The sequence below is a fragment of the Siniperca chuatsi genome, linkage group LG12 (assembly GCF_020085105.1).
Source record: "Siniperca chuatsi isolate FFG_IHB_CAS linkage group LG12, ASM2008510v1, whole genome shotgun sequence".
NCBI lineage: Eukaryota > Metazoa > Chordata > Actinopteri > Centrarchiformes > Sinipercidae > Siniperca > Siniperca chuatsi.
The window spans coordinates 16,102,566-16,246,744 of record NC_058053.1 but is presented as its reverse complement, the minus strand read 5'-3'; the positions used below and the strand labels follow the sequence as shown (position 1 = coordinate 16,246,744).

Sequence of the window (144,179 nt, the reverse complement as noted above, 5' to 3'; positions counted from 1 at the left end):
TGTGAATCCCTTGTGCATGGGTAGCAAATTTCAATCCAGCAGCAAGGCGGACTCCGCCAGTAACAATGATACTAGAGAGGCAATTACAGTGCGCAAATACACAGACCAGCTTTTGCTGAGAAAGTGCCAGCCATAAATAGAATCAAAAATTGGATTTGATGTAATGGCAAACTTAAATATTATAACTTTAAGACATGTTGTAACATTGTCGTGCAATAAACCAAAACTGACCTTGAAATGCCTTCCGATATGCCAGACAGAATTTACATGATTATGGAGTTTTATTATGGCATGACCCCTCTGCAAATGCCATGGTGGAACTGTATTACAGTGACTCTGCTGTGCACTTCCACTGTGTTTAGTGGGCTTACATCAATCCTGCTTTGAGCTGTAATGATCTGTGTGACCAAATGATGAGTGTAGACAGCAATGCGGTTATGCAACACAATGCTGCTTGCACAAGTGTCATCTTGAACTTATCTCACACATGGAGGGGGACACATAATGTTAATTAGCTTGAAAACACAGAAAAGTTTTTTTCCCCAATGCCTTCATCTTTTACAAGCTTGCTAAAAATAGTCCCTTCAGTATAATCAAGGGGATTTTTAAATTATAACAGCATATGCTTCAATTACTGGAATTTCTCCTTTGCAAATGTTTATTTCTGTTGAACTTTTGAACTGAGTAGCCAAGCTGCATATTATCATTATTACTGTTGTTTGTGTTCAACCTTCTCTCTTTAATGTGCCTTCTGGTCATGATGGATTTTATCATGGACCAATTGCTCGTGTTTCTATGGATAGCATGAATTAACTTAATCCATCATGAGAAGCAAGATTTGTACACTTTGTATAAATCTTCAGCATCCCAATGCTATGTCATGTCAAATACGCTAAGTGCCCCAGGTGGGAGACTGTAGCTTAAGTAATAGTGCATAACATTATTCCTGAGCATTTAACAAGGACAAAAATACAACACTATTCATCCAAATCCAGCCAAAACCACTGTGTTCTTGAGGTGAAAAGGTTTATCCCCTAATAAATGAGGAACCAAGCGACAAATCTTGAACTTGGTTAAGTTAATAAAGGTCTATCAATAGCAGCAAAGACAAGTGCTGAATGCAAACACTCCCTATCAGTCGTGTCCCTGCAGCAGTTGGTTTAGCAGAGTGTGTGTGTTTGGAATTTTAAAGGCAAGGATCCAGACACATTATTGAATGCCACCAAAGGGGTCAGAAAGGAAGTTGCACTGAGAGGGAGTGATACAGAAACATTCAGTACACTGTCAGTAGTTAGCGGCATCATTGTGCAAAACTGTGATGGGGATAATTTGTCGTCACTCTCCAGGGAAAATCATGTGCATGTATCTGGTTAATCCGCACCTGTTTCCCCTAACTTGAGAAAGTCAAAGGATCCAACTCGATGAAATCTATGAAGTGGATTTTTCTGACAAGTAGTAGTAAGGGTGTTGCATCAGTGCTTAAAGAATATGTGACATTAGGATTTGTCTGTTTCATACAATAAGCTAAATTAAGGAATTATAGCAGAAATGTTGATGCAAGTTTAGCCTACATTCAGACTGCGCTGGATTAGCTTCCAGACTGAGAAAAGCAAAAGAATTGAAATGCAAATAAGACGGGGATTACTGAGAGAGCATTCACTCTACCAGAGCCTCCTCCATTAGCGGGTGAAATACTGGTCACATTTGCAAATAGTGTCTACACCTAATGATTATTCTCTATTTACTTACTTTTGTTTGTTAATAACTCAATTAATTTATTGTCATCAGTGAGATATTAACCAATAAGAGAATGTTTAGCATTGCTTGGTAGATTATACAGAATACAATATAACAACAGCATAATGATCCAATCTAAGCCGATAACCATTCCCATTACTCCACACACTCTAATAAAAGTAATGCAGTGTGGCAGATAGTCCCCATTCCCTAAACATGTTTGTCCTTGTTAGCATCAACCTGAAAACATAACAGAGCTGACACATCAGTGAGCAAGGTAACATTTTCTCCCTACATGGATAAGGGATCTATTTGGCTTTGCATTTTAATCCAAAGAAAATGGTTCTAAATGAGAAACTGAATCATCTCAACTTCAAAAGCATGCTTTCTGTACACCCAGAAGTGTGAAATTTGTAGCTGCGGGGATGGCACTGACTTGAAAGTGCCCACATGTGAATTCTCTTTTATAGTTTTTCAGATCAGTGAAGAATAGATGTATTTACTGACTCTTCTCTACCTTATTAAAATGGACTTGGATGTGTTTCTGTCTCTTTTGTTGGGTCTGCAAAACATTAATGTTAATCTAAGCTTAAAACGGTTTCCCCCATTTATCTGAACACAGTGATGCACACCTTGCATTTATATGAATGTGTTACATAAAAATATTACATATAAAAACATCAAGGTGTCATGGTACTATTTCATTATTGTCAGTCAGACATAATGTGCAGTTTCCTAAGTAGAGAGTGCCCTCTGCTGGCAAACTGTAGGCATAGCACAACATCTCTCTATTCATTCTTTTCTCATTCATCCTGATCAGGGAGCAATGGCAACCAAAATGTCCCTCTTCCCAGCAGCTTCCTCCAGCTCCTCCTGGGGGATCATGGGATCATCAAGCGCTCCCACGCATGCTGACAGATTGTAGTGTTGATTGAAATTTGTCTTTCCTACTGCTCATTTCCTTTCCTCCCTTCATGCCACTTGTCTCCCGTCGAGAAGTGACATAAAGGAAGTAAGGGAAGGAGACAGAAGTGAAGAGAATTAGGACAGTTGTTTGCTGATGATATGAAAAGTGTATGTCCATTACTGAAGTGGTCCTAACGTAAATCTTCCGTCCAATAACCAATTATAAAATCAAGTATTCCAAATTATGTCATGTTTCCTACTTACTGAGTCAACAAAGAGATATGAAGTGCATGGGGCATATATAGGCCGTACAATTGGCCACCTTTAGCCTTTAGGCTGTAGGATTTCTTCTTTAATTCTCTAAGTGGGGGAATGATGATCAGATCGGATACTCAGCTTTTAAGAATGCGAGTTGTGTTTGGTCAGTAATGGGCAAGCCATTAAAAGTCTCCCTGTAGGCTTTTCTTGTCTTTCCTTCAGACAATGTCTCCCAGTACCTTGAAGTTGTTTTTGTCTCCAACAGTATTAGGACAGCCGGCAAGATAGAAGCATTAACGTCAGTTTCTGGGTCACAAAAGAAAGGGGGAGGTAGAGAGGGAAAGGAGAAACATTTTAAAAGGAACTCAAAACACCTGTAGTCTCTCCAGCGCATCCTTACCCCAAGGTCTCATCCAGCTTTTTCTTCAGGGAGTATTAAGGATATCCTGCTTACGGATGTTCCCGAACCTGGATGTGACAGTCAGCAAAGCATAAACAATGCTTTTTTTTATACCATTTGTTTCTCAAATTTGGTTCATTGTTATGCATTTGAAAGCCTATGAATAAAACAACGTCCATCAACTAACAATGTATTTTGTCTTGCTTTTCTGAAAAGACATAAGTGGTGATTTTGTAACATATTTATATTACTTGTATGATTTCGAAAGCATACAATAGTTTGTAGTTTCCCTTCATTCTAGGCAACCATTGAATTCCATTCTTGTCAATAAACCATGACAGTCAACTTCAATCACAAATCAACTTGCAAAATCGTCAAACCAATTCATCATAGTGAATACCAGTATACCAAGTTATTTGAAAATGTTACTTTAACCTTGTGTGGATGTGGCAGTGCAACTGAAACAACTAACTGACTAATTTGAAAAATCTACAACTGATTTATGGTGAGTTTTGATAGGAGACATCTCAGACCTTGGGCTGTCGAACTGCATTGCATTCACAAGTTATGTTGTCAGAAAAATAAACCCCGCAAAACATACAACAAACAAACATGATGTGAATTTGACAGATGTGTTCAGCAAGTCACTTTTGTTGTTCAACTATTTTTACGCTACTTCACGTTTATACAAGGTGATAGAACAATATCATAACAATAACCTGTCAAAGAAAAAAGTCTGACAACTTCTTTCTACCTCAAAAATACAGATAAAAATATAAATATCTGTGAACATCCCTAATCCTGCTGCAGTGGCAGGAATGAGAGACGGACAGATGACCTCCACAGCAAAGTCATCTTATAACGGCTTGGAGGAGTCAAACGTGGGAACATCAATTCTGTCCCAGGGTGAAAGAATTCCTTTCCCAGAGTCAGTGGGGCTGTGACCAGTCTGTCACTGATTATGCTCAGACAGTTTCAGAGGTGGTGTTTACAGTTTTGCATGATCTGCTATATAAAACACATTTTGCATTGAGGGTTGTCACAAAAAAGTGACAGTGGAATGTACTTAATGTCATAAATGCTGTTATACATTCTATTTTTGTGAAGCCTTTAGCATTTAATATCTTTTTAGCCTTTCAGGGAAGTGTTTACACAATACTACGGCCATTTTGGGGTTGAATTTTGTGGTAGTTTTCGGTTTTATTGTACGGAGAGATTATTTTGTCCACTCTGTGAATAAATAAACTTTAAAAAGAATGCCATACACCAGTAAGATGTTTGTTAATTTATAGGCTCTTAAGCTACTACTACCACGATTAAAAAGCAACTGAAAGCTATAAAATCTGACAAAAAACAACTGTCACATAATTTTGGCTACTGTACTTTCAATCAAACTTTATTTGATTCAGGGCTTCCAGCTACCACTTTGATTATCCATATGTAATATATTATAACTTATCGTAATGAAAGACATTAAAGTATTTGTTCTTTCTAAAAATGTGGTAGTTGTAGAAAGGCAGGCCAGACGAAGTCACCAATTACAGCTTCCACAGGGCTTTGAAATAGGCCTTGCATAAAAAAAAAAAAAAAAACCTTGTAGGAGCTGTAATTCTCGAATTATTTTTTTTTCATAGGTATGTAGTTAAGCTCAGTAGAACGGGTACCAATTTGGCTTAGAATATAAAAAGCATACTGCAATAACTTTTTTTGTGTGTTAATGGGGTGAATGTGGTATGTATTGTGAAGCGCTTTGAGTGGTCCGAAGACTGGAACGGCGCTATACACGTACAGTCTGCAACAATAAAGCAGATGAGTCTGCCTGAGCTTTGTGATACACTAAATTTGTATTACCAATACCAAAAAACAACAGAAATCTGTATCATTCAACATTCTCATCAGTTGAAAAGACTGACATTTGACGTGCAAAGCGGACAGCAATCTAATAACACTAGAAATAGATGCATTGACCTCTGAGAAGACTATCATGTAGATGTGATTAAGATTATGATGCAAAACATTTTTTCTTTACTTTTCTACAGATCCTGGAAGGCATAAGCAAATTATTGCAGGAACATTCAAATTTAAGTAAATTAAGAAAAGAAAATACATTCCAAATATCTTCTGTATGTTATGATATCATACCACAACCTTGCCCAGGACAGTGAGGAGTTGAATACTTTTTAATTAGCATTATTTTCACAAAAAAATGTCTTGAAATGTCTCACATTTTGACAAAAATCCTTCAGAAATGTATTTTGAACTAAACATGTACAAAAAGTCAATTGTGGGTGGGGATAAACCAACATCTGTCCATCTCCTTAACAGACCTTTTTCTGTGCTTTGCACACACTCATAACAAACTAAAGATTGCCCAGAAGCCAAAGTGCCTGCATAGTTTGCATTGCAGTCTGAGTTTGCTATTATTTCTTTTGGCTCTTGGAGGGCAAAGAATCATTACAGACTGTTGTAGATTTTGCAGTGCAGGTATGCCAGCTTCTCAGCCCTGCTTTTCCTCAGCATGGGAAACCACTCCTGATGGCTAATCTCCACAACCCTGTAGCCTGCCAACTTCAACTGCCTCCTCTTCATGGCATGAAGGCCCAACAACTGCTGTGAATGGTAGCAGTAGTGGTTCCTGCTGGAGACCTGGATAGCAAGTTTGACTGTGCCTTTGGAGTCCTGAAGGGCTGAGCCTTGACTACTGGGTTTGGTAAGAGTTTCTATAAGGTCGCTGGTCAGGTCTAGCCCTGTGTCAAACAGTCTCCCACCTTCATCAGGCTCCACTCTGTGAAGAGATGCAGGCTTAACTGTAAGAGACGGAGTTAAAGGTTCTGTGGTGTTTTTGGTATTTATTATCTGTGTTAAAAGTTCCTCAGTTATAGTCACTCCGATATTCATTCTCCCCCAACCCTGATGAGATGGAAATTTGGATGAACTGTTCTCTGGAGATAACATTTCTGTGTGGGATGCTGGGTTCAAAGGTATAGGCTGTCCAGCGGAGTCAAGATGTACTTCCAGGTCGATGGAGCGAGTGTGGGGCAGAATCATTCTCTTACATACAAACGTCTCTCCTCCAAGCAGATCTTGCAGAGTAGATTCTGCCTCCTGAACCTCTGGTTTCTGGCACACGTCTGATTGAGCAAACTTCCACAGCATTTTTGTCACCTCCTCTCTCAGTTCACAGCTTAGCCGCGGGCCAGTCCACTGAGGCAACTCCAGAGCCACCGCTCCATCTAAAGTGAACAAGTCTTTTTTCAGCTCCAGCTGTGTAGATTTCAGTGCTAAGTTGACAAAGTCAGGACTCAAAGCTAATGCAATTAGGTCCTCTGGGAACTGAGAGACAAAGGCCAGGCCTAGAAGGCCAGTAAGCAGATGCCCTGGGTATCGCTGGAATTCAGCTTTCCTCTGTCTCAGGCCCTCTGTGAGACTGGAATAGAAGCTTGGGCTCTGAATTGGGAGAAACCCTAATGTGGCAAAGGCCCACAGCAGTTTGCATGAGTCTTTACTCCTGCAGTGTGGCACCAGCAAGGGAACTCTCTCAGCAATTGCCATAAGGATGTTATCATTGCGGTAATGCAGCGCTGAACAGGCCAGCGCCACATGCATCAGCCCCTTAGCACCCATCCTGTTGGCCCGTCTAGGAACTTCCTTTGCCATGGCCTCCAGCCAAGCCCTGTGATACAGGTAGCTGAAACGCAGGAATTTCAGCACATTCACCATGGCAAAGTCACTAATTTCCTCCACAAAAGAGTGTGCCTTGTCAACAATACGAGTCACTGCAGCCTCAGATATTGAAGTCTGGGATTTAAAGAGCCCCAAGCATACAGCACCAACCTCCTCAGGGTACAGTTGATGTAAATGATGCATGAGAAGCTGCTCTACAGGATGGATCAAGTCTTTCGGGCACTGCCTACCTTCCCCCATTATATACAACAGTTGCACCAGCTCAGGGATCCCCATCACTCCCAGATACAGATGGACTGAATCATAGAGGTGCTGTAAGAACTGGGGGACCTGCCTCCCAAGACAGCGCCACAAGTCAGCAGCTAACAGCAACTGGTGTAAAGTCATCTGGTTGGCCCGGCGGCTCAGCTCAGCCTCATACAGCCCGAGTACAGTGTGGGCTGAGGGCATGTCCAGCAACACAAACGACTGTAGCACCTCCAGCAGCTGCAGTTGAGTAAAGAGGCGAAGGTGTTCTACAGAATATCGGAGGAGCATGATAAAGCGTTGGTCACTCCTCACTAGAGACATCTTGTCTGGGTGCAAGCGGCTGAGCTCCACAAGAAACTGAGACACATCAGATGGTTTCATGCTGCCCTTTAAAACAGTCACTTTCTGGAGCAGCTGTAAGGCCTCCTCCCATTCGATTGGATGAGGCCGCTGGGTGAGGTCAAGGGTCATGGAGGCATACCCTGGCCGGCATTTGAGGAAGGCACGTGTATCTACTATGACATCTGGTGGTATGGGTTTTCTGTGGTACAGTGACACTGATGGCATCTTGGGTTCGGGGCCTTTGTTGAAAGCTAAGTCAAGAAGTGTGTTTTTTGAGCTGGAGAGATGCCGGGAGCAACTCACACTGTAGCGATTGCTCTGTTGCCAGAAGGAAGGTGCGAGAGTCATGAGACACTGTTCGTATTCATCATTATCTGTTTGGCTCCGGGATGTTGCAGAGTTCCACACAGAATGACGATATGAGGAAGGGTTGTAATACAGCCTGTATCCTCCTTGGAGAGAGGCCTCCTGGTGCTGCATTACTCCTTTCTTCCCCTCCGGATCATCAGTCTCATCCTCTTGTTTGACATGCACGTGCTGAGCCTGGGTAAACTCGTTTCTCAAGCCTGGGAGGTAGCGTAGCCTGGGCACCCATCGACAAAGCACACAGGCAGCCATCAATCTGCCAGACTAAACAGACAAAGGCATGATTTTAAAAGAACGGCAAAATAAAGTGCTAAGTTGACCAAACATACAATTCCTAATATGCAGTAATTTACTACAAAAGGCAATATATTGTTTTTTTTGGGATTGTTTTATCTGTAGATCAATTTCACCTCAAATTTGGTCTGGGATGCCACTTGCCAAGAAAACTGTGCTTCTAAAAGAGGGTGAAAGGTAGACATGGAAATAATAGTGTCCAGTTTTTAGCCACATTTTAATTTCAACAATAAAATAAAAAAAATCGTTAAAAACAACAACAAAAAAAATGTTTAAAATGTATAAACCTGTTTTGAATATGTTTATGTGTAGAGTATGTGTAGGAATATTCAAATCCAGGTAAATGCAAACAATAGCTGACATTTATGGAACATTACTGTCTAAAACATTTGTATACCAAAGATGATAACTGTATGTAATTGTATATTTCTCATGTATTCCATTTGCTTGGCATTTACTGAAGATAAGATAAATGTCTTGTCAAGCACAGTATAAAATAAATGAATAGTTAATTTCCCTTAATGAAAACCATGGTTAAAAGACACTATACATTCAGTTCAGCTTGCTACTTATTTAAATTTGTATGTACAACTCCGCTAACAAACAGCTGTTATGAATATTTCCTGCCTGAAACCCAGAGTCCCTGTTGTTTGAGTGGATGAATACATATGTACTGTATACACAAAAGATTTACTGAATAATTGAATTTTAAAATTTATGAATACAAACATCCAGATTAAACAGGTAAGGACATGCTACCATTAACTGTTGTCATTTTGCCTCTTCAGTCTAGACCATAACCTCTGACTGGCTGAAATTGCTGAGTGTGTCAGCAATTTAAAATAATCATTCTGAAATAAATTTTCTGTTGCTGTTGTTCTTTTAATTTAAAAGCAAGGTATCGTCTAGTTCTTTTAAGACAGAAGATACCTTACTGTGTATAACACGAATTGTTCAGTGTTGTGTTCTGGTTATAACATACAAGTTATAGTAGTTTGTGGGGACAGCCACATTTTAGAATGGGAATATGGTGTAAGACAGCAGCTAACGTTAATTTAAGCGGAAGTTGCAATACAATAAACCACATTACACACATCCGTATGTCCTGTAAATGCGTCGTACAACTCACCTTTAATTCTCCAGCATCAACACGAGCCTCTTATTGATAGTCTGAACATGTTAAAAAAAAAAAAACCTCATGGAGTTACGAGGAGGGGAAGCGTTAAATCAACTGACATGCTACAATAGAGTGCTACAATTACACCGGAACTCAAGTATTTCAACCTTCAAAATAAAACACCTAGACATTGTTAGCTAGACGATGTAACCACCGATGCACTAAAAACAAGTTAAGACATCGTGCTGTGATATACAGATTGTAACAATATATCGGAATATTCAATATCACCATTAGGTTATATAATAAATGACTGTAAAGTATCACGTCGGACGTGTCGGACTTGTGGTATTACATTATTGTGGCACGTTGGCGTGGCTTCCGTGAAGAGCAGCCATAACTGAACAGAGTATGACCTACGGCACCTGGGTAGGTTCAAACGTCAGAATGATGAAACGCATTTTTTTTATACACTACCATAAAAACAGTCAGTATAGCACCATCAGTTACAATGTAGCTTAATAAAATTGATCCGCCTTATTATTGTGGTTAAATCCGTTTCTTTCAAGATACAGGTCATTGAAAAGTCAAGTCAATCTTTTTCTTTCATAGCCTGAAAAACACATTGAGAGAAGATTCTTACAACAGGTTTTGAGACTTAGGCCTATACCAAACATTTGTTTAATATAATTTCTAAAACTAAAACATAATTTTTTACAACATTTTTTATATTTGAAAGAACTTAATGTATCATAACTTTATCATTTCAATTGTTTAATATACTGGTACCATTATAACAACAACCAATACTTTTACATGCTACTTAATTACCAACATAATTATATAATTATTGTAATACACGTTCTGTAACTGAAGACTTTTTTGACTAAAAAAGAACAAAAGAGTAGGCCAGTTCAGGTCAGTTGTTTGTTACTGTTGTATTCTATTTTGCCTGATTTTTCTTTGTTCCTTAAGTATTTCTGAAGCTGAATAATAAACAATATTGGAACATTTCAATTCAAGAAATCCCTTCCAGTTCACCTAACTGTGAAGCATATTTTAATTACTTTAGCACATATATTTATTTTGGAGTTATGTTTCCTTGCAAACACTTGTAATTTAATGAATACATTTTTAGCTAAGAATTTACAATTTTGTGAAACAGTTTAATTAGTTTTGTACAACAATGATTAAAAATTGCAAACTGGATTATTATTGAAAGTAGATATTTGAGCAAAGACATACACTGTGATTTAAATTAAAATGTAAAAGCATGTCCTAACAATTAAACCAGTAGGCCTATGCCTGAGTTTCTTTACCAACTCTAACTGGCTCCAAGCATATGTGTAAATAATGATAATAAATTATTGATGGCTGAATTCCATTTAGCTGCTTCAGTTTCATGGTCCTGGTATTGTGCAGGACTGTCACACTCTCATGGCTTACAGGAACACTTATCACTTCAGCAATGTACATTAATCAGTACGCATTACTGAGCACATAAATGTTTTAATCCTCTTCATCCTCTTCTTTAATCCACTTTCTTTCTTCACTGTGCGTGCTGATAGTAAAATTTCTGTAAATTGATTCTATCTGCATTGGGAAGAAATGAGAGTTGGACAGAAATATTTACTTTTTTAAGTTGAGCTATGTTTTGTTTATAAATGAGGATGGGAACAGAAATCTTGCTAAATAGTTATCTTTGCTTTCATAATTTCAAATCTGATATACTTTATATTGCTTTGCATTTTATATCTATCATTTTTACACTTAATTAATCTTAGTTATAGGTCAGATGAAAGGACATTAAAATACCATTTGTTTAATTTGTTGCCAGAAATTTGTTTTCAACTGCGGTTTCCCTCCCTGTGAACCAATTATGTCCCCCAGCCTTCTAGTGTTTGAGTGAGAAGTAATTTTAGACCATATAAAATGTGGTATACTCTTCACATAATTGATTAATTTAAATTATAGATGAACAACATGTTGTGTGTTTCTCAACTGATTTACAAAATATTAATTTTAACTCCTGTGCTTACAAAAAATACTGAGGTAAACAAACCTTTAACAGCAACAGAAAACGTTAAAGCCTCCTCAGTATACCACTGTTTTACGTGCTTTTCATCCTCAAACTAAAGTGTAGTAAAGTGTAACTATATGTCACAGAAATGCATCACAGTTGATTTAGGAATTTCACCTCTTTGGAATAACATGTCTTTAATATTATATCTACATCTATTTAGGCCTACTGTTTCTTTTCATTTTTCAGTCACTTCATTTTGTCATATTTAAACAAAACACAAAAATAATAGTTTATAAATTTAAATTGCAGTACTTTTTAACATTATTCTGTCTTGTATCTGTGTGAGCAGGAGGACAGCTTCAAATTCTGTGCCTCCATTGTGTGACTTTACACATGACTGAATCTAGAGGTGAAAGGTGAACTAGACAATTCCCCACATTTTTGCTTTAAGGAGGAACACTCCTCATTCCCTTTCAGTGGGAGGAGCCTTAGCAACAGACACATTAAACCATATTAGTGGCAGTTACATTCATTGTTATTAAAGTCTTTGCTTACATCAGTGCGATTTCCTAACTACATGTGCATCAAGATATTGACTGAAATTAAGTTTCATAGTGATTCTAACACAGCTGCATATTGTTTCATAAAAAACGGCCAGAAGACAAAATATGTGGCCTTGAGTTAGAAAGTAATTTGTGGTGTCAATGTAACATAAAAGCTGGCCACAATAAACCTTGGCTTTGTATTTGACATTATACTGTTGAGTTTTGTTGTGAAATGTTAATACAGATTACAATAATGATGATCCAAAATCAGAAATATGGGGATGTAGCAATTTGTGATGTGTGTGTGCTATTAAAATCTCATAAAATACTATATATTTGATATTGCATTCAGTTGATTTGCTGTAATGAACAGGGTATATGTATAGCAATTAATCAGTAATCAAATATCACATACTCACAAACATGACAGACATTCAACAGATAGCAATATATTTACTTTTATTTAATGTTCAGGACAACTGAATTCAGGTAAAGTTTTCATTTGTTCCTCTTTTAAGGCATATTAACATCCAGACCCTCTTATATTATTGGCAGTGCTGACACCTTGGTTTGTATTTCTAGTTAGTTATGTTAGTGTTAGTATGTATATTTAGTTACTTATATTGTCCACAATATCAAATGGAAAAAAACGTTTCAACAGCAGGTTGTATGAGCAAATTAGACACTAAGACATCAATTTATTTTGTATTTTTAGGTTTCCATAAGTCTACCTAAATGCTATGATTGTACAGCCGTTAATCATGTTAATTCAGGCACATCAAGCCAACAATTCTGTTTCATTCGTGAGGCATCTGTGCAACTCTCTTACCTTATAAAAGTAATGTAAGTTTTTATAATTAAATAAAGAATTACATGTAGTATGCTATTACAATACAAAGAGCTCAACTATTGTGCAGCTAGTACATCCGAAAAATACATGTCACTGCAGAGAATTATGTTGGAAAGATTAATCAGTTTTATATGATAAACAATTATGTACCAGATACGTGCCATAATGCTGGTAGGCTATATTACAGATCGATTTAAGTAAATCATTTTTCGTTAGAATAACAGGGTATATTTATTCCTAGCGTTTATCATACTCAGAAGACATTTTTGTCTTAACATTACGCAAAAAAACATCAACAAAATCAGGTTATAAAACTTGGGCGTCGACTTGTGCAACTCTTGTGTTGATGTTGCCTGTAATTATTTATTTATCTATTATTAGTAGTATTTATTTCCTTTTTTTGTTTGTTTTTTTTGTTTATTGTGTCCTAATGAGGAACAAGTTCGTAATTTATGTATTTCATTACCTCTGTATGTTCATCAACAGTCTAAATCAAGTGGTGAAACCTGAGAGTCGCGCTTGGAGAGGAAGTAGTTGATTTATGCTAATGAAGGAGTTGGGGTTTAGCTACGCTGGCTGGGAGCCGCCCTTCATTCACCACATGGTTAAACCTAGACTCTACTCGCGCCACTTTCGCAATCTTACTATGATTCCCAAACTCCTTGCAAATCATAATAGTAGCACATGGTTGTGCTTTTTGGATTATAATTTATAACGTTACGTGCTAGATGTTACTCAATTTGTGAAGTCTTTTTCTTTTCTCAGTTTTGCAGATACCGCTGAAACAGTGTGAGTAACGTGAAACGGTAAGTCTGTTCAAGTGAGTGAAGATGGTGGATTTTTTAGGAGCTAGTGTCTTATTACGCGCATGTTATTGGCAAGAAACCTGTTGTTAGCCTTTTCGGGAGATGCGCTAAACGTCAGGAAAGTGAAATGCTCGGCACTATAGGCGATACCGGGGTCACACTTCAACGTTTACATAAGGGAAAACGTTTTAATCGTCAGTTTCCGCATTTGAAAACAATGTTGTAAAGGGCGCATGGCAACCTATCCTCCATGGTTGGAGAATGAGGGAGATTTGAAAAGCATGTGTTGCTGCTGCACCTCAAGTCTTCGGGGAAGTGATACTCACTCGTGAAAATTATGCGTTACACACTTAAGTAGTAGCTGCAAGTTATCGCCTCATGTACTCCTGTTGTCGGCCACATGATGATAGCAGTTTAGGTTTTCAGCCGATTTGTGCGCTGTGGTGTAACGTTACACTTAAAAGTGCCTCCAGAACAAAGCAGCAGCACATGGGGTTGCAGCAGGCCGCGCGCCTTTGCTATCCCGCGAGCTGCTGAGTTAGCTAACAGCTAGCTGCTAACGCTAACATGCCGTCAAGAAGATATCGTTAAATTACATTATTGGCATTGGCTTGACTTGCTATACTAAGTGTACTTGAGTGGAGGATTCAGTGTTAACAAGAAGCCGGGAACATACACTGATATTTAACTGTGTTAGCCTGTATGAGTAAGTTGAACGAAAGCAGCTAAGATAAGAGAAAGCCATGCTCTGAAGTGGATGGGTGTTAGCCAACCTTAGCCTGCTTACTTAGTACGTCTTTTAAGCAATTTGCCCAGATGCCATGTTTTAATACAACCGATCTGTGGTATTATACATCTTTATCGGATAACAATCTTTCTGAAAGCCAACCGTACTCGCAGGTTACACGCGCTGCATTGGACTGTTTTGATGGAGTCTCGGGTACTACTAGCTTGTTGTGTGCTGGATTCTGACTTAAGTTTGCAGTAGCTCGTATCATACGCTTGGTGCGCCTAGTCATAATGAGCGCACACTTCACATGCACCTGATTTCATTGTTAAGTGCACATACATTTTAATGTCGCCAATGTAATCATACTTATATTTTGTTATCCAGTCGGTGGAAGTACACTTATAAAACGCTCAAAATGCGGACTCCTAGGCGCCATGTTAGCGCGTGGGGGAGGGGTACAGCAATGTGACTGGAGCGCAAGTGTTGCTATCCTCTAGCAGTCCTGGTTCAGACTCCAGTTTCCTTTTGAACTTTGTTATTGAAGACATTTCGACATGTGGTCGTTGTCTCGTGTGTATTTTTTTCATGAATGCACCAGTGTTTAATAACAAAATTTGTCATCTAGACCCCTTTCTGCATCAAAGTACACAGTAATAGATAATTAGGCGCGTTGGGGGATACCTCGATCCTCGGAATATTAGAGCTTTGTGCAAGGATGAATGTGCAAAAGGATATCTAAAATGTTGGTGTCCTTTAAATGCTGTTGCAAATGTAATGTTCTAAATTTAGTGAAGTTTTAAAGATGTTTTGCCAAAAAAAAACAAATGACAGAAAATGGCATATGAATCAAAGTTGGGTTGATATAAGAAAGAAGGTTGGGTGTTATAAATGTGCACATAGTTGTACTATCTGCATCAAAAACTGATCACCTGTACTATGTTTTTTTTTTTTTTTTTTAGATCTTGCTAGCTAACTGACAAACAGCACTGTAAACATAACTTCCGTAGTGGAGGTCACAAAAGTAGCATAACAAGGGTCATTCTGGTTGGGGATAAGTCTTGGTTGAGTGAACTGTATATGATGCACTCATTTCTAATTTACTGGCATTTTTAAGAAGGCTGTTTAAGTGATTGACCTGTTTTAATTAACAGATAATAATCTAATTTTCATTAATTATGAATCTTTTATCAGACAAAATGCCTGAAATTGTCAGGTTCCAGTTTGTCAAATGTGAGGCTGTGCTGCTTGTCTTTATTTTGTCATTTGCCTGTCAGTTCTGGACTGTTAGTCCCAGAAAGCAAGCACCTTCAAGACATCACCTGGCCTCTTATAATTTAATGCAGTATTCTTCACACTTTCTTGACATTTTGTAGACTATACAATAAATGGTTAATCATACAAATAATGTATTTTTGTCTAAAATGAAAATTGATTTCAGCCCTGAATTGAAGTTGCTGACAGTCTTGATGCTATGTCTCATTTATGCTTGCAGACCCCTGTGCACATCTGTATCTCCTCTGGAAAGCCCCTCACTGTGGATTTACAGGCATCCTAATTCATTCTGTGAATGAAAACTCCCCATGAACAGTTTGAAGTCACAGTAGTGTCAAAGTGCTTACAGTGCAGGTAGTTTTATAAAATCTACTGCAGTGAAGGCACTTTCAGCACTATTCTGACAATAGTAACTAAAGGAGTCGGCTTATTCAAAGACACAACTTGTTTGTCAGTCCAGGATAGACTGAATCCAAATACACATGTAAATGCACATCTGGCAGGACATCGTCTCCATCCTGCTGTGAGGTTCGGTGTCCCGTTGTTCCCGAACGAAGCAACTCTGTCTGGTGCGAGGCCCCTCTTATCAAACACGCTTGATATTTGTGAGGCATCCTGTCACTGTTAATGACACTTCATAATTCAGAAGTGCATGTGTTGCTGAGTTTTATCTATCTTTTACAGACCAAATAATGTAAAGTTGAACATTTGTTTTTATGTAAATGTACTGTTATGACAAGTCATTGTTAAATAGGTATTCGGCATAACTTGACTTGCACTTGTGTGGCTTCCACTAGTGCTTATGCTAAGGTGCATCTAGTGCAGATAGTGAAGTAGACTAGCACCTACTGCCCTAAATGCTCCTTCTGGCATAAGGGGCTGGGACTCTCATCTGCTGTGTGTTTGTGTGTGCGCATGCATATGTGTGTACATAAATATATGCATATAATTATACACTTTAAATTGTGGCAGTTCTCTGTTAGTTTTGCATAGTTGCGCTGCAAGAAGAAATAAGTTGTGCAAATCTATGCAAAACTGATGGTGGCCTGTGTTTCCATCTGAATCCTCTGAATATTGTTTCTTCCTCCATGGTGGTCAGTCAGGTTTCCGTTACAGCTCTGGTTAAAAAGGTAAAGACAGGTTTCAGTAGTATTAAAGTGCTTATAGTGCAGGTAGTTTTATGAAATTCTACTGCAGTGTGAGCACTTAAAGTACTCCTAAATGCGTGTTTCTTCTTGGAAAACTGCAGAGGTAGCTTATGCACATGGGTCTCTGGTTAGTTTTGCTGGTTTGCTTTCAGCTTTTAACTATAGTGCTGTGCAAATCCATGCAAAACTGATCATAGAACCGAAATGAATCTGTCAGAAGTGATCCCTTTCTGTGCAGGTTGGGAGAGGTAGCAATGCTCTGTACTTGTGTGGTATTGCACTTGTCCCGGCCTGTTGAGGACATGGGGAATTGCACTACACGAAGTTCTGTAAAATGGCCCAGAAATGCATCTAGGATGCATTTGTATTGGACTTTTGGATTATCATCTGTCTCAATCTTGTCTTATGTGGTATTATCTGGGACGATCAAACTGCGATTTGTAGGTTACTTAATTTGTGCCAGAGTTAAGCCACCTCATATTGACAATTGAATGTAATGCAGACGTCTAAGGAAATATGTTTTTGTTTTTTCTTAGTCACAAAAAAATGTAAATACTGTAATGGTACTGTTGGTGACAAATGTTCATTTTTGCAAATAAAATATTTCCATTTGCTCACTGAGGTATTTGTTACTTTTTGACCTGGTATATAACCCACTGATCGCCTGATTGAAAATGTGAGTGTAGATTTCAAGAACAAAGGGTGCTTTACTGTAAATTTCATATACTTAATTTTTGTGGTATATTGTTTTTTTGTCTTTTTCCAGGATATGAAAACTGATTTACCATGGAACAAAAGAATTGTTTGTGTTAGTCATCAAATTTTTAAGTATACCAGCATTTTTACTTAACTTGACCTCAATTTTAATATCTTGGCAGCCTAAGATTGTCATTTGTTAATTATACCATTTTTATATATATATAAAAATGCAATATTCTTATCATTTTCTTCATTACACAATTACTCTTCTGTTATGAGAGTTTAACTTCATCTTTGGCTTTTAAATGACTTTTAAGCTTTTCTAGAGGGCATGGTTGGTTGAGCTATGATGAAATAATGCACATAGGGTGAATGAAATTATGAAAACACCTGCCAGTGTATCTTTTGTCATACACCTGATCTGCATAAATTAGAATAAACTTTACATAGTTCTTAAAGGAAAATCTTTTTGGAATGAAGTTAACACAGATGCCATGAGAATAACAAGGTCATAAACATTTTACTAAACACTAATGTGAAAGAAATAATTGTTGATTGCTGTAAAACATAATGTTAATAAAAGAAATAAAATAAAAACCACAGTGTTAAACATTTAGATGTCAACTGTTGATCAAGAATTTGTTCAGCAGTCATAAATTATAGGTTGTTCATCTTTATAAATCATCGGAAGTTCTACATGTGCACAGCTGCAGGTGTTTTACAAATTGTCACTTTAATATCGCCTGGATACAATTTTTATGTAGCTGTTGGTTGGTGTTACTCCTTGTATCTGTCAGTGTGGTGGCAAGCTTCAGTCCTGTGTTTTGAATTTTGGTAGTGGGGATGGTGTTTTGTTTGGATTGTTCCTTTAAATTGAATTGAGGCGTGCAGTTACGCCTTCCTCCAGCAGAGGGGGGTATCTGTATACTTAATAAAGTGTCTGCTGATTTCAGGGTAAGTAGCCAATGTACTGTATGGGGAATCAAATTTTAATGCAATTTGAATAAAAAAGTGTGTAACTTTAACACAAATGTACAACTGCAGACAAAAAGTGTAAGATAGCATAAGATGGCAGCTTGAATTTTGTGCTTTGAGCAAGTATTTGAAGAGTCATAAATAAGAGCAAAAATAAATAACCACTGCAATTGAAATTCATCACCAGACTTTTTACAGAATCAAGACAATATGTGTTATATATGTAATAGGTGTTTTTTTCTTATTCTAAATAGCTTTACTTCTGTGTTTTTAAATTGTGTAAGAACTGGAAGGATGTTTTTTGTTGCTTTTTACCTAAATTCCATTGTCACAAGCAGTTGTGTTACAGATGTTAACAAGAGGAATGCTACACCTATCCTACACACTACACACACTTACACATCCAACCTCTGGCCAATGAGCAGAGTTTTCATTATTCTGGATTGTATGGTAGGCTGGCAGAGAGAGACCCATTCACTGGAGTGTTCACCTTTCATTATCATGTCCTCTTTACTTGACAGTGAAGATAAATGGGAAGCATCCAGAAAGGACGTGAACTCAAAGATGCATTTCTGCTTGTCAGCCCATGACGATTGCTCTAGCAACCTCTATTTACTTTGATGTCTAGAAAATCTTATGCCTTTATTTGACATATAATGCTGCATGATTGTGGGTTGTCAGCTAGATGGCACCTGGTGTTTTCAAGTTGTGTTAATGTGGCCAAACTGTGTTAGAGATCCAACTAATGACACATTCTTCCTTGTTTCAAATACAGAATATTTAAATAAACCACTCAGAGGAAAGCCCATGGTAGACAAACAACCCATTTTGGAAGTGTACATTAAAACTCTGCACTATTTTTTTAGCCATGCTAGCAGCATGGGGATGGCAATGTTTGTCAGTCGGTCAGTTCGTCCACATCTTTGGTCCAGACTGAAATTTCTCAACTACAAAATGGATTGCCATGAAACAGACATTCATGGTTCCCAGAGTATTAATCCTAATGATTTGGTTGAGCGCATGACTTCCTCTATTGCTACCATGAGGTTGATATTTGTGGGTTTGAGTGAAATGCCAGAAACTATTGGGTGAAGTCGCATGCATCCCAGACTCCCTGACATCTAACGCCATCATCGGGTCATAAATCTAATTTGTCTAATATTTTAGTTTATTATGACCAAATACCTGCAATATGAATGACATTCCCATCACCCTCAGCTGCAGGCCTACTTTGTTTTTAGTGCTGATTATCAAATGATAGTATGCCAACACGCTAAAATGGTGAATATCGTAAACTTACCTGCGTAGCATCAGCATGTCAGCATTGTCATTGTGAGCATTTTAGCATGTTGAGGTTAGCGTTTAGCTCAAAGCATCACTGTGCATATAAGTGCAGCCTCAGCTGCTATAGCTGTATAGACTGTCAGTCTTGTGATATCAATACTATTATTTTTCACCCAAAAGTAAGCTGAAAAAGAAGTCACTTTATTCATTTCAATAAATACATAGTAAATTGTGAAATAGTCTCATTTTTAGTAAAGAATAATCTCACTTCATTACCTTTGTCAGCCATATTAGAATAAAAATCATAAGTGATCACTACACTTATTATTAAAGATTGAATCGTGCCGAACAGATGAAAACATCTGATGGCATGCTCAGATTATTAAATATTATGTCGTTTGGGACATCGTATTACATTTGCTATGAGATGGTGATTAGAGAATATCTGAGAATATCAGAGAATATCTGTTCATGAGGTATTAGTTGTAGCCATGGGAAATGAACGCCTGTTTCTTTGCAGATGCCAGTTGACTCAAGTCATTCAAAGGCAGACTCTAATTAAGACACAATCCTCTCAGCACAAAAGTGCTCTTTGCTAGATGTATTGGGCTTTCCACCTTTCGATTGTTTTGTTCATCTCGTGGACTTATTTCTCCATAATCTGTATTCAGAGTTCAGTGTCTTAAGTGTCTTAAATTAATCCTTAACCCATGACTGTTATTTTTCAGCTCAGACCGGCTTATGCAAAACTGAACTGAATAAACTTTTATTGTGAACAGTTATTGCCCTCACTCTCCTTGGATTAGAGGAGATGATATAGGACACAACGGCCAAATTAACAAAACTGTTCATTCTTCGTCTGGATGCAACGTGCTCTCCTTTCCTCTCTAAGTAACAGCTGAAATCTAACACGAAAAATAGAAAATCAATTTGCCGTGATAGCTTGACGATCAGAGTGATGGGAGTCTGTGTGTACACGCTTAAATTTGTTGGGTTCCCTGATGCACTTTGTACTATTACAAAGAAAGAGAATGAATGAGTTTGAGTATGAGTCATTCTTCATGGAGGTTTGGCTGTTGTTGCTTTCATCAACATTCAATAAAATAAGGAACGTTTACTTTAAGTTCAACTCTGTAATCTCAGATTTCAAAGAGCTAAATGACCTCTCAAAATTAAAAATACTCCTACGAGGAGACAGGGAATATCTTGCTGCACAATATGTATCAACATACCACAACCTGAGGGACAATGAATGACCTAGACACACACACACACACACACACATTCATAAAAAAAATGTTGCAATGTTCATGTAGTTTTCACTTTTTGTAATTTATTATTATTATTATTATTATTATTATTATTATTATTATTATTATTATTATTATTATTATTATCCCTAACTTACCTATCTGTATATATTTTAATATCACAATGCTTCTGTTTATGTATGTTTTTATTTTACACATGCTTTGGCAATGTTAACATGTGTTTCCCATGCCAATAAAGCCCAGTTGAATTGAAAATGGAATTGAATTAATAGTCCCCAATTATCTGCAGATGGCCTCAAACACTTAATCAACATAAGTCCTGAACACAGACTCTTGTCTTGATAGTAATTACCCAACCCCAACTGTGTCTGCTCATGTCTACAGAGTAATATGTGGCACTCGCAATGGCCACAATTAACAGCTATCAAAATGTTTTTTCGCTTGAAGAGTCTTGAGTTTAGAGAGCTCTATACACTTTGAGGGTTATCAGGGTGTGACTGATTTTAGAGAAACCTGGTTAGCTCCTCTTAGTACTTGTAGGGCTAATTGAATATTCAGAAGGGACCTTGTGTGTGTTGATGTTATGTCTCAGGGGATTGTTTAATTCTGCTAACAGACACAAAAAAGCCTGTGTCAGCCATGCTGCTGAGGCTGCAGTTCACTGCTGGCATTCACTCTGACGGAGGTCTGTTCCTTCAGCTGACCTCTGTGAGTTAACCGTGGCTCTATCTCCAGGATCATGCCCGACCGGGGAATGAACTCCAATTTTACGTATGCATATGGCATGCCGCAGCTGTCAATTTATGCTAATGCACTTTTGAATTAGCCATGAAAAACAATTAATTTTCTGAGCAGGTTGATGAGGAGTTTTCACAAGGAGCTTAATCACAATCTTTTGTGCTAGAACACTTGCTGACTATGTGGCTTGCAAAGCGAGACATGGACAGAATTCAAAGAATGTCCATTCCAGATTAGGAAACCATCTCTTGCCTGCTCAATATGCTGTACACACACTTGATCTGTTGTGATGTCAAGATGTGATTTATTTGAGTTAGTAATAATTCTATCAGTAATTCTAAGTTCTTAATTCGTGCTAGTAATACACATCTTCCAAAATAAAAGATGTCTGACAAGTTACAGTACTCAAGTTGGAGAACATTTGACAGCAGTAGCACATATGACACATATTGAAGAATCCAAACTGCTTTTAGACCTTGAATGAGCTTATGTAAAAAAATTGTGGCATACTATTTCAGTAAAACTTAGAAACCAGACAAATGTTTCACATGATTCCACCAACATTATGTTTAAACACACTATTGTGTCTACTGCCTTAAAGATGTTGCAACCATATAATAAGAAATACTATTCCAATGTAATTACTCCTATATAAGAGAGCATGAATGCAAGATTTGGGCAATGAACAATGGAATGAACTATGGAACAAAGTTTTATGTGCATCGTGATGAATGACGCTCCAAAAAACGTCCTTGTAAGAAATAGGCCAGTTTGGGGATGATTGTGGGAAGCTGCAGTCTCAAGTAGGGCCCCAAAGGCAATGTGTGCAAGAACAAGTCACTGCTGTGGTTATATACTGGGGCTGCTAAATCACATAAAATGTCTTTAACCACACTATTTCACAGCTACCAATCTGTGTCCTATTTTTCACTCAACCCTACTGTCACCTGTCTCTCATTTCCTTTCCTTGGGGAGTCAAAGTTCCCTTTGGCTTGAAAAGCTCTCCAATCTTTTTTCATCTGTTCAGCTAATTTCCAGTAGGCCAGGCAGTAAGATGGTACTGGCAGAGGTTTCAGCACTGCAGATGTTGAAGCACCAACTGCTCCACAATTTTCTGGCCCTGCAGTCTGAGAGACAATTTCAGGGTTGTTACTGAGGGGAGTCTGTACAACTACAGTGTTTTGTATTAGTGATTCTGTACTTCCTTTTGTAAACCACATCAAATGATGCTGTTCAGGATATACATGTAGTGTAGCAGCTGTCTCTTCTTAGAGTTTTCTGTCCAAATTGCAGTATGGAGGAACATAATGTCTTTTTATGTATTTAGAGAAGCTGGATGGCAATGGAATTGCCTACTATCTCTTGGGTTTGGACTGTCAAAAGGTCACACAGGGCAAATGGTGGTGAAACATCTGTGTGTATTCCATCAGTATTATATAGTGTGAACTATCCAAAATGTACCATCTGGGCTTTTGGTCCCATTCACAAACAGTGACACTAAAACACTATCTTGTGCTATTCCCACGTTGGTGTTTTTCTGGTGTGCAATGATCTTTATCAGTCGAATATCTCAAATCCATATGCCATGTATATCCTATCAAAATATATAGGCAGTACATATATATAGGTAGTATACTGTAAAGTACAGTGGGTTTATTGAAACGTTTTCAGTGAAAACAGCTGCCTGCTGCTGCTGGAGACAGGTTGATGAGAACAGTGAGACTAAACCAGAACAGTAAAGTTGTGGGCCATAAAACTAAAACAGCAGTGAGCAGAAAGATGCTAAAATGCCCCGTAGAGCTGAGGGGAACTGTAGAGTAGGGTGATAAATCTCTGTGCAAAGTCAAGTCATTTTTTTATCCTTTAACATGATATTTCCCTTACTTTAAACAAGTAGTTTCATGGGTAACCTGAGCCAAACCTTAACTATGATGGCAGATCAGAAAACAGTCATACATGTTGTTTTGGAAGGCAATAACAAACATTGTAGCCTATTAAGTCATTTAGTTGACTTGTTGGATATATCTCCATTGTGTTAGTAGAAGTTACCTAAATAGTGAATTTAAGTTGATTTTTCACTCAGCAACAAAGGGCAGCACAGCTGGTGGTTCAACAGTCACAGATCACAGTCACAGTCATTACTGTGAAATTCAACTCTACCTCACTACACAGTAAAATGGCTTTACTAAACACTCTTTAGTAGTGGTCAACATGGAATGCATAGCCTTTTAACCACATGAAAATGGCATTATTTTAGTATTTTGCCACCAGACTGGGTTTTGTGGGGGGAATCTGGTGGATTACTGTATAACACAGAACAGGAAGCAGGCTGTTTCCAGAACAAATACAGTGAATGTTTTCAGATTGTTTCTGAATGGCAGATGGTGGATCAAGTGAAAGCCTATACAGAAATCCTTTCAATGTATTTCCTCCTTAAAAAACAAAGTGAAGATCCTAATTAAAACTAAAAGTATATTGGTATATGGTAAATGTGGTCTTACATTTGATAGACTTTTGATATGATGAAATGAAGGCTACCATCTACCTCAACCACTGTTTCATATTTATTAACGGTTGAAACATCAGCTTTATTAACGGAACACAATATATCACATTTTCTGTTCCGTTTTCTGCTTACTGAGTTAGCTGAAAGCATTCTAACACTTTTACAAGAATAACACATGGCACAGGCTGACACTCATACATACATGGTGTCTCACATTTCTTTCACCTTACTCTTTGTCCTCAGTTACACCACTAGTCATGGCCAACAACAACATTGAAATGTTAGCTAAACGACAGAACATTGTGCACCACTGTGGTGGTGTGTCTGCAAGACACAAAGTACATTTTTAGAGAAAAATGTATTTATTTTCCAACAGACAAAGAAGAGAAAAGATTGCAGCTGAGTCTTTTCAGCCCATTCTTATGTTTTATAATGGCAACATGAAACATTGGCTTAGCCTTATCTCACTTAAGGCATTTCACTGCAAGAGTTATGTTCAATCGAAGAGAGGCAAAGCTTTCTTTTTAGTTCTGAGAATAACTTATTTCCCCTCAAAGAACATCTTCTCTCCCAACACGTACTGTACGACGGCCGCTTAAAGAAAAACTCCTTTGGGTATTAAATCTTTTAAGTTCTGCATTCATGGATGATAATCTGTCTGTGAGAATGTCACAGTGACAACAGATCAACTCAAGGAATGTTCCACTGATTTTATTGTTGGCTGCAGTGATAAATAAATTGAGAACATTTTAGTTGCTCGTAGAGGTTATAGTTGTTTTATTTTAGTCTCCCTCGCTGGCTCTCTTGCGCACCAATGCTGAGCACGGCCTGACGAGGATTTAGAGGAGAGTTGTGAAGCCAGGTTGCCTGACGTAACATGCACTGACCTGTTCAAGTCACGCCCGGCCTGACCCACACGACTGTATTGGTCTGATGATGGTTTTTGCTATTGCATTGTCAATCTGGGGTGCTCCTAATAGGTTCCCTTACTGAGCGCTGACAGATTTTGCACCATGCACCATAACTGTTGCTTGTACCATTAAGGGATAAGGTTGAAAACTGTATTATTCCTTTAAGCAGTATAAGAAGTGGTTAAGAGTTCAGACACGTGTGCCCAGATCTTATACCATCTATGTGGGGATGTTGTCTCATCGCTTGACATTTTTCTTTGTCTTTCTGCACACTATATGAAGTGTTTGATACAGAGTTCTCTGGGAAATAAAACCTTCTGGCGGGAGAGAGTTATTGACACATTGATTTTCTCTGAGGAAGCAAAGTGAGAGGTGAAAGACACAAGCCTATCAGCAGAGTCTCATTAATTAATAAATTGTCTCAAAGGGGAAAAGAAGTGATCTAGTAACACTGCATTTTATGTACTGTTGCGGGCACTGTGGGTGAGAAGCAGAAGACCTCAGTGATTTATAAAACCACTGTCCATTTGTCATCTTATAATTAAGTAACATGTGAATAATGGGACAATGCTCAGGCCATTTTTAGTCTTCAATGCAGTGACTGGAATTCATAAATGCATGTTGCTGAAGACAGGTATTATCATTTGCAATACATTCCCACCTCACTCACACTGAAAAGATACGTTTACACTTCCACTGTGGCCAATGAATCATATAATTTGTCACCACAGAGTGAATCCCCTTGGAGCTACCATTAGATTATTATGACTCCGCTAATTACACTGAATTAGCATAATATTTCAGCTCCATCCTCTGAAAGTTTACAAAGTAAAGCTGAAAGCAATTATCTGTCACCATCTTCAGTCTGGAGAATTGATGGTTTGACCCCACTTGTCTAAAAATCACACTTGACACTCATACTCCTGCAGGCAATGTCAAATGAGACAGCTGGGGCCAGCTCTGGATGACACGCATCACTGACTGCTGCTAAAGATGTACCATTTGTCAGAAATAAACTAATATTTCCTTTCAGCAACAGCTCTCTGTTCCGCTACATGTCATAATTGCTGTAAGGCAGTTCTGAGTGTATGCTAGATTGGAAAGATCTCCTGTGGTACACACACAAATGTGGTGCTGGCATGCCCTTTGTCCTAGATGTAAGAAACCAGTCTTTCTACTAATGTGATCCAAAGAGTGCTCATAGAGTCTGGTCGAGATTTACTGTTCATAGACAGTTTTGACAGGAAACTTGGCCATGCTGCCAGACTAAATTCTGAAAGGACTTAAGTGACTTGTCCACCAGAGAGGCAGGCATCACAGTGCATTGGGCCAGACATTGTGAAGACTACAGTAAAGTTTATCATGGCCTGCCTCGCTGGCACAATCCTGTACTCTTTTCACAACATCCCAGAAAATATACTACACTCTTTACATGATGAACTCCACCATATGTGGCACGTAAATGTAGAGATGTGAACTGCCTTATGCATGCAGTTCATTGTAAAAGAACTTTGAAATGCGTGAAATTACATGAAAACAGGAGCTTATTGATGAATTAGTGGGTGGATTGTATTCCAGGCAAATCTAAACCTGCATAAGTGCATCTATAATGTTTTGTTTCAGGGTGAGTGTGTTTTTCATTAGAAAACAAAAAGATTTTATTACATTAAAGGAGAATTTCACATAATCTAGTAATTCAAGTAATCAAGTAATAGCTGTTCATCAAACATCGAATCATTTTTCTGTACATTCACCTATATGAATTGTACACAATAATGGAATCTACCTTATGCGTATAGCATCTCTTACGAGGCCTCTCTGTTGTTTTGCAAATGAAGAACCTCTATCTTAACCTCCATCAACCCAGTGCAAGTAATACAGGCTTTGAATTAATGAGCTGTAACCTCCGTGGCAGCGCTCGCTTGGTAATGGAGCGTGGACTGAGCAAGTTCACATCATCTTGCTGTAACTGAGCAAAAGGCCCAGAGAAACCAGGTAAGTTTGTAAATGAAGACTGACTGGGCAAATATATTGGTAGGCCAGGAAATATAACAAGACCGTAATTACAATTATTTAAATTCTGGGTACCTTGCAAAACGGATGAAGAAGAGAGAATTTTACAGCGTGCATACCCTGTGATTACACTATGATTACAGAGAAAAAATAAAATAGCATCAGTAATTTAATTAAATCAACACTCTTACCCATTTTTCCTGCCTTGTTAGCCTGTAATTACTAAATAGATAATTTCAGTCATTTCAAAGGTACATTCAGTGTAATTTCTTCTTCCCTTCACTTGTATATATGTCTCTGTATAGGTACCAAATAAGTATTTTATTGATACCCTGTACTACATAATTACACTGTAATCTGTGGGCTGTAAGCTAAAGTGTTACAGAATCCTGCACAGCAATCCAAGAAATTAGTACTGGCCCGTTCTAGTATTACATAAAAAGTATAAATAATCTTACAAAAACTATAAAATCTGGATGGGCCTTGTGGTTACCTCAGGCCAGGAGAAGTGGAAGCCAGACTGCCACACACTTGTGCACAGACACCTAAATAACACACTAACACAGAGCAAACCAAAGGGAGGCAAATGTGCACTCAATTTCCAGGGAGGAGGAAGACCACACTCATTTAAAAGGCACTCAGTAACATCCGCTAACAGCACCCTATAATGGAAATTGCTATAAAAAAGGATTTGACATTAAATAGGAAAACGTACAAAAATACCAGACAAAATGGGGAAAAAGACCTGTTGATTATTTACCTCACAAGTAAGATTACTGGTAATTGATGCAGGACTGACTTCACTGCTCTCAAACATACATTCAAAAGGAAATTGAAAAAACAAAATAAAATGCAAAAGTCATCACAATTTTAAAAACAATAAAGATAAGATACCTGTCATAATTAGTGTGTCAAGTACAAATGAGTAAAACTGCTTATCTCCTGTTACAATAGATCAGGAATATTAAAAAAACAACTTAACCAAATAATTTACACGACTTAAAATAAACTCCAAACATATTGCTTCTCAGTGGCCTACCAAACAACACCAATGACTACCTGAGAATGTGGCTCTCTGTTCTATTATATTCTCACCAATGTGCAGAGCATTTATAGGTAAGGCAGCAAGGCCACAGGGAGGAAGGAGGAGGCAGGGCTGAGTGCAGGAGCTTTCAGGACTACCACATAAGCAGGTTTTATGCTGCAAAATAACACATATTCTCATCTCTATGACATAATTTACAGACGACTGTATCTTATAACAATCACTCGACCAAACTTCCATCACAGCCTCAAGTTAAGGATGTGATAGGTAAGGGTATTCCTGCCTCATAGCACAAAATGACCTTAATAGGTGGCTCCAAACTTCACTTTCCAAAATTGCCAAGTGTGATATTGTTAGAAATTTCCATAAAGATGTACATGGCTTCCTCATTAGATCTCTGCTCTGATCCATTGATTCTCTTCTTTAATTAGTTGGTTTACTGGCTGGCTTATTTATTTCAATTACAGTCCATTGTAAACTGCCAGAAATCTGTCGATTGCTGATGCAATTTCTTGGCTACAGATAGTAGTCAATTAATGTACCATTTGCTTTTTAATTCCATTATCTTCTTGGCCTTGAGTTACATCATTTTTTGTCTTTGACTGCACCAGCACTGATTTCACCTACAATATGGAATGATCCAAATCCTTTCTCCTGCCAGTTATGTTCATTTACAGCTAATTTACAATAGCAGTGGTTTCATATGACTGTCAGATAAAGTCACCTTTGACTTTTTTTTAAATATTTAACCAATAAACCATAAACCCAAACAAGTGCCTATAGTTGCCTAAACATAACACAACATCATACCTAATTATAACACAAGAAACAAACATGGAGCAAACCTTGTGTATGATAAATGTATCTTTGAGAAAAAAATGGCAGTCAACATTTTGCAGATGATTATTTTGTCAATGTTTTTCATTAGAAAATATAATCCTAGTGTCATTACAATCGCCAAACTATATTTAGCTAATGCAAAATAGTTGTATATGAACAAGTGAGATATCTATAGCAAACACATACATTTGCTTGTGTTTGGTTAAGTATTATCATGATCTGAATGAATATAAGTGGAAGAAGGCAAAGTTCCAGTGATATTGGCTCTATAATATGTTCTCCTGAAATGTAGGGCAAAAGGAACATATAATTTACTCTTAAATGTAAATGTCATGCTTGACAACTTGCTGAAACTTGCACTTAGATGTAACAGGGTTTAGCCAATGGAACATACAGTATGTCAGTTGGAAAAGGTACTGCAGCTCATGATGACAGCAATACTTTTCAGCTCAATCTCACCTTTTACCTAACTACTTGAACAAATCTGGTTATTAACTTTTTGCTTTTTCTCAAAAGCTTGAATAAGTTTGTGACTTTCAATAAAACATTATCTAATTAAAATTTTGGACCATGCATAAGCTCAAAACATTGAGGCTGATAGTGTTTCAAACTTGTCAAGTATATCAAGGATTCCTTAAGGTTTTCCCCCCACATCCAACTTTCATTCATTCAAAGGGTTCTTCATTTTTGTTGCAAGCAGTTTGATGTTTGAAATTGAATGTATTCTTGATGAGGGAAGCTGGGAATTGGCTGGCTGTCAGATCAGCACTATTATCTGCCTTTTAGGTTTGAAGCAAATTAGACTTGGGGTCCCCAAGGTGCTTGGACCCTTGCATACTGACGGTGTTGAATTCTCAGAGCGTGTCACTTCCTTGATGGAAATTCACTTTAATCAGAAGAAGATTCACAGCCCCTCTGGACTTGTTTGCAGCTTTTTGATTTGTTTTCAGGGCATGTCAGATTTTTCACCTGAAACTAAGAAATGTTCAAGTGTATCAATTGAATACCCTATGACGTTTTTGATCAGTTAACTATCTGGTGCAGGGAAACACAAAAAATCTGGTCATTATTTAGCTATCACAGAGACATGAGACACACATGCAACTTCAACACATGACAGGCCCAAGAGTGAAGAAGACCTTCTTTGATGTTGCAACATGTACTACGATTATGACAAAAAAGTGAAAGATCCTCTAAGGTCCTCTTGGACCTTGATGACAAGAATGAACCCCACCCCCTAAACACACACAAACACACATGCTCACACAATAACATGCTCACATGCTGTTTTCCACTTTTTTCCTGCCTCTGCTTTTTCAAAAACATGCCTGTGCACACAACAACACAAGTGAAACACATGCCATCAGTGCGTTAACTTGGACATTTCAGTAACAGCACGGTTTGGATCATGGTGCTCCTTCTCTGTTCCCATCCATCTTGTCTTATCTGTGTTTATAAGCCATCAGGTGTGTTGTGACTTACCGATTCCCACAGGTAATTTGACTTGCAATATATTTTCAGAACATCTTCCAGGCGCCCAGAATAGTCCAAATCATTATGGTTTCTGGCAGATAGAGCTAGCAAAGGATTAAACCAGAGAGGAGCCAAGGAGTGTCAGGATTTGGTTTGTTTATCCCAGATGTGTTGTTTACAACCCCCTTTGCCATAGTCTGCTCAGCCCAGCAAAATAGACCGCAGACAGCAAAGAGGCGTCGGACTCCAGGAGCTTTGTCAAGCCTATCTCCCCTCACACTTATTTGCAGGCTCTGTGTGTCCACCATTGGGGAATGATTGACCACAAGCCTTAGATTGAAATTGATTGCATAAGGGCTATAACAATGAAAGACTGTTGATATTCTGGCAGTGGAGGAGAGTCAAAGGATGAGTTACTGCTGTCACCAGAACAACTGGGTTCTATATTAACGTATTGTCTAGTAGTCAGATTCTAAGATCGGAGTAGGCCTTTGATCCCAGAGACACTGTGTTTCTAATTGGGTTGTATTGATCCATGCTGCTCCTGTTCATGGCGGCACAGTCATGATGAATGTCAGTCTGCTGTGCTGAATGAAAAACCGAAGTAACCTGCCAAATGGTGAGTTCAGCTGGGTTATCTGGGTGATGTGTGGTGGCAGGTTCCAGACATTTAGAAAAGAATGAAACTTAAGTGGTAGAAAAGACATCATTACCAGTCTCCTTTAAAGTTTTGGATCAGTGTTTTTGGAAGATTTTAAACCAGCTCAGGGTCAAGTATTAGTTTGTTATTACCCTATTACCCTAATGAGAAAAAAATTCTTGCAATGTCAATTTTTCTATCATTAAATATTATAAGAAAACTGAATTTAATCAAATTAAATGGAGATTAAATTCTTAAATTAAGAGGAAATTCTGCATTTTCATGAAACAAAAATCGGGTTGTATCATATTTAACTGCTTACTGGCGCACTGCACTGGATTTGAGCCAACGTTTAGTGTTACAAAGGACAGGGCGCATCTCAAACTTATGCCCCAAAAAAAGATACTGGGATAACATCCCTCATCAATTTCCCACATCTATTTTATTGATTTGCCACTTTAACTGAACTATAAAATTATCTGACAACAGTAAGCAAATGTTTGAACAAAAAGGTAGCATGGTTTGTTGGACAGAGAGTTTTTATATTTACTGTAAAAATATATATATATTTGGGGAAGGCCATAATGCCTAGTTAAAATATTAAACAGTTCTGTCTTATCAAAAAATGGTATAAGCTAAACTACAACTTTTAAGTCTAGTTTGAGTGTATTTTTCCTTCAACAGACACTCGGTGCTTTACACTTTACACTTACTGCATAAGACCAATTATGACCAGATGAACAAGTGTGAATTAGAACAAAAGTATAATCTTGCCCTGAAGCCTATTGATTTTATGTTGCGTTTATTATTCTGACATTTGTGTATGACTATATTAGAGTTATTATTTTTAGACATGTTGTGTGGCATTTACTTAAGTTCCTTTGAGCAATTGACATTAACTAATTAGTCAGCTCAGTGCATGTCTTTGAAAATTCATCTGACATTTAGAACAAGCACCGCAGTAGTATACAAATGCACAACATGTTTTGGATCGTTTATGAGCGTTTCATAGATCCATACCATTGACGCTGACACAGGCTTCATCTAAGAGTACCTGCCACTGATTCATTATGCTGCATTAGATGCCCTGGGAGGAGGGAAGGGGCAAAGCTTGAAGGATTGCACAGCATATTAAATCTGTCTTGCTGAACATCAGTAGAATGAAGAAATCCCATGAAGATCCAAATGCAGATATAAAATAACAAGTCACTGCTTGAAAACAAATTACTTTTAACTCACATGCAATCCTGAGAAATGAAAGGTAGCATAAATTGCAGACAGCGGTATGAAAGATAAAAAAGCAGGTTAATGTAATGTTACTTACTGTATGAATGGATTATTTTATTGATGGATTTTTGTTGCTTGCGATGTTTTAAAACACCTGCCCATGTCCCTCTGCAATCTCTGGATGATTCAAAGCATGATACTGAGTCAGTGGTTTGCACGTGAAAATAATTAGAGAGTAATTGCAGAGAATAATCTTATTTACTTATCATTAAATTGAATTACGAACACGTTTAAGTAATCAATCTTGGGATATTTGCAAAATCTATAGCAACATAATGAAAAGTTCTTAATTATGTCAAGCTAAGTGTTTGTACTTGAAACAAACCATGGTCTTTAAACACCACTTCCATAAAAGAGCCCAGACTAGACAGGGGCAGCCAAGGCCATCAGACTAAAGATAAATCATTGAAATGGTCAGGTCTAATGACAGCCCACTTATCTTTATGTGCTAATCTACCCAGCTTTATTGCTTTACCCTGGCTGTTTGCTAGTGTTTGCAGGTTCTGTCAGGTGGAATTCCTCTCCTCGCGGTGGTCCACATTCAGATTAGACTGCAATCCAGTGTTACGAGAATGCTAATTAATTTTCTAAGTCAGCAGGAGGGGAGGAAGGAGTTTGGACTTTTCTTTGTACAACATTGGAAAGGATAATGATTTAAAGCTGTGAATTTTATAAGTGTGTTAATTTCAAATGTTTTCATTTTTGCTTTTGTGGTTTTCAAACTACAGTACATTTTGGTTTGGATGGTACAGTCGATTATAGCAGACACAGGATTTATCATGGAGAAAATGTGTTTTGTTGTTTGCTGTATTTGCATACTGTAACTGTTGATCGTTCTTCATTGTATAATGGATTCATTTCTCATAGTCAGCCCAAGACATGCCCCAAAGACATGTTTGTTTCTAATGCAATGAACAATTGCTGAGGTGATGAAGAATGAGTAATGAAAATAGTCTTTCCTTGCCTCGGGCTTCTGAAGAATGTGTGGGACCACTCTGGCCATACTTTACAGAAGCTTCATTGGTGAACCATATCTGGAGAGGAGTGCTGATGCTGTCGAAGATGCACACTATTATCACACATTCCTTGATTTTCCCACTTTTGTATGTACCTGTAAGGTGTGTGCCATTTAATTAGCGTCATTAGGAGGCAGAATAATTGACTCTATGGGACTTAAATCCCTCTGAAACCCACGGGGGTGTATATGCTCCCAAATAGCATGTTGTCTTTGGAGCCTCATTACTCCTCAACAATTTGAGCTAGAGACATCTGTTAAATTACAGAAACAAAGCTAACAGGAGAGCCCCTATTTGTGCATGTGAGTAATTTACTTCCGTAAGTAAAACTAATATGAGAAGTTGTAAAAGATTTGGAAAATCTCACCCTCTGACCAGCACATTGTTCATTCTTTGTGTCTATATCGATCATTTCTCATCCACCATCTTGGTTGGTGATGTAAGAGTCACATGTCTGAAACAGACACTTCTATTGGCTACAGTGGATGACGTCACAGCCATCAGAATGTCTGATTCAGAGGCTTGGCTGTGTGTTGTTTTGTGGTTCATAATGGGACAGGAGCAAAGCAGAGAGATAACGTACAGAATGTACAGAAATAAAGACATACAGATAATACAAAGATACAAAGACAAAAAACATTTAGTGCAGCTGAGGTGTTGGTGCTTATTTTTCAAGGAAAAATTACAAAGAAAATGACAACGACGAGTTTGCGTCTGAGTCATGTTATTCGAAGGATGAGAGGAATTTCGCAGATGTATAAATCCTTACAAGGACAAGTAAGTAGTGCTATTATGAAATAAATACATTGTGATGTATTATGTAGGCTACAGAGTAGGGAAATGTGATTTTGGATTGCAGATATATTGTTTTTGCGCAATTACCATTTGCACTGCAAGCAAACCAGACCTACAGTATCTGATGTGTGTGCGTGTGTGTGTGTGTGTGTGTGTGTGTGTGTGTGGAGAAGAGGAAGGCCGTCTCCCCCTGACCAACCACAAATATCCCCTTCAGGACCAGGAAGAATACCCCATTCTGGGGCAAAGTGTGCCAGATGCCCCTGTGTGTGATTGTGGACAGGAACTGCCATGATCATCATATTTAGGGACATGCATTGGCAGAGAAAACAATTGCAATTCCTGACCAAAAATGCCCATGGACACTGCTCCAAAAATGGGCATAACTCATAAACACAAGAAGCTAGGATCTTCAAACCACTTCTAGCACAATCCAAACAAATGTCTGCAACTTTCTATGTTGAGTTTTATTTAGTTATTATGGTTTGCACTGCTGTTTTCAATAAAATAAGTAAAAATTAAAGTTCCTTTTTCATTTTTATGGGCTAATATCCCCTATTATAGTGAACAGAAGTCTTTATTGAGTGATATGTATCATTATCTGAGGTTGTGCTGACTCTGGGAATGTTGAAACTTGATAATATTGTAAAAAATGACAAAACACAAACACATGCAAAAACGGAAATGTCTTAATGTGGTTCTCAGATGGTTTTAATCAACACCTTACAGTGCACAAGTATCATTCTTGTGCCAGATTGTACATGTCTATATGTAGTAAATAGTAAATGTACTCAAGAAGTGAGACGGTGTAGTCCCTCATTCATCCAGGAGTGTTCCATCGTAGAAAAGGTTTCAATCATAGTCATCTGGACACTGTTTTCAGAATCAAGACGTTTGATGGCCCAGTAATCAGTATAATAGGTCTGATCAATAGGCCTGATTACTGATTACTGGGCCATCATGGAAACAAAAGAAGGTCAGTTTCAGGTGAAACTAGGCAGGGTAAACAGCAGAAACTCAGGAAGACTCCTTCCTGAGGGCAGGGCTTAAGTAACACAGAGTAGCTTAAATTTCCGAGTTCCCAGACCATTTTCACAATTGAGAATGACTTCCGGATGGGAGCCGAAACGTCTAGATGACTACGACTGAAACTTTTTCTATGATGGTACTTAAGAAGTATTAGGTGTATTACAATGGTACTATAAAGGAACAAGAACAAGATCTTGTACAGCAGTTTCATCTCAGCCACAAAGGTAATGAAAGATTCAGAAAAGATGGATGAATCTGCATTACATATTTAAATATCATTCCCAGGGTATTAGCTATAAGTGCTGCAGATATCTCTTTAATTTAGTACTGGGTAAGCCATGAAAATAGATAACGTAACCCCTTACACCTTTCATCCATGATGGAGTCATGTGATTTTGGATTTTCATATTAATAAGCAGATATGCACTCAGTGAGGAAAAACAGCCCCACAGTATCATCATGCTTTACAGTATACTGTACTCTTTATGTGCTGGGCTGTGCTGGTTTTGTGTCATTTTTTAAGATACAGGATTTTAGGAGACCATCTTCTTAAATAATTATGACAACATGAACGTTTCACATTACCACAAAGTCCATAAAAGTGAGACTACTATACATGAATTGGTTTGACTCTACCCCAATCAGTTGTGTATTTGTAAGGTTTGTAGGTATTGGGTTGTTTTTTGGGTCCTTGAGTTTCATCCAGCATGGAGGAACAGCTGAAATTATCATGGGTCTTGTAACTTCAGATGTCATCCAATTAATTAAGGCTTTCATTTCTTTCCAGAGTATAATTAAATTCTGTAAATTATCTTAATTTATCCTAATCTAAACCTTTTGGAAATTAGTTCATAAACATCACAATGTTAATGCATGACAATAACAGATTATTACTCTTGCTTGAGTCTGTACAGTAAAATATGCAATAAGGAAGCCCTCAATGAAATTATAGTTCAAACTGATTTAATTATAATCACTTGAATTGATTTCAGGTGATGGCAATAAGCTTTTTGTTGTTGAATGTGATTAGTTTATTCTAAACATAATTACAATCTGCAGTTAAAAGAAGTGTGTACAATTGAGATGTTTTAGTTTTTAGTTTTTAATGAGTCATGTTATCGCTACAGGAATACTGTTTAAACTGATATTGCATTATAATATAATATAATTATACTATCAGGATAGCATCCCATTAAGATACCTTTTTATTGCAGTTGCCACTTAGAATTGAGAATCATGGGACATAAATACGTGTAAAAAGAAGCTGGAAGAGTTATAGATTAATGGAAATTTATAAGGGGAAAGTGAAGATAACTGTTTAGTATGGTATCCATTTTGTGGACGTTATGTGTTGTATTCAATTTAATCTCCTGTGAACATCCTCAGCTTCACAATAGATTTAACTGTCTCATTAGTTTACATTTAAATGAAATTTTAACTTACACTTTTATCACTTACACTTTCTCTGACACTTCAACTGCTTTCACCTATTATGTATCCATTGACACTTGAACTGATTTTATTATTCAACTGAAATTTAAACTACTTTACCACTTTTACCACATGTCAACTGACACTTGAACTGCTTTCATCTTTTACTCCTCAAACTGACAATTCAACTGATTTCTTCTCTTGCTCTTCAAATGACAATTCAAATGCTTTCAGGACTTCACTCAGCACTTAAACTTAAATTGACACTTGTCACACAAATGAAACTGAACCTTAAACTTCTTTCAGCACCTTTATTTCAACTACCATTTGAGCTTCTGTAACGTTAACTGTTTCAGTATTTCATCTATTTCAAATGTTTCCATGGCAAAATTTCAGCCTCAAGCACATGTACATTTTCTTTAGAACTTGTCAAGTTCTTAGTATGTTATTGCATTCTCTTCTGGAAAAAAATTAATTTACTACGTGTTATTGTGAATAATGAAGATGTTAAATACTTCACTTGTGACATGCTTAATTTTTTTTTTTTTTTTGCATTTTAGTCATATGGGTGGGTTAGAATAAGAACAAAATTGGGTTAAACAGATTTTATTTGTGCGGCATGTTCCACCTGAAATTGCAGACTTATTATGGTGTAGGGGTTTGTGAGCCTCAGTAACCATGACCTTGTTTTGAGCTTCATGCTTCTACTAAGGACACCCAGGGTGAAGTTGTCTCAGCTGTAGGTCTAGGCAATAGCAGTTCAAGAGGAGCTCTACAAGTGATTAAATAAAACCGAGTGAATCTCACCTGGAGTAAAAACACTGGTGCCCACTCCTGGTGTAGGCTTGGGAGTGGTGCACACAGTCAAGGGTTTGGTGACTAGGTAAGCCCTTAGGCTCAAGAACTGTCTAATTATTTTGTTTACTAATTTAGCATTGGTGAAGCCAGTGTTTGTTCATAATTCTCTCAGTGGGTCCACTGTCTCCCTGCTCTGCTGAAACACAGAAGCTTGTTTCACTGGGAGTGGATTAAGAGTCCCTGTCCTCTGAGCATCTGTTGAGTGCAGCAGGAGATGTTATGTCTCCTCACAGCTCCAGACTACTCATGTAAAAGTCTGTTTTGCATCTCAGAGAAATCTGAATGGGGACACAGTTGCCAAAGACTGATACAGGCTATTTCTCCCAGGAAGCATTTAAATGTTTCAATGCCAGAAAATACAACTAAAAATAGACATCAAATAAGAATTTTTCAGAGACAAACACTAAAACTTTTTCATATGCACTTATTTCCCAGTTTGTAAATGTTCAGAGTCCTGCAGTGAAGGGTGGGTTGGTTTGGCAGGTTTAGAAGTTCACTGCATAAAATTGTTGAAAGTAGATGATTTATAACTGACTGTTCAGAGGCTCTCATTTTGAAGTAGGTTGGTTTGTGGAGTGTTTCTTTTACCTGAAGTGCTTCAGAGTGAGAATATAAAATTGATTTAGTAGTTTTGTTAAAAAATGTGCTGTTTATTGTACTCCATAGGGGGTGTTTAGGATGTTGGTGCAGTTCATTGCAATATACAAAAACGTTAAGTCGGAAATTATTAATGTATATAATTGTTTATGGCTGTTGCTTAGACCTCTCTTGTCTCTGTCTCTTTTTTATCATTTATGAATCCTCTCCAATAGGACTGGGAATCTAGCAATTGTTATTAAACAATAAAATACTTCCACAATATTTTGGTCACAATGATGAGCGTATTATGACAAAGGAAACTGTATGGTATGCAATATATTGCAAGAGAGCCATCTACAATACTAGATGACATCTGTGTAACTTCACTTCAATTGATTGGCAGTGGCTCAATTACCCAGATTATTAGTTGCAATATTGTCTCCTTAATATAAATATATAATAAACTCAGCTAACCGCAGTAACAAGGAGCTCATTACAGTGTTGTTATCAGTCCCAAGATACAGTTGTGGTCAAAAGTTTACATACACTTGTAAAGAACATGTTTGTCATGGCAGTTTGAGTTTCCAATAATTACAACAACTCTTAATTTTCTGTGATGGAATCATTGGAGCACATACTTCTTTGTCACAAAAAACAGTCATGAAATTTGCTTCATTTATGACTTTATTATAGGTCTTCTGAAAATGTGACCAAAACTACTGGGTCAAAAATATACATACAGCAACATCAACGATCGATTGTGGTGATGTAGAAAGTTGTATCAATCAAATTTGCTTTGTGACATGACCTCTTTAACTTCTCATGAGTGCTTCTGATTGTCTACAGCTGGTGACTTGTCTGCGTCCATTCAAATAGGACTCGTTTGATACACTCAACCATAAAAACTATGATGAACAAGTCTAAGCGAGCTCAGCATGGATCTGAAGAAGCGGATCATTGACTTGAACAAGTCAGGAAAGTCACTTGGAGCCATTTCAAAGCAGCTACAGGTCCCAAGATCCACTGTGCAAACAAGTATATAGTGCATGGCACTGTTGTGTCACTGCCACGATCAGGAAAACCACGCAAGCTATCAACTGCTGCTGAGAGAAAATTGGTCAGGATGGTCAGGAGTCGACCAAGAACCACCAAAAAGCAGGTTTGCGATGATTTAGAAGCTGCTGGAACACAGGTGTCCACAGTTAAGCGTGTTTTACTTCGCCATTGGCTAAGCGGCTGCCAGGCAAGAAGGAAGCCCTTGCTCCAGAAGCGCCACCTTAAGGCTCGACTGAAATGAAGCAAATTTCATGACTGTTTTTTGTGACAAAGAAGTATGTGCTCCAATGATTCCATCACAAAAAATTAAGAGTTGAAGTAATTATTGGAAACTCAAATTGCCATGACATACATGTTCTTTACAAGTGTATGTAAACTTTTGACCGCAACTGTATCTAGTCAGTAATCACATACAATGAAAATTTTCCAAAATTTAGTAAAAATTACAAAGGTTTAAGGCTAACAGATATGACACACTGAACAAACACAAATATTCTTCATGTGGTGGACTCTTGGCTACAAACTGAGAACTATTCAAGAATTAAACTGTTTCATAGTTTCAAGCACATGCAAACTTACCATAACTACTGCATGAATCACATAGACCTGCGACCATATCTTTTTGGGTACTGGGTGAAACTGATCTATCAGCTGATCTGGTGGAGAGTTGAATCATATCAAAAAGGAGGTTGATGAACACTTGTGAAATGCCCAAAGATATAGTGATGAGACTGTCCTCACAGGGCACATTGCAGCATCACTTATTTGTTCATATTTTCTTGACAAGCAACCTCTTGCTGTCGTGCAAATAACTTTCCTCTCAAAAAAATGACGCCGATGGTCATTTGTTCAAATGGCTTAAAACAGCATGACTCATACCCACACATGATGCTGAAAATAATAAACATTGTGACATGTCTCTTCAGTGCTGAATAGATTTGGGAACAGTACCTAACAATAAGCCCCCCCCCCCATACAACTACACAGCCTCCGAACATAAACAAAGGTGCATGTAAGGAGACTCAGGCTGTTGCTTGATCTTTGGATTCAGGAGTAATATCAGACTGCAGAACAATACACAGTGTTTTCACTACAACAAAGATAATAAAGGGATCACAGGGATATGCTGAATCGCTACATGTATTTAGTAAAGACATGTATTGTGGGATTTGCTATGAGTCATTTAGTCCCCATACATCAAGAGAGAACTGCATTCATATTCTTGGCATTAATTCAAGTATGTACTGCGCTTATATGACATTAGATCCATACAAGCATGTGTTTTACCCTCGTCCCTGTTTGTGATATTCATGGACACAGTGTCACACAACAACAGGAGTTTTTAGTCAGTCTGTTTTTTGCAGATGACATTATCTTCCTGGTTTCATTAGATCATAGCGTCAGCTCTGGGATCTCCTCACCTCCACATCTGACACCTTGGTTATTGCTTTGAATAAACATGGATTTTCTCATCCATATGAGGAGTGAGCAGTTGCCCCAAGTACATACATTCAATAGGTTTCGGGGTGTCGTGGTTTGAGGGTTTATGTATAATAGTTCCTGTTTTATTTTGTAATATCCTCCTTCCCTCATGTGTCTTGTAGTTTTACTTCCTGCCTGTATTTGCTTTTCCCGCCAGGTTTAATTGTTTGATGAGTTGTCTGATTAGTTTCACCTGTGTTATATATACAGTTTTGGTCAACAGTTTACATACACTTGTAAAGAACATGTATGTCATGGCAGTTTGAGTTTCCAATAATTACAACAACTCTTAATTTTCTGTGATGGAATCATTGGAGCACATACTTCTTTGTCACAAAAAACAGTCATGAAATTTGCTTCATTTATGACTTTATTATAGGTCTTCTGAAAATGTGACCAAAACTACTGGGTCAAAAATATAGATGCAGCAACATCAACGATCGATTGTGGTGATGTAGAAAGTTGTATCAATCAAATTTGCTTTGTGACATGACCTCTTTAACTTTTCATGAGTGCTTCTGATTGTCTACAGCTGGTGACTTGTCTGCGTCCATTTAAATAGGACTCGTTTGATACACTCAACCATAAACACTGTGATTGGCAAGTCTAAGGTGCTCAGCATGGCTCTTACAGGTGAGGTTAAAAAAGGATTCAACTTTATTGTCTCCAAGGGGTCTTGCAGCCAGGTGAAACATTGAACAGACTTTAATATATAATAAAATACATAGAACATATCACAAAAGTATGTAAAAAAAAAAAATGCTAAAAACCCCTACACAAGCTCACATAAAACAGTGTACATCAGCATAACATATAACCTGGTGTACATCCAGCCATTGTCATCCCACTCGGTCATCAATGGTTAAAACAAGATCACCATCACCACCCACCAATATTATATGGAAAGCTGACAGTTGGGGGTCTCAACTGCAGTGATACATGCTGCATCATGTGGAGATAGCCACAAATAAAGCCACTTTATTTAATGTTTTATCTTAGTTATGACCCCCACAGGCTTTGGCTGATGACCAAAAGAATAAGGCTGCAAATACAAGCAGGCAAACTCTCCACAGGCAGTTGTTCTTTACTCTGAGATATGGTGAAAAGTTTCAGTAATCTCAGAGGATCTCAAAGCTGAACAACTGCGTTTCTATATTAGTTGGAGCTAGATAGGTGGTTCAGGTACCTGGTAAAGATGTGGTGCTCTCCAAGGTTCTGATTAAGCAGCTGTAAGTTGCAGAGGAACTGTCCTAGGTACTCACTCAGGATGCGCCAGGTGTAATGGTAACTGCCAGCAGAAAGTTATCAGACAATGACTGAACCTATTTATCTATTAGATCCACCTATTTATGTGATTACATGAGTTATTTCTCTTTGTTGCTAAGTCTTCAGTACCTGTTCCTGGTATGCCTTCACCTGATAATGTGTTCTTCACAGATGTGTTAAAGTGTGACAGGTTGGAGTATAATTCCATCCTGTTTGTTGCCTCCTGCACTGTCACATGATTGCCAAAGTTATAGTTTAGTCACCTTGATGACTGCTGTGTTTTGCCAAGTTGTGTCTGTGGTTTTTTGCCAAGATAATAAAACTCAATTTTTAGTGCATCCTCAGTTTCCTGCCTTTCAACTGCACTTGAGTTTGTGATTGACTATTTTTTACCCTTTCCTTTGGAGGAGTATGGGGTATGACCAGCTGGAAGAAGACCCCAAGATAAACTCAGAACACACAGGGGGGACTACATTTCTACCGTAGCTGGTGTGGGAGTGCCTGGGAATCCTAAAAGAGCTGGAGTAAATTGCTGTAGAAAAACATGTCTTGGCAACCCAATAAATCTGAAATAGAAAATACATATATTACAAATGGCATGCACAGGCAGCACTGGAGGCAGACCATATGCCCGCACACACACATACAGAAACACTTCCTGCGGTGCTTTACTGTCTAGTAAGGCAACTTGACAGCTATCTTAAGAATTTGCCATGAAATTAATTTTTCATTGTATTAAAAAGTTTCATTTGAATGAAACCATCCCCTGAGTTTCAAAGTTGGACACACTAATTAACTACGACATGTCCAGGTCAAAAAGTCTCACTATAAAAGAAGAGCGGAGAATTCATGAAGGGAGCTGTAGGATGGCTTACACTAACATCTGGCAGCATATGAGACTACATTTGTATCTTAGATTATGTGAACAATAGTATTCAAGTAGTTTATTTTTAATATTTGCAAGGATACTGTTTAAGTGTTGATTGAAGACCAGTGTCTTACAATGTTTCTGAATTTGTGACTACCAAAATGTACAATGCCAACAATGTTTTTGGCGCTATTTATATTTGTTTTGGGTCAGGAGAAGATACAAAACTGCTCCTGTGGTAATATTGCACCTTGAACCAACTTGAACATACGTAGTATTTTTAATACAGTATGTATTTTAAAACATTTTTACAAAAGTGGCTGACTTACCAAAAGCAATGCAATATGACCTCATTAAAGACGAATAAAGGTTCTCTCACCACAAAAAAAGGAGAACCACTATTTCGCCCCTAAACCTGAACCTGTGGATATTTGATCCTAAATACTCCAGTGCAGTGTCACCCTCTGAAACAAGCGAATGTCACTTAAAAGTACCTTTTAAAATGTGGTATCACATACCAATAGGAATCCTTTGCACAGTCATGGCAGCCACGTTAATCCACTGTTGATCTACCCTGAGATCAAGCTGTTCCAAAATCAATAAAGCCATGAAAGCTTGCCTTCTGGTCTTCATCACATCTTTTACATCCTCTAGTTAATACAGTTTGATACCGTGCTGCTGGTGTTTCGCTTTGCTGTCAGATGAATGTGAAAAAAGCTGTCACCATTTACATTTTCTGAATTCAGTAAAATCCCCATCACTGGAACACAACCACAGTAAAGGATGGTTAAGTGTTTCAAATCACGTTTAGAAACAGAAAATAGAAGACAGATAAACCATATTTAACATTTCAAAAAATATTTAAATATATTATTTAAAAAAACACTAAAATATTATAATTTAAAAATTATTAATACAATTACAAAAATTCCGGTTACCTTATTACATCACTGATACTCTCAAATTGCGCTATAGGGTTTTAGAAATTTACTGTGATAGTCCATTTAAAGCTGTAGGCCTATGGTGTGTATACTGTAGCTGATAAAATTTCACAAAAATTGCTTTTTGTAAAACCTAACAGATTTTTTATTATATCCCATACTTCACCTACCTATGCATTTTTTTCTCATTTATTTATATATCTCTACAGCATCTCGGTTGGTAGATGCCGACATGCAGCTCCCACTAAAATGGATGAGGCTGGATTCCACTCCATATTTTGTGTGCCGCTTTGCTTTGCCAGTATATCTGATCTGAGCACAGCGCGCTCCCCCTCCACACAGCATTTCCACTTCAACACAGCGACCAGCGGTTTCGTCTGCTGAGCGAAGTTGAGCCAACACGCCGGGAAACGCGCTGCTTGGATTCATGTGGCACCTCCATGCTCGCGGTCCTCTTTTCTGCGGCATCGGGGGACTTTTAATCATTGTCGGTTGCGATAGAAACCCTTTCTACTTTAGGAAATGTGTTTGTAGACACTAATAGTTGAGTTGCAACCATTAAACGCCCGGCCAATCAGCCATTAAGTACCTGCGGATCCACTGCAGGGGAGTTTTACCAGCAAGCGGGATACTGCAGATAACCTCAAACAATAAGGATCTTCCTAGAAGTGAACAATGCTCAGACTAGAGACTATCATCTGCACTTTTTCTGTGCTGTCTGTTGCAGCAAGAGCAGATTTTAAGGCACGGAACTGCAGCGAGGTGAAGGAGGCTTGTATCGGGAAAGGCTTCAGCTTCGCACATGTTCCTCTTCAGGAGATCCCAGGTAAGGTTGGACTGATTGCGAGCCGTCAATTAGGGTCACGACCTGCCAAACAGAGCCGTATAAATAGCCTCGGGAATAAACAACGGCCTGCATTTAATGTTAAGCTCTGGATGGAAAAGTTAATTCATGATGCAAAGTCACTCCTTTTACTGTAGGTGTTTAAAGCGGGTTGTAGTCTGTGCTGCAGGGTAGCCTGCATCAGACTAGCCTAATCGGTTATACATCACCTCAACCACCTGTCACTCACTAAGTTGCTGCGAGTCTAATAACTGGCCTAAGTTTTAAACCGCAGACAACGGATTTAGTAGCCTACTTAATTATCAAAATAGTCCCAATTGACCTGACCAGATGAGCAGCCTCCTGCACCTTACAGCATGCCTCAGTGAAGTGACAGGCCCGCTGTTGTCAGGAAAACCACTCATTTAAAACGCCTGAACACACAACCGGCAGTTTATGTGAGCTGGTTTACTGATTAGTAAATTCATGCTGCGATAATATTATCCAATCAGCCAGCATTAATACAGAATGTGAGAGAGAGTCTCCCAGGCAGCTGTATCAGCAGACGTATCCGACTGTGTTAACCAAGCAGAGATAATGAATGGTCAACTCTGCACATTAACTCCTGTCCTGAGAAGTGATAAGTGATTAGGTGAAGTGGGACTGCTGGCTCTTGCAGTACTTCAGTAACATTCCATAACCATGAGTGACTCAATATACATAATTTCAGCCATTATCCTTTGCAGCAATTATTTTCAAATACCATACCCTGAATGTCAATATTTTATAAATCTGTAAATAAATTCTTAAATAGTACAGAATTTGTGTTATGATTTTACAAAAGTTCAATTAGTCATATACTTGGCATGTTGTTATTATGTAAATATGTCTGCATTTGAATAAATGTAATTAAGAATAATAGGTGGGGGTTTTTTTTTTTGGTTTTTTTTTACTCCTGCAGAGTTGTCTCTCCAGGTCACCACTGTTATGCTTCAGGGCCAATGATTCTCTCTATAAAGCAGGAAATCTGGCACAAGTAAAAGGCTGCATATTTGATAACAGGCACACCTGTTCAGAGATGGGTCGAATAACTAACTGATTAAATCCTTTGGATCCATGTCGCTGACGTCACAACTAATCTCCTAAATGAGTGAAAAATTCAATCTCTCTCATCTCTGAATGATGTCACCCTCAATAAATGTCTTTTGATCTGGTCTTTTGAATGAGTCATAACCTTACATGTCTATTGGAGAGACAACGCGTTATCAACACCTCAACAAATTCACACAGTGATGGGCATAACATCATCCTATCAACAAAAAAAAAGAAGTATCTACTGTAAATTGTTTCAAGTATCTGAAGCAGAAATACATCTTCACTATTTAAACTTTGGAGAATCATATCATTTTGAGCTGATTTTTTTATTTTTTATTTCATCTCATGGATGACACTTTACTTGTTGTGTATTATTTCCATTGAGTCTATTGAAAATAGAGTAGTTGCTTCGATTTAGTGGTTTATCTTTTGGATAAATTTGAATTATTGAAGTATGTAGTTTCTCTAGTTAAAGTACACTTAAGTAAACAAAGTTCTACAACAAGTAGAATTACTGTATAGTTAAATGGTCTATGAAGGATAAAAAGATTATAATACATAATGGTATAATAGTTTGGGATTTAGGCATTTTACTGATAGATTACTACATAACATAAACACTGCACACACACATTTGTGTAGCCTTTTTATATTCATTATTTTCATGTAACAGGTTTGTAATATGAGCTGTTTAGGAGGTAGCAGTAAAGGGGTTAAGAGCATCCATGTGGCAGATGGGGAGCTTCTTCAGTGATGACATTACTTTGGAGTTGATATTCCAGTACTTGTAGATTAGTTGGTCCTTGTGGGACTTGGCGTAGAGTGGCTCTTAAAGCATCCCGTATAGCTTATTGTTTCTGTCAGTCTTACAGCTGCCATCACACTCTATTAACTCACTGATGATTTGGCAAAAACTTCAAACTTCATGTTACTGAGTCACCTCTGCAAATTATGCTTTCACTGCTTCTACATACTGTACATTTAAATTACTGCTCTTTGCTGTTCAATTTCTTGAAATCTGTCATTGCGGATGTGTGTGCTCTCGCTGCTTTTGATGTAAGATGCCATGTTAGACATCAAACTAGACATAAAATACTAGATTTCTCTTATCAAGTTACATATATGCCACATTTTTTGACGTACATTATCTGTTTAAAGTCAATCCCGTTAGACTATTGTTAAATTCTTAATGACATTTATGTCATTAAGAGCTAGCCTTTTTCAGATTTAAAAGTTTATTAAAATGAGTTGTTGCCTTTTTCACATTCTAATCATACTATATGTTTTTTGGCCAGTATGAGGCTCTCATTACAACCATTACAAATATAATGGAGAAATAGGAGCCGTGTATTATTGCAGGAGTATTGTGCTCAGCTCCACTTGTTGGTGTTGGTGGGTCAAATGCTCAGCCACTGCTACAGTATGTTTTTTCATGGAGCTAAAAATGAAAAGCTTAGAATCATAGATTTTTTTTCTGGTGTTTGGTCAAAGAGAAGGAACCAGGTCAGGTGGAATGACAGCATTGGAGTCAGTATTATTGGCAGAAATGTTATGATCCAAAGCCTAAAGGCTCAGTTGGTACAGTAATTCCACAAGACTTAGGCAATGCTTCGAACCTGCTGACCAGGCCAGGCTGGAGGCGGTCAACAGCTACATTGCAAAGGCATTTTAAACCACGGAAGCACAAACTTGTGAAGTGCTCTAAAAGTCTTTTGAGTGTTTCACACTTTTAAAAACACCCAAAGCATCTCCCTCTCCAAAGCAGACTTCTATCTATTTAATTCAACCTTTAACAAATTCATACAATTTTAGCCTCTTAAATTCACTTCTTCATTGCTCTGGCCTGCACTCAGTCTTGCCCCTGCTGTCTCAGTTTCCTCTCAGTGGGTTACCCAACGTCTGAGACAAGATGGGAAGATATGGAAAGTGAGTCACACAGCAGACTGCTGGATTCAATGGAACTTCTTAGCATGTCATATTCTGTGCTATCGTTTGACGTCCAGCTCTGTTTACTCCCAGCCAGGAGATGGAGATGAGACAGAAATAACGGTGCTGATATTTTATGTGATACTTGGCCGCCTGCACAACGAGGCAAATGATCTCTGCTGAAGCGTGTAATGTGCACGGTTCTCTACTGTCATGTAATGGGATGGAGAGGATTAAAAAGGGCTAAATGGGAGTGCCTGCAGAGGGAATGGCCAGGTGACTTTGTTAGCCCCCGCAGCATACGCCAGTATTACTGTGATGTATTGTCAGATTATTGTGACCTTCCTGTCAGTCACACATGTGGAGATAGATCTGGGAGTGAAGTCCTGAGAGGGATCATCGCTTTTTCTGGGTTTACGGTGCGTTTATGCTTTTACATTTCACTTTGCAAACATCAAAATATATTTTATATATGGAAAAAAAATTATCAGATTGGTCTTTTGGGATTGGCGGTTATTTTTTGAGTTTGTACATGGTGGTACTAGTATTTGAGGCTGCATTCTGCTATGTAATGTGGTGTGACTGTGTCCTATTGAGAAACAGAGGGGGGCACTATCAGGGGAGAAGAATCCAAACAATCATCATTTTTCCCGCGGCAGAGGGGATTTCTCAAACGCTGCCTCTATCTCAGCATCATCAATCATGCTCATGAATTCCAAAATGGCCTCATGATGAGCTCTCTCTGCGGGTGTTCCCTCTGAGAGCTGTAGGAAACATTGTCTTGCAAGTGTTTTAGGGTTTCAGCATTGGAAGCAGAACATCACAACACTCAAATCATATCAAAAAGCTTAAGGAGGGGAATGTTTGATAGGATCTATGAAGGATACATTTTTATATATACTTTAAGTTTCTTACTATGAGCTGCAGGTTCCTACATGAACACAAACTTTTCTGCTGAGGTTTGAACAGTTTTCTTTACTTCACATGTGAGGTTTCTGTATTTGTGGTTTTGCCATTACTTTGCTCACTGGTTTGAAGTGGACAGGGCTCAGCCGGATAGAGGTGATGCCACGTACTTCTGAGCACCAATGAGAGTTTAGCAGCATTTTAACTATAAACAACTTTGCAACTTTAACTGTAAAGTACAGTATGTAGTCATGAATATTTAATGTTATTGAGAAAATTGAAACCAAGTTTTCAAGGGCTTTAAACCATATTGTGAAGCTAATGTGCAGTTTTTGTTGACCTTATGTGTCATCTTGAGGCTGGATTATACTGGACTTCATTATATTGATATTTCTTTACATACATGAACAGGTGTATTTAATGAACTGTTGGTAATGCACATTTTCTTCCATTTTTCTTCTGGGTTTTTTTGTGCATACAGTTTTGCTCTTTTGTTATATGTTGGCTTTAATTCAGCCGATATTCACAGTATGTCTGTCACTGTCAGTTGTATACAAGCCTTTTGATTTGTTTTAAATGTGGTATTGAAGTGGACTACTCGCACGATCCCCTTCATAAATCCATGCAATTATCTTTATCTCTTATTATCTATTTTGTTTGATTTAAAAGTCCAAAACCCAAGTTATTTTATCCTGTCATTCTGGATCCTACAGTCTATGTAGCAACGTTTCTGTTTTAGCTCTCAAAGGGAAGGTATCTTCAGATGTGAATTTTGATGTTTGGGTTTAGAAAAGGAGGGAAACTTGTCAGGGTTACTGTTTGTTTTTGGGTTTTTTTTGTTGTTTTTTTGTTTTTTTTCAAACACCAAAAGTAGTTTCTGGATAATATTTCTAAACCGTATTCCTGTCTATGACCAAAGCTTTCTGTTTATTCTGTGTGTGGCCTTCAGCAGGGTTTATGTCCAACTTCCTGTTGCTCGTAACCCTGGTTGCTAAAATGTTAATCCAGCCTACACATTTAAAACCAGAAGGGATTTTATTATGCAGTTTGGCAGTTATTAACAATGCTGTTTGTTTGGCTAATTTACAGTGCATATTATGTGCATGAGGAAATCATTATTCAGATATTTTCAGTGGAATTTCATTTGTTTCAATATAGCAACAAAGCGTGCTTCTTTAGTGCAATTCCTGAATACATTAAGAGCGGAAACAAAGACATATGAAAGAGACGCTGAGTTATTGAAGCTTGACCAAATACTTTAAGCCTGACGTGCCTTGTTTATACCGCTGATAAGCAGCTGTTGTCATATAGGTTACTGAAGGAATGATGCTGCGAATGCAGCCATGAAGAATTAATGTTTGTCAAACTCATTTGAGATAAATCGACTGTGGAAAACAAGGAAATGGATTGAAGTGATTCTCCTGAGACGACGTGGCAATAGCTGTTTTTAATGGTTTAAGAAACATTTGAAATGTGAAAGAATGAGTGCTCCTGCTGTCAACAAGACAATGAATAGATGATATTTTGATCTATTAGTTCCTGTCAACAGCTGTCCAATTAAATTCGAACCTGGAGCCACTGAGAAAGAGAGCTTTTTCATTCTTCATTTAAGAAGCTGGCATAAACACATTTCCACTAGTCACTGATCCTATCCTTTTCTTTTCTTTTTTTTTTTTTTTTTACTTTTGACCAGTATAGACTACACATACTGCATGCTACATGCCTGATTTATTACAAAAATAGAAGCATTCAACTCCTTTTGGTAGGTTACATCTTATTATAGTCTCTCTCAACCAAATTCAGTTAATGCAGTGGACATCATTCTGTTCACATACTACCGAGCTCGAAATGGACTTAATTTCCTCAAGCTGAAGTGGAAGGTAGTTGAGAGGTGTTACCTTGGATACATTGTGAGATTCAGTGTCATTTTTTTTCTCGCCCACAAATGCCAAATCATAAAATGCCACCAGGGTTATGTTGTTCTGTATGCGTAAGATTATCAGGTGGCATTACTGTTTGGACATTTTTGGCACATATCTCTTACTTGATATCTGACTACCTTGTCTGATTTGTATGTATTTATTTGTTTTTACGAATTGTTTACATACTTTGCAGTAGTTGACAAAATCTCTTGTCGAAGTCTCTTTTCAAGCCCTCCACGTATCATCACCGACTTTCAGAAAACAATCCTCAGGATCAATGTGCGTTTCTTCACTGACACAAGGATAAAATTTTGGCTCTTTCCCCGACACCTCATCTGACTGTCAAAACCAAGCCATCGTGAAACAAAGCCCCCTCAAATGCCTGCTAGCTGTCATTGGATCTATCTTTAGCCACACGTCTACCACTCCTCTCTTGTTGACAACATCTGACTAGACATGATGTGCAATTGGAGAGGATGTTTGCCTTTACACTTCTCCTGAGGATGGTTCAGTGTGGTGTGTTTCAGCACACTGCCGTGGGGAACTGTGTGATGTGCAGTTGAGTTGTGTCCTCTCCCTTTCAGTTAAGCAGTCTGCTAGACTAGAGGACACTTACACTGTAACAAGGTATCAGGGCTGTTAATGCCCAGTGTCTGTAAACTAAGCAGTAAATGCTGATTGAAAGGTAAATGATCAGTGCAGGTCTCAAAGCCCTCTGGGTCTCCAAAAAGCCACCAGCTGCTACCTGTAGTGCAGTCCTCTGCCATGCTCCACTTAGCAACTTGACGCAGGAGAGAGTGGCTTGGCTGCTCTCGTCTCATTCTCAGGGGCTTCTAGGCGTGCTGCCCATGTGGATCAAGTATCCACACCAGCCTTCTCATGCCTCCACTAGGCTTTTTTTATTACATGCTCCTCAATAAATATCAAAGCCAGACATAGTGCTACGTATGCTGATTATGCGGTGCTTGTCATTCCTAAATGTGCTGCACATGGCGTTTAGGAAATCCATACATTAATCTTAGCTGTAATGATATTAGACCTTGCAGAAGGGTACTATATAGCACATGAATATTCCACAGCTATTACCCCGAGGTCAAACATATTGTACTTTTTGGTTGTATATTTATTTTCTGAGGGCATTGCCTCGGTACGATGTAATGTAGGACTTAAACAAACATTTGTCATTATCAATTAATCTGCTGATTATTTTCTCAATTAATCGTTTCATCTGTAAAATGTCAGAAGATAATAAATACACTTCACACTTTCCCAGAGCCCAAGGTGACATATTCAAATGTTTGTTTCATCTGACCAACAGTCCAAAACTGAAAAACTTTACTATCATATATGACAAAGAAAAGGAGCAAATCCTCACATTTGACAAGCTGGAGGCAGAAAATGTTTGGCATTTTTGCTTTTTGACTGAAACTGAAATAATTAAATATCAAAATAGTTACCCATTCATTTTCTGTAGATTGAGTAAATGATTAGTCTAAAAATGTGGTCTTCAGTGGAATTCAATCACTTTTTACTTGTATGGTTGTCTCATCTGTACTAGAATACCCAGAATTTTCATCTTTGAACCCAAGGGAGTAGGTATTCATAGACAGTTTTGTGTTCAAATGTCACAGTGAAGCCCAGTTTTGGGAACAATCAACTTGAAAACAAAATATATTGTCTAGGAAACCTATTTCTCTACAACAATTTCTTCAGACCCTCTTAAAAATGTTTCTTCTGCAGTGATGGAGGGCAGTTATGCATTTATATTTCTCTCCTCAAAGAAATATTTTTTTTTTTTTATCGTACATTTAAAAATATTTCAATATGAAACACCATACCGTTGAGTCAACACTTGGCTGTTTTATCATGCAGACAGCCTTGCACATGGCATGTTGCAGTGGAATATCTCAACATATTCAAAAAAGAAATACTGACAATTTGCTAGGAGTATGAAACTGTTCCAACATCTTTATTCCTGTCCTTTTTCCCTTCACGCTGAGTCTCCTGAGGATGAAGAATACCATCATACCATTGTACTGTGCTGCTTTTATTGTAGACTGTTTTATGTCAGTGAGAATTCATTTCCTCTTGAACCTGTCCTCATTCACCCAAGGACATATACTCCTCTGTATCAGCATCCCCCAGTTATTTAAAACACGAGCATGCCTTTCATTATGACTTCTGACATGACCCAAAATGTGATAGGAATAATGTCATTCAATTTTGATTGATGCGAGTTCTAACTTGAGCGAGAAACTTGGCTATTCTGTACACAAAATCCTCTAGAGACATTATTAAAAGTGAAAAAGGAAAGACTGTGTGGAATAGACAGATTTATAGATCCATGCTGGTGTTCATATGCATTGAATTTCATCCTCATATACTGAAGTTCCTGAGGATACAATCTCGTTTCTACATGTAGTTTTCTTGTCAAAGTCTGATTATCAATCAGAGGGCATGTTTCAGTGTGCTATAGAGTGAGGGGTGAAACAGAAATGGTGAATGTCTACTACATTCAAACAATGTACATTAAGTGCCTTGGATGTCTGAAAGCATGTGACATTGAGGGAATATGATGAGTGTTAGATAGAACAATGATTTACAGCAACCTCTGGCTAACCTCTTGATTTATTTTCAACAAGGAGGTGAAACGAGTGAGGGATCTTGGTCTATATAGGGTCAGATATGAGGTTCTTATAGTGTATTTCTATTTGTGAAGCCAGAAAATAACTTGCAAATTCACACACTATATCCGCTCACGTACTTCCTTGCAGTTGGACTAATTAATTTGGTCATGCATTTGTTCACTCATTCATAGTTATTCTGTCGAAGCATACGTCATGAGACATCACAGTTGGCCAGCATCATTCATTTGCTTCCTCTCTACAATAGTGTTAAAAGGTGTGTGCTGTTTTGTGTTTGTTTCCATGCTATGGATTCAATCATGTTTTGTGGCTAAAATAACTCTAGTCACACAGAAGCCAGCATGAATCTCTTTTGCTCAGATTTTGCAACAAGATATTTATCAGGGAAAACATCCACTGAGAATCGCTTGAACCCATTAGCTACAGTAGAATCCCTAAAGAAGTTGTCTATAGGATAACATGAATGAGCAGCACTGCATTTTGGATTTGAAATGAGTGCAATATTTTGTGTGCAGCTGTGACTGTTTGAAGGTCTATCCTGTTGCTCATCTGGCACGGTTGGGAATTGGAGTAGCCTTGAATAGGCTTTGACAGCATTTTTCTTGGGTTAGACTAACCTAAGCAAAAGTCAACTGAGCCATTTCAGACCACAGTGAGCTAATCAAAATGTAATAAAATTGCTTTATTCCACTTGCTTTCGTGTATATGTTTACCTGTTTTGAGAATTTAATTCAAACAAGTGATTGTCTTTGCTGAAATAAGGTAAATAAATCCCATATCATCAAGATGATTGATGACAAGGCAAAAATGCATTGAATTATATAAACATGCCTATGTGAGGGTAATTCATTTTCATGCCTGTATCACCTCTAGCACCAATGAAGCAGTAAATAGGAACATTTTCAGAGCTTGAATAATGGTAGATAAAATGCATGATGGCAACATGGGGTTTGGTAGGAAAAAATGGGCAGATACTTGGACTTACTCTCTTTCCAGAATATTCAAAGTAAAGTGAGTGTGTTGTTGTGTACGGAGACAAGCTATGACTAACCCCTGACTAAAATGTTAGCAAGTTTTTTGGCTAATTTATTGTTGGCTAAAATGAGGCAAAGATGTCTAGAGTTTTTGTTGACTAAAAATTGACCAAAAATATAAAGGAATTGGAAAGATTGTGTTGGACTATATCTTATAAAAAGGCTACCTGAATTCAGATGACTTTGCAGTTGCCTTTTGGTGATGAAGTGATGCGACAAGGAAGAAGAAACTGTACTGACACTAGGAATGTTGATCTCATTAGAACTGAGGGTGGCTTCAAGTGTGAATCCCTAAAAGGTTTGTCAGTAGGGAAACATGGGACACAGCAGATGACAGAGCACCAATGCTGTGAGTCTCTTTGACCAGGTACACTGATGAATACTTGGCCTACCTACCTATGGCAGGTATACGCGCAGGAACTCGGACACTTAATTCTCCAAGCTGACTCATAAGTTGAGTTTGTAAAAGATGTACTTTCCATAATGTCTTCATATAGACTGAAAAAATGATTGCGCTTGACAGAGCATATTACAGGCAACATAACTATTTCTAAAGTCATGTTATAATTTTACTGGGGACATTTGTTGGGTCTCTGTAAATAATATAAAGAGTATAGTCTAAACCTGCTCTATAGGAAAACTGCAATGAGATAACTTTTGTTATTAATTGGCACTATATAAATATAAGTGAATTGAAAGTGTTGACTAATGGTGATTGCATCCTCCCTATAGTCGCCCTCCGAACAAATATCTTATAACAGTCAGTGCATTTACAGCCTGTGAACAGCCCACACCGTCATGATGATGATCATAGTAGCCAAATAGCATTAATGTTTAATGATGTTAAAAAAGTGAAAATACTTGCATACAAAGTTGAGTTTTGTAACTAACTTTATTTATTTATTTTAAGGCTGACTCTTAGAGGGCTGGGCTTAGGTGCAAGGCTGCGTGATCGGAAAGAAGACAGTTAAATGGGACTTTAACTAGGAACAATTATGTGTTTTTAATATATGTAGTTCTGAAATGGTAATTTTACATCACTCATTATTGTGGATGGGGGAGCAGTGAAAACTTTGGAGTTTGGGTATTAAAATCAAATCAGACAGCTCTTTTTCACTGACACAGAACTTACATATGTGTCACTTGAGCAATTACAAAAATAGAGGGGTTTTGAAAGGCACCGGTGGAGGTGTTCATTGAATGTTCTTAACAATTAATGACAACAGATGCATGAAAGACATCACTGGCTTCTACAAATGAATAAGTAAATGAACATAAAACATACAAGCAACAGTATATCTAAAACAGAGACAGAAAAACTACTTCAACTCTATTATATAGGATTATTACACAAACAGATTCCCTCAGCTTGATGCCAGCAGATGAACATCGAGAAGCTTCACATGTGAAAACTTGAATACTTAACTGTGGTGAAGGATGAGGAAAGGGTTACCATTACATCCAACAAAGGCAATCCTGTTCGTACGGTATGTGCAGTCCATAAAAAAAATCAATGCCTGAATTCTACTATTAAATAGCATGTATTGTAAAATGTGAGCACATCTCAGCAGGAAGAAGGTAGAATTTAAATATCTTTTCAGCACTTCATCAGCAGTGATAATAAGCTAGCTGATTTGACTGACACTCCATTTGATTACAGACATGGGAGTGACATGAAGTAATTGCGACTTATGATGACATCTTGGTGTTAATAAATTGCTGAGTGCATGCATAAACCTCTCTCATTAAAACTCATGTTACATTTTTCACAGTGTTGGTGCATGGTTAGCACTAGTGACATAACATTAGTATGCATTGAATCTGCTGCTTGTTTTGTTATTGATATGTTAATGTGAGTAGGATCTGCTGCTCTGTATGCATGTTAAACATGATTTGGTGCTGTGGCTCAATGCAAACTGAAGTTGTGCATCCTCCTGTTAGCCCTGAACAAATAAAGGACAGGGAATGGATTAGTACAGTGAGGTTAGGCTGGGACAAGTCTCTTTGTTTCTCCCTCACAGTCCTCTAAATCCTGAATGACTCGCCAAAGGCCAGCTTTGATACAAGGCTATTAGTGGAAAATAATTCCCCCTCAGCTGCTTAAGTACGGCTTGCTCAGGATCACAGACAACTTCAGGTGGAAATCATACCTGGTACCATACCAGCAAAAAACAAAAAGCCCATCTCTATAAGACTTGGCTCAGTGCAGATCTTATTCGTAAAAAAAAACAAAAAAAACAAGACATTTACCTGAAGAACACTTTTGTTTTCACAAGTGTTTCCACAAACCCTTTGCAACTCTCATGGGTTAGGCGATAGGAAAGCAGATTTTTATTTAATTTAATTTTTTTAAATCTATGCACTTATCCAAAGTACTGTGACGTTACAAAGAAAAGTCAGTGTCTGTGTAAGTGAGACAGAAGGAGGGAGAGAGAAGCATTACTTTGACAATTTAGCCACGCCAACAAGCTGTGAAATGTTTCACCTCTGCCCAAAGCTACTGCTATAACTGTACAGTACACTTAAATGGTAGAAAATACAGGACTGTATCAGTGCCAATTTACAGCTTATTTGAAAAAACCTGCTGAGTTCCATAGAAATGCTAACAATGGAACTGTATTCTGTACTGTATACTCACGGCACAGCAGAATTTTCTATCCCTCTTCCCAAAGCCATGAACCAGCAACATATTGTATGTGTATTGTCTCCAATATTGCAGACCAGAGCTAGTGTTCACAAGTGTGAATTTTGACTTATTATGGCTTAAGTTTTGATTAAGAACATACTGGGCATACAAATGGTGGATAAGCAGTTAATGCCTCAGGACTGGTTTTAAAAGTTCCATTATATATTTGGATTCTTTGCATGATACTATTGTGAATGCAGTGAGAAGCAAATGACAATTCAGTCACTCTAGAAATGTTGCAAAAAATAATGTTTCAAACTAGAGAAGGCCAATAATAATCAAATATATAGGTCCTGGCAGTCCAAGAAAGTGGGCGCAAATGTGCCTGTTAAAAATACTAAAATCAAATCTTTTACAACGTTCATAATGACATACTATGTGGAACAAATATTTTTCATATATTAAATGAACACAGAATTAAAACAAATCAGAATTTTGTTTTTTCGTTTTTAATTACAAATTACAGATTATCCGATGATACATGGACCGAACTATTACATTTCCAATGATTTTAAAAACCATTTTGTTGAGTGTGAGTAGGATTGTTTTGTCATTCACATCAGTAATTTTGAACAGGCACCTTCTTTGACTGCCAGGATCTATTTGGCGCATGGGCAGAACGGATCAGGCAGCCGGTACGGATCAGGCACTGACCGACCTTCGCCACACCCCACAGCCTATCGTGTCATGTCAACAAATTAAGCATCTCAAATTGATGACGTGAGCGGCCACTAGCTTCATCTTGTCATTTCAACCTGTGTGATGCAGGAGGTTGTGCCATAGACCTGCCGTCAACCCCGAGGTCGATGAAATGTTTACAGGGTAGTTCAGTTTGTCATTAAGCTCTGTATATTACAATAATATTCCTATAATATCTCTGTCTGGACTCAGAACACGGCACAGTTTAGTAACTTACAGTGAACTTGATATACTGTACTACTTAAAATACCACATTCTAGCATGTCATTTCTAATTTTACTTTAAAAGATTCATATAGTAACTTATAATTTAGCTGTGGTATTTACACCTAGTGTACCTCATGGTGTTATCTTAATTTATCATATATTAACAGATGATCTTTTATAGCTACTCAACAGTGAGTTCATGATAATTTGGTTTCGATATTTTCTTCTTTTACTATTTGTTTACCACCGAGAAGCTGGAGGCCATGCAAGGCAATTATCCACAGTCATCTGCAAAATGGCAACAACATCATCACTTCAGAATCAACGAGAGTGCACAACGCAGATCAGACTTGATCAATAAAAATTTAAAAAAATACTTTTTAAAACTAGCAAAAAAAATACCATTCTCAATCAATCTGACTACAGTATGAAAAAGCAGTCCCATCCTTTACACTAAGATTAGCAGAACAGTTTGCAGCCACAAATCCACCACACTAAACTAGTTTCTCCGTTACTCTTGCAAATGCAGAAAAACACAACAAAACACAAATTAAAAAAATAATTTAAAACAAATGTTCTGCATTTCTACACCACCTAACCTGATTTATGGTAACAATAGAGGATAATTTCCAAAACATAAAATAAACATTTTTGTATAGGCCCTACTCAATCTTACAGTTAGATGAATAATGAGACATTATGAGATTGTGTGTTCCTCACTTTGTTGAATGTAACTTCATGGCTCATAAAATCCCATTTGAGCCAGTTGTGATGAAGCAGGGTTGGATGGAGAACATACTGGACAGGGGGTGCGTGCTCTAATAAAAGTTTGGGAAACACTATTCTAGGTTAGTCCGCTGTTGTGTGGGGCGAGGCAGAGAGTGGGACGGCAGACTAGCCTGAGATATTAACAGTAACTGGACAAAATCAGAGAGAAAGTAGTGGTAAAATAAAAGGTGGGTAAACTATAAATGTCTGCTTGCTTAACTGTCCGATAAACTCATAAAAAGGTGAGTAGTCCCTATGTTGCATTTGAAAAAGGTGGGTAAACTGAGTTTATGTGCGTTTACCCTCCACTATATCCCAAATAATAAATAAAATCAACAGGGCTAATTCAAAGTATGGATAGCCAGAGTCGACTCTTTACTCCTTCGCTAGCGTCCCATCTCTACAGCTGAATCCTATTTTCAGTCCATGATCACAGTCAGGCTAAATGGTATGTTTCTCAATTTTTGTAAACAATCAGACTCCTGTGTGATTGACAGCCAAAGCATGCTGTGGCAAAGGATCAGCGACGGGTTTGACTGAACAAACTGAAGAGTGGTCCAAAAATGTGTGAATTTTTTACTTGTTTTTGTCAGTTGCTGAAAATAGTGAAACAATCATTGATATAAGCTCCTTAACTATAATCACCTGATTGCAGGGACTGTATGAGGATAAGTTTATTTTTTAAGACAAAGTGGAGTAGCAAAACCATAACTTTGCTCCCCCTAATTGAATAATGGGGATGCATTTGCTCCTCTTGTTCTGTTGCTCAGGTGCCTATGCTGTATAAGCACTGACAGAGTTAAACTTAAAGCACTCTGTAAGCACAAGGGTGCTAAATTCCAACTGAAATTGCGTTTAGTTATCCTTTTTTGCAATCAAAAATAATGGCAGCATGTTTTTATAAATGTATTTTTTTTTATATTCAAGGGAAGAAAAAAAAATTGGGGGGGTTTATCAGAAATGCTCCATTTTGTCTCAGCAGGGTGGAGAAGCGTGTCGGTGTTTGATTGGAACATATTCCATGTGCGCTGTTATGCATTGGTGGAGGTAACAAACTTCAGTCCTCAAGGGGGGATATAGTGCTAATTAGAGCATTTCCATGACCACAGTAATAAACAATCATGGCTTCTGTTTTGTGAATGTGTTTTCAATTGCACTCTTGTCTGATTAAAGACGGGACGAAGTGTCATAAATATGCCAATGCATACGGACATGTTCAGCTAGAGATTTGTCGAACTGGTCAGCCATGGTTGTTTTGAGAGGAAGTGAACCCAAACAGTAGGGGTCAGCTTTCTCCTGTTGTCTCATGCTATAGTGCCCCTAGCTGCAACGCTCAGATTGCAGCTCATGCTTGCGTTAAGATTTTTCAGGTGACGCACTCCTGAACGCTATGACTCGTGAAATCGATTTTGCGTAGCTCAAAGCGTCTGCGTTCGCGTACTTGCGTGGACCATGTTCGTGTCCTAAAAGGAGTTATAGTGTTTGTGGTACTTGCAAGGTACTAGGTTTTCCAGTTGGTTGCTATGGCATAGGTAATTTTACGGCGTTCTGGTGGTTAATAGGAGTAACAGGTGATTCCTAGGTGGTTGCTGGGGTGTTCCAGTTGGTTACGCATATGTGTGTTCATGCATGGCAAAGGGATAAGCTTCTCCCAAACGGTTAATGGACACAGCAAGTTGCAGCAGGTGGAGTGGAATATTTTGATATGCGTTTTTTGAAGACACAAAAAAAAAGTTATTGGTTCATTTCAACATCCATGAATTGAGCTTTGGGATTGACTCAAAATAATCTACAGTGCTCGTGTTCATCATAAAGAAGGAAGATATCGCCATTGCAAAAATGTGGCTCACTAATGTTTTTGAAATAGTCTTTTGAATGGAGGTCTATGGCAAAAAGGAATATACTATATCAGGCTTTTGCTACAGGAAATGACATAGAATCAATTTGTTGTTGCTATCTGTCTTGTAAAGTAGCACCAAAATATCAATAAAAAGTAAATTTGCTATAAAATCTTTGACACTACAACAAACTTTATCGTTTTTTCTTTTTTGCTTTAAAATAACTGGTCTGGTGCACACTCCCTCCTGTGTTCTGCCAATGTGTTCCAGTAGATAGATTATCTGTGAGGCCACAGTGCTGTTTTAACCTTGGCAAGGAAGGTTGTGGCACTTTGCTGAGTGGTGAAGTCCCTTGAAAGCTCCTTCCCATACGTTGATGTACGACAGCCTTGTTTTTAAGTGATGTTTAGCTCTGTTGAGACTGCTTGAGCACACAGTAGGTTTGTTGTGTCAAGGTGGATTTTTTTTTCTCCTTTTGACATATCTGATGAAAAGACTGCACTCAAAATGTTCAGACTTGTCAGTAGACAGTGTGTGATATAAGTTCCTAAATCCATATTTTGTTTATAACTTTATTTTTTAAATAAGTGGTGATTTAAAATACAAATTTCGCCTGCTTTTCAGTCAGTGTAGATCTGATCAGTGGAGGAAGTGTGTAAAGACTGGGGCTATGATGCCAGAATTGTGAGCTACATAGAGGTATGGGCCTTATTCAACAAAACACCTGCAATGGGAGGTCCACCTGAATGCTCCAATGACATATTTAACCTCTAAGATCAAAGTCTTTTTGTGTGGAGGTGCTTGATTATACTGTGTATAAATGTCCCTTTATTTTGACAGTATCTACACTTTCACATACCATGTTCTTGTTTATCAGAACCACAAACATGCAATTATCTGGGGAAATTAAATATGTAACATAACAAATATACTGAAGTTATTTTTAAACATTTAGTGCAGTGATTTGTAATTCAGTCATAAAATCTTTCTGTGGATTTGTAATGTGTGGGATGTTTATTTGATCGATACTGCCATTCTTTTTTTTTGACATGCTTAGCAACACAAATAAAACATTACATTTTATAAACAAACTCTCATAGTGAAAATGATTAACACTTTTAATGACAGTTATTTTTTTGATTGAAAATAAACACCCATGCTGAAAACAATGAAACAATTAAAAAGTCAAATGTGTATATATAAGAGAAGTGTTATCAGAATGGAACCTTTTTTTTTACCACCCTCTGTTTCATTCTATGACCAACATCCCTCACACATGCAAACAAACATTGCTATACTTACACTGAACATCATTTTAAATTAAATTATCAGCATTGCACACAGTTTTTCTATTATGTTTTGTCAACCAAAATTAAGTTAAATATTAAGGACAAACCAATCATGATGTTTTATATTAGGAGAATGTCCTGCTAAACAAAAAGTTAGGCTGGAATTTTCATACCAAAATACAATACTTTTATACTTTAAAATATATATATTTGTTTTTACCAGTGTTGTAGTTAACTTCTACAGGATGTATTAAAATGTTTATCTTAAATGTTTATCTTATAAAGACCTTTTTAGGATTGACTATTCTGCTCCATGGTATACTGGATAGAGATACACTGGTGCAATATTATAATGGTGAAATTGCTGTTTTGTTTAGTTTAGTTTTCCTTGTTGAAAAGGTCCAATGTTGTTATCTTGAGCATGGAAGTTCATTCTTAACATTGAGATCAGAGGGAACAAAAGCAGCAGCATTCATTGACGCAACACTCACAAGGCTGCAGCATTCAAAGGACAGCCATATTGGTCTGTACTATGTTATCAAGACAATTCAAGAATCATTGAGGTGCACATTTACATGTAGGTATAGAATGAAACTATTATGAATCAAGTTATATGCTTGTTCCACAGAAAGCTGGTGACATACCATGGATATGTGTTGAAACTTTTCCATCTCTTCCTCTTCTATATTTTTTTTAGTAGAAAGGTTGCTGGCTGATGTAAACATGGCTGTGCTGGGTGCAGTTTGCTTATCACATAATACATAAATTCTGGGTGTTTTTAAAAGGTTACCTCATGTCACCATTTGTAGACGCTACTGTGCAAAACGATCTTGTGCTTATATCACATTGTTGCTCGCTCATTATGGTGCTCACTAAGTGAAATCCATTTCTTGTTCTGCTGCAATCTATCTCTTGCTGCATGCAGGGAAATTTTTACAGCTGCCATCTGCTCACAGCTGCTTGCCTGATTGGAAGCTCATGCTTATTGTACACGATGCACATTAGATCTGCATTTTTTGAGGGGAAACTGAAATTGAAACTGAAAGAGAAATCAGGTTATAATGTGTGTGCAGATCAGATTATAATTTGTATGTGCAAGGGACACAATTCAAAAATCTGTGAAATGTCATCCATGTCCTGTAAGTCATATCACAACACAATCCAGATACAGGAGGCACGCTAATGTCAGCTGAGTGAGCCTTGGGTCTTGTTGAAACGCGCTTTACAGGTGGCACATTCATCTTGAGACCAGTGGAAGGCCTATCGGTTCAGTTAATAGCTGTCTGCAGTGACATTCTTTCATTGTTCTTTATCAATAGCTGGTTTTGATAATTTTATCAAGTCATTGCATTTCATTCCATTTCATTTCTTGTTGTGCTCACCCTCCCACACTGATATTGGGTTTTTATGGAAGTATGTGCAAAAAATTTGAGAGAGCACAAAAAGAATCTGAGCTCTACTCAGTCTGCAAGTCAACATTTGAGAGCGCACAGACATGGATTCATAAATAGCAGAATCAGATTTGAGCGTACAATTCCAATTATGTGTGTGCTTGTGTCTGAGTCTGCTGACATGTTTCTCCAGCTGTTTAGGCAGCTTCCGAACACTTGAGATCTAAGAGGTTGCTTGCCGCGATTTTTGACTAGCTAGCTGCAGCAGGACACACCCATGTCCATGTCAGTGTCATGTCTTTCAAATTTAAAGTCTGGACAAGGAAAATAGTCAGCTTTTGAATATATTGCACCTCTGTAAGGAGCAATTGGCATAAGATCATATGACTATTTAGGACAACATGTGATTTTACTTATTTTATGCCTTATTGTTTAGCCTATAATTTCAATTATTGTAGGCATGTGGATCTGCACTGTAGATTGAAGTTCAACCATATTCTGTCGCCTAGTTCATTCGTACCGGTATGTCGGATTTGTGCCACGCCTATTCTGAAAATGCTGTCATTCTATATGTAGCCACAGCCCTGTATTATTATTATTATTATTATTATTATTATTATTATTTTATTATTATTATTATTATTAAACTGAAAAAGAAAACCCAACATCTGGTTTAAATCATGCTAGCAATAGAAGTTAACACAAAGCTAACAAGGCCATTATGATCTATAGCTAGTAACTACTTTGAAATGAATTTGACTCTCATAATTACCATGCCATAATGGCTTAAAAACTAGATAATTTGCCAACAAATTGAATGTGATTTTAGTCAATTAGCGTCAACTCATTTAGATTTTTAAGATAATAGACACCAAATGCTGCTCTTTGTCTCCATCTGGTGGTTAAAAAAATAACATCACTCTCCCAGATTTTATTTTGAAAGTAGAAGGAAGGGTCTAACAGGATGACCCCTCACTTCCAGGTCAAATTGAACAGGAGACGCTCTGCTGTTAGTTTGAGTTTGCACTCGGGGGATTCAGACTGCTAAAAGTGAGCGTAAGCAGGTTTTGATCATGACAACCGTGAGAATCCCTATTGCTGACTCAAATGTAGTTACTCAATTCCTCCTTCATGCTCCAATCATCTGTTATGCTCGTGATTCTTTCATCCTCCAAATTTAATTCTGCTCTTAAAAATCCATGCCTGTGCGCTCTCAAAGGTTGACTTGCAGACCGCTCAAATTTGTTTTGTGCTTTCTCAAATCTTTTGTCATCAATATTTAAGTTTTAGACTGTGAAATGAAAGCCATTATAGACGAAGTCTGCTTTATCTCTGGCTCTTTTAGAGAGAATTGGAATTATGTAGATCAACTTGTGATTCACAGTATTTCCCCAATGTCATTAATTATGTAATGTGCTAGAGAATATTTTAAAGGAATGTATTATCTGTTCTCCCCAATGATTTAACTTTGATAACCCCTTGTCAGTGATATTTCTTATTGCCAGACCAAAGGAGAAACACCACCATTGTCCCTCTTCTACACAAAATCATGTTTAAGATCCTACATGTCACAAGCCATTGTTTTACTCTGTCCATTTCTGAAATTAGGAACTTTTTGAAAATGCATATCTCATTTTATGTGGAGATAAATGGTCCCTGAAGTGTTTCATGTTGACACTTTAAATGTCAATTGGTTTGTGAGCTACAGTTCTAAGAAACCAAGGGTTATGTAGAGTAGGACTGTAATTCTTTGGCATGTGGTTTATATACATTTACCCTCACCCCCTCATTTGTTTTATATAGTTTTATATTTAAAAGGGTATCTAACAAACAGAAGTTCCCTAATTCAAGCATATTGAATTCATCTACATGGCAATCTTTGACATCACAAAATGGTAGCAAAAAAGTTAACCTTTTTTGGGGGGGTGGGGGGCTTAGCAAACCATCAATTTGAATGCACTGCTGCTAATTTAAGACCTGATGCTGGGATTTTGAAACCACAATCCTGCATACTTCTCTTGTAATCTAGACTATAGACAGGAGAACATAAAAGTTAAATACTGTCATCAGCTCAGAACATTGTGTGTCCAAAATGAGCGTTGTTGCAAGTTTTATTGAATCATTTAGTAATTTTATGCACAGAACCTTCTGGAGTGAGAGCTCTGGATTTTAGTGTAACTGAATTGATTTTATGTTATTTGTAATCATATTTATATATAACCTAGAATAAGGAAGGCTGTTTGTGTAGAAAGAGAGGATTTCTTGAAGTGGCGCAATTGGAAATGTTCGAGTTTTATATATTCAGGTTATGTTACATTTATTAAGACTGTGTGTAGTTAGTGTCACTTTTCATTCAAAAACACTGTTTTCTGTCTATTTTGCAGGTGAACATCTTCGTGTATGTCCTCAGGGAAACACTTGTTGCACCCAGGAAATGGAAGACAACTTTGGCCAACGGAGTAAACAGGACTTTGAGAATCTGGTTGATGAAATGAGTCATGAATTGAGAAGCACCTTTGTTTCCAGACATAAAAAATTTGATGGTAAGTCCCCCCCTCCAATGCTTTCCTATTTTGTCTCTTTTTTCCAGCAGTTTTAATGGTCAGTCACTGTGGAACAAAATGCTGCAAAAAGGAAAATCAAAGGATTCAGACTGTATGTGTTAATTTAAAAAGGTTCACTGTTTGTAGTTCTGTAGCTGTCTTCCTTCAATTGGAGACGAGATGTGAAAATCTCATTAATATGCCTTGGAGTGTCGAACCCTCTTGTTGGATTAGACAAACATGGCTTCTTGCATATTAGATTGACAGCTTGAACAGCAGTACAGACCCAAACTCTGCATTATTAAGGTTGTTTGGTGGTCTTGTGCTGTGTGTGATCTTGTCTTAGCCCCATGGTGACTGTCTTGACCACCACACATCCACGAAGCTTGTGTTATTGGGGGTGGGTGTACTCATTACTGAACCAAGCCTCTCCCTCTCGATATCCTTCTCTATGGAGTCAGCACCTTCTGGTTACAGTTTAATGAGAAATAATAATCCCTCCAGCTTCCAGCATTATACTGTATGGGAAGCAGCAGCTTGTTACTGTGGTTAATGGTGAAGGGTGATTGAGGTGAAAATTGTCAAGCATAGCCACCTGTTAGCGTTGTCAAACAATTTATTAGGAATGCAGCATAAAAACTTGAAATGAGTTATCACTCTCAAACCTTTTAAAGATTACTCTGAATTCTCCTCTCCTTAAGGAAAATGTCCTAATAGTTCCTTTCTTTTAAATCAAAGAATACTGGATTATAATACTCACTTAACATATAATGTACATTAGCATATAATGCAAAAAAGATGCTATCCAATATTATTATTAGTACTTAACCCTTGTAGTTGATACATGTTTAGTTGAATAATTTCTAGTCATAATCATGAAGAAAGCTGCCTGTAACCACCGAACTCTGGCAACCTTGACTGAAATAACAGGTAATCCGTCAGTTTTTTAAATGTAGTTTTTGGCGCTTTGAGCTCCACAAGTCGAGTGCCATTTTTTATATATATATAATTTTTTTTTTTTTTTAAAGCAGACACATCAATGGCCAATATCTCCAAAACTCGGCAACTCACACCAAAAAAATCTAGATGGATAAATAGCATTACAGGTGAGAGGAAAAATATGTATTTTTGATTTTGGGGTGAACTGTCCCTTTTTTAAGGTTTTGTAGGTCCACAATATACCTCCTTTACATAATGCACACTAAGGTGGCATGGCCTGAGCCAAATGTGTCAGCATCTCTTTGTGTTGTAGGATCTTTATACTGTTGTTATGCATAAATTACATAAGATATATTATGTCAGCATCTCTTTTTAGATCTCTGGATTGAACAGCAACACTCTCAAAGATTCAGTTAATCCCAAAGTAATTCTAATCTTTGTCCAAAAGTAGGAGGCTGAAGCATAGATTTTCATATTGGACTATCTAAATATATCCAACGTCAACAACTGAATAATGTTTGAGTGATTAATAGCGCAATTCAATACTCACCAGTCAATGTCTTGTCTTTCTATGCTCCTTCTTTTCAAACTATTCAACATATTATATGAAACAAATACTATTCAGTTACAGCATGCAGCTCTCAGATGATTGCACATTGCCCAGAAACTCAATGTCACAATGCCTGGGTGATTTCTTAGTCTGTCTGTTTTTTCCAGGAATATACACTTCTTTAGCTTATTTGTGATTCCTGGAAGCGTGCATAAATAAATAAGTGTTATTTTGATCAGTCGCTGTCAGGGTAGTGAATGTCATAAGGAGGACTCCAGTGAGGGAGGAAATGAGGTTTGTCCAGCAGCACTTAGATGCATGACTCCAGGCACCCCTCTTCCTCTTGGGGTTTGCTGCCACTCTCCATAATTTCATCAGGGTCAAAGCAGATGCCATATGCAGGCTTCAGCTCTGTAGCCCTCTGCTGACTGGAGACTGACTGTCTGCTGAGGGTCTCGACTGACCACCCGCTCGGGAAATCTGAGATATTGATTGCTAGATTTGAATTTCACCCTTATCTTTGTTTCATTAATTGAATCTGAGTGGTGTGTGTGAGAGAAAGTTGTGTGGCTATTAGTTTTGAACAGGAGATTTAACCAGCCAGAAAATATTAGAAAAAATGCATCTTTCATGTATTTAAAGTATAATTAGTTCATTATAAGATTCTGCATTTCTCTGACATATTTTCTCTTACCAAAATAATTGTCCTTGATATTGAGTCTGAGCACATCCAAACAAAAGATCCAAACAATACAGAGCTGTTAGTTCATTTAGATGTTCTTTACGATCTATTTAGCACCTGGCTCTGGAGTCCCACCTACACAGTCAGTGTTTGCGTATATTTTCTTCTCTTTATGCAGAGTTTGTGAAGAGTGTTACTGTAGCTGACAGTAGCTGGCCAGCCCACGCATACCTGACACCACAGCCTATGTGTCACAATGAGAGGGCACAGCCTCGACTATGCCAAGACCATCCGAGCAGAAATACAGAAATATCCACAACAAACCAAGAAGAGAGAAACAGCATCATCTGAAAAATCTATGCCAAACATGCAGCCATAGTTACTGCAATTTGATACATTCCACCTGTTTGCTAATTTATATGTCATCATGTCTGAATATTCTCATTGTTTTCACCGTAATACATATACTAAGACCCCCATGAAACAGCTGCCCAGAGAAAGAGACAAATGACTGGGACAGAAAATTCTTTTCCACTTGCTCATTAAAGACTAAGTCAACGGTCTTAATTGCTAATCAATTGTTGTCCCTCCTCTGTTCATGAACACCATGGTGTTGGGTAGCCAAACAGAATATTAATGTGGTCCACCCTCCACAATTGATCTTTTTTGGAGTTACTGACTCATATGCTGTTATCGCTGGTCAGTAATCTCCTGGCTGTCTATTAAGACAATATTTAGCAACTGGCCGAAAATGGCCTCATTTGTATTTTTACACACTAAAAATCACAGGGTCAAAATTGGCACCAATACTTAACTTGTTTTGAACAAGTGTTTATTGTTACTTTTTTATTATGATGTTTTTGGGTTGTCCGTCTGCCCGTCCCATTCTCGTGAACGCGATATCTCAGGAACTCCTTGAGGGATTTTTTTCAAATTTGGCACAAACGTCAACAAATTGATGACCATATTTCACAGTTGGTCAGACAATGAATTGGTGACACTTTTGACGGAAAGGTCAAAGGTCTGTGACCTCAAAATGACCTTGACAATCAGGTTTTTAACTCAAGAATCGATGTGGTAATTATGACAAAATTTCACACAGATCTTTAATTTGATACGATGAAATTATGATGTTTTTACCCAGAAGGTCAAAGGTCAACTTCACTGTGACATCATAATGTCCTGGAAAAACACTTTTTTTGGCAATTATTCAACACCATAACTCAGGAACACAAGGGTAGATTGTGACCATATTTCACAGTTGGTCGGACACTGAATAGGTGACACTTTTGACTCAAAGGTCATTGTGACCTCAAAATAGGTTTTTAGCCATAATTTAAGAATGGATTGGGCAATTCCAGATTTCTCACACAGACACACACACACGTGTTGACTCGGACGACAGAATGAGTAAACAATAACTAGCACAGTACGGGCATTCCTCCATCTCTTCCATTCTGCCTTTCACTTCCTGCGTCATTCTGAATTTCGAGCATCATTGGAATCACGTGACTGCAAACAATGTACTGGAGCGCGCCTAGCTAATCGTGATCCTGTGATTGAATGAGTGAGTGAGTTTCACCTACAGCTCATAGAGAGGCTTTGTGTCTAAAAAAAATGCCAGGAGAAAACAATAGCATGACAATTCTTTTTAAAATGACGTTTTACTGATTGTTAAGAACATGTGAACCCTTTGCATTTTTGAATGTCATTTGCACATTGTTTTGTACAACTGACAATAGATTTGTGACTGTTTTTTTTTAAGGTAAACTTGAGCTTATTGTGTATTTTAGTTTGGGGAAATAACCTAACATTAATATAAAAGAAATCGTTAACAATGGGTCAAAACTGTAGTATTACGTTGGTGTTATATTGACCAAAACTGGGGTCAGTTTTTACCCAGTGATTTTTAGCGTGTGGAAGGTGGCAAAATTTTGTATCGTTATTCAAGAGTTTAAAAAGTAAAAAAATAAATAAAATTCTCCCTCAGCAGCCATTGTTGAGGTGCCCTTGAGCAAAGCACTTAACTCGAAATTACTCCTTAAAAGCTGCCAACCATAGAAGGCCATATTGTGCTGGCCAGCTACCAGGTGTAGATGTGTGTGACTAGATGAATGTGAAGCTGGGTGGTGCTGAAAAGGGCATGCTTGCTCAGCAAAACCCTTCCTCTGTTAAGTCCTTTTGGACTGTCCAGTTGGAGCCTTGAAGAGTAGGTAGGATTCAAGTAGAAATGCCACAGTTTCTCTGTACACTATAGGGTTTTTATGCAGAAATGCGTGTGACTGTAGTAACCCTTCTCAGTAGGATTTCAGACGAGCTTCGATGGTTTTGGAAATACATAAGATCTTTTGTTTTTTTCATTTTCCCAGGACTCGATGTGTTGAAGGACGGTATGTCCAATCCTAGTTAACATTTGGCTAAGAACACTCAAGCTCTTGACAGGAAGGGCCAGAGCCACCTCTATTTCCTGAGCAGGCTGAGGTCCATCAACATCTGCCGGACAATGCTGAGGATGTTTTATGAGTCTGTGCTATCCAGTATGCTGTTGCATGCTGGGGCAGCAGGTTGAGGGTAGCAGACGCTAACAGACTCAACAAACGGATCCGTAAGGCCAGTGACATTGTGGGGGTGGAGCTGGACTCTCTGTCGGTGGTGTCAGAGAGGAGGATGCTGCCCAAACTACATGCCATCTTGGACAGTGTCTCCCACCCACTCCATGACGTGCTGGTCAAACAAAGGAGAACCTTCAGCGGAAGACTCATCCCCCCAAAAAGCACCACAGAGCGCCACAGGAAGTCATTCCTGCCTGTGGCCATCAAACTCTTTAACTCCTCCCTCTAAGTGTCAGTCTATATGACCCTAAGTCATTAAACTGGACATTGGACCATTAACATCACTGCAATACTTGACATAATTGTGCAATATTCTCCGTTTAATACTCCTGTGCAATATACTCATTTCATTTTAAAATTCCCTATTTATTGATATTTATTCATACTTCTATTACTGCTGTGCAATATCCACCGTCTCATAATCATCTTAATAAGCTACACTTAACTTGACAGTTCATGCACTATTACTTTTTACTTACTGTATATTATTACATTGTAATATTATACTGTACATACTTCATATCTTCATATATCATCAATCAGTAAATCCACTTTGTACTTTACACTTAATTTAATTTTATACTTATATCCACTTTGTACTTAATTTATCTTGCCTGTATTATAGTGTATTATATTTTGATTTGTTCAGAACTTCTATTCCTGTGTGCACTGACGTTATAGTGAGCAGCTGTAAAAAAAAGAGTTTCCCCTCGGGGATCAATAGAGTATTTCTGATTCTGATTTATGAACCAGCACTCTATCAAATGTATTCCTGTGTTTTTTCCTCATTTTAGAGTTGGATATGGTAACTTTCAAATGTGAGAAAATGGGAATCTCATTAGATTAGACCTTTTTTGTTGGATGTCTTGACTCATCAGCATACCATTTACTTTTATATTTAGCAGCTGTTTTACATTGAATGCCTCTGCTTTTAACTGCCCCTGTGTGACTCACAATTGGCAAGCCACAGGAATTAACACAAGAAAATGGCGACATTAAAGGTCAGCCTGTCATGTTCTCTACAGTAGCATAGCACTCAGAATAGCCCTCTGTAGACCGGCACTTCCTGTCACACCAATCAATGACCCAACTTATGATTGACATGTGGAATTTTACGTGCTTGTTTTTGCAGCAAAACTAGTTTTTTGTACAGGCATGAGAGCTCAAGGAAGTTGCATTCCAAGCCATGTGCATTATATTATGTAGTTTCAATAATATCACAAAGTGAGAGATGGCCCCCCTCTTTGATTGGCTGTAGTCCTGTAGGAAAAAAACACTGAGTGACTCTGCTGGAGATAACAGGCTGTGTACTCTGCTGCATGAGGACCAAACAAGTCATTCTTGCAAGAATGTGTTTTACATACAAGACATCTGACAAATGATCAGAGAAATCTTCTTGTACTGAAATTATTAACGTTCTGTGAGTGCATTCAACTCTTTTGGTGCCTTTTTATTGGTGTGTGGCCTTGGAATCAATTGCTGCACTCAATTGTAAAATCGTCACCACACACAAATGTCATTGCACACAAGCTACCAAAGACAGTGCTTACAACGGTAGAGCAGTTTTTAATATGCAGCATTTTAGCATTGGTTAGTCCCTTAAGGAATTTTCAGATTTTATATTCACAAAAATGTATGCAAATTGAACCAGTTTCTTGCATTTTTCAGCAGTTCCACAATATTTCTGCAAAAAGTGTTCATATTGGAAGAATGCTTACAAATGCATAAAATGATCCAATTCAGAGCCAATTTTACAAGCCCAGGTCATCCTGGACCTCAACAAACCAACTATCTTGCAGAAAGGTTTTTTGTTCACATGACCTTATTTCCCCCAAAGTTGTCTTCTCAGGCAGTGCTTACTCCCAGGGTGTGAATTGCCCCCAACAAGTTCCACCAAATTATAATTTTCCCCCCACATCCTTGCAATTTTTTAACATCTAACAACACAGAATGAATAAGAAGTGCCACAAATCGCATCACATTTTTATCAAGAAAGCAACTGCAAATGTATTAATTTCTGCCTGAAATGATCACAAAAATATCTGTTTGAACTGATTGGTAAGGGTTTTACTGAGGCCCCAACTTTAACAAATGAAGATGACCTACTATGTTCTTGAGATTTGGCAGTAATTGCACAGCCTGATTGTATTGATTCTGTCAATTGTACTCTACTCTGAGGCCCTCTCTAGCTGCTTGTGTCAAAATACTGTATATCTGGATTTTGTCTGAGACAGGTTAACGCACATTTTGTCCATCTCAAAAAATATCCAGCCACTTGTAATCATTTTTTTCAAGATGTAAGACTGAAATTTAACTGTGCTGTTATATGAACATTTCCTCAAGTTTTAAAAATTGAATATTAAGCCATAGCCTATGATATGGATATCCATTTTAGGTGGTGATTGCAACCTGATATATGCTTTTGATTACTTTGTTTGTGCACAAATATGTGGATTTCTGCTTGCACAGATGTCGAATATGGTCTAGTGAGAATGTGGTCCAGGAAGCTAATGCCACAGTTTCCTGACCACTGTTTCTTTTTTTTTTTATCATAGATAAAAAAAAAAAAAAAAATACTCAAAAGAAGGAGAGAGTGAATTGTGGTGGAAAACCAACCCTCTTTATTCTCCTAAGTTTTAGCTGGTCACAGTTCAGGAGACTTTGCAATAATTAATTCTGCAGGCCACTTCCCACGAGAGTCCTCACAGTAGATGTCATCCCGTCTACAGCTAACTCCATTGGTTATGTGCTTACGACCAAATTAAGTTTATTCCATAGTTTCTATTGTCTCCAAAACCTGTGGTCTGCTTATAAATGAAGAGCACGCAACTTGCCTTTTTCCATCATCTAGCTCAAATATTTAAAATAGGAACCCTCTGTTTCAAGATAGCTGAAATAGAGACTACTGACATGTAGGAGAGCACCTATCACTAGGTTTTTGTGAGAGCAAGCAGCTGTGGAAGCACAGAAACACAGGCTTTCTCTTTCTCTCAGAGAGACTGGTTCTGTGTAACCTCTGCACGGCTCTGTAAGCACAGTGAGGAATTTGAGCCAAACCGTGCTTTATCAGTGAAATGTAATGAACTCTGTGCAAGTTGGGAGTATTAGAATCGCCCCTGTCCAGCATTTCAGCATCATTATCCTCTTTGCAGCTCTTGCAGCCATTCCTTTGGTCAGACCTCTTAATTACTAGGATGTGTTGAGGATTTATGTAAGCTTTCCAGATAATTTTAGTCTCTGGCATTTCACTAAATTTGCTATTGTAAAATATGATCCCGCTCATGAATTTTCACTAATTATATTAAGTTGTCTCTTTATAACTAAATATTATAGTCACTGAATTATACTGAGGCGATTCATAATGTGATTATTCATCGTAATCACTCCAAAACAGAGCTTTGAATTATATCAAATATACAGTCCACATTAACAATAAATTGTGCCTTAATTACATTGTTTATATTAAATTAATATTTCAACTGACTGACTGAGCAGAGAACTTGACTGTATTAAGATTTTTTTGTCTAAAATGCACATTTAAAAAAAAATGAAATGAATTTTGAATCTGTCATTAATCAGTGTGCATATCGCTCAGCACCACTGACTATTTTCATTACTAAAAACAAGTCACTGAAGCACAAATCATGCTTGGAGCTTTGCATATTGAAATAACTACAGTAGTCTTTCATTTAATATAGTCTCAAGAATACTAAAACAATAACCATACTTGGCCAACATCACAAGTACATGCAAACTGTATGTACTGCTAAAAGAATCATATCATCTAACCAACCAACCAGAATATAAAATATGTGTGAAGTAAAGCAAATTTTATCAGAGGAAATTAGTTAATATTCGCTGGTACCTGATAAGACATGCTAATAAACAATATTTACTTGTGATAAGAATAGAGAAAGCAAATCTTTATAAAGCATGTAGCATGTGATAAATCAGAAGCAGTTTTGCACTATAGATGTATGTAGCATTAGAACCTAACAGTTCTGCTGTGGCAAATGTGACCTTTACCCTCCAAGCTAATATCAAGTGAGTTATGATGCTGCTGGTTGTGGCTAAAAATACATTTGTCTCAATCAGGTACTAACATTATTAAAATAACATCCTGTGTTTTCTACTGCCTTGCAGCTGAGGCATATTTACATATTCACATTTTACTTTCTGTCAGTGTGCAACAGGGGCAGCTCTTGATATAACTAATTGTATGTGATTTAGTTTAGTATCATGGAGAGTCCTGCCATTTTGTTTATCTGCTGCTGTAATCTTAATTTCACCTGCACTGCTGAGCACTAATGACCACTTCAAATCCATTACACTTTTCAGGAGCATTCTGATGAGTGACTGTAATGTTCATGGCTTAGAGGGGCTGGATGGATCTGTTAGTGGATATGTGGTCAGAGTATGTCATGTGATCTAGCTACCATGGATTGCTTTACAGATGCCAATTCAGAACATACTGATTGTGAGATCTACAAGGGTGGCAGTTACTGTAAAATGCACTGCTCTTTCCACCAGCCCATACCGCTGTGAAACTAGAGACCTTGACGCTGTACTAATAAACATTTTTAGATGAACAATGGATCAAATGACTGTGTAATCTGAAAGGTGTTGCTCATAGTGACGAACCCACAGAGAATATCAGCCAACTGTCATTCCCCTAACTCTACGAGTTGTTTTAGTCATTTAGCTCATTGTTTTGGTTTTGTGGCCTTTATTGTTTTTATTCAGTCTCTCTGCTCTCATCAACCCTGTTCCAGATGCAGCAGGTAGCGGTTTTCAGTGGCAAATCTCTGATAAACCCACTGTACACTCAGCACCAAACAGCAGACAGACAAGGTTAGCAACTTAACTGGTGAACATAGTGCAGCATTTAGCACTATGTTTCCATCAGGAGTTGGCAGAGACCAAAACAGAACTAAAAGGAGAGCGAATATTGGGCTTGTCCAGAAACACACCTCCAAAGAAATGCTAATCTGCCTGGTGGGTGTGTAAATATGCCACTGTTTGCGAACATGTTCGCCATATCAACTTTATGAGGTGATGATAATATGTCAATATTGTGTTTACAGCTCTTTCCGCTTCCTCCAAGTGGCCAAAATAAATCAATTAATGCTGCTTTTAAAACTTTGGACATATTACGTTATAAAAGACAATAATTTAGGAATATAAAATAATCTCCACTACCCTTTATGGGACTGGAGTCTCATCTGACTAGTCTTAAACTATTTCACTTTGCAGTTAAATGTGCAGAGTTTTTAAGCCTATTTAAATTTTTATCTTGGTCCTTGAAAGCCAGGACTATCGTTATGGACAGAACATGGTCAGAAATATTATCATCTCATACCAATTTCTGGTGAGTCATAGAGGTCATGAGGCAAACAACAAGTGGTGACTAAAAAGTTGAATACAGAATGGCTGCAAACCTACAGACAAATTGTATTGTGGAATCATAATCAAATTGAAGGATAATTTATTGCGCTTCATCTGACAGCCATTTTGCTTCCACCATGTGGAGCAATACTCCAGTACAAATCTGTATATAGGAAATCATTCAGCAATATATAACCTTTTTATCAAGGTGCAGGAATGTATTTTGGTTTTACAGGTGAGATATGGACAATACAGACCTCATACACTCCAAACAGAATTTATTGCTTTCCAGAAATATATGAGGAGGGCTCCCATTGCAATGTCAAAAGTAGTTTACTGGAGATAAAAACCAACAAAGCTGTGAAGTCTCTTCAAAATTAAATCAACATCAGAAGGCCTAATTGGTTTGCTATTTTGGTATTTTTTGGTTGTCGGCGTATTTGCTGTCGGCATTGCAATCAAGCAGACTTCCTTTTTAAGCAGCGTTCTATCTTACAATCAGACACATTTAATGTAATTTTTCTGCATTTCTGTTTTAATCACAAATTCAGGGAAGGTTCCCAGTTCAGCTTATCAAGGCATTTCTATGTATGCCATGTACAGTATAAACTATACTAACATGAACCAAAATCAGACAATAAGTAACACTTTTTCTTTTCTTCTTAACCCAGAATTCTTCCTGGAGCTACTGGACAACACAGAGAGGTCCCTGAATGAGATGTTTGTGAGGACTTACGGCACACCTTACATGCAGAACTCAGAGGTCTTTGAGAACCTGTTTGCCGAGCTGAAGCGCTATTACACAGGAGGAAATGTTAACCTGGAGGAAATGCTTAATGACTTTTGGTCGCGGCTGCTGGAGCGTATGTTCACGCTGCTCAACTCCCAGTACGTCATCACTGAGGACTATCTGGAGTGTATCAGTAAGTACACCGACCAGCTCAAGCCCTTTGGAGACGTGCCCAGAAAACTCAAGGCTCAGGTTACCCGGGCATTCATCGCTGCACGCACATTTGTCCAAGGGCTCTCTGTTGGCCGGGAGGTGGCCCAGAGAGTGTCTAAGGTAAAAGTGCTCACCACTTTAGTAACATTCAAATTTATCTGGATTATAAAACACCCAATCAACTGCTTGCTTCCATCATTAACAAAACCATATTTAATTTGATTTCACTTTCTGATTCTGTTGGAAAATATTTAGCATTTCACCTCGGCTGAAATTAAGACTTGCTGTGTATCCTACATAAATTTTAGCAAGCCCAAGGTCTTATCTGGTGTTTCTGCAGCAAGCACACATTTCCCCCAGGTGTTTTCACTGCGAACAAGTTCCTCCCAGATACTTTTATAACTAATGTGTGCTCTCTTGGTGCATGTCTTCAGGAAGTTCAGAAAAGTCTAGAAAACAGTGTTGAAGGGTATGTGGATTGCTCAGGAGAAATGCCCAGACAATGGAAAAAGGAGAGAAAATAAATTTCTGCCGCCACTGTTTATTGCTCTATTGCCTAATATTTGTTCAAACAGTAAACAGAAGCCATTAATCATGCTGTAGCCTTAGTGTTCTGTTTGATGCGATGTAATCTTAATGCAGCTACTGCAGTATATCATACTGCCCCGGGAGTGTGTGTAGTTTTAATCATGTACAAAGTAAGATTAAAGAAAAAGCAAGCGACTAAGGCTTGGATTTAGTCACCCTCAACAACAACAGGTCTGTTTCTACATGCCTTCTTATGGGTTGAGAGAAGCACTGATAAGCACTATGCTGCAAATCCCCAGCCACCCTGGTTCCTTTTCACTACTTTATTGATATCAATTAGATTGGATTATCAACACTATTATAAATATTTATAGACCCGCTGTACAGTATATAAACAGAAGGCAATGAAAATTATAGTAACCCTCAATCATCAGAGACAGAGAGGAAGACACTAAGGAGAAGACACTGCTGTTCTCTAAGAAATCCAACATTAATTTTCTTGTAGTCCCACCATGGTGCACTCTTTGAACTTTAAACATGCTCCCTTCACTGTGTGTGACAGTCCCCCCTCATCAGTAGTAGTGGTGAGGCTCATTTAGAAGCAGCCGCAGAGGATGTGTTGTTAGTATGCGTTTACTGAGTTACACTCTGCATTTCTTACAAGCCAACATGTCCCAGCTTCACCTCTTGACATTTCAGTGGGGACTGGAGATCCAGGTCATGTGTCTGGGACTGCAGCCCTTTGATCCCCAGGGTATAAACTCATCATGAGGGATTGGGTGTAAGCATAATGGAATTAGACACCCTGCTAGAGGTGTCTGTTGTACGGTGCCTTGAAGATCTGACATCCACGCTTATTGCTGCTGGGATATATATTGAATTAAAGTAGATGTAGTACTTTATTTCTTTTCACAGCTTAAGAGACAAAACCCAAAACCCAGCGGAGCTTTGAGCAAGCAGAAACTCGTGCCTGGAGTCTGCATCTCACAAACAAAGCTCATGCTTATCCCAGATCATTACCCAAACAGTGCATCTGCTTCTGTTTATTTGAAGTGATTAAAATCATCTGTCTGGTTATTGATACTTGGAATATTTAAAATCTTCATGTGGGCAGCTTAAAAGCATACTTTTGTTATATGGATGCACTCTATGTAGTAAGAGGGCAATGAATTTGGCAGATGCAAAGGTGTAAACAATGTGGCAATATTATGCTGTGATTCCATAAAAGCCACGGTGACCATCAACTTTGTAAAATGTTATGATATTGCACAGCATCTTGCCAGTGTCAGAATCATTCATTCAGTCGGTTGCTTAATGGCGTTTCTATCCTCATATAATAGAATGAATGATTGATGATTTGTGCATTCACTTCTATTGTTACTCGTTGTTGGTTATTTGGAAGATTTTCACACTCAAAATGTGAGGGAAGGGGACACACTGTTTTTGTAGAGTTATTAGAGTGTGGAGGGGGAGAAATATCATAATATTATCTCACATTTTAAAATAGTACTATATCACTAATTAATGTGATGATTCGTGATGAAGAAACATTTATTGTTTAAAAAATGACGATGTTTAGAAAAAGAATGAACGAGGAACTATTACTATTACTAAGAATAAGAATAATAATAATAGCAATAATAATGCTAATAGTAGTAACAATGATTATTTCTCCTCATGCCCTCTAAATCTACTGAGAACAGATTCATGTCTATTTTGTAAGGCTGCCTTGCACCTGTGTCAGGTGTGATAGATGTTGGCAGGAGCATTTTTAGAGGTGAGAAAGAGGTAGGGGTCCATGCACATCAAACATTAAAACAAATAACCAAGATCAGGTCATTTATCTAATTTGCAGACCACATTTTTATCTTTTCCAGGCTTGACTACTGTAACTGACCTTATTCTAGTAATAGCAAGTCAGTAAACCAATCTTTTCTGCACTGCACTTACCTGTCTGTTTTAGAATTGGTTTTAAGATTTTATTGCTTGTTTTTAAAAGCTTTGCTTGGTCAGGCTCCTGCTCTGTGATCAGCTAATTCCCCACAAGCCTGATCGCTGAGATCTTTTGGCAGGGCTCTTTTAGCCATTTAGTGGGTCCAAAATCTCAGCTTGTCACAAAGAGTGGCTGGGCCTGTGTTGTCCAGGCCCCTCAGGCAGGCTTTTTTTCCTTTTTTTTTTTTTTTTTTTGGAATTTTAATTGTCATCTCGTTCTTATTTTATTTATTTTTTAACCATCTGTTGTGTTATCATTGTTTTACTGCAAATCACTTTGTAATATTGTTTTGAAAAGTGCTTTATGAATAAATATAAAGTTATTATAGTCAGATGCCACTCTGAGTGACATATTTTCTTCTCACTTTACTACTTCTTTTCACAATTTCCTTGTACTTTCCATAGTTTAGGCTTGAACAATATAACCCATGAGGCAAATCTGTGATTTGTATATATTTGTGATTTTTATATATTGGGCTATATAAATAAAAATGGACTTGACAACAATATTGCTGTTTATTTAGATAATTAGAAATATGGCAGTACATATAAAGATACTTTTGCTTTTCCTATGACTATCTTGCAGACTACATATATTATCTCCAACCAGCTTGTTTTGCGTGTTTAGCCACAGCAACCGTATATTTAGCTGTAACTAAATCATATGAAGCTGATCTCGGCAGCATAAAGGGCAAGAATGGTGACGGTGTAGCCAAATGCCATGTCTACATTTAATAAGATTGAATATGACTGCTTTTTCTGCGCTCTGATTGATTAACTAAGAGCTGACCAACCTATTCTATGGTTGCCTAGCAGCAGCAGCAGCAACAACAATCCTGCAGGTTGTTCTGCTTTAATGGTATTAACAAGAATGGCAGCCTTTCATCCCTGTGTGATTGGGTTCATAGGTTTCCACTGAAAATGACGTTCCTCACCCCACTGTGATACTACAGTTACATTCGGTTTTAGTTTTATATTCTGAACTCATTCAATCTCTGTGTGTAGTTTGAGGTACGTTATCATACCTTAATTTACTTTACTTAAGTAAAGACGTTTTTTTGTCCCTCTTCTCATGCATGCACATGTATTCACATAAGGCAAGGCATAAGGCATTAAAATGTGATAGGAATTTATCCTCTTCATGGTCTTTACATTACATTAATTTGACAGAAGCTTTTGTCCAAAGCAACTTTTAAGTGCATTAATAGTCTATAGAACAAAAATTGTTTGTGCATACCTTCTAAAAAAAATAAAATAAGTGTCTTCAGCACTACAGTACAAGTGCTCAGGGTTAAATTTTTATTTTTATAAAGGAAATTAACATTAGTAACTGCTTGCATGGCGTGTCTAGGTGTAGTCTGAAACGGTGGGTTTTCAACCTGAAAAGCTTGTTGGTGCTTCATATAACATAGAAAAAAGTCCATTAGCTGCGACCCAGGAGCTTTCACTTAAAACATCTTGACAGGGCTCCAGAGTGCAAGCATTTGAGTGTTGAGGATAAGAATGTTGAGTGCAGCATGCTCTTTAGAAATCATCTAATAAAATCAGTTTTACTAGGTCATGCAGTCCAGTATGTATTTGCTATCTGATATGCTACTATACTAGCTTACTGATAAGATGTTGCACTTTGGTACGTACACAGTCTACACGTGTGGCCTGAACGTAATACAACAGGGAACGATTGATTCAGCTAACAGTTAGCTGTTTCCTGTAGTTTGTTCTGCGGGTATTTCCTCACTATCACAGTACCTCCTGAATGAGACAGGCAAACACATTTCTTTATAGTTTGTGTAATCCCCCCTTCAAAGTGATCTACAGTCTATTTAAGTCACACCAGTCAAGTCAGTTTTATTTGTCTTTTCCCTAAAAAGACTAAAGTATATCTAGATCTGCACCTCTCTTTCATGGATATCAATATGTCCGAAATGATAATCTTTCTTGGAAAACTTTTGAAAAGCACCATGTTCAGCGAGTTGTGATATGGGGATCTTGCTTTTGGAATGGGTTGTTAAACTGACGCATAATGTTGTTTTCTACCCTCTTCAAATGCATTATGAATTTAATTGTGGTTAATAAATGTATTTAAACTTCACCCACTAAAATAATCCTGCTCTGACAAAAACCACTTCAATGTGCCTCCAGTCATATTTATGTCAACTGAGATGCTGTAGTAAGATGCATCTACACAAGAAGCGCTTGAACACAGCATAAGTATGACATATGTGTTAGTATTGATCATATGTCCAGAAATACATTATTTTGTTTCAGCATTTCAAAATCAATTTCTGTAACAGTGCATGTGTGATTGCTGATTTAAATGATTAACAGAATCCTGTTTTGGAGGTGCTTTGAATATCTATGACAGATGTTTTAGCCAAACAACAAATACAGGCTCAATTCAAGAGTTTGAGATCTCAGTGGTCAGCCATCAGCAAATTGACACCAAAAGCTGGTATGAAGAGGAAGTGAAGAGCTGCATGTTATAGCCCACTCCATTACCTATCTACTTCATTATCTACTGGATACATGAATCCAGTTTCTACAACACAATGATGTGCTGTTTAAGGCCTAGTTCTCGTGCAGACTTTATTTCTTGCAAGCCAAATAAGTAGCTAAAGGTGCTAAACATGATTTATCAAATGTCATTGCTGTTGAGTGATTATCTGTGAAAGAACACTTAAGAAATGTTGTGTCAGTGATTTTTATGCTTCTCCTGTCTATAGCATGTGTTTTTTTATTAGCTGGGGCTTTGTATTTCTGGATGTGTGTTTATATGCTTGACCTTACTGCCCTCTTCAAACTCCACCTGTCACACAACAACATCATATCCTTTTTCAATGTAAAGTGAGGGAAATAAAAAAACAAAGATGAGTAACTGAAATACAAAATGCTTGACAGCTAATTCTGACTGACTGACCAAATAAATATTTGTCTTTATTTATTATTTGACATTTAAATGCAGGTCAAATTGTTTGACAATGATCACACACACTGTGATTGACAGTGCTCACAAACGTTCAAAAGCCTTTGGTCAGCAGAATTCTTGTCTCGGCTCTTGTAACATTTCTGAACGTGCATACTAATATGAATCTGTAACTTTTCCCAAAATAATAAACTGACAATAGTATTCTGATAAAACTTTGAAGAACTTGCTAAAATTGCTAAGATTACTCAATTGTGGTGCGTTCAGGGAAAGTAAATTACATTAAGTAAAAAGAAATGGAAAATGACAAACATTTAAATTGTCAGGGAATTAATGCAATTATTAAATGACAGAATGTGATTCAAATTGTTATAGATTTTGAATGAGCTTCTCCGGGTGCTTATGACTGCTGTCAACACTCTGTGTTCTTGCAGGTAAGCAGCACTCCAGCATGTATCCGAGCACTGACCAAGATGCTGTACTGCCCCTTTTGTCAGGGCATGCCAGCAGTTAAATCCTGTAAGAACTACTGCCTGAATGTCATGAAGGGCTGTCTGGCCAATCAAGCTGATCTGGATCCAGAGTGGAACCAGTACATTGGTAAGTCTTTTCAAGCGTTACTCCAGCCATTTTTCACCTGGGGCCTGCTGTTCTGTTATTTCTCATCATACCAATTAGATGTTTTTATATATATTTATGCCTGGGTGTATTGCTCTGCAATATGGTTAAATGGGACTAATAGATGTAATGGATATGGGGGGGGGGCACAGAAAGCATGTTATATCATATGAGCACTTAAAATAATTAGACATTACCTAACAGCTACTACTATGTGTTGCTTTACAGTATTGCATTTAATAGCAAGTAACATGAATTACTTTTAAACTGTTTAAACTTTACAGAGAATAGTACAAGTCATGTTTTAAGCTACTTGTTTTGGACCAGAAAACTACTGTCTAACAAAGAGCTGACGTCAGTTTAAAGCTGAAAGCTGCAGACTGGAATGTTGATTGGGTGAGAACAGCAATAGCTGCAAACAACCCTTTTACATTACAGGGAGTAACTGGATTCAATTTAATATCAAGAATATTGCTTAATGTAGCTTTACACCTTTTGTCTGTTATGTTTGTGAAAGAGTAAACATCTTAGTGTTGAAACATAAATGCTTTGGGCACTTTGAGGCTGATGTTTTATGGACACAAAGAAAGGCTGCAATAATTTTAATCGTATAAGAAACTGAAAACCAAATGGTAAAACATAACCACAGCTGAATACTTAATGTTAGAATTTAAATACCACTGAATTTATAGCAGTGGAAGATGTTTTACTTTATAAACCATCCATCTGAATTTATGTGGTTTGTTTCTCCCTCTGAAATTTCCAGGAGGTTAAATTTCACAATTAGGTATAGAGTTGCTTATAGGATTCACTACAGATGGTGCTGTGTTATCATGTTTTGACAACATCAGTTCCATTGACACACACTGGGCCCTCGGATAAGAAGGTGCTTTATTTGTCATTCTTCTATCAACATTTCCTTGCATGAAAAGATTTTATTCATGGGATTCTGCTCTCCTGCTGGGCTAAATGGGGACTTGTAATAGGGCAGAAGTGCACTGCGGGGAGTGTCAAGTTTTGTGAAGAGAAGTTCAATGGGAACTTGTTCAGCTCAGAGACAAAAAGTACAAAAATGAATGTAATATTTATATATTTATTTAATATTTCATAGAATGCTTTGCACAGATGATTCCTGCTGTCATTTAGATAGGCTCATCCTGTAGGATTGAACTAAAGTGGTGACAGTGAAAATGTGACTAGGCTGCTAACAGAAACAGGAGAAGGAGCTCAGGTTGTTCTTTGCCAGGCTGTAGCAAATAAAACATTGAAATCCCATCACTCAAAATTGAAAATTGCATAGTTGGGGTGTTATATGATATAGCCGTTATTACTAAGAAGTTGTGACTTTTAAGCAAAATTAAGGCGTAGTAAAATTAAGGCGCAGTAAAAATACAAGTTCTGATCCTGGGTACAACCCTTCATTGTTTTGTAACCTGTTGCGTTTTCTCTTCCTGTGAAACATTGAAATATTTTTAATGACTTTTAATGACCTGTACACAAATGTATCTAATCAAATGTATTTGATCGTAATAGCTAGCAGAGCGACATCATGGGTCAGAGGTGTGTGTATAGATGTCAGTTGGCAAAAACGTTTGTGTTTAGGGGCTGTTCGTTATTTATGAGGGGGAGTGGCACGCCAAATATTTTTTTAAGCACTGGGGAGGCAACTTAAAATAGTTTGTATTTATTTTAAATATGTTTTTTTCTTTTCAAAATACGTGTTTTACCCTATGGTTTTACCACTATATGGTGACTGACTAAACTTGCTATCTCCCACCCCTACTTTAACCTCATTGGACCTCACGCCCCCACCTTAACCGCCCATTGGACGCGATGCATGCATGACAATAGTGAGTCCCGTATCTGTGATATTAGATTTATCAGGATTGTCGTTGTTAATTTAAAAGCAAGCTTTGTGGATTTTCTGCAACTTGCCTTTGTGTTTGTAAGTGAAGGTTTTATATCTGTAGCGGCAGTAGGTGGCAGCATAAGACTGACGCAACACATCCAGGTTAATTTAATTTAAAGTTACTTTCTAGTTTATATATTATGAAATATGAAACATGGATATACATTTACAGCGTGGTGTGACTCCTGTTCAGACTCTCCTGAACGGTGCCTATCTTGCTTGGGTCATTTCTGACCCAAGCAAGACATTTGGAGCTTTCAGATGAAACTAGCTGGCTTGAAACGTTAGCCACTGGCCTAGCTAGCTAGCCAGCATGCGTAACGTTACCTTGGCAAATGCGTCATTGCCGGAAGAAGAGGGCGCAGCCGCTGATGCTGACCGTGCGCTCACACCAAAAGCTTCATGAGCTATAAAAGCGGCCGGCAGTCATTCATTTTCAATAGGAGCTGGCGACGAGAGGCGATTTATTTGGGAAAACTGTCATTAAAAGTGGGCTATGTGATTCTGGAGAAATCCAATACCATGGCAGATACCATGATATATCGCGAACAACAACACAGCAAGTAATGTAACTAACGTTAGCTAGGTTATGGATTAGCTTAGCTAGGTTGTGGGTTAGTAAACTGTCCTTACAGTTGCTGCTGCGAAGCTAACAGCCAGAGAAGACGAGACGGTTTCCCTGAGCCAGCAAACCAGCTCCAGGCAGGATACTCACAACTCTCCTGCTACTATAGCTAACATCACAACAACAACATATCTTGGCAAACTAGAAAGTAAGCTGAATGTCCGTGGGCAAGTCATTTAACGTCCCTGACACACAAATCATGGCTGGAATAGTGTTGTGTGGCTCGGTCCGAGCCACTTTGTTTGTTTCCCATTTACAGAGCCAGGGCTGTATACAAACACCATTTTTTTTTTCAGCGCACACACTGAAAGGACAGCTTGTGGACTGTGAGGAGATATTCACTGAATTTGACAAAAAGACGTGTTTTGGATTAGAATAGCATAACCAGCCGTTAATATGCACATGTCGCAAATGTTGGCTGTGTGCGCGCTGTTTGTGTGATGTGTAGGCTTAATAGATTTTGTTGTTTTTTTTGAGGTAGGAGGTACAGTGGCCGACAAGGGCAAATGCACTGCAACTTAAGAAAACACATGCAAATAGACAAAACACAAGCAAATGAAGAAAACATCTTCATAAATTTGACAACACATGCGCAGCATTTAGAAATCAAGCTGCAAATACAGAAATGTACTGCAAAAACACAACACAACCAAATACACGAATGCGCTGCAAAGACACAACCAAATACAGAAAGGTGCTGCAAACACAAAACGACAATGTAAGGCGGGTTGGCTGTCATGAACCCATATATTCATATTCTGCACACACAGTTTGTGTGACGATGCGATTATTTGTAAGGAGGATTTGCATTTTAAGAAATTAACTGTTTGTTAATAACTCTCACTCCCTCTGTGCTGTTTGCTCATTGCATTGGCTAGACTAAGTTAGCATCTTATTTTTGTTTCAGAGCTGAAATTGTCATAGGTAACTTTCGAGTAGCTACTATGGGAGAGGACAAAGTTGGGCTGGTAGTTTGCTTTTTTTTCCCCGGCGAGGTAAGGGGGGTCAGAGAGCCAAGGTTTAAGAGTCACAGTTCGCTATTAAACGTAAGGGTTTGAAAATGTCAGCCTTTGTTTTTTTATTTTCTCCAATACTACCTACCTTTGGTGTGAATATAATAAAATATGGTTATTTACCATATTACCTCAGCCCCAATAAATAATGAACAGTCCAGTACATTTCCAAAAGAGCGTGGTTGAAATCTAATGTATTAATTTCTTCTCATCACCCCACCTCCTAATCTAATCCAAAAATGAATGATTGCAAGTCATGATCACTTTTGACCAATCAATTGCCTCTTGAAATTATTTCCCTTTTCACATACTCTGTTTCACTCAGAAATATGTCACATAACAGAAGCTAAAGATGTCAAACTGCGTTTCACTGGGAGTTAAAAGTGATATTTGACCACTATATGGCAGAAAGACTCACAGCAACAGATCCCTCATATTTTATTTAAGTGTGTGCGTTAGCAAACAAATCCCTACTTACTCATCCAGCAGTTTCAGAGCACCTGACAAATGTACACCCAGTACTCCCCTTTTAGCTCTTGTATAGTCCTCCATTTCCTGAGAAAACATTTGAGATTTATTTTTATTTTTTTGCTTGCTTGATGTTCGATTCTCCTCATCAGTCCCTCGTTATCTTTGGCATTCTGCCATTTTACGCTGGGTGTGTAGTATATAACTAGCTTGTGTACGCTTGTGACCTTGGAGCAGCTGTTTTGTGCCAGTCTTTGTGAGAGCCACTGGGGCTATATGGACCAGCGAACCAAAACAATGAGGGTGAAAGCTGGAAAGAGCTTCAGGATGGACATGTTGATTCTCAGTGGGATCAGCACTACCAAAATTTGATTATCAAAAATATCTCTTAATGGAGCTTTAAAGATATGCTTGATATACACATGAACACATAGACTTTGAGGACAAAGGTGAGGAATGAGTTTCATTAGCAGTAACCACAACAGACTGCATAATCGAGAGGAAAAAAAGGCAAATTCATTATTTTCTCAGTGGATAACAGTGTCCTTATTTAATGTCAATCAAAGCATATGAGTCTTCTTGTTTAAGTCTTAATGGTTTTTTTTTACTAATCAATGAGATCAGGGGTGGTTTTGCTTGTTTTGCAAAGCATTGGAAAATAACCAGTTTAAAAGATTACTGTGATGATGTCATACGTATAATATGTTCCTACATCCATGGTGTCTGACAGTTTATTATTGTGAAAATATATTGCATGGAAGGCAGGAAAGACAGCAACATTTGTGTGGGTTTGCTGTGGATACATACATATACTAATATTGATATGGAAGATCTGTTTCACAAATGATCCACGGTGGCCTGAATATCTATGGGTGTTCAGCAAAGCACAGGGCAGGCAGCTGCAGTGCGGCAGGAGAAAGGACAAGACTGACAGATGCTGGCATGTGTTGTGTTGGGGAACTTTATCCTAAAAGCAGGAGTGTAGTGGAGTGTAAACACACATTAATGAAGTTTCCCAAAACCTGAAATAGCATATACGCAGATTCCATTACGCTCAGTATGCTCTCTTGCACTTTTTCTTTTGTAAACTCTGGGGTCATTTTATCTTCCATTGGATCATGTTATTCTCACATGAGCATGGAGCAAAGCAACACCCACAAGTGGGAATAAAAAAAAACACTTCTCTGAGCTGAACACAGCAAAGAGGTTCAGAAGAAGACATTGGTAGTTTAGATGGACCTTCTGATACTATTTGAAAGTTGAAGCTTTCTAAAACAGTTTTTGGATATTCTTGCAGTTTAACCCAAATCAACAAATACTGGCAAAGGTTAAACAGCTTGTTTAGCTTTAAAGCCAAATCCATTTATCCTACAATGTTTTATGCAATGATAACTTTGATATATAATGAGGGTGTATTCAGCTTATATATTTAGAGTTATTTGGACAATTCAGCTTCACCAACTCTAGCAACTTTGTGTACTGATGGTAAGATTCACCTATTCGCATCGGTGCGCTGGCATAAAAGTTCAATATGCGACTTCCCCGATTAAAAAAAAGTGTCCACCAGTTACAATTTGGGATGAACTCGCGATGTATCATTTCTAACATTTGCATCGGTAAAGTCAAATTGATACCAATAATTTTACATTTAGATTGATTCCTCTTCTCTAAACTGTTTTTCAAGCACGCTCTCTAATCTCTTGTTGTCAGTGGCCTGTCAGCTACTACGGAGGCCGAGGCGTGTCACATTAGAGATTAACACGGAGGAGGAAGAGGTACACGTTCCTCCAAATTCCTACAAATCAAATGTTTGGCGACACTTCATGTTTTTTGAGAGAGACTGATAACTTGACAAGACACATGCAATTTGCAAAATAAACCGTGCTGCTATAAAGTACAAAGGCAGCATGACTAACTTAAAAATTCACCTGAAGCAGCAACATGGTGTGAGTGTGGAGATGTCTGCCTGCCCCTCCCCCTGGGATTCAGGTCTAGCTAGCCTCAGCGGTACACATACAGTACATAGTTTTAATTAATGAAGATTATACTTGACATATTTTCAAGGACAACTGTATTTATTAGCCTTACTTGGGCATGTGGAAAGAGACACTGCATATACTGTATACATGACTAATTCAGTTTAGGTTTATTTGGATTATATTTTATGGGATTCTTAGTTATGGCTCTTGATGACATTGTAACATGTTTCATTAAAGATTGTAATACAGCTTTCTGTTGATCAAATCCTTAAAAGAACCACTGTCAGCTATACTTATATAATATTAAGTTTCTAATAACAAATGCAGCACAACAGAAAAAATAACTCCAAAACAATACTCTTTATGTTATATCACCTAATTGTGATGAAAATATATAATTAATTAAGGTACCAGTTACCTTGTAAGGTTAAGCGCTAAAGACATGTTAAGTGCAGAGCTCCAACGATTACTCAGTTGATCAAAATATTGATTAGTCAATTAAGTAAATAATTATTAGCAATTTCGATAATCAATTAATGGTCACTATTGATTAATTTTAAGACAAAATGTCAATCATTCTGTGGTTCTTCTCTCTTCATAAAAATAAGTTATTTGCTGCTTTTCTCTGTTTTGTATCTGGTAAACTGAATATCTTTGGGTTTTGGACTGTTGGTTAGACAAAACAAGATATTTGAAGACATCACCTTGGACTCTGGGATATTGTGTTTAGCATTTTTCACAATTTTTCTTGGGGGTTGCCAGAGGGACGCCCTGGAGTACTTAAGTGAGATAACACATATAAACAGACATTCACACTCACATTCACACCTACAGACAACTAAGAGTCACTGTTTCACCTTAACTGCATTTTTTTTGGACTGTGTGAGAAAACCCACACAGAAACAGGGAGAACATACAGACTCAAACACATTGTCTCACTAATACATTACAATATATATTATTATTATTATTATTATTATTAAGAATACAAATTAGACATGGCTCCACTTGAATGTGACAACTTTGCATTTCTGCCATTAATCCTGGAGCAACTCTCATTCTGTCTTCATCAGGACTCTTGTCAATTGGATTATTGTTCCTCAGTGTAGATTAAATGCCAGCTCTATATCTTTTGGCTCTGACATTTCATGCTCATTATAGGCTGAAAGATTTTCAATTAGCTTAAGGTCTAACCACGAAAAAGGTATTGACTTGGTTCTTGGTGTTAAATTGTCAGGAAGGCTCTTTCATGTTAAGCACAGACAGACAGACAGACTAGTGTAATGTGTAATAGATGAGTAGGTGATATGAATCATACTGTACAAATGTGTCATTCTCATACAGTAGATGATTATTACTCAGACATGGCTGTTAGTCATATTGCCTTTATTTACATGGTGCAGTCAACTAAAAATGGGTTGTATCAGCTCACTGAAAAAGAATAAGAAGCTTTGGCTTGACGGCTCAGAGAGAAATTGGGAGAAACACCTGAGAGTGCTGACACAGAGCTGGTACAGACTTGAAGCTAAGATATTCATCTTGATTCCTGTGGCATCCATTCAGACCAACATCATATACCTGCTCCACTGACCAGAGAAGACAAGATATTGGGGAGGCGAAAACTAATCCAACCAGAGAGTGAGAAATCCTTAAAACCTAGAGGCAGTGGCCCTGATAGCAATGATTTTTCCCTACCTTCTCACTGAACAACTCCACTTGCAGGGAATAACTCTCTCTGATTAAATAAATTCCAACTTGTGACAGAGCTTGAACAAAAAAAACTTGCCACTTCACATTAACCAAGGCCTCACTTCATTTATCCGTGATGTGAGTGTGAGGCAGACTGGGGCTGTTGTGACACCGCTAGAGGCAAACTAAAACAGATGTGTGTTTGAAGAGCAGCTGCAGTGCTACATATTGAATTTATTTGCCAGTTTTCTGTACTGCACTTTCACACGAAAGAAAAATAATTGGTTCAAGTTTCTCATTTTTGGATGATTTGATTTGTTCTACTTTCTTTTAAATTATTTGTTAAGGCAAGTGCACAATAAGTGATGCAAAAAATGCCATCCTTAATCGTATCATTCTTCTGTATTTGTATGAATGCCACATACAGTAAGCATATGCATCTCTGTGAGGATATCTTTTAAGTATCCACTAACAACCTTAGATCAAATTTCCTTGCGCATATGCTTGTTTTGCTTGCCCCTAAGCAAGAGATTAATTAGACAAGCAAATAAAAAAAAAAAACGACCAAGAACTTTCACTTGAAACACAAGCTGACTGCATGCTCCAAAAGGCAGTTTTAAATACGCTGGTCTCACATTGTCATTTCAGATTCATTTGGAAAGGTGCTGTTCCTGGAACTAATATAGATTTAGTTCCAGAGAGTCATCTCATTATTGATATGAAACGCTTTTGCTCAGTAGTGTTACTAAATATTTGTTCATGCGGAAACTAAAATGATACCTATAGTTTTAGGAAACAAACTAAATAGGGCTAGCATGTCACTCTGTAATCTGTATTTCTTCCTTAATGTTACACTGAATAAATCAATTCTGAATAAATCATACAGTAGATTAAATGGGTTCTGCTGAGTAGCCAGTCTCTAATCCATTTGTTCCCACTGGAGGACAAATCCTCGCTGACCTCTCCCCATTCTGCTCCCTAAAGACAAGACTTGCTTAGGGAATTAATTATGGAAACAGATGCTAATTACAGTATGTTTTAAAGCAGTATGCTATATGCATTCTTTCAATAAATTCATTGCAAATACCAGAATTTGATTTAGAAATTAATTTGTAATAAATGCTACTTTGCTTATCATTATAAACACGCAGTCCATGTGCAGTTTGATGAGATTAAGTTTGGGATTAGATTTTAATCACGTGAATTATCTGAAGCATGGCGCGACTGATGAACAGCTGTTAGTCTGTTCACTGCACCTGAGAACTCTACACTGAAAAACTACCCACACACAAAATCCTCTGGGGATATATAGAGCATTACGCTTTCTGCATAAATCACTGGATATTTGCTTTAACATGATCACTTTGACAGTGTTTACTCTTCTTTGTGTGTTGTTTAAAAACTCTTCCGGTTGGATATTCTTTTTGTTGAAGAATGTTCTAAAGCAGGCTGTTTTTAACCATTTTTGATGTTATTTATCAGGCTGTCTGCACTAATGTCTTATTCCTATTTGGTCGTTTGAATATCAGTCACATGCTGGGGTGATGAATATTGTCCTTTGCAGTTTACACCCCACATGTCATTATCATTTTTTGTGTTGGCAGGTATTTGACACCTGTGATGGAACTTTTCCTCCTGCACCTTCCCAATATTAACAGTGGGACTCGTGGTTGGTTTTAAAGTCATTCTTAAGTGAACTGGTTGACTCTGCCACAGCTTTCTTTGCAATCTTGTTGCATTGGTGTTTACAGGCTGTTATTGTTCTTTCAGGAGAGACATGTCACCACATTGGAAGTGATCTGCATTGATTTTTATCTGCTAATTTATTTTTAAATAGGTGATGTGTTGCACTTGGTAACTGGAGCCAGCTACAACCTCACTGTTTATGAAAATTCAAGCCAGCAACATATCCTTTCCTTTGTGAAAAATTCCTCATGTATAAAATATTGAGTGGAAAAACCTTCCCTAACACACTGTGAGTGGACAGCCCATGGCTGAAAGTCAGACCACACAAATATATTCTGCTCACAAGGATGCTGGAGGGTTTTGAATTTTTACCAGCATGAATTCAAACACTGAAACATCTCACACCTTTACACTTTGCCATAATTAAGGCAAGCTAATACTCCTTTCACACCTATACAGTGATACTGGTTAAACATGCGTTGGCAGCTAATCTGAATGGATCAACACACAGCATCCAGCCTGGCTTAGTGACCCTCCTCCTGACCAGGTTTGAATGTGGTTCAGACAATACTTGGCTTTAGTGAACAGGCTTCCCTAATAATCATAGTGTTGTAGTGCATGATCTAAGGAACCAAAAGCAGAACACAGCGAGGTGGAGAGCTGGATAGTGGTTTTAACAGTCTTTATTGTAACATGGTAAACAATTACTGGTCGATGAACGCTCTTCCAGAGCGGGCGAGTCAGGCGTAGTTCGCTGGAGCCGGTAGTGAGGTTTGCCGACACGGTCCGTGGAGAACCGGCTGGGCTCAGGAGCAGAGACGGTGAGAGTGGGTTCTAGAGATGGCTCGTGCAGCGTAGCAGGCAGAACAGGAAAGGCAGTTTGCAGAGAACGGCGAGGACAAGGTGGCTGCGATCACCGGCAGGGAGTAGCTTGATGTACTGAGACGATCTGGCGCCGGTTGCATGGTAGAGCCAGGTAGATATACTGTGGGAGTTGATTGGGTGATGAATGTCAGGTGTGCCGGTGATCCACAGCAGGAGGGAAAACCAGAGCGCCCAGGCCCGTACACACACACACACACCAAGAGACGAACAGAGGACTGACAAGGAACACAGGGAGGGGAGAGCAACACTGGAGTACACAAGGAAGAGAGATGTGGCTAACTATGACACATAGGAATTTAACTCAGTGCTAATGTATAAAATACATTCAACCGACTCTCCAACTGATCTGACAAAGGAAGAGAGAGACAGAGAGCACTTGAGTGGGCAAGTGAGAGAGCAAGTGCATTTAAAGAGCTAAAACTTGTCTCTATTTATGTAATGTATATGCATATGGAACTACAATTGCAGACTTTAAAAAAAAATGTAAAAGTACTAATACCATACTGTAAAAATACTCCCTTACAAGTAGAAAGTGAAAGTATGTAAGTATGATCAGGTACCTAAAGTATTAAAAGTAAAAGTGCTCAATGCTGAAAAATGGCTGCTATTATATGTTATATCATTGGATTATATTTACAGATTAATGTGTAAGCAGCATTTTAATGTAGTTGTTTGAGGTGGAGCTAGTTAACTGTTTTGTATAGGACTGCCACTAATGATTATTCTCATTATGGATTCATCTGCTGACTATTTTTTTGATTCATAGATTGATTGATTGGTTGGTAAAAATTCAGAAAATAAAGAGAAAGGTCGTTGCAATTACCCAGAGCCCAAAGTGACACCTTCACAATGGTTGGTTTGTCCAAGCAATAGTCCAAACCTTACAATTATTAAAAAGAAATTAAAATAATTGAAAAGCAGGTTTCAATCGTAGTCATCTGGACACTGTTTTTTATTCTAAAAACTACAACTGAAACCTTTTCTACGATAGAACACCTCTGGACGAATGAGGGACTACACCGTCTTAAATTGAAAAGCAGCAAATCCTGAAATTTGAGAAGCTGGAACCATGAAATGTTTGGCATTTTTGTATGCAAAATGACCTAAATGATTATCAAAGTAGTTGCCAATTAATTTTCAGTCAATCGACTAATCGATTAATTGACTAATCATTTCAGCTCTACTGTTGTTGTTGTTATATACTGTTGGGTAGTTTAATTTATAACAAAGCATCATATTTTATAAGTACTTTATATGTTTTGTATGCAAAAATCTTAATTTTGTAAAATAACTAGTAACTCCAGCTGTCAGATAATTGTAGTTCAGAAAAGAGAGCAATATTCCCCTCTGAAATGTAGTTAATCCCTCTCACAAGCTGCAACATTCAGCCACAGGTATTCATATTTAGTTGACATTTCAGCTCCCCAAATTTGCAACACAAACAGCTAAAGGAATGAAGTTTAATTGAATATGTAGACTTCACATAAGTGTGCATGCGCCAACATGCATGCTGCCTGTTGCCGTAGCTCCATTTGTACTTTATACTTATTTTAATTTTATACTTATATCCACTTTGTACTTAATTTATCTTACCCGTATTATAGTGTATTTGATTTGCTTAGAACTTCTATTCCTGTGTGCACTGACATGATAGTGAGCTGCTGTAACAAAAGAGTTTCCCATCAGGGATCAATAAAGTATTTCTGATTCTGAACTGGCCATCATTGTCTTCAGCTTGAATGAGGTCCTATCTGTCAAAAGAAGATTTGTGTCAAGCATACCTGCAAACTAGCTGCATCCTTTGTTCTATTGGTGATTTTTCTTCCTGTGTGAGGTCTAGATGCTTTTGAACAGCGGTGATTTAGAACAGTGGTGCCTAAAAGCCATTTCACCCACACCTCTGGAGTTAAATGGATTTATAATGGTTGTTTGCACTGTCTAATCTGTGTGGCTTGTTTCACCACCCATAGGCAAAAGGTAAAAAAAAAATACAAAGCTGCACTGCAAAACCCACTTTAAACCATAAAATTATACAGGAACTGCGTCTTCTTAAAATAGTAATTGCTTTTTTTCTTAAAGCGGCTATAAACAATATTTTTATTACAATAATGTGTATCAAATGACAATGTGAAAATGTGTTTGTGTGCAACTGCAACTGTGCAACAAGTTCAACATATCAACTTAAAAGGTGATGATATGTCCATGTTGTTTTCACAACTTGTTTGCTGCCCTCAAGTGGCCAAACAAATCTAACTAGTCTAATAGTGCAAATAGTGCAGCAGTCTGCCTTAAAAAATTTGGTTCTGATTTTTTCCATGTCTGCGAAGTAAAACATTGAAATAGTCATTGATCGCGGTATTGATTCTTCTTCTTCATACTGGCCATGATCTTCTCATGTAACTCTTCACCAGAAATCAAATAAGCATATTTCCCCCAAAAAAGTAGAATTATTCCATTAGGCTTTAGTCAAATCAAGTGTGGATCTTCATCCTGGCAGTTGCAACTACAAGACCATATTCTTCCACCACATCTCAGCAAAAAAACACTTTGCAGAGAAACACAAAAAGGGACTAAAACCACAACGTTTCACTTAATGTGGTAATCTAAGACTGTTGGATTATTAAGATGATTTGAAAAAATATGAAAATCCAATAAGATTTTTAACTTTAATATTATCCTGCTTACTGTGGTATTTAGTTTGTTTACTTCTGCATTGAAGACTGTGCCTTAAACCAGTTCAACAACAACAACAAAAAACAAACAACTAATTTGCAGTGTTGTGTTGTTTTCATCCTGCCATCCATCCTATATTTTTTTAATTGCCCTCTTTGCAGTGCATTTGTAACGTAGAGACCATTAATAGAACTGTAGGTCTTCTATTAATGCTTCCAGAGGTGAGAAAACTGTAAACATTGAGGGTTGAGGAAATTATATTCCATTATATACCTTCCATACACAGGAGTTATATCTGGCAGAGTATAGACCCAGCCAGTGCCACCCTTTTACGTCATCTATTTACAGAAGACAAACAAACAAACAAATGTTGTAGAACATTGCGCTCCTTCATATGGCAGCACCAGGTGAACATTGTGCTCTCACTGTGTTTTATGTGCAAAGGCAACTGTAAGCGATAACATTAATTTCCATTTTGTTTTATAGTTCTTTGCTTGCCTAATCACTCACAGTTACATGAAAATGTGGTTGAGTGGATCTAATTACAGATTCACTTCCCACCTGTGCAATTACAAATTTGCAGAAAGAGAGAAATATTGTGAAGAGAGAGAAATTATTCTCTCCGGTGTATTTATGAGCAGTGAGGCCTATCATTGTCAGAATTGCTCCAATGTCTTTGCTGTTGAGTCCGTCCAGATCTCATCTTCAGAATCAGAAATACTTCATTGATCCCTGAGTGGAAACTCTTTTGCTACAGCAAACTTATTTTATAAAATAAAATAAGAGTGAAGTACAAAGTGGTTTTTACGGGTTGATGATAATAATACGGTATAAGGTAATAGTGCATGAACTGTCAAGTTAAGTGTAGCTTATTAAGATTATATTCAGATGAAGGATATTGCACAGCAGTAATAGAGGTATGAGTAATATCAATATCAATAAATAGGGAATTTTAAACTAAAATATTGCACAGGAGTATTACACAGAATATTGCACAATTATGTCAGGTATTGCAGAGATGTAATGATCAATGTCCAGTTTAATGACTTAGGGTCATATAGACTGACATGTAGAGGGAGGAGTTAAAGAGTTTGATGGCCACAGGCAGGAATGACTTCCTGTGGCGCTCTGTGGTGCTTTTTGGGGGGATGAGTCTTCCGCTGAAGGTTCTCCTTTGTTTGACCAGCACGTCATGGAGCGGGTGGGAGACACTGTCCAAGATGGCATGTAGTTTGGCCAGCATCCTCCTCTCTGACACCACCGACAGAGAGTCCAGCTCCACCCCCACAATGTCACTGGCCTTACGGATCGGTTTGTTGAGTCTGTTAGCGTCTGCTACCCTCAACCTGCTGCCCCAGCATGCAACAGCATACAGGATAGCACTGGCCACCACAGACTCATAAAACATCCTCAGCATTGTCCGGCAGATGTTGATGGACCTCTTGAGTTTTGTGGTGCTGATGTGCTCCATAACATGTTGTTTTACAAAGTGCAAACAAGGATGCTGACTGGGGGAAGGACTTCTTCAACATATTTATGGGCCAAATAGTTTAAACACTTTTGTCAGCATCCATACACTGAAATTCCATGACATCTCCAACCCCATTAGTAACACAATCTGCTTGTGAATGGCTCATTATTGGTTTATGCTGCTTAGTTTCATTAGCAGTGCAGTACAGTATCAGTGCTGCTCCAGTATATGGCTTTTACATTAGAAGTCTTGCAAACTTTTTAGTGTGTTGTTATCACTCCATTGCAAATATGTACAGTAATAATGGAAAAAGAATGAGTGTGTCATGCTTTATTTTTAAACCAGACTAAGAGTCTACAGCCATGCTAGCTGTTCTTTGAGGCACAGTGGCACAGTGGTGCTTTGAGCTAAATGAGCTAACATTTTTACAGTGAAAATGCTAACATGCTGATGTTTAGCAGGTAACGTTTACCATGTTCACCATCCTAGTTTAGCCTGTTAGCATGCTAACATTTGCTAATTTGCAGTAAACACAAAGTACAGCTGAGGCTGATGGTAATGTAGATTAGCAGGTATTTACTCATAAACCAAAGTATTGGGAAGATAGAAATTTTGACCTGACAATGGCTCTAGATGAAAAGTCTGGGGATCGCCAAAGGTATTACAAGTCCTCCTGAGGGGCCCAAATCCATCTAGGAGATATTGAGAAATTTAACAGGACAAGGGAAAACTTCAACCTGCTGGTGGTACTACAGGAAATGTCAGGGGGGTCACCAAAGTAAGGCTTCATTCTCTACGGAACATGAATGTCTGTACAAAATTTCATGGTAATCCATATATTTCAGTCTGGACCAAAGTGGTAGACTGACTGAAAAACCTGCATTGCCATCCATAGAGCCACACCGCTATGGCAAATAACCTTATAAAAGCAGGTCTTTGTAAAAGCCAACTAAAACTGCCTTCACCTCAATACATTCTAGCGGCTTTACACTCACTTCCGGCTTTCAGGAGGAATCAGTATTTATTTGAATAACAGAATTTAACTCACATTAAATTCACCTCGGGGCACCACCCTTCAAAAAGGGAAAATTGATAGCCAATTAATTAATTTAGTCTCAGTCTAAAGGTTTCTACTCTTGTGCAACATTAACTAGACCAGCATTTATATTCAAAAGCTTTTTTTGAAAAGATAATAAGCAGAGTAAAACGCACAGTGTAATCTAACTAAATGTACTTAACTAAAGAACAAAAAGGATAGTGTGTGCGCGTGTATATGTGAGAGAGAGAGTGTGTGTGTGTGTGTTACTGAGTGAGTGTGCACAAGTGCGTGTACTCGAATGTGTGCATGTCGGGTGCGTGCCATAAAGAATGTGTGTATGTTTCTTTGTTCTGCCTTCATATGTTCCACGTGCACAGGCACAAACACACGTGTTAGGTCAGAAACAAAAGAGTATGTGAAGCAGGAGCTTTGAGTTTCCTCTCTGCGTGTGTGGCTATGTTTAAGAGCAATTTGGCTGTATGTATTAGAGGGTTACACGGGAGCAGATTTTCACTCCTGTCCCATCCTAATCCTTGAAGAATGACTCCTGTCCCATCTCGTTCCCGATTTTAAAAAAAGAAAAAAGAAATCAGAAAAAAGCGTTTTTTCATACTATTTATATATATAAGAACAGGCCCATAATACTCGGCCCCGCTCGCTCCCATTGAGTTTTTTTTCTGTCTTGTCCCAGTGCTGTGATAAATAGTGAAATTTACTCCCATCCCACGGGAATCCCACAGGAATCCCGAGACCCACAGGATTCCCGAAAAAAATGTCAGCTTCTGATATGTATGTGATCCGTGTAGGATAATGGTGCCAGGTTATAAAAGAGGACAGTTAGTTTGCAGGCAAGACCCTGCATCTGTGTGAAGCATTCATAATATGAAAAGAGGTCAAAACGATAAAGCTCAGTGAATAAACCAAATCAATATGTACATTGACAAAAGTTAAACAGTCCTGTGCTCAGCCGTGTATTCCTCCCTCTTGCATTGCTGCCATAAGAAAGTGCGTCTGCCCCGAGCAGACTATGTGGCAGAGGGGACCTCTGTCCAGCGGTCACATAGCCAACTGGGGAAACAGAGGTAGAGAGAACAATAGAGGAGCTGGGGTTTCTTGCCTCCGTCTGGGGTATAGTCGGGGGATATCAGGTTACAGTTACGGTTACAGGAAGTGATTGGAGGAGAGGTGCAAAAGTTCAGTTTAAGTCACGCATTGAACAAATTCATCTGAGTTCCAATTGTACCTACACCAACATGAAGGCTCTTGTGGGTGTTGTTGTTGTCATATGGTACAGCAAAGCAGGATGTGTTTAATGGGGATATTTTAGTTCAATATTCATGAGTATGTTTAAGCTAAGGCTAATTCAACAGCAGAGCAGAAGAGCTTTGTCAGGACATGGCTGATTCTCCACGTTCAGCTGTGATCAAGCTGGCAGTAGTTGTGCATACAAGACTGCAGATCTGCTATATATCACATTGTCTCCCATAATTTAAGCTCTACATCTTGTAGAAAAACTCTTTGACTCTTTGTTGTTGTGTATGCTCTGTATTTATATAGTCATGACATGCTCTTTGTAATCCTTATATCAGCAGAGGATACTTTTTAATATACAGTATGTCGCCCTTTTCTGTGACTGCCCTAACAAGTCACTGGAGGTTGACAAGGAAGATGAGCATTACCACCAGCTTGTTTGTGGTAGCCATGGAGAAATTCAGTTTCTTTATGAGGTTTTCATAAAAGAAGAAATTAGCATTTTGAAAAAGCTTAGTAGGAAAAATGTGTTCAAGCATTTATTCTTGATGATCTGAGTGTGCTTTTTCAGTTTTATTGCTATTAATACTTTAAGAGTGAAAGCTTGTTTTTAACATTATATGGAAATGTGCTTTTGTGTGAATTTGTACAAATATGTGCGTGTGTGTGTGTGCATGCGCTCATATATGTGTATGTTCAAGGACTTTTTAGATCAGAACAAAGTGTGACCAAGGAACAACATGCATTTTTTTTCCTTTTCCATTTTTATACCATTTCACATAGCACCATTAGTTGGTTGACTGAACCACAGATGAGCTATGCTTTACAGAATCCAAATTACACTAGAGCCATTTTTCATTCTATGGAGCTCTTCACAGGCAAAGAGCCATAGATGGGCCTGTTCGTTTTCCTTATTTGTCCTTGTCTGCTGGAGGTTGCCGCTGGCTGACATAGCCTGAATATAAGTGGACATCAATCTCGATAAAGAGGCAGAGCCCAGAGTAATATTACCTTCTCAGTTTTTTTGTTTTTTTTTTAGCTGTTTAGCAAGACAGTGCAAATAAGCATGTTTCACATCACAACCTGAAACATTAACCTCCAATATGAAACAAAATATTGCAATCAGGCTGTGGTTTCACCGCATGGTGTTTTTTTAGTTTTACATGTCTATATCCAGTAAGGCACAGTCTCAGTTGTTTTTAAAACCCTCAGCTCAGAAAAGGACAAGATGCGTCTGTTTGCATGGCTGTGTTGTGATGATAAAAAGATTTCCTCCGGCTGGCCTGTGGCCTATCTCAGTGCTGCAAAAGTGATGCAGGGAAGATTTGGCTCAGAGTGGCAGCCATGCCACAGCGGACTGGACTTCATGCACTCCTCATAAATGAGAGTCATTAATTCTCCATGTAGGTAGAGTTTTTCCACATGCGGTGTAGGAGCCCCTCTTCCTCTGGGATAAAGCCATACCCTGGCCTGACTCAACCCAATCAGCACCACTTCTCATTCTCCTGCTCTCTTCTTTCTCTCTCTTTTTCAGTCTCTCCCTTATCTGTGTCTGCTCTCCCTCAGTTATGTATGAACACAAAGTTCCCTCTGTTTGTCAAGCCCATCTGATAAGTTGCAGATAAGACACCATCTTTGGGAAAGATTGCCATCGTCTCTGATACTAGAGGCACTCTTCCTTTCTCATATTATAAAGTATGAGTTGTTCCCAGTTGGCTTCCTTGACCTAAATTTTGAGTATTTGCACTTGACAGTTTTTAAGCTTATACTTTTTTTATGTGTGTTTGTTATGAAGTAAGCAGACATACCTGAGGCAGTTGAATGAATTTATATCATAATCAGATTAAACAGCAAGCTGTATTGCAGTGCAAAATTCAAAATATTTTCAAGAAATGCAAGAGCACAGAAAGCATTCTGCCTTAATGGCAGTTTAATGTCAAGAAACACATGACAACTGATCAGCATCAATGCTAATAGACAAGTTGTAGCAAATCTTAATTTTTTTGTTTGATTTTGCTGGTGCAGGTGTCATCTACATTTAGACCATATGGTTGCACAGTGGTGCGATTGAAAACCATTTGGCTCTGACGTAGTCTGTATATTAAAATCTCAGTGAGCAGCACAGGCAATTTGCAATCCACAGTGTAAACAAACAGAAGAGCTCTTCAAAGGCTCAGACTTTAATAGAATTGGAAAGGAAATGGAGCCAGAGCTGAGCTAATGTTTCTTAGCTCTTTTCCTCTGCCATTAGTGATCTCAGGTCTCAGAAGAAGGAAAAGCTGGACAGGTTTGCTATCAAAGAACTGCAGTGTAATTTTGATTTGATTTTCAGTGCAGTATTTCCCCTTCTTTGGCTACCTTTTACACAGAGTATTTTTTCCATTAAGGTCCATTGTTTTCATATATATGGTTTTTACACAGTTTCAGTCACTGCTTTTTGGTCTGTTCTCTAGAATATTATCTGTGCCTTCACAGGTTGGGAATAAATTATACCATTCTCTTGTGATGGGTGGAGTGGTGGGATCAGCAAGCCCAAATAAATATATAAGCCATTCTTCAAAAAACAACACGCTGCTTATTTTAGCGCAGATTAAATAAACTGTTAACTGTTAAATAAAGCTGTCACAAGCATGTAAGAAGCCATTCTTTCTGTAGTCTCCAAATGACAGAATGACCTTATTTAGTAATGAGGTAATTGAAGAGTCATTATGACAGCCTGCTGGTGAGGTCTTGCCCTGGGAGGTCTGTGGGTGGAGAAACCTCTCCTGACAGACTGCCTAAGTACTGTCTCCTGATCTGGGACTTGTTCAGTTATGAGTTAGTGGTTTGGTGATGTCCAACTCCCTGTGGCACACCATTCAAATACAGAACTACCATTGCAGAGACTGTGGAACATTAGTATATGAACCCTGTGGTGTTGAGAGCACTTTAGCACTGTTTCATGGCAATATCAATTAACTCACTTTATTGAAAGGGCAACAGTAGTTGCCTAACTTGTTGGAGCTACTGTGAAATCTGCACCATCGCAGTTGTAAATATTCAATATTTTGAATGCAACATCTTTTTTTTTAAATGATCAGAGGTGTTAATTGAAAGTGATGAAAACAAGTGGAGATGATAATGTTAAGTGTCTCATGTTCAACAAGGCCCTCTGGCTTGTGTCCACACAAGGATATTAATGAGCCACTGACCTTATAGTATTCATTGCCCGCAGCGAATGTAAATAAATGCTTGGCTTTCAGAAGTTCTATTAAATCAGTGACTCATCAGCGCTATTTGTTGCATGCAGCATAACAACATTTTGTTGACTTGACTGAGTTGATCTACATAAAAATTGAATTTGGCCCAAGAAGCATTCATGCTTCATAAGCGTGTGTTGGTGGACTGTGATGAAAAGGCGGAGGTGATTGACAATACTGTGTAGTAATCAGAAGGCAAGATACAATGGTGTGCTGTTTGAAACTGACCATTGTTGAAATGTAGGATAAGAAGCTAACAATTATTTGCATGATTGTTTTTTTTTATATATTGATTATTTAGTCTTTTAAATGTTAAAAATGGCCATCAAAATTTCTCAGAGCCCAAAGTGGCATCTTCAGGTTGCTTGTTTTTTCCAACCAATAGTCAAAACCCAATATAATTCAGTTTACAGTCACATAAAACCAGCAAATCCTCACATTTGAGAACCTGGAACCAATTTTCAACCAATGATTTATTTATATATATATATATATATATATATATATTGTATGTGTGTGTAGCATAAAGGGGCTACAATTTACATTTCATTGTTGTAAAATGACAAATAAATTACCTTGATTGACAGCATTTATGCATTTAACGAAATTCAAATAAATACGAAATAGGGAAATTACTTTGGTTGTCTGTGGAATCAACCTGCCTTTTTCGTTTCTTTGTCTTTTTATTCTTTTTTTTTACTTTCTATGCAAGCTGACAGAGCCTAACACACTGCAACTAAGAACATACAAGCAACTAGAGAAAACAGAAACAAATAAGGAAAACATATTCACCAGTTTGACAACTTATGCATTGCATTTTGGAAAGCACTTAAAATACAGAAAACACAAGCAAATACAGAAAACCCAACAAAATGTTAGTAATTATGTAAAATACTAGCAGATACAGAAAATACAAGCAAATATAGAAACACTGCAAATGCATACAACTGAGCTGCCTGCAACATAATAGAAATGTATCCAGGGACATGAGTGGAACCCTCTATGCTTGTTTTTTAAGATTGTGTTTTCCGCATTGGCAGTGAACATCTACATGTGTTAATCAAACTTGTGAATATATCTTAAGTTGCAGTGCACTAGGTTCTCTCAAGTGCTACTAATATTGGACCCTGCTACATCAGACATGACAGGAATGTGTCACTAAGCATGTGAACAGGACCACATAATACATCTTACTAAAAATATTGACTGAAAATAGAGATGGTCAGTGATATTCCAGTGCAATCATTTCCACTGCAAGACTTGGCAAAAATTGTTATATGGAAGGTTATTTTTGTATGTGAGTGCTTTACCAGCACTTTGATACTAGTGAAAAGTGTTCCTTCAACTAAGTGTGTGTCTGTTTGCACCTCTGCTCTCCTCCCTCCAACTCCCCACCTTTTTCACCACTGTTATGACAGATGCCATGCTGCTGGTGGCACAGAGGCTGGAGGGACCTTTCAACATTGAATCTGTCATGGAGCCTATTGATGTCAAGATTTCAGAGGCCATCATGAATATGCAAGATAACAGTGCCCAGGTCTCCTACAGGGTATGTCAATTAGGTTTATTCCCCAGAGAACAAAAGTAACACCTCAGACAGGTTGTTGAAGTCCAACTTTTCTCAAACTAAAATGAAACTAAGAGGGGAGCTTGCTTTAAGTCATACTGGGCTGTGTCTAAGGTGTGTAGTATAACATGTTCTAATTATGTCCAAGTTTAGGTCTTGTATTTTGAATTATATGTTTCAATTTGGTCAGATAATCTTAGTTCAACTAACAGTAGTTAATGTGTTTCCTGCATTTTTCTTTGCCCACAAAATTGTAGTCAGAAAGAGGGAAAAAAAATGTAGGTGGTTGTGAAGAATTTTTTCTGCCTACACAGTTTTGGATGCCGGTTCTCATTCAAAGCTAAATGCTCTGTTGGCTTTCCCATGCAACAGATGCAGTTTTGTTTATGTTTTAAGTATATGTGGTATTTTCCCAAAAGCCCGTAAAAACTTAACTCTATCATCTTAAATAGCATTGGTCACAGCTCCTAGTTGAATCACCTATCAACGTGGTTACCTCAACTTGACAAAGAGCACTGTCACGCTGGTAATGTGGGGTGAATGCTTCACAAGACCTTAACAAAACAACATGTTTTCCCTATTTTCTGCATCCAAAGTAATTTAAAACCCTGACAATTGGGTGCCCATGTTTTTGTAATTGCAGGTTTTTCAAGGCTGTGGCCAGCCAAAACCCGCAGGAATGACTAGGTCTACCCGTGGTGTTTCGGATGTGTTCAACGCTCGCTTCAGGCCGTACAGCCCAGAGGAGCGGCCTACCACTGCAGCTGGCACAAGCCTAGACAGACTGGTAAGGAGACAGAGCCAATCCTGCTGTTTTCAGGCGAGACACTGCTTCAGTGTAAACATCATTTGTCTTTCTGACTTGACACTGTTGATTAAAGCTGGTGATTTGCCATCGTAAGCCCCTGGAGCCGGAAATTAATTCTTTGTACTTGTCCTCCATTCAGCCCCCTCTATCGATTTGTGTTTGTTAACGAATCAACAGCTTTACCCCAAGAGGGCAGTGGAAGGTGTGGTGCACTGCACGTTCAGTGCCCTTCTCATTTCTGTGTACTTGGCAAACAGAAAAGAAAGGGATGAAAGAAGAGATGAATAGATTTTGTGAGGCTGACCATATCAATTGTTTGCTGTAAAGCACACCTTTATTTTCTATCAGATTAGCTGTATGTTGGATTGGATCTTGATACATGGATTTCCATCTCAAACAACCTTGAAACCTAAAATGCTGCATCAGGGTAAAGGTTAACATGGAGCTGACAGACCAATTCAGCTGAAAGACAGTTCTCATCATGGATTACCTTTGCAGCCACAGTGCCCTTCCTTTCTCCTCTCTAGCCCTTTTCAAAGTGAATCTTTTCAAATTGTAGTCAGTTATGTTGGTGTTTTGAGATATTTTTATCAGCTGAAAAGTACCAAATATATTAAATCAGTTTAGTGGAAAGTCTCGCCACAGTGTTTAAAACATGCTAAATCAAATGTCTGTGCTTTGTGTCAGATTGATAGGTTATTTAGTTAATGAATACATAATTTGAAAAGCAGCTGTTTTTTGCCATCTGGGTCTTAAAATCCCACAACAATAAATGAGTTATTTGTTTTATTCAATAAAAATTCTGTTTTGCACAATCTAATTAATTCTCCACACATTTTTGATGTCTTATATACAGCAGTTGCCTTTTTAGCTTTGTATGTGCACCAACGATTTCTTCCACCTACGCTGAATTAAGACTTTCTGTTTCCCTGCCTTTATGCTGCAAACCAGAGGATTGTTTGGAATGCGATGCAACACAGTGTAAGGTTCAAAATTTTATACTAATTTCCGTTGTTTGTGCTGGGACTATTGTCTGCAACTGTTTTATGCGTTATGACTGGAAGCAAATGTTTTAATATTATCTTTTAATATTGTGTAGTTGGGGATGCATAGAATTGTGCTCTAAGCCTTAGAGATTTACAGTAAACAAGCACTGTGACCTGTAAATCCCAGTGGCATGCAGCACTTGGTGTGCTAAGTGTCAGTCATAGTCTCATTTTCATCTCACAGTCACCTAGTCTCATTGAATTTGCTATGAAGGAGCATTTTATCTTTAATCTTTATGGGGTTCTAATGCACCTATTAAGAACTATTCAGGCTATTATATTCAGACCTCGATAAAGGCCACTGGGGTGTATTATGGCATTAAAGCATCAGCTGTTAAACACGGTATTTTACAGTCAAGCCTCTAACACCACAGGGATTGTTGAACACATGCCATGGTGTCCTCAGCTAGTGAGGATTCCTCTCTGGAGATCCAACATGAAACTTCGGCCATCACCATATCTAGACACATCCCAGTCCAAGACTCTCATTGCTATAGCTAATAAAGTCAACTCCTTGAGGAAGCCAACCGATCTGCAGGTGACCTGCTCCATCAGAGCTGGTAGAGGAGGGAGCTGTGAAGAGTTCAATAGTACAGTCAAGTGGGGGTTCCAGACTGCTCATGAATAACTGAGCAATTAGCCTGCTTGGAGAATTTCACAAGATGGAGCTCAGTGACAGGAGGCTATTTTTGTCGTACGATAACTAGACCACTGTACCTGAGCAGAAAATTCCATTATCAACATCCGTGTGCCCGAGGAATCCATGCTGATCAGAGTGGCCACAGGAAGCTGCAAATTGTGACATTTCTGTAATGTGTTGTAATGGGGATTGTTTGGTTCATGGAAAGAACAAGAACATGCTTGGTCTGTCATTTGGCTCGGTCCGGCTCACATCCATTCATCCATCCATTTCAGTCGCAATCAGGTGTGAGCAGAAAATCCAAAGTATTTCCGTAGATTTAGGATTTTCAGAGAAACTAGAAACTAGCAACAACATGCATATTAAGCTGTATTGACTTAGAGCCAAATACATTGAACCTGCTTTAACAGATTTTTCTTTGGCCATTTGAGAGAACCAAAACAAGCTGTAAACTCAACACTGACGTTTTAAGTAATATGGCGAACTTGTTAGCAAAAAGTTGTCTTTTTACACATCCAGCAGATACAGAGCAGCATTAGCATTCATTTGGAGTTATGGTTCAGGCTTATATACTTATACTTATACAACTTATATACAGGCAACGAATATTCACGCTGCTTTAAGCTCTGTCTTTGGTCTACGCTAATTCCTGACGGAAATATCTGGCTCTTTAGCTACTAAATGCTCCACTATGTTCACCAGCTAGTCATTAACTTTGTCTGCCTGCTGTTTAATGCTGAGCAGGTAGTGTCCAATGGGTTTATTAGAGCTTTTTCACTGAAAACAGCTGCCTACTGTATATTTAAAACTCTCTTTCAGCAGTGAGAGTGAACCAAATCAGTAAAGTTGTGGGCCTTAAAACCAAAACAATGAGCTGAAACATGCTATAAAGCTCAGTAAAGCTGAGGGGAACTGCAGAATCAGGTGATAATTGTCTGGTTCATCACGACCCCTTTCACATACAAGTCAATAAAAATATTGATTATAGCTACTAAGATTTATATACTGTGTGTCTGTGTGTATATATATATAAAGTATAACATATATAATAAGTAATACAGCATGTAGCAATCAACACAGCTGAATTTTGAAGCTAGTATGGAAAATCTTAAGGATGCTGTTATTCTTACTGCAACTAGATGCAGGCTCAAAGAATACCGAGACTGGAAAGTCAGTGATAAAACCTCCAATGTGTCACTGGAAATACAAAGTCAGTAACTATTAATATATAATAACTTAAATGTTGTAAGAATAAATATAAAAACAGCCAACAACAGCTGTGTTTTTTTTGGCGACAACTTTGTAGTCCATCTGGATTAGGTTTCTGATAATGAGCTGTGAAAAGAAGTGTTAAATACTGTAGATATTACCAAACCAAAGCAGTGCAGCATCTGTAAACATGAGAAGATAAACCTTACTGAGCTGGGAATACTTGATGAAATAATTAACTCAGGGGCATCCTGGTGGTGGAGTGGTTAAGATGCAACCGCAATGTTCCGGGTTCGATTCAAGTTGGGAACCTTTGTTGCATGTTATCACCTCTTTCTATCACCTCTTCTCTCTCCCTGTGATTCCTGTCTCTCTATTCTCTCGTAATAGCAAATAAAGGCAAAAATGCCATAAAGATCTGAATGACAAAAAAGAGAGAAAATAGGCTGTCTTCCTCATGCATCATATCAGATGGCCTTTATAGTCCAAGCCACCGCATGACATAAACCCGTTTCCTATTAACAACACCACGCTTACAGCATACACTGTAATTATTGTCTCTAACAGCTACTGAAATGGTCCTCCTGTGCAGCCTGTTTGATGCAAGGTTTAATTTAAACAATTACGCAGCACTTTTGCCAGTCAAAACAGCTTAGAAATTGATGAGTGTGTTATGAGTATAAAAGTAGCATTAAACTGTTTAATCTCATAATTCAAAACTGACTATATGCTGAGTGCTTATGTAGAACAGTTTTTGATTGCAGTAAATGAAACAGACACAGTGCTAGAGTATTAGTCAGCATGTAGTATTCTCAACTAAAGATTGTAAAATTTATATTCAGATAGTGAAACATCACCTTCATTATCATGGCAGCTACTTTAATGGTGGCAGTGGTTTGTTCAGCTAACAATGAATTATGTTGGCTGAGGTCATATGTTTTAGATACCATACCATCTCTGCTGTGAAGTCACTCCTGCAGCTTACCTCCAGCTGTCAAACATCAAACATTATAACATCAGTTGTTAATATATAATAAGCAAGCAAAGGCATGAGCGGCCTAGTTATAGCCTTACATTTATACATGTCTAACTTGTGAAAAGTTTGATGTATTTCTGTTGAGGTCCTGCAGTTGACATCACTGCCTCTAATAGCCGCCATACTGGCAGGCAGAAATTATGCTATTCTCGGTCTTGCAGCATATAGATGCATCAACACTGACTGCTCAGGTAGCTAGTTCACATGATCTTACTAAAGGAAAAATCCTCTATACCAGACATGTGTGAAAAAAACTGAACAAATGGAAGAAATATCTTTTTGTAGTAATGATTTTTTTTAAATGGCTTTTCAATTTCAGACGTTAACTGCAGTCATTAGAGAACAAAGAGCATTTGGATTTGTTACAGAAGGTGTACTACAGTGAGTCAAGTAACATAGGCTACTGAACTAGATGGTCTGCATCATCACTGGTCCTTGAATAAGTGCGACTATGCCAAAATCCATGTTTTGCCACATGATTTTAGGTATAATTCTTGGTCACTTAAGCCATGCTATGGTCAGATGAAGCCTGCAGCAGGATGCGATCTTCACTATGGTTGCATTAGGAAACAGAGGTGGTGTGGAATCATCAGTATCCATTCTTTATATTTATGATTTAACATTTATTTATTCTCTTTACCTCTGCAGTGTCAGGAGAATGGTTTACCTGGTTGTTAAATGCAAATATTTCCTGTTGATTTGGTTGAGGTTGTATAAGAATATATGCTATTATTTGTTTAGCATATAAACAGAGTAGTGGCAGTAGGCATCACATGTATTTCCCCTCACTTACTTAGTACGCATCTGTATCTATATTGTATCTCTTTAGAGCTTCTTTAGAGCTACAGTGAGACAGGTGGTCAGTGGGTGGCTTTTATGAAAAGCAATTTATTAGCCATTGTTATTTAAGAACCCAGTTCTTGCTTCTATCATTCAATGTGCCAATGCTGCAGTACCCCAATAGGTTGTTAGTAATCTTTTGGAAAGGGTCTTGGGAACAAATATTTTGTTGAAGATAGAGGTGTCAGTCTGCAGCTGGTGTGGTTGAAAGGTTTGGTCATGGTTCTTGATTCTCTTTTCATATCCAGCATTAACAAAATGCAGAAGTTCAAATGCAGGTTTTGACCAATAGCAGCTCTTCAGAGGCCTGGTACACCTGAGAAATATCACAAAAATATGTTAAGGAATAGTGACTTTTGCTTTTAACTGCAGCTTTCTGTCAGTTTGTATCTCTTAATTGAAACTGCTGCCTCTATGCTGTACGCTAGGATAAAATGTAAAGGTGTTAGTCTCATCTAGCAGCTGCCTCGTGCCATCATTAGTGTGGCAGCATTTATGTGTTTATCTTGCAGCAGGGACATGACTGGCTTTCCTGTGAGAGGATCTTTGTTTTCCCACACACTGTCCTCGTTTAGATTCTGGCACAGGATAATTACCCATGACAGTGACACTGCTCAGCCTTGTGAAAGCTGACAATAGTTTAAAGTGTCCTTTGATAAGAACGTCTTGTCTGGATTCAGCGCTAAAGTTGTGAGTCAAAGAATGTGCAAGGGATGGCGGGGAGTGCCTGCGTTCATTTCTTCTGTTGCCTATAGAGAAGCCTGGAGGAGCAGGCCCACCTCCAGCTCAATGAGCCATGACTGTTTAATTGCCTGACATTCTGTCAGAGCACACACCCTCAAAGCTCTGAGAGAAATGGAGATTTGAAAGTCCAAAGAGGGGATAAAGGCACAACAGACTGTCAGGCTCTGAGGCGCATTATAGATAAGAGGTGGAGCTTTTAATTTGACATTTGTAACAAGTTTGGTGCAGTTCAATTTGGTGTAGTTTTATTGGTCCTATTTGTTTCCCTTGTGTAATACACGGTTCACATCTTATCAGTGTGGCACTATAAACAATAAGAGCAAGACACAAACAAGACTAGACTGTAGAAAGAGCCTGCAGGGAACAACATTTGTTAAAAATGAATCCTTATGTCCATAAATAGTATTGGACCTTCTTTTTACGTAGCCTTCAGAAGAAACGTCTTGATAGTCAATCACATGTATCAGATATTTTTTTATTTAACTGATTAAGACATCACCAGCAACTACAAGGTTATTCATGTACATGCACTTCCCTAATTATTTATAAATGCAACCCAAGTCATCAATGGCCAGCTCCAACATCCTTGATGAATTCAGAAAGCTGTCTTCATTAACGGTTGGTCAGTTAATTTATGTTTTTTCCTAAGACTCGTTGAGTTTTTGCCAGAATTTCACTGAAAAATACATGGAATTTCTGGAATTTTTAAAAGGACAAGATTGATTTAGAATGTTTTTCACCATTTTCAATTTGTTTGTGTGTACTGATACAAGACATCACTGTTCTCAGTTCACATTAAACAAGGTTTTCTTGCAACAAGTACTTTGCAGAAAATGCTAATAGAAGAGACAAAACAGGAGAAAATACAATTGAGGTACTGATTAATGATTAAGTCCTTTTTTGCATTACAAATGTTTTTTATAAAATCTGATTTTCACCAAAATGTTTTCATTTTCTTAAATCCAATTTTCACCTGTTTCTTAATATTTAAATTCAATATTTTTGTTTTTCTGTGCACACAAATATGATGACCCAGACTACACATTAAATGGAAAAGCTATAATTGTAAACAAATTACAGCTCCCCTTTCATCTGTGCAGATATAATTTACTCCAGCCGTTCTCCTTTCTCCGTCTCTCTGCCTGTCTCACCCTGTCAAACATTTTTTTGTACTGCTGGATGAAGTAAACATTTTTGAAAACCAAAGTCAACAATAAACAGTGGCTATCCAGCATGCATTCAGGCATACACTCCCAGGGTTAGTCTAAACTTGCCACAGCAATTCCAGACTCCTGCTCAAAACAGAAAAACACTTAGCAAAATATTGTAAGAAAAACTCTTCATGGAAACTGCTAGACACTCACAGTGGTTTCCAACCTGGGGTCATAAAATAAATATGAGGGGTCACATGAGGATTAACAAGATAAACAGAAAATTGGTGTATATTTTTCTAGGTTTTGTCTAACCTTTGCTTTTTTCTTGTGAAATACTGCATCAGTGCACTTCTCCAGGCCTCTGGTAATAAATCTGAGACCAAAAACATCAATCCTTGGTTGAACTGCTCACCCTTTTCTGAAACTTGAATTTGATTCGCCAAACTAGCTGTGATGTTACAAATCAATCTCATATGTACACGTCTTAAACTCAGGTTTAAGGTGGGCACCGAGTAACTTTTCCTCTTTAGCAGATAAATGTGAAAACAGCCTTCTAAAACTGACATACATTTCAGTGAGTTGAGCAAAACACATTTTCGAGATGTTATATCCTCCGGTCTGCTATACAGTATGCATTTCAGGAGTTGGGAGATATTCAAGTCCAAAAGAGACAATCACTCTTGTCCTCTTGGCTAGCCATCTCAGTAAGAAAAGGTGGATTAATGCTTAGAATTGCTGCCTCAAAGCAAGAAAGTTTTGCACTCGAATCTTAGCTTTCCCCATGTTAGCTTTTTTTTTCTTGAGTTACTCCAGTTTCCCACAACCATGCCATGCAGATTAATAAACTGCTGTTAGGTGTGACTGTGTGATTGTCTGTCTATGTTTGTTAGCAATGTGAGAGACCAGTGATCTGCCAAAGGTTTTTCCTTGCTTTTAGACAGTACATGGGCTCCAGCCTTCCATGACTCTGATTAGGAGTAAGTGTGTGAATGAATAAAAGGTGCAAAAAGGTAGTTTTTCAGCTAGGTGTGGTGGTGATCTGACTGGATTGCCCAGAACGGTCTATCATGATGCATACTGAATCTTTTTTTACGTATGGTGTGTGCTGGAAACTGTGATATCACTTTTATTCTCTGCTCACTTTCGTGTTAGGATAAATTATATAAGTTCATACGGTTAGTACATGGATAACTTGTAATGGTATAACATTAAGTAACACTGAATATTCATGCACACAATCTTTTTCTCTCTCTCATTCTTTGCCATGCTCAGTAGGAAACACTGAGTAAAACATCCGTGTGTGGTTTGTGAAGTCAGTTGACAGGAAAAAAGCACAACCACTCCTTTCCCCCAAATCTTGACCCTGGCATTATATTTCCACAGTCCAGGAACATGTCAAGCCACTGAAACATTCTTGTTTTGGATACAGCTTAATGGAAGTAAAGTGGGCCTATCCACAGCTCCATTCTCTCTGAGTTGTTGTATCTACTGACTCCTGCCCAAGCCATGCAATTATGTAGATTCTACAGATTCTAACATAACTCGTACTTTTTCTAAGACCACACAAAAATAAATAGTCTTGATGTGCATATGTGGCATGATAGTTTCGGGGGATTGTTTGACCGTAAATTAAACTATTTCCTCGGTAAGGGGGTGGTGCTCAAGCGTAAATATTTGACTGCTGTAAAATGATAACCTGACAAATTCCAAATATACCTTTTTAAATGTAAATCATCAAACCCCTTCAGCACCAAAACAGGTTTGGTCTGACTAGTTTAGTGTGTAGCCCAGATGCTTTTTAATGATTTATTATATGTATTATGGAAGGTCAATAACCTCTCTTACATTTAAAATTCATAATCAGTTCCATTTTCAAGCTAACCACCTGTGCAGTACACACTAGTCATGCTTCTATACTAGTTAGTGGTCTTTTCGTTGTATTTTAAACATGAAAGACGAAAACATAAATAGCTCACTAAAGCAGACGTGATGTCAAGGCACCATTTTTTCTCAGTAAAACAGTTGTGTTTACTGTTGGAAAGTAGAAAGTAACTTCCATTTCTAAGCATCATACTCTGGTCTGATTGTAAACAAAGCTGTGGCATTACACCGCATGCAGATATTCTACATTTCACGAGACCTAAAGGTAAGGTTTGTTCCCACACTGTAGCAAAAGTACTGTATGTTCTCTTTTTCAAGTGTTCACATTAGTGTCTCAAAAGAGCCGACTTGCAGAAGCATTATCTACTTATATCTACAGTGTCAGTGTCCACAGGTCTTTAAAGGGACATTTTGAAGCTTGATGTTAAGTTTACTGCTTCGTGGCCTGTTAGGGCAACAGGGGTGTTTGGGTGGAGCTGATGTGGGATAGAGTTGAATGCCAGGAATTGAGATACTGGGACTTCCTGGGAAATCTTCTCCCGTTTCCCACGAAAAGTACCTGTGGGAACCCAGGAATTTTAGCATTTAGCGCATTTCTATGCATGTGGCAAAGAATTGTTGACTTCAGTAATTATTTAAATCTTTTGACACGTTGACAGAATCATTCAGGATCTAATGGTAATTAATGTTCTGTTATTCGCAGTTTAACAGACAAATGAGACAAACAAATCAGAGATCAGTGTCTTTTCTTTCACGATACTCTACTCATAAAACAAATTGCTCTTCTGCTACCACATAAACTAATGAAAACTGAAGAAAAACATCCGAAAATTAGAATAAACAACATTAAATAATACATTTTCTGCAGGTCTATAGTTAAAATCAAATTTCAATTATGGTAAGAAATCCTGGGAAAAGAGGGATATACAGTATTCCCAGAAGGTAATGATTAAACCTTACGGGAAATCCTTCCGACCTGAAGTGGGATGAACAAGTGACTGAAACAACTGTGAACATGCAGCAAACACTCTAAGTGTTAATATCTTTTTCATTTACTTATTTTAACACAAGGGAAAATTATTTTTATTTCAGAGACGCTGGGAGCACTTCTGCCCCAGCTTAGGCATTCAGCCATGGGGCTAATCATAAACTTGCACAAGTAAACAGATCTTTAACTGTTATGGACAGATTGGATTTTGGGCAGAGGAGTTTGAACTATATTTTCTGAATGCTAATTATGCCAAGAGACAATAGTAACGTGTAGTTTAGGTCCCCCCTCAGAGGAAAATTCTGCATTATTTATGATATCTGTTAATAAGTGATCTGAATTCAGATTATTGTTTGGTCTGTACATGTCAGGCGTGTCAGTAAAATTACCCTTACTATTTACTGTTTAAATCAATCATCTGCAATGTTCTCGTTCTAAATGTATCATTATACAAGATCTACTGTAGCGGTGGAAAGTAAGATAAGTACATTTAGTAATTCAAGTATTTCTGGGTTTTTTTGCTACTTTATACTTCTACTCCACTACATTTCTTTAGGAAACATAATATTTTTCAGTTCACTACATTTATTTGACAGGTATAGTTACAAGTTGCTTTGCAGATTATCATTTTACGTACAAAATACAGTATATCAGTTTTGAGAAATTTAAAAGACATCACATTTTATAGCAACGCATTTAAACCCAATATTTGTGATACTGTTAACAGAATGAAACGGTTTGACAGTGTCAGATGTTAAATAGTGCTTTAGTCAAGTCTGTTGAATCTATGTAATATTTAAGCTGCTTCTAATTTCCCATGTACATTTATACCTGACATTAAAATGTTTAGATCAGTTTATATATGATGCATTGCTGTAGATTACCCAACAGTATATAAAGTAAATATAATGTACTCCGGCTACAACATTAAAATGCTGCTTACATGTACAAACCATGCAAAAATATAATATATATAATACAATAAATACTGACAGGGACCATCCTGAATAATGAGTACTTTTACTTTTGGTACTTTAAGTACATTTTTCTGACAATACTTTTACTTTATGAGTACTTTTACTTTAGTAAGATTATTTATATATTGTGGTATTGCTGCTTTTACTTTTTTACTTTAAAAGTAAGGTATCTGAATACTTCTTCCAAAACTGACCAGACCTATTGATCCTTAACTTTATCATACAAAAAAAAATATTTTATTCTTTTTCTTGCTGCCATTGTTTTCACATTCAGCAAATTCATTATCTGTAATGCACAGGAATACAGAGGAAACGATAGAAAGATGCACAAAAAAGTGTGCATTTTAAATTCAGATGTCGAGATGGCTAATGGCTCTCAAAAACAGCATCATTGCAGGTTTATATCAAAATAAAACACTCACAACACTGTGCACACATCAGTCATCTGTTTGATCCCCAGACCGGCATTAGGACCGGAAAGCACTGAATCCTGTTAACTCAGTCAGTACTACTGTTGGAACCTATAACCCCCAACTGCTCAGTGGCTAACAGATCAGACTGTCATTTAACTGAACAACTTCCAGTTGTCAACATATATAATAGTGTAAGTAACTTTTTGGGCATATTTCTTTAAGAATGTGGTCTGGCGGATCTGCTCACCTTCCATGCAATGCATTCATTCACAATTTGCATACAAATGCTTTTTTCTTAACTGGGTATGATATCCAGATACATATATCACATTTTAATATCAGGCGTAAATGAGGTATAAATTAGAAGCAGCTTAAATATTACATAGATTCAACAGACTTGACTTGACTAAAACACTATTTAACATCTGACACTGTCGAACCTTTTCATTCTGTTAGCAGCATCACAAATTTTGGGTTTAAATGCTTTGCTTTAAATGGGATGCCATTCAAATTTCTCAAAACTTCTAAATCCAAACCTCTAGATGTTATTAAATTTTACTTTTTAACTTATTTAAACAAAGTGTTGTTGAGTACCCTGAAAAGCGCTCTATATATAAAATGTATTATTATTATTACTTTGAATCCAAGGCACTCTGAGTCATTTTTAATAAAAAGCCTTTAAAAAAAAAAGGTGTGTATCCATGCAGATGAGTCTCTCTTCTTGCACACTACAAGGCGTATTGTTGTACAGTCAAGACTGCACACTTTGTTTTGAATGGACCTCTGGGATCTGTACTATATCAAAACCCACTTGAGGTGACCAGTAACCACAAATTACCACATCCACCAAAGCAGATTCATTTCAGGATGAACACTTCAGGATCTGTATTCCATATAATAACAAAACGCAGACACAGTTGTGGCTGTGAGTGTGGCTCTCTGATTGCATGAGTGAAAAGACTCACCTTAAGAGAGAGAGAAAGGAGCTGTGTATGTCAATGAATAGAAAGCAGAGCCCTTCCTCTTTACACAGCCATCGCTTTGTGTTAGGTGGAAGGGCAAAATTAAATAATGCATCTGACGAACATGCAAGGAGACGTATCCCATAGCGACACATCTCAATCAGGCTATCAGAGAATTGGGGTAACAGCCATACAGTACACTGAAGCTTTATGACCTTGGTCCTGTCGTGAGATGAAGACATAACACATGCTGTATTAAGCCAAAAGGTGCAACCACACTAGAATATTTATCGTCCACAGTTCTCTGTTGTCATTCACAAGGCAACACCAGTAATGTTGTCAAAGAGACAGGCAGAATTAGGACGGTTTGAACTTATAAGCTTCTGTAATATATTAGAAATGACAAAAGAGTTATGGAAGTAATAAAAAGTTCTAAAACATACATACAAAAAAGGAGTAAAGTCAATGGATTTATTACGTTCCATTTTGTAAAAGTGTGTTTTAGGAGGTTTCTCATCTGCTATTTGAAAACATTCTTCCTTATTGGGTCACATGTTTGACTACTAAAGCTCAGTATGTTACCAAGCTTCAATTCATGTACTGTGTATTTATTTTATAATGTCTAAGGCCCAATATCTCTTTTGAATTGACACTCTGTGGATACAGACAAGTAATCAATCTTAGGTACAGTAGGTTCTTACAACCGTCTGACTGATCCCCTGTGAGATTTTTTTGTAACACCTGCCTCCTGGTTTACATCCCCACTGAAATTCATTGACACGTGCTCCTTAAGTGTTTTAACACACAATTAATGTTTTTGCTGATGATTTGTTGGTGTCAACAGTGCATTATTAAAGGCTTTTTATTAAAGGACTCAGAGTGCCTTGGATTCAAAGTAAAATTTCATAATATCTAGAGGTTTGGATTTAAAAGTTTTGAGAAATTTAAAAGACATTACATTTTATAGCAACGCATTTAAACCCAATATTTGTGATACTGTTAACAGAATGAAACGGTTTGACAGTGTCAGATGTTAAATAGTGCTTTAGTCAAGTCTGTTGAATCTATGTAATATTTAAGCTGCTTCTAATTTCCCATGTACATTTATACCTGACATTAAAATGTTTAGATCATTTTATATATGATGCATATATATAATGCAAGTTGTAAATGCATGCAGAATGCATTGCATGGAAGGTGAACGGATCCGCCAGACCACATTCTTAAAGAAATACACCCAACAAGTTGAAAGGTCACCTAACGCTCCCTCCTCCTACAAGACAGGTGAAAAGCCACAGAGGACCCACTTTCTAGATTGTAGTTTAAGCTGACTTAATCTACCGATGGGAAAAACCAAGATGGATGAAATCACATTTGTGATCGGAATTATGAAGGTGCATTCATTTGTGTTTAAGTGTAAACTAAAAGTGTATTAAATTGTGTCTGGATGTTATCCAGATAGATAGAAGACACTTGAAATGACAAGTGTAAATGGTGTAAAAGTTTTTGGAGTTGTAGAGAACCGAATGCTGAAGTTGTATTGCTCTGCTCCCGATATTTTTGCAGTTGCAAAGAAATGTTAAGAAACCATAAATATGGTGTTTTGATTTGCCCATACTGAATAATAATTTTATAATAATTTAACTAAAATGGTTCAGTTTTTACCTTTGTTATATGCCATCATCATGACGATAACTAGAACAACTCGTGAATTTTACAATGTATCCCTTTTTAAGGTAAAATCAGAAGTCACATCCACCAGCAGTTATAATTTTTCACACACAAAAAAGTCAGTGATTTTATTAAAACTATTCCATGCATTGTCCCTTCTTTCTCAGGGACTAATGCTGGTGCCATAAAAGCGCTGCTACTTTTCATATCTGTCAATACATTAATGAGGCACATTGGCCTCATTACACTCTAGGCTGCCTGCCTCTCTGGGGAACAAGGGCAGCAGGGAGAGAGCAGGCCTGCCGATGATTGCGCTGTTTTCCACAGAGCATAGCTTCCCTTTAATCATCTTCCTTTTTCAAACTTTCCCTGTCGTAGCCTTGGGCCACTCACAAGCGCAAACTCACCACTGTTTCATCAATATTCTGTCATTTTTTTTTCACTGTGGGATCATTGTGTGATAAATTTTGCTCAACGCTATACGCCATATTGCCTAACTGTGTTCCATGGGACTGAGCAAATGGTTTGAGGCAATATTATGTAAAATGGGCCACATTGGCGTTGTGTGAAATATGGACAAAAATACAATTTGCAAGAGGTTACGTAAGGTTGGGTTCTGTGCATTGACTCATGACTAATGAAGCATCATTTTAATCACTGTGTTACAAATGTCCCTAAAATCACAAGGGAGGGTTGCATAATTTTTTAAGTTTAAGATATCATTAGATTTGGGTGCTTTTTTAAAATGTATATATTTTTTGGGGACTATTATTCAGTAGAGTGATCAAACCTGATGATCAAATTAGCCTAAAGAGACCAAAGTTGTTAGTTTAGAATTATGCGTTTCTTGTAACAACACAGCTTATGCTATTTTTGGAACCAGCATTATTCTTTTTGTGTTTTTTTTTCAAGGTACACAGAGATTCACCGTCACATTAAATTAAAGGCATGATGAATTATTTCTCCTACAACAGCTATGAAGATTGTTGAAAGTTGAAAATAAAGTTATACCTCCAGGGTATCACAGACCTGAGCGATTAAATTCATTATTCAGCTTTCTCTCACTGAAGTATGGAATAAAAACTAAATTTGACAACATAATCAGACAAGATGGCAGCAAATCCAATATAATGTACTTGTGCAATTACATCAGCAAACTGTAGAGCATTTTTAAGGCAGCGGTTTTTATGTGTAACACTGATATGTGATAAATATTCATTACTTTTGTTTATTGCCTCAATAGTATCTGTATCCTTTTCTCAGTTTCTGTCAGATATGCCATTAAGATGGATCTCACAGCATTTCTGCTACTGTTCAAAACCCTGGATGCAAAATCAAAACAAATGCAAAATAATAGCTAGTTTTGAATATCAATAGAATTTCACTTTATGTCAAGTATCCATTCCCAGGAAGCAGCATAATAACAGTCTCACAGTGCTGTCACCAGGAGATATAAGAAAGATATACACACTGTTCCAGCTGAGGTTTTGCCGAGATGTCTGTGTTAAATCATGTTGTAGTATTCTGTTGTGGCAGATTTATGCTGGGACATAATCAGTTGTAATCAAGGGAAACAAGGAGGGTGGCTCCAGCTGAGAGTTGAACAAAGTGTGATGGCCCTGCAGAATGATGCTAAAAATGGTTTTATCATGAACACATGGCATGTAGCCTGGCAGCAGAGGACAGAAACCACCGCTGCACTGTCATATCAAACCCCTTTTTAGTTTGCAAGTGGTTGTGCTGTTTTCTAACCATGATTTGCTTTGGTGTACCATTCCCATCTGTGTGAATACTGCAAGACAAACAGCTGGGCGATGTCTTTCTAGTCTCATCTATTGTGGAGTCACAGAGGAGAAACATATTTGCTTTGGCCCTCTGTTGATGGATATTGATTGGATGAAAACAGCCCACATCTATATGCACTCTGGTAGTTACCTGCTCTAAGCAACACCGCCAGTCACCTTTTGAGGTGAATGTTTCCAGACAAGGACAAAAGAGACCTGACAAAGGGGCAACAACCGCTAGTCAAAACATTATCAGAGAGGTCATTTACTTGGTATGCTTTGGGCTAGCCAATATTATTTCTACTCTACTGATTTTTTAATGTGCTAAAAATGCTTTAGAGCCAGATGGCAGGTCTTGGTTGAGAGAATCTGCTGTTTATGGGGAGACCTGAACCAATGAGGAAGGCTTTATGACGTGTTAGACACCAGATTAAATAGCCGTGTCCAGGGACATACACCCACAGGGCCTCAGCACCCTGATACTCGACACTGGCAGTTGATCTGTTGGCTACATTGCCACATAGTGCACCCAGACTTAGAGAGCAGCGTGTATTAGTTTTTAGGATTGGCTCAGTCAACAATTTAACTTGATTAAGAATGTGATGAAGAGGCAGAGTTATTCTTACTGCGGCCTTCTTTCTTGTGAGAAACTATTCGGCCTGTCCTCAAAGTGGTCACTGGTCAGGGAGAGACTTATGGCATGGCCAAGGTCTTGGTATGAGCAGAACCGACTCCCTGACCCCTGTAATTGAGATGCAGAAAAAAAACTGCATTCGTATCAAATGAAAAACTATTTTAACGCAGACAGGAGGAGCAGTTGCCAGGGAAAATAAGTTGATCGAGGAGTTGTCTGCCCCTTGCGGTTTAGTGGCGAGACCTGCTGCCGAGTCTATGATTAGATTGAACATGCACTAATTTAGCCTAGACTTGCAGCAGAGGGATATGCTCTGTGTCAAGCAGCGATGACATCCCCAGATAGTTGCTTGAAAAAGGACTAACTGTTTATTTAATAAGATGGAGTTGTTTTAACTAGCGCGAAACAGAATGCCGACAAGCTGTTTTGTGTGAGCGAGAGAAATGGAGATTTACCAGCTGACAGAACAGCCAGGGGAGGCACTGAGCACTGTAGGTCAGCTTTGACAGCACTGTGAGCATGATGTGTTTTGAGAGTAAAAGTTAGAGAGATAGTCTGGCCACATATTTCTTTTTTTTTATTGAAAGGCAGATAGCACGTCAAGGCATCATCCCACAGCCAGATAAGAGCTTAGCCCCCTGATAATGTGCTGTTGCCAGGACTGCAACTTCAAAGCCAGTGACACGTCAGCTTTTGATCTGAGAATAGGCAAGGGCATCTGAAAACCACTGGTCAAAGTACAGTTCACTCACATTTCTGTGCTGAGCTGAAAGGTGGCACACAGCTAACATCCTGTTGACGTACATACAGAAAAACTCATGACCTGCACGTGTGCCACTCAGCTGCATGCACACAAAAATGAGACTGATGATAAATATTGTAAGAAATACTCAGAGTATGTGTAAACACACAGACTTGAAGCCCGGTAACACCATTATCTTATTGACTCATACTGTTGTTTTTGAAAGTAATTATTTTCTGTAAACATTTTCTCATGTTTGTTCATTGAAGCTAGCCAATTACTTTTTGCAGTGAGTAAACATTGTACTGTATATCCAGTATGTTTGGGCAGATTTTATTTCTGGTGGGGGGAAAAAAAATCAAGTTTAAATGTTTGGATCATGGCACGCTAAGCTGTGTGAGCTGTAATACACTACAGGCTACTTTTCAGTGCTGTTTACTGCTTAATGGATCTTCTGTATTAGTTTAGCTGTTTGGTAAACTTCCTGTTTTCCTGTTCCTGAAGCGACATGAAAATTATAGATGATTGATTTGGTTATATTTATGATTCAATTCTTATTTACTAAAAGATTAATCATATATTAAGTGGCAGAAAAATTAAGAGCAATTACAATCATGCTCTACAGCTCATTTCCACTGTGGTACTCATGATATTTAAAATGAAGACATGGAGAAAAGGTGAAAGAGGATAGATGCTATACAGTCCAGAGACGACTGAGCATGCACTGTTATATCACACTTGAGAGAGAGACCAGGGGCTTTATTCACAAAGCTCCTTAGAATAGGAGCCTGGTCTAAGATCACGGGTCAGCTAGTCATGAAACCTTCACTTTCACTTAGGACTGTGGTAACAGAGAGAAAGAGAGAAGAGACCAGAGTCATAGCGAGGGGGGCATAGAGAGAAAGGGAGAAACACAATGAAGTAATATATGGTTCATGACAGGAAGCAGGGAGACAGAGAGCGAAAGAGAAAAAATATGGCTTAGGAGGAAAGGAGAGAGCAGGCAAAACTATACCTTGCTGCAGCTTTTCATCCTCAAGGTTTGAATTGATGCTTAATCACAAATTTTTTCTCTCCTTGTTTTAGCTAAACACAAGCGCTTTTAAAGAATAAGTCTGGTATTTTGTATTTTTGGCATTGTTATCAAGTCCCATGAAAAGACCAAAGCCAACAATGAATTGATCCTACAATTACAGTATAATTACAAGATTTTGTAGGAAGAGGAAAAAAAACATGAGAAGAAAGAAATCAAGTTATACAACAGAAAAAATAAGGCCAAACCAAAACTTCTCCAAAACAGGTCTTTTTTCCTGCAAAACTTTACTACTTTACGTCCCCCTATTTAAAATTCATAAGAAGTATATAAACATTTAATAAATGGTTTATAATACTATATAATTTAGTTGTAAGCAAATATATTTGTTAACAACTAGAACTTCTCCCGTGGGCACCCATAAGTGGAGGCAGGTGTATAAACAGATAATGAATGAATGTAGTAAATCACAGTTAAAATATGTCTTCACAGGAGAAGTTATTATTGTTGACCAATACTGTATATTGAGAATGTCCTTATAACTGCATTATAGTGTGTTATAAACATTTATTAAATGTTTATATACTGCTAATCATTGCTAAATCGGGGGACTTAAAATAAAGTGTTACAGATTTTACAGATAGTCTAATGGGCTTTGAAATTGTTTATTTAGCTTAAGAAATATAAAAAAAATGTATATACCAAAAGGTGTGGAGGACCACAAGTGTCACAGATATAGTAATAAAGCATTTAATTAGTTAATCACTAATTGTACAGTAAACATAAGCATTAATAACTGTATTTAATCTATAAATAAATAGACTAAATTACAAAGTAATTCCTTATTTTTTGATTTGTTGGGTCTCTGTAAATATTATAAAGAGTACGGTCTAGACCTGCTCTATAAGAAAAGTGCAATGAGATAACTTCTGTTATCAATTGGTGCTATATAAATAAAATTGAATTGAATATTTGATATATTAATGGGCAATAAAAAGAGGAATTATAAAAATAATTTACTAATGAAATATTAATCCATCAATAAATAGTTCAATTTAAAAAGGATCTACAAAAACAACATTAAAACAGTCAGTAAGTACATAATTTTAAAATACATTAATGAATTCATAAATAAATTATTGAATTTCAAAATCTATTTGAAAATGCAGTTTAAAAAGAGAAATAAATGACTGGATTCACAAATTGAATTAAGAATACAGATTTTATTCAGGCAATTTCCTTTTCCATTTCCCCGCTGTTTTTCATATACTATTAGTTTTTCAATTTGCTCAGTCATTTAGCCTCCCCATTTAGCCTTTATGTGACACTTTGGGCCTTACGCTCTTAAAATGAGGTAAAACAATGCAAATTAGCTGCGATGTAACACGCTCTCTGATTGGTTAGAGAGCCGTCTCTTACTGTAGTTAGAGGCTCTGGAGCCATGTTGACTCTGCCTCTGCTAAGTGTGCTAGTGGGGGGTAGTGGGTCTGAGAGGCTGTAATCTAGTGAGTTGGTCTGTTTTCTATAGTTTTACATTTGATTTCACCATTTGGCGAATTATTGTGTTTGTGCAAATTGCACAAACTCAGCCTATCAAGACATTGAGTCCACTGTTTCAGAAAAAGCTTGCTAACTAGCTAGGTGCAAGTGAAGAGACGGGACTTTACTGATGCATCTGTACTGAAAACCACGGTTGTGTTCAGTGCTCATTTTAGACAGGAGAATTATGTTCCCGGTGACATGATGGAGTTCAGGACGGGATAACGAAGCTAGGACTGCGTGAGACTGACAGCTGCTGCGGTTACTTAAGTACACACAGCGGGGCTGCATCAAGTGATGCTAACGTTAGCCGTGTATAATACCGTCAAAAGAGTGTCTTTCCGGGGTGGGAGCCGAAGTTGAAGGTGTGTCCACCAGTGCAACACTGAGGATCGGCGCTCTATTTAACTGCCAATGTCCTTTTACAATTCTTGATATCTCAGTGTTGGACATTTTAAAGAGAAACTGTAGGTTGGAGACCCCAGTGACATTGTAAAGTTTGCTATCATGGATCAGGCTATAAGAAAACTAGGTTTTGATCGTCTAATACTGGCAGGAATATTGGCACTTACCCATAACAGAATAATGCACAAATATCAGCTTTTATCAGTCGTATCTCGTACTGCATATTACAACTCCACACTACGTTTTACTGTGCTCTAACGTTACCGCAGGGGAGAGAGAGAGCGAGAGATAATCTATTACTCTGTTGAATTGTCAGATTTTCTCTACAATTAGAATAAAAGCCTTGTGGACCAAGGTAATAAAGTACATACTGATGCTGAGTGTGAGGTAAACCCAGAAATCACACACTTGATATATGTGGAAAGTTGACTTTACCTATTTGAACTTGTTACTAGAACAGCTAAGAAGTACTTTACCATGTAGATAAAATTGGAGACATTAAAAAAAAAAGTTTTAATAGTCACTCTATCCTTGGCCGTGGCCTAATTGTTTACCAGATTTCATCAAAATCTCTTTTTGAGAGATCTCAAATAATCAAATGTGACTGGGTATGTCTCTGGCAGAGGATAATATGAATTGTAGGACTGATCTGACTTTGTTGAATATAATAATCTCAACCTGAAACCTGGGAACCAAAACATCTGTGCTGCTTTCACATTAAGGTCCAGTGTTAAACCATGAATGCCGTGCGAGATACAGGCCACCTTCCTCATTCTTGGTGATCTGCTGGCAGGATCTGGAAAGGGGGGGCAGATGCAGTGGAGGACAAGGCAGCACTTCTCTCTCGTAGAGACTTTGGTGACCTGCAGCCCTCTCTGAGACTCCATAAGGGCCAATGCATATGCTTCGGGAAAAAATGTTAATATAATATAAAACACCTCACCATCACAGCAACCTCTCAGCTGCCATTGTGGTTCAAATGCAAGGCTGCCAAGAGAGGCCTGTAGAAAAGGCAGATTATGCCATTCACAAGTTGTACATATGAATAAACCCAGAAGTAGAGACAACATATAGGACATTTGTAAAATCAAATTTTTCTTATATTGTCTGAAGTGTTGAGGCAACGCTGCCACCGTGTGGCTAAAAAGTGCCATTAGCCATTGAAAGGACAGAATATTCAAATAAAATAAATACTTAGTTCCAGTTTATTAGGTACACCAAGCTAAAACTAATGCAGTCCAATACAACAGCCCTGCAATAAATTCTATCTTCATGAGGGTTATAATGTTTTTTTGTGATTTGTATAATGCATTGTTCATGTGTTTTTACTCTGAAAATGGCTGTTGGGCTGAATCAGCAGATAAAAACATTTTTACTCTTGGTGTGTTGCATCCCCTTTATAAAATAACAATGCAAGCAATTCTTAGCAATTCTCTAAACTAAACAACAGCACTGCCATAAAATCTACCTATATTAAGCAAGAGAGATACAAGAGTAAAGTTACAGGTCTAGACCGTACTCTTTATAACATTATTTACAGAGACCCAACAAATCCCACCATGAGCAAGCATTTGGCGACAGTGGCAAGAAAAAACTTCCTTTAAGAGGCGAAAGGTGAAAGAAGGTAGTACTTGAAGTTTGTTTCATGTAGGAGTTAAAGGTTAAATCCTGATCAAAGATAACTCCGAGGTTTCTTACGGTGGTGCTGGAGGCCAGGGCAATGCCATCTAGAGTAACTATAACTTTAGATAATGTGTCTCTGAGGTTTTTGGGGCCAAGTACAATAATTTCAGTTTTGTCTGAGTTTAACATTAGAAAATTGCAGTTCATCCAGGTCTTTATGTCCTTAAGGCATGCTTGAAGTTTAGCTAACTGGTTAGTTTCATCTAGCTTGATCGATAGATATAATTGGGTATCATACGCATAACGATGAGAGTTTATGGAGTGTTTCCTAATAATATTGCCTAGAGGAAGCATATATAAGGTGAATAGAATCGGTCCAAGCACAGAACCTTGTGGAGCTCCGTGACTAACTTGGGCATGCACAGAGGACTCACCGTTAACATGTACAAACTGAGATCGATCTGATAGATAGGATTTAAGCCAACTTAGTGCAGCTCCTTTAATGCCAATTAAATGTTCCAGTCTCTGTAATAGGATGTGATGATCAATGGTGTCGAAAGCAGCACTTAGATCTAACAAGACAAGTACAGAGACAAGTCCATTGTCTGATGCAATTAAAAGGTAATTTGTAATTTTCACCAGTGCTGTCTCTGTGCTATGATGCACTCTAAATCCTGACTGAAAATCCTCAAATAGACTATTGTTATTTAGAATGTCACACAACTGATTGGCGACTACTTTCTCAAGGATCTTAGAGATAAAGGGAAGGTTTGCTATAGGTCTATAGTTGGCTAAAACTCCTGGATCAAGAGTGGGCTTTTTAAGAAGAGGTTTAATTACATCTACTTTAAAGGATTGTGGGACATAGCCTGTTAATAAAGACAGATTAATCATATCCAGTAAAGAAGTGCAAACTAAGGGTAAAACGTCTTTAAGTAGTATAGTTGAAATGGCTTAGATGAATTAATCTTCGAAGTTAGTTGAAGAAGGTCGATAGGAGCAAAGCAGTGAAAATATATATCAGGTTTTACAGTTGTTTCTAAGGTTCCTGTGTTTGAAGATAAGTCGGTACCGGTTGAAGGCAGGATGTGATGAATTTTTTCTCTAATAGTTAAAATTTTATTATTGAAGAAACTCATGAAGTCGTTACTACTGAGGGCTATAGGAATACATGGTTCAATAGAGCTATGACTCTCTGTCAGCCTGGCTACAGTGCTGAAAAGAAACCTGAGGTTGTTTTTATTTTCTTCAATTAATGATGAGTAGTAAGCTGCTCTGGCATTACGGAGGGCTTTCCTATATGTTTTAAGACTAAACGAGATTCTTCCAGGTTGTTGGAACGCCGTTACCTTAAGTTTTCATGATGTTTGCTTTAATTTGTTGGTTTGAGGGTTATACCATGGAGCTAACCTTCTTTGTTTTATTATCTTCTTTTTTTAGAGGAGCGATAGAATCGAGTGTCGTTTGCAGTGAGCCTGCAGCACTATCAACAAGATGGTCAATTTCGGAGGGGCTGCGATTTGCATAGGAGTCCTTTGTTATATTGAGACATAACATTGAATTAAATGCAGATGGGATCGTTTCCTTGAAATCTAGCCACAGCAATAACAGATAGACATCTAGAGTAAGAGTTTTTGCCTAATGGCGTGTAGTCCAGTTATAGCAGTTCAAAAGTTATTAAATAATGGTCCAATAAAGAAGGATTCTGTGGAAAGACTATTAAATGTTCAATTTCAATGCCATATACCAGAACAAGTTCAAGGGTGTGGTTAAAACAGTGAGTGGTTTCAAGTACACTCTGACAAATGCCAATCGAATCTAATAATGAGATAAATGCAATACTGAGGCTATCATGTCATATCTGATGAACGATGGAAAGTTTCCAGTCACACTGTGAGCCACAGTGAAGCACAGATGGTGGTTGAGGAGCCACTGGAGAGACCTCTTGCTCTGAATCTATAAGCACTGCAACACTGGGGGTAGGTGCATCTGATCTGTCCCTTCATTACTTGTAGTATCTCCCAAAGCCTATAACACACCAACATTACACCAAATGAAACTAAATTATAAATGTATTAGCTGTGCAAACAAAGTCACCAAAGTGTAACTAGACTTCAGGGTTCTAGTGTTAGGAAACTGAGGTTACCAATTATGTCTTCTCATGTAGGTTTTACAAAATAGGATACTAATGCTAGCTAACATTAGCAATTATGCCTTATCAGCTGCAGAGTTTTACAAGATAGCGATGCTGCTTTACAACAACAAATACTTCCCATACGTTGCTTCTTATTATTGAAATAATTTTGCTGAATCATCTGGCAAGCGTAAGAAAACAGACTTACGGTGCACAGCTCACATTAACCACCGGTGGCAGTAATGTTACCAGCAGCCTGCTGATGGTGGACCTGATGAAACAGCTGTGTGTACTGAAGTAACTGCAGCAGCTGTCAGTCTCACACGGTCCTGGCTTTATTATCCCATCCTGAACTCCATCATGTCACCAGGAACATAGTCCTCCTGTCTAAAATGAGCGCCGATCACGGACGCAGTTTTCCATTACAGATGCATCAGTAAAGTCCCGTCTCTTCACCTGCACGCACCAGAGCTAGCTAGTTAGCAAGCTTTTTCTGAAACAGTGGACTCGATGTCTTGATAGGCTGAGTTTGTGCAATTTGCACAAACACAATAATTCGCCAAATGGTGAAATCAAATGTAAAATTTTATGATTCCTGTTTTTATTGCCCATTAAAATATCAAATAAGTAATGTATTATTTATTTGTCTATTTATTTATAGATGAATAAATTAATTTGTAAATACATTTATTAATGCCTATTTTATTGTACAATTAGTTATTAATTAATTAAATGTTTTATTACTATTTCCGTGACACTTGTGGTCCTCCATATTAAGGAACACTAAATCCTTCAGTTTATCTGAAAAATTCTAAATACCCAAATTTAGAGATAACTGTTTTTTTTTTATTGGACAAAGTGTGAATGGCAATATTTCTGTGTATTTAAAACATTATTCTATGTCAGTGGAAGAGTGCATTCAGTGAGAAACATCTGTACAGTTAATGCATATAGAAGAGGTGCCTGTCTTTTCCCAGCACTTCTAATACCTACATATATAAGATGCATATGTTGGCAATGTTTTAATATTTTGTTTAAGTTTACAAGTTCATGAAGTCCTGTAAAGGAAAAATTATAATTTAAATGATCATGGCTTGCATATCCAGTGTGTAAATGCTTCTATCAACTGCCTTGTCAGCCACTATTACACTACCATAAGTATCATACACTACTAACATATTTAATGTCATTAGGAATTTAAATAGCTATCGCGCATCATGATTATAGTCATCTGTTAAGATGTCACTGAAAACAAATACAATGTAATATCCTAATGTGAGGCAAGGGGAAGGTGTTTTGTCTATGATCTTCATTGTGATTTTTAATGAGAATATCAACCCTGTCAGTAATAGGCAGCTGATTGTAATGAGGTTCTCTGCTCCGCGCACACGTCCTCTCTCCTTCCTCACATACCATCACCATACTAGAATGATAATGTGGACACGATTTTCTTGTTTATAATGTAGATTTTTATGTGCATTTTTGTGTGCATAAGTCTTTAGTTAGTCCTCCTACTTACATATGTTTCCATGGCAAGTACAGTCTCTATGTTAGACCACATGGAGATTCATGTGAGCGTGAAGTTGGATGTGAAAGAAACATTATTAGGAAACATAATTGGTTTCAATTTGAAATCTATCTTCTCACTTTCATTTCCTCTCTGTATTTTCTTTCTGGTTGCTTTCATGTCCCCATTTTTCAAAGACATAGTGCCATCTAGTGTGCACTGCAGATGGTTGCATGCCAGGGCTGCTTGTTGCAGTCATATTACTTATTCATGGGCAATGCGCAATGAAGTGAGAGCCAGACTTTTCCCAGAGGCATGTTTATTATTGTGTGAAAAGGCTCAACCATTCCTCTTCTTTTTAAACTTTTGTCCTTTAAGCATCAGACATATGAGGTATTTTAGGTTAATCTACTATGTACTTTTATTTTGTTCCTAGTTGATTTATTTTAGTTATCTGTCTCAAGAGCGAGTTTTATAGAACTGCAAAGACTGTGTTTGTTGTGGTTTGAAAAATAAAAAACATTACACATTCAGTCACTTTGTATAATGGATAATAAGTATAATGAGTATAGCTTTATGTGTCAATACTGCACATACAGTGCATTGTGATAGATCATCTCAGCCCATTAATAAGTTGGAAGAAGTGTTTATCTATTTTCAGCTACATAAACATGGCAGTACTATGTTTAGTGGAGGTGCTAATTAAATATTTGCATTACTAAAATGTGAGTATGTCATTCCCTGTTTAATTCTTTACAGGGCTGGTTTTGCCAGCAGATGCTGAGAAAAACTGAATCTCTCACTTGTTAAACTAAACTTAATGTGTGAGGTTTAGTCAAACATTGCCAGTCAATCTCTTGCATTGAGTGCAGCCTTGACCCTCTGGGCAGTATCAGAGCTGCTGAAGTGCTTTGGCATCAGTGTGACAGGATTAACACATCAAAAGCAGAGTCAGGGCCTACAGCAGCGTCACACAGTCAGTACAGCACCTTTCATGTTCTGCTCAGGTTCACTACAATTTCACGTAAGGCAACAGCAAGTCAGACGGAAAAAGATAATGGGGCCAACCTGCTGCGATCAGGCTTTCCCTCAGCTTCAGTGAAATATGTCAAATTCTGTGTTTGATGAAAGATTGGAGTTCAACAGGCTCAAGTCAGGAAACGATATCTGACTGTGTCACATGGCTGGGATGCAAAGGAGTATTTAAGTCTGACATTGAAGCTGAAATTATTGCTGCAAGCCTGCATGGTCTTACGTTTCACGATGCAAACATTCAATAGTCAACATGGAATGAAAATTAAACCCAAATATTTTTTTGGGAGTCAGAGTTAAGATGTCTCAGGGTTAAATCCTAAGATTTATAATCCCTTTGATGAGATGTGATAATAAGTGAAGGTGTGGAAGTTTTATAACAAGTTTACAAATGAGATGTATCATGAGAGTTTTAAAAAAGACTAAAGCTCACGTAGGACACACAGTAGTTAACCATTTTTCATATACATCAGAAACTTAGGATACCTTTCGGTGTCTTTTACAAGGATATGTGGTAATTAGTAATATTGTTGTAAGGTTTTGAGGGGTACAGCATAAATAAAGGAATGGGGATGTATGGGAGGGTTGTCATCAACTTTTAAAAGTACTTTTCTTGCTCAGGAGAAATAATGTCTTACTAAAGAAATTCCAAATTGGTTACAAATGTACATCAATTAATGTCTCACTTTTACATATTCTTTTTTAGCACCCATATTTCCTGTATTATGTAATGTATATGTATATCATTTTCAGCTATAATTCTAAGGTTGCAACTGCTATATTGGAACACAGACTTAATTTGTTTACATTCCCATGTAACGACCCCTGTCTTTGCTTAGGTGGTTGACATAAAAGAGAAACTGAAGCTGTCAAGGAAATTTTGGTCGAACCTGCCTGAGGCGATGTGCGTGGAGGACAGAGTGACCGCTGGAAATGCCAGCGATGAGGAGTGCTGGAATGGACACACCAAGGGCAGGTAAGTGCGCCAGGGCCTGGGGCTAATGCAGGCTAATACAAAAGGTTACTTAGAAGTCCAAAGTCTGTTCAGCTCGACTAATATTAATCAGTCTAATCCTAGAATTAAGGACCAGATTATTTACTTTCACTGACTGAAACTCAGCTGTGCATACTTTGACTGTGATTCGTGAACTAAACACACAGGATGTGGTCTCTTAGAGATCATTCTGGCTTGGATTTACCCTTTACTATATAGTATAATTTGCTTTGATGCTTTTAGCATTTTTTGTTATTTTATGGAGTTGTGATTTCATTCATTCTTTAAAATGTGTAACCATCATGGTGCGTCCCTGTTAATCTGATTTCATTTTCAAGGAAAGTATTTAAACGAATGTGGACAAATGCCCACAGCCATGGCTGAGGTCACAGTTAATTGATTTGTGCTGCTTTTATTCATAATATCAACTATATGATCAAAAGATGTTCAGCATTCATATTTTAAATTATTTGAATAGCCCTTAAAGCTAATAATTTAACCCTGTATATTGGTAGTGGATGTGAAAGCTGCTGCTATTTTCTCTGTGACCGAAAAGTAAAGAATATCACCAGTGAAATCAGTCAAGGATGCCAAATGTTACCTCTTCTGATTTGCTGAGATTTCAGAGGTGTATATTATCCAGAGTGACCTGGGCTTATGAGAAGCAAATGCTGTTGTGTGAGACAGTTTGTGGAATGCCCTCACATGATGGCCTGCTGCCTAAAAAGGAATGTAGGCAGCTGACATATTTTCCCTGGAGAAATATCTCACAAGTATGTCAGAACATTACCCGACATGATTAGGTCCAATTTTGCCAACACTGTCATAACCTCAAAGAGCTATTCTCAAGTGCTGTATGAGAATTGGACCTTTATCTTAAAACAGTAAAACACTTGTGTATTCAGTCCACCCTTAGCCTTTCTCTGGTCTTTCTCATTCTCTACACAGGACTTCTGATTATGAGAATTCTTTGCACATGACAGAGCTCAGAGTCTATAATAAGTTTGTCTAGTGTCACAAATCTTTTTTTTTTAATTCACTAACAAGCACTCACCGGATTCCTTGTCCTTTTTAACAAGCACCTTGTCAAAAAATAATAAATCGAGTTTATTTTATTTGTTGTATTTTTAACCTAAAAGGTACTTCCCTGAAGTTCAAAAGGATGGACTGACCAACCAGGTGAATAACCCTGAGGTGGGTGTGGACATCACCCGCCCAGACACCTTCATCCGCCAGCAGATCATGGCTCTGAGGGTGATGACCAACAAGTTGAAAAATGCCTACAATGGCAATGACATCTACTTTCAAGACTCAAGTAAGCAATTGGCCACTTTTCCCATGCACACACATGTGACAACATGCAACTCCTTTTCTTAATGCAGGCAATGTATTTTTAGTCTTGCCCTACCCGCCCTGGTTGGTCAAGCTCATGCTCCAACTTGTCACTCATCTTGATAAGCTGTCTACTTTGAAACACTACCTAAGCTTGAGGAAGAGGTAATCAGCATCAGTAAAGTCACAAAAGACACTGAGGGAGTAAATAACTAACACAGGTGGTGGGCAATAAAAAAACAATGCCAACAGTTCCAGTCTTCATCAAGGTATGTGAGAACCTGATGAAGACAGTTAAGCAACAATTTAGAGGCAGCACATTGGATTTGCAGTATTCTCCTTCATTTACTGTAAATACACTCCAAAAAAGCCAAACCATCACAGAAAAAAAAATGGTTCAACAGTCATATTGGGATTTACAGTGAGTCACAAACAGACACAGACTGGTATTGTATATGGTGCTTTATTGTTAAACCTCCTTTAACTGATTTTTTTGCCACTTGGGAGCAGCGGAAACAAGCTGTAAACAAACCACTGACATACTGTACTATCACCTTTGAAGTTGATATAGTGAACTTGTGGCTTATTTACAAATCCAGCAGATACAGAGCAGTATTAGCATTCATTTGGAATACGTGTCCACTTGATGAATGTAAGTCCAATATTCACTCTGCTTTTAGCTCTGTTTTGGGTCTCACCAACTCTTGACAAAAATATCTGGCTGTATGCTCCACTGTGTTCACCAGCTAGTCACTAGCTTTGTCTGCCACTTGGTGCTGGGCAGGAAGTGTACAGTGGGTTTATCAGTGCTCTGTCTCAAAACAACACTGATGAGAGTGGTGAGAGTGAACCAAGGCAGATAAGTTGTTCCATAGAGCTGAATGGAACTGCAGACTCGAATGATAATTCTCTGAGGGTTCATCACCGTGACACCTTTCACATACATGTATGATCCACTGTTAATATACAAAGTGTTAATTATAGTAGCTGTAACTTTAATGAGAAAAAGTTGCATTGCTTCAAAGCAACAGTTTAAGATTGTAAAATCTGGTTTGATTGTTGACTAATGTAACATTTTCAGTGACGTGCTCAGTCTGGCTCATGTTTTGTTATGGTGTTGCAGGCGATGAAGGCAGTGGCTCAGGCAGTGGCAGCGGGTGCACAGAGGTCTGCCCCACAGAAATGGATGGTGCTGCCACTGAAGCCCCAGTCGTGGAAGCCGACCGGAGCGGGCCTGTGCATGGTTCTGCCCCGCTCCGTGCACCCTCTGTAGCCCTGCCAACTATGCTGGCCCTCTCAGCCCTGGCACTCTACCGACAATGGAGATAATGCTGGAGGAACAAGCTAAACATGGACAGCAGGGTTTGTTTGTTTTTCTTTTTTGCAGTTTTTGTATTCAGGCAGATTTGAGTCAAGCAGACAGTATTCAAGCTGCCAGCCTCGAGGCTAGAGGAGTCTGCTCTGAAAAAGAGAGCAGTCATGCATCGTGATTTCCCACTTTCCCAAAGATCGCAGTGCCATCCTTAGACTTGATATTTTATGGCATCACTTCACCATCTAACACTGATGCCAACCCAACAAACTCTGCTTCAGAGATTTCTTGCACATATGGCAGGTGTTAATGTAGGTCTCTGTGTGGAAAAATATAACACGCACTTTGATTGTTTTGATTTTTTTTTTTAATGCAAAAATTGTTTGTGTTAAAAAATGTTTGAAAATGTGGTTATTTGATGCACCTAAAAGAGGCACAATAAGTTTAATATATGTTTAACATTATATTTTGAAACAAATATAAAAGGATAATGATCTAAATGACAGAAAATTCAGGAACATGTGGTTTCCACCTAAAAGTTTAATTAAATCTGTGTTCCATTGTCATTACATCATGTGCCAATAATAGATTTTTGATGAGAAGTGAATGAATATCCATCAAAGTTGTCATAAATCCATGTTTGTTTTTAGATCAGATGCAGCCACTGAATCATGTTGCACAATGATTTCAACCATGACTGGTCCTGGATCTGCTCTGCTCTTAGCTCTCCACTGAAACTGTTCAACAGCTGCCTTGTGCTAAAACTCACATTTTGTTAAAAGGGATAAGATTGACATTTTTATATTCTCATTTGCCTTGCAACAAATGTATTATCTGCAAAATATTCTCATATCATGCTGGTTTCTCAGGCTTGGCTTCAGGATTATACAGTCTGGACAGAATTAATTTGAAGAAATTATTGACACACAGAGAAGGTACCACCAATATACCAGTAATGCCACCTTAGTGATGTTGGCTCTGTACTGTTGTAGGGTGCATGTCCTGGTGTGTAATCAATTAATACATGTCACAGGAGGCTAAACTAATTCTAATCCTCACTAATACATAATGATTGATTGATAATATATTTCAGTTTGGTTTTTTTAATCATGTTTTTTAATTTATGTTTCGATGAAGTGAGTTGTTGCCCAGTGTGTTTCCAACCACTTTGTAGCATCAGTGACCTGCATGCAAAGCCACCCAATAAAGATAGATACAAATCATCAATTTCTGAAAGATAGTTAAAACGTTCTTTAACATACTCTGCTGACATTATAAAGCCTTATAAAGAAAGTCCTACACAGTAATGGAAAATCATGGCCTTGGTCTGTATATGTGTAAATGGACATGCACACTGCAGTATGAAAGGCACACCCTTTCAATACAGAACCACCATCACTGAAGGAACTCTTGTGCTGCTGTAATATTTATATTAATTTACATTGGGGCCTATGAAGTTTTCTTCTGCATCCTCAGAATAGTCTACAAGTATTTCCACAAATATTAAACATTTTTGGAAGTTCCAGGAATTCTGTATTTACCTATACAGGAACAACAGGAACAAAAAAAGGTGTGTTTGCTACTTTTGCATATGTGATTGAATAGCCAAAGCTTATCCTGTAAATGATTTCACAGTGTAGATACAATAGTCATTGAAATGTGCATTGTAGTGTTTAAAAAGCTAAAAAAAAAACGAAATACTGGCAGACAGTATTAAAAAGTCAAGTTAAATGTTGTTATTTCTGAAAATGTATTACCACAGTTATGTAAAAGGTGAGGAAGTAGCAAACAGCACACAGTGGTTACTGGAAATGCAAAGAAAGGGTCCCTAAATTTATCTGTAAAGGTTGAATGGTTATGTCTGCAGCACAGACAGGCTTGAAGCCGACCACAGTCACCTGTGAAATGAGAATCTGTGGAGACTGGACAGGGCTGATTGCTTCAGTGAAGCTCCTCAGTAGAGCGTACTTACAGAGAATGTGAGAGGCCTGGCACTGCTGAGGGGGGCGGACAAAACCAGCCTGTATGTACGTCCACTGTTCTCTGAGAGCCCATCAGTTCCCTAACCACCAGGCCAGCTAAGCTTACATATCCAAGGAATGTTATGCCCTTAGCAGTATATCAATTAATGAGCTTTTCATTATTGCAGTTACATCTGCATTTGCATTCACATTGCAGGAACAACACTATAGAAAAAATGTCATTTAAAAAGGATTCTTTATTGAATATTGATCTTACAGGATGCCCTTTTTATGTTTTGTATCATTGAAGTTTTAATGGTAATATTTTTGCAATAAAATATTGAAAATGGATGTCTGGTCAGACAAATTATCTGAAAAATAGAATTAGCAGAAAACGGTCAACATTTTTTACAATCAGTGCATTGCTGTATGAAGTCAAATCCTAATGAGGTAAAGTTTAGAGTTTGAAAGAGGGGTGAAGAACTAGTCGAGCAAATATGCCTTATTGTTTTTCAGTGCAATTAAGATAATTGCATTTGTGTTTTGTTACTGTTCTTGAGAATAAATATTTATTAAAAAAAACATTCCAATAAATTTTTATTCCTGGTGACTGTTAAAAAGACATTGTAAAAGGTACATAATAATGAAAGACAGCGATAGAAAGGGGTCATGCTTTTGTAAGTTCACTAAACATAATATTACCAAGCCAGTTAAAGTAGACATTCATTTTGATTGGTCTCGCTTGCAACTCATATTAAGTTTTATTCAAATTTTTCAATGGATATTACATGACTCATATCATTGTTCTTATATGAAATTAGATTTAATATCTTAAAAACTAAAAGTGTAGTTTGTTTACAGGATTCATATTTTCCTCTTGCGTCACAGTAGGGCCTACAGAATATTGGTGATTGGGTGCTCCATCTCTCTTAGGTATGTATACGTACTATAAGTGCGTTTCAGAACAACAGGTGAGATCTAGGCATCTTCTGTGTACTTCCTATTTGTGAAGTCTGCTTTTATCAGAGGTTCAAAGCCTCTGTTTCTCCGTTGACGCAGGTAGAGCACAAAGATAAGGAGAAGCACCAGGATACCGATGAAGACTCCCCCCAGAGTGGAGCCCAGCACAAACACAGCTGGACCTCCATCTGCATCTGCAAAGATGAAGCACAGGTGGAGATATTCATAGACTATTCTGTGACTCTATAGTATTCAGCTATTAACTGGTACTTCAAAACTAACTTTCTAGCCCTTACTGTAGTTTGCAACAAAAACACCCCACCTATGGCAATTTAAGAGAGTTATCGATCCTGTCATCCAACTCTGCAAGAAAGCAAACACTTGCTCACCATCCAGGACAGCTGCATAGGAATATCCCAGCTGCCCAGATGTAACATACATCTCCTCGTTAGTGATCGGAGGGAAGAAGGGAACCATGTTGTAGTCTCTGTTGTGACCGATGGGGGCCATCTCATCTGGGAAGGTGGCGTTGGATGGGACAAACCTTATCATCCACTCTTCAAAAATGGCATCAGTGAAAGCGTGGAGCACCTGCAAGATAGACAACCAGAAACACCAGTGATTTTAATGACAACAGCTCTACCGTGTCATTTCAGAGTAAACTATGAAATCAGATTCTAACCAGAAAGATGGGGTCGTTGGCTGCAGAGTGAGACAAAGCACTGGTTCCGTTGAGCAAGGAGTGGACGAGGTTGTGCAGGTTATTGACTGATTCATCCAGTTCTCCATCTGATTTTTCGTACCCTTCAAGAGCATTTCTGTTACAAAGCGCAATGTCTGTTAAACAATAGTTTGTAAAGCCTCTCATAACTAAAGTTAAACTGGTATGTAGACAATTGCTGACCACATCAGCAGGTATGAATTTAAAATTATTATTGATGCTAAACAGTAGAGTTGTACCTAAAACTAAAGGAGGAGTTGGTGAAGTACGGAGGGCTGTCGAAGTCTCTGATTCCAAGACAGCTTCTGACGTCGTTCATGGTGGGCAGAGACGTGTTACCTCTCTCCATTATCCCTCTCTGAATGGATCCCTCTCTGGTGCCATTGCAAAGAGTCACCAGGCGATTGTAGTCGTCCAAACTGGAAGAGAAAACTATTAAAATGTTTCACTGATTTCTGCCAGTCAAGTAATTTGCCCCACAACATTTATTTCATCATAATCCAACCAATAACTTTTAAGTCTGTTTTCTCTCCCATCACTATTTTGTGCTCACCTGTTACATACCACCCCCCATCTGGAGAATCTGGACTGGTTACTGATGAGGGACGGGTTGTCTGGGTTTCGGCCCCCCAGCAGAGAGTCGGTGCACACATCACACTCACTTTGCCCTGTGGCAAAGTTCCAGTAAGGGATCGCAAAATTCTCATTGCCGGTCAGTCTCTGCAGGGAACAGACACATTTTATTGATAGTAGTTTACATTAGTATTAAAAATAATTTAATCATCATCAACATGGGCTTTTGACGGCCAACATACGAGTCATGATTATTGCGCTGTAACTGTGAATTCCTCAGTTTAGATCCAGTCTAGGATTTGTATGCCCTCTATTTCTCTTCCCCGAGCTTTCCTGTCTCTCTTTTTTTCTGGACCAATTCTCTGCCTCTTAAAAATCTTCAACATTCATTTAAGAATTATAAATATCTTGTATTTCATCCAGATTTTTGCTTTTGGAAGGACAGCCTGTGCCATTTAAAAAAACTCTTGTATGTGACAAATAAAAATTCTTATAGGTAGATTATCTGCTCCCTGTGGCAGAGTAATTCACTTTAACAATGCAATGCAAGAGTCTCTGGTATGTGTTTGTGCTTTTAAGAATGTATTCACCAAAATGTTATTGATTAATAAACTGGATGGATAAATTGTGTAGTAAAAATAACGATTTGTAGAAGGTTTTTATGTAGCTGTGGTCTGTAAAGAACCTCCAAGTTATGAGACATTGATGTACCAATAATTGTTATATAACAATAGCCCAATTTATGATTTAAAAATTACTTAATATATATAAGTTAAATAACACAATAAAAAGTTGATCACCCCAAATGAAAAATGTGATTTTTCACAGTGACAAGAGCCTACTTAGATATTTCCAAACAATTGTTTGGTTTAATCAAAAATAAACCCTTGTAGTGTTATTGATCCCATCCAGTCATGACCAAAAAAAAAAAAAAAAAGTTTAATAACATGTTTTCATCAGATACCTGTAGCTCTCTTTCCAAGCTGAGGAGGTGATACCTGTGCCAGGTGATGAATGCTGGTCCTTTGTGTGAGAAATCAATGGCTTTGAATGGACGACCTGGACCTACAGGTAAACAAAGTGTTTGATGTGCTCCTTAGTGTTTGATCTATGTGATCACAAGGCAATAATGTGCACATCACACACTATTATATATAATAATATTAATACTATTCAATGCATGTATGAGTAAAACAAATTACTTTTGATTTCCCACGAAAAATTTATATCATTAAAGTCACATTCCAAAATATAACAAAAACACCAAAAATCAAAACACAACCTAAATGAATAGTTTTTTAATACGGGGACTAACACTAGACAATAACTAAATTTATGTTGTTAATTTTTTATGATGCTGTTTAAAGTTTGGTTACTTCAGTGATGTTGATAAACACAGTAACACAGGCCTGTATTTTCGATTATAATCAACTACGATGCATGAGTTTGAATTTTTAGGTTAAACTAAACTAAAATTGCAACTCTGAATATACCTGTGGTCAAAAAATTATGGATTAGGACTACCTATCATATTACCTCATATTATTTGAAAATGTCTGGAACAATCTTAAAAAGGGCTAAAAAAAAATAAAAAAATATCTAACTTTAATAAATGGTGATGTTCCTATCAATATTATTATATTTCGAATATATTTTTTATTATGATATTCTTATCATATTCCTAATAAACGGCGTAAACCACATGAAGTAACCAGTTTTAATAGTTTTATGTCAAGAAATGTGAATATGCTCATTTACCAAGAAGAGTGTCTCGGACAGAGTAGTAATGTTGCCAGACAAAGAAGTCGTAGATGGAGATGTTGGCAATCTGGGGCTCAGTTCCATTGGGTCCCAGGAGTCCCAGCCAGTGCTGGGTGGCAATGACATAGTCTGGGTGGGTGGTGGTCTTAGCCAGTTCCAGCACATTGAGGAACTCCTGGAGCTCTTCAGGGGTCAGGGAGTGGATGTTCTTCCGTACCACAGGGGCTTTCCTCTGGTCGCAGTTTGGTCCGATCCAGCCAAATTTACACTGACCACAGTTATACCCTGCAAAGTTACCTGCAACACAGAGAGCAAACTAAATGTGTCACATCATGTTGATAATGTTCCAGGTTCAACATGAGCCATTATCTAGCTGAAAGTACTTGCTCACCAAAACAGCATCTTAATAAAACTGTACGACTCACCAGTACATCTGCAAGTCTGATTGAAGAATTTGGTCGGCCACCTCTCTCTGTCATCAACATTTTTCAATCTGTACAGTCCTCCCCAGGGTTTGTTGTCGACTCGAACAGCCGAGCAGCTTCCTTTCCCCGACAGAGAGCCGCACACATTGGCAGGATCTGAGCCCAGAGCGGGGCAGCACTGCTTGGACAGGATCCCCTCAACTGTGCAGCATACTCGAGGAAATTGAGCCTCTGCAGGCTCAGGCCAGAGGAGTAAACAAAGAAGACCAAGACCCAGCGCGTTCGTCATATTTCACCTGTTTGTTTCCTCCAGTTAGTGGTGACAAATCAGTTTATACATCAACTTTCAGCAGTTACACGGTCATTAGTTCCCCCAGAAGAGTATGGAATCTCAGTCTGCTACAGTCCCCAGTTGTGTATCTTCAAATTAGATTCAGTGATATTTTTAACATCTGTGGAAACAACACTTAAAGCCAAATCATGTTGTGTTCCAGCTGGTTACATGCACATTAAGAAAGCCTCTAATTTCTGTTCTTGCTTTTGTAGAGCTGAGGAGGATTAAGGCACTGGTCTTGTGATGATCACCTGACAGCAGAGCTGTGAGCTGGACTAAGCTCTGGATGCATACCAAGAAACTGCCTGAAGGGAGTGATGTATTGCCACTTTGTTCCAAAAGACTGAATTGTGTCTGATTCATTACTTAGAGCAAATCAGAAAAAAAAAATAATGAAACAGGCAAATACGTCAGATTTGCCTCAAACAGAACAGATTGTACAGCCACCTGTACAGACATTTGGTCAAATACAAAATAAATTGTGTTTTGATGTGTGAAAAAATACCATTTAGGGATAATTCTGATAACAAATCATTTAAAATAGAAACATTGTCTCAAAACAAATTAATTGATTTGTTGAGTCATTCTCAGATATCATAATAAAAGAACTGAACTAAAATAACTGAAAATCAGTTTTCGAGTCAGGGCCCCTACTGTAGATCTGTTGTGTAAATCTTAATGGGGGATTAATCTCTTTAATCCAGCCAGAAATTACAGTTTTCAGAAATGTTTGTTGCTTGTTATTGTAGCGGGTCTCTTTTCGCTTTTAGTTCCATGAATCAAACTTATCACCCCAGCCGACATCCTTTGCTGTGCATGTGAGGTCAGTAAATAGAAACTGTAGGAATCGCAGGACTTGATGGTTCTAGTTTAAAAGAACATCATGTGATCGTTCACATCACCCACACTGGCATATGCAGTGGTGAAAAGTAGCAAAGTATATTTACTCAATTATTATACTTAAGTACACTTTTGAGGCACTTGTACTTTACTGACCTAACTGTATATAAAGTAGCACAATGCTACTTACTTAGTAGTAGCATTGTGCTCATATATAATAATATATCAGTCAGAAAGAACATTTTTACTGCAGAACCAGTTATTTTACTTTTGATACTTTAAGCCTATTTTGCTGATAATTTTTCTGTACTTTTACTTAAGTAGGATTTTGAATGCAGGACTCTTAACAAAACACTGGTATGGTCCTTAGAGGATAAAGAGCTCAAAGTTTGGTTATTTCAAAGAATCTGAACCACAAAAACGCCCTAAAGGCAGAATATTCCTAACTGAATTAATGTTTCACAGAAAACAATCATTAACAACTACGTCAAAGACTTCTTTCAATGAGAGTGGATGATACTCATGTTGCACAACTGGATTTCATGTGACCAGGTGTCTTATTCAGGTTAAACTGAATTTAACTATCTTTTTGTTTTTCTGTAGTTTTTGAACCCCCTACCAAATGAATTTTGGTAGAAATGTGCTGCGGTAAGCTTATTATCTCATTTCCGGTCACTGGTGTTTGTGTGTTACTGGTAGCTTATTTTTGCTGCTGTAGCTTATCACAGTTAATTATTATTCATTACAGTGACTAAATATCTGCCATATATTTAGACGTATATAAGTTCTGCTAATGCATTCTTAGTTCTCTCCTTTTAGCGACTTTCTCGCTAATCCCACAGTTGACTCACTATTCAGTTTTGCTAGCTACTGTTCTTTAGCTTAGCAGTTAGCGATGGCTTCTCTCTCTCCCTCTCCGGCCCTCTCCTGCTCCTGGGAGTGCAGTGTTCTAGTGGGGTAATAAGGTATTATGAGCTCTTTAAGATACGTGGTGCCTTACCATTAAGAGCTTTGTAGGTGAGGAGAAGGATTTTAAATCCTGTTTTGAATTTTACAGGGTGCCAGTGCAGAGAAGCTAATATTGGAGAAATATGATCTCTTTTCCTAGTTCTTGTCAGTACAAATGCTGCAGCATTCTGGATAAACTGGAGAGTTTTAAGGGACTTATTCGGGCAGCCTGATAATAAGGAATTACAATAATCCAGCCTAGAAGTAACAAATGCATGGACTAGTTTTTCTGCATCATTTTGAGACAGGATGTGCCTTATTTTTGCAATGTTACGTAGGTGAAAGAAGGTAGTCCTTGAAGTTTGTTTCATGTGGAAGTTAAAGGACAAATCCTGATCAAAGATAACTCTGAGGTTCTTTACGGTGGTGCTGGAGGCCAGGCCAATGCCATCTAGAGTAACAATATCTTAAGATAACGTGTGCTGCTGTGCAATATCCTCCGTCTCATTATAAATAAGCTACACTTAACTTGGCAGTTCATGCACTATTACTTTATACCATATTATCATCATCAACCGGTAAACCCACTTTGTACTTCACACTTTTTAAATTTGATTTTATACTTATACCCACTTGGTGCTTAATTTATTTTCTGACCTGTATTATAGTGTATTATATAATACATATGAGCAATGACCCATCATCCAGTGTGGGTCCTCACTCACTGTTTTAACCACACCCTCAACCTTGTTCTGGTATATGGCATTGAAATTGAACATTTAATAGTCTTTCCACAGAATCCTTCTTTATCGGACCATTATTTAATAACTTTTGAACTCCTATTACTGGACTACACACCATTAGGCAAAACTCCAACACTAGATGTCTATCTGATAGTGCTATAGCTAAATTTAAGGAAGTGATTCCATCTGCATTTAATTCGGTGCTATGCCTCAATATAACAGAGGACTCCTATGCTATTTCAGTCCCCTCAAATTGACGATCTTGTTGATAGTGCTGCAGGATCACTGCGAATGACAATCGATTCT

At 37.8% G+C, this 144,179-nt stretch overlaps 3 protein-coding genes across 5 annotated transcripts; 1 reads left to right on the top strand and 2 right to left on the bottom strand.

Moving 5' to 3' along the window:
* Nucleotides 1–5,123: 5,123 nt before the first annotated feature.
* On the bottom strand, nt 5,124–9,634 carry LOC122885880 (FAST kinase domain-containing protein 5, mitochondrial). Of its 2 annotated transcripts, XM_044217612.1 has the most exons (3): nt 9,366–9,634; nt 8,353–8,396; nt 5,124–8,206 (listed from the first exon to the last, which is right to left on the bottom strand). In XM_044217612.1, exon 3 carries the CDS (start codon nt 8,192–8,194, stop codon nt 5,756–5,758), a length of 2,439 nt encoding a protein of 812 aa, XP_044073547.1. In that variant the 5' UTR covers nt 8,195–8,206; nt 8,353–8,396; nt 9,366–9,634; the 3' UTR covers nt 5,124–5,755. The 2 variants fall into 2 exon arrangements, with proteins under 2 accessions (XP_044073547.1, XP_044073546.1); XM_044217611.1 differs by lacking the exon at nt 8,353–8,396 and having other exon boundaries at nt 9,366–9,630.
* A 34,403-nt stretch (nt 9,635–44,037) lies between these two features.
* On the top strand, nt 44,038–136,919 carry LOC122885835 (glypican-6-like). Of its 2 annotated transcripts, XM_044217528.1 has the most exons (10): nt 44,038–44,556; nt 65,343–65,501; nt 76,341–76,732; nt 82,490–82,655; nt 104,019–104,149; nt 104,811–104,954; nt 105,927–105,956; nt 131,809–131,945; nt 133,103–133,278; nt 134,419–136,919. In XM_044217528.1, exons 1-10 carry the CDS (start codon nt 44,406–44,408, stop codon nt 134,622–134,624), a joined length of 1,692 nt encoding a protein of 563 aa, XP_044073463.1. In that variant the 5' UTR covers nt 44,038–44,405; the 3' UTR covers nt 134,625–136,919. The 2 variants fall into 2 exon arrangements, with proteins under 2 accessions (XP_044073463.1, XP_044073464.1); XM_044217529.1 differs by lacking the exon at nt 105,927–105,956.
* dct (dopachrome tautomerase) lies at nt 136,808–141,543 on the bottom strand. The gene is made up of 8 exons (XM_044217531.1): nt 141,009–141,543; nt 140,581–140,880; nt 139,787–139,887; nt 138,803–138,969; nt 138,489–138,668; nt 138,211–138,346; nt 137,918–138,119; nt 136,808–137,722 (listed from the first exon to the last, which is right to left on the bottom strand). Exons 1-8 carry the CDS (start codon nt 141,295–141,297, stop codon nt 137,547–137,549), a joined length of 1,551 nt encoding a protein of 516 aa, XP_044073466.1. The 5' UTR covers nt 141,298–141,543; the 3' UTR covers nt 136,808–137,546.
* Nucleotides 141,544–144,179: the final 2,636 nt, after the last annotated feature.

What these genes read in the sequence shown, in the direction of transcription:
- LOC122885880 (XM_044217612.1), bottom strand. Translation starts at nt 8,194, where the DNA reads ATGGCTGCCTGTGTGCTTTGTCGATGGGTGCCCAGGCTACGCTACCTC.
- LOC122885835 (XM_044217528.1), top strand. Translation starts at nt 44,406, where the DNA reads ATGCTCAGACTAGAGACTATCATCTGCACTTTTTCTGTGCTGTCTGTT. An exon ending in TCCTCTTCAGGAGATCCCAG is followed by an intron (nt 44,557 to 65,342) that starts GTAAGGTTGGAC and finishes TCTATTTTGCAG; the next exon opens with GTGAACATCTTCGTGTATGT. An exon ending in GTGCCCAGGTCTCCTACAGG is followed by an intron (nt 104,150 to 104,810) that starts GTATGTCAATTA and finishes TTGTAATTGCAG; the next exon opens with GTTTTTCAAGGCTGTGGCCA.
- dct (XM_044217531.1), bottom strand. Translation starts at nt 141,297, where the DNA reads ATGACGAACGCGCTGGGTCTTGGTCTTCTTTGTTTACTCCTCTGGCCT. An exon ending in TCAGACTTGCAGATGTACTG is followed by an intron (nt 140,881 to 141,008) that starts GTGAGTCGTACA and finishes TCTGTGTTGCAG; the next exon opens with GTAACTTTGCAGGGTATAAC. An exon ending in AACTCCTCCTTTAGTTTTAG is followed by an intron (nt 138,347 to 138,488) that starts GTACAACTCTAC and finishes GCTTTGTAACAG; the next exon opens with AAATGCTCTTGAAGGGTACG.